The sequence below is a fragment of the Acipenser ruthenus genome, chromosome 8 (assembly GCF_902713425.1).
Source record: "Acipenser ruthenus chromosome 8, fAciRut3.2 maternal haplotype, whole genome shotgun sequence".
Lineage (NCBI taxonomy): Eukaryota > Metazoa > Chordata > Actinopteri > Acipenseriformes > Acipenseridae > Acipenser > Acipenser ruthenus.
Genome location: NC_081196.1, coordinates 17,091,037 through 17,207,187, shown reverse-complemented (window position 1 = coordinate 17,207,187; position 116,151 = coordinate 17,091,037). Strand labels below are relative to the sequence as shown.

Genomic DNA, 116,151 nt, shown 5'->3' with positions numbered 1-116,151 from the left:
ACCAAGATAAGACAAGGCCAGACAGTCCCACTAAGTATTTGAGCCGATTTAATAAGATGGAGTGGTCTACGGTGTCAAAAGCAGCACTTAGATCAAGAAGCATTAGAACTGATGGAAAGCCCAAGTCAGAGCTCATCAATAGGTCATTTACAACTTAGACAAGGGCTGTCTCTGTACTATGTGCAGCTCGAAATCCAGACTGAAATTTCTCAGATACACCATTAAGAGTTAAAAAACTTTGTACTTGAAATGCAACAACCCTCTCTAAAACCTTGTCTAAGAATGGAAGATTGGAGATGGGCCTGTAGTTATTAATGGGTTTAGGATCCAAATTGTGTTTCTTGAGCATTGGCTTTACTATAGCTACCTTAATTGCTGAGGGAACAATACCAGAAGAAAGAGAACTATTTATAATTTTTAAAATGTGGGTAATAATAACTCCAAGTGTGTTTTTTTAATAATTTTGTGGGAATGGGGTCAAGAGAATATGCTGTAGTTCTCATGTGCGGAATCAGAGCTGCCAGCTCTTGAAGGGTAATCAAAGAAAAGACCTCCACAGTAGCCTTAGAGGCACTAATAGGTAATACTGTGTAACAAGCCTCCTCAATATAATATTTTTGTGGAATCTGATTTCTAATGTGTAGTATTTTATTTTAAAGTGATTTAAAAAGTCATTACAGCTAGGAATAAAACCAGTATCAAGGATGGAACTATTTGGAGAAGGATTAATTAATTTATCAATTGCAGCAAAAAGAATTCTAGGATTATTTTTATTAGTTTCAATTAAGTTAGAGTAATAAATTGATCTGGCCAATGCCAGAGACTTCCTATATTTAGCCAGGTGGTCCTTCCATATAGTGTAGTGAACATGCAGTTTTGTTACCCGCCATCTCCATTCTATTTCCGACCCTCATATTTCAGTTTGCGAATAGAATCATTAAAGCTTTTTTTAAAAAAAACACCATCCGAGTTTTGACTGGCGCTACAACATCTAAGATACCAGTCAATGAGGTGTTGTAGGTATTCACCATCTCATCTACAGATAAGCCCTCCGGGATTAATAACAAACTCAGTATATCAGAAAATGTAATATCCCGAGATAAGTGTACGTTCCATGGATTTTGTAGTTACTGGTATGCTGACCTCAAAAAGAATAGCAAGATGGTCAGAAATGGTGAGATCTATAGTTAATATGTCAGATTTGCACACACTCTTTATATATATATATATATATATATGCTCTGAGCACACTCTTAAACTCAGGGGAGACATTCAGGAGGACATAAAGATGTTTCGGACTCCTGTAAGTGGATCGTTCCTGCGCTGGGCTTGCAACATATCCAGATGACTTTTAACAATCAAGAAACTCACACAGACTCATTCGATTTTAAGTTTTAATGAATCAGAGTAGTATTAGTACCCCTTCGGTTTATTAAATGCTTATTTTATTTATTTATTTATTTCTTAGCCAACACCCTTATCCAGGGCGACTTACACTTGTTACAAGAATGTTATAAATGGATTGAGTAGTTACAGACTACGTCAAATCCCAGCTGACAGGCAATCTGGGAAATTCAGTGCCTTAACAGGTATAATAGCATTAATACTTCAATTTGTTTATGGTTATAACATGTTTTGCCCTTAAGCTATGCATGCATAAAGCTAAAAACGCCCACCGCTAAATCCTAGAACATCCAATATATATCACTCTCTCAGACTAAAACATAAGTCACATACCTTATAGCAATGCATCAATATAAAAGAGATATAGATTCAAAATAGTTCTTATTTTCCAAAATATATAAGGAAGTGTAGAATATAATGTAAGGACAGAAACTGTCTTCAAAGGCAAAGACTTCTAAATACAACACCAACAGCCATCAGCTCAGAGCATGGATCACATTAACTTGTAGTTAGCAAGTTGAGTGACACTTGACTAGGATTTTACCTCGGTTTTTGCTTCACTTTTTACGTCAGAAGTCATAATTAAATCTTAAACATTAATATGCTTTGACAGCTCATGTCCTTCAAGTGAATAACATTTTCAAAACACCCAGTAACTCCTTCTATAAGATTCATAAGTCATCATCCCCTAGTCCACCTCTCCTACATCTCCAAAATATGTAAGGTGATCTCTTGAACTGATGTTATTCTCTTTTGGTACCAGGGAGTTCCTGAACACAGCATGCATGTAAATACTGTGCAAGTCTATGAAGAATGCATAGAAAGATGTGTTTAATATATAACACCTACTTTGGTTTAATTATTCCAACCTGGGTTAAAAAATATATTTCCCTTTCAACATTAAAAACATCCTCTGCAGTGGTGGTTTGGTGGTGGTTGGCAGGGATGGGGTTAATTTCCTATCCCTGCCAAAATACATGTGAGAATGTGGCTGGAGCTAATTGAATAATTGATGATAATTAGGCTATAAAAAGAGAGAAAAGCCTTTGTTTGGTGGTGGGAGTTGGGGAGTGATCAGTTTGTCACTGTATTTTTTTGCTTGACAAAGTTCATTGAAGGCTATGCCCAGCCTGAACAGTTTTGTTTTTTGTTTAAACTTCTGTTTTGGCCCTTGAGCTGGTTATTTTGTTCTTGTTTATTGTGCAAGATTTGTTTTTGTTTGACCTTTTTATTTTTGCTCTGTAAGCAGTAGTGTTTTGTTCAACTTTTTTGGTTTTCCAGGTGCAAGGGTGTTTATTGATTTATTAACAATGTCCAGAGCCTTATGGCGAACACCTGTAAATAATAATGATGGAGTGATACAGTGGCCTGTATCACTCCATCACCAGAAATCACCAGAAGGTGTTTCTTATATGTAAAAAGTCACTCATTATAGAAACCTCAGATTTCAAACCCCCAAACATTGAAACTCACATCAGTTGCCAAAAAAGTTATTTCATTCAATTACCCATGTGCCTGGTACCGTTTTGTTTCAAGCAAAGACAAGGTTAACAAATGAATTACATTCTCTTTGGCAGATCCTACTATATACCTGACACAGACTGGTACTATTATGCTTTGACTGAATTTTTTACTTCAAGTTAATTTCTGCACTATATTCTCTTATTTTCAAACTGAACAGTTATTCTGTTCAAATAAAACATTTAGACTTACATTATGTTTGAATTATTCTAGAATACGTGTGTTTAGCTTAAAGTCTACTTTCAGAGCAAGCTTACTTCTCTAAGTTAGAGACTTGGCTGTGAAAATTTGAGTTAATTAAATGAGATTCTTGTTCCTGCTTTTCTTGGCACCAGTAGCTCAGACAAAGACAAGCTTAGCTCATTTCACAGGTGTTTTTTGGTCAGCGTGACCCCAACCTATTTCCCTTTTTACTCAGACTTAAAAAAGACACAATAAACTAGTCAGAAGGGTACTAGTCAGGGAGGCCACCAAGAGGCCTATGGCAACTCTAAAGGAGTTACAGTGTTCCACGGCTGAGCTGGGAGACACTGTGCATACAGCAACAATAGCCCGGGTGCTTCACAAAACTGGCCTTTATGGGAGAGTGGCAAAAAGAAAGCCATTGTTGAAAAAAACTCACATCAAATCTCGGCTAGAGTTTGCCAGAAGGCATGTGGGAGACTCTGAGACCAAGTGGAAGAAGATTCAATGGTCTGATGAGACCAAAATAGAGCTTTTTGGCCTCAACGCTAAGCGCTATGTTTGGCGCAAGCCTAACACCGCACATCATCCTGAGAACACCATCCCTACCGTGAAGCATGGTGGTGGCAGCATCATGCTATGGGGATGCTCTCTGCGTCAGGGCCTGGAAAGCCCATGAAGATAGAGGGCAAAATGGATGCAGCAAAGTACAGAGAAATCCTGGAGGGAAACCTGCTGAAGTCTGCAAGAGACCTGGGACTTGGGAGAAGATTCATCTTCCAGCAGGACAATGACCCCAAACATACAGCAAAAGTCACACTGGAGTGGCTTAAAAACAAAAAGGTCAATGTCCTGGAGTGGCCTAGTCAAAGCCCGGACCTCAATCCAATTGAGAATATATGGAAAAAGTTGAAAATTGCTGTTCACCAAAGGTCCCCATCCAACTTGACGGAGCTTGAGCAATTTTGCAAAGAAGAATGGACAAAAATTGCAGTGTCCAGATGTGCAAAGTTGGTAGAGACTTATCCAAATAGACTCATGGCTGTAATTATTTATTTCTTAGCAGACACCCTTATCCAGGGCGACTTACAATTGTTACAAGATATCACATTATTTTTACATACAATTACATTATTTTTTTTTTTTATTATTATTATTATTTTTTTTTTTTTTTACACATTATTTTTACATACAATTACCCATTTATACAGATGGGTTTTTACTGGAGCAATCTAGGTAAAGTACCTTGCTCAAGGGTACAGCAGCAGTGTCTCCCACCTGGGATTGAACCCACAACCCTCCGGTCAAGAGTCCAGAGCCCTATCCACACTGCTGCCCATCTACCAAATATTGACTCAAGGGGGTGGATACTTATGCAATCAATTATTTTCTGTTTTGTATTTGTAATTAATTTAGAACAATTTGTAGATTTTGTTTTTCACTTTGACATTAAGTCCAAGGGGGGGTGAATACTTTTGAGAGCCACTGTATATCAAAAAATATGACTCAGTTCAATGGAAAACACGGTTGTGGCTACTGCTTACATCCAGGAAGACAGATACTGAAAGGAAGAGGTACTGTAAGGGTTTAGTCATAACAAGTCACTGCAGATTGAGATGACCACTCCACTTTCAGCTTTGCTGAGCAAGCCCTTTCTACTGACAGTACTGTATGTGGCATTAAAGGCCCTAGTATATTGATGAATTTACCTTCCTTTAACTTTATTGCTGCTGTACCCCCTGATTACATGCAGTCTGTTGGTGTGGTCAGACAGCTAACTTCTTTGTGGTTAGACACACAAAATCATGAATCTCTTTGGTATATTGGGCATAGGATGACAGAGCTGGATAATCTTCTCAAAATCACACCTCCTTGCAGTATTTCAAGAACTCCAAGATCGCTGTCACAAAAAAAATACTGGAAAGCTAGTGAATTCAGGAATTGGCTTCTGTTTTATAGTCCAGTGGTCCTAAAAGGAAGTTTAGGATCAGCCTACTGCCAGCACTGGTTGCTTTTGGTGGAGCTAGTTCACCCTTTAACCACAAACAGCATTACGCCCACAGCTATTAAACACTGTGAGGAAGTTGCAGTTCATTTTGTGGTAAAGTTTGAACCGCTCTATGGTGATGAGAATGTGACAATGAATGTATACGAGAGCATTGCCTTTATTGTCAGTCAGTTGCATGCAGAAAAGCAGCCCATCTTGTGAAGCACTGTTTTTGAAACTGAATGGCATGTAAAATATAAACCGTGCAGAAAACATTGAGATCAATCTTGCCATTGGAAGCTTTCTGTTTTTACGTCAGGAAGAAGACCTACTTGCACTACAAGAGAAATTTTAGTAATTCCCAGTTTTTCCAAAAGAATGATTTTTTTAACCCAGTTTTGAATTACATTAACATATTGAATTACATACCGCTTTGTAGTTTTCCATACTTACTAACTCAACAAAAAACTGAGAACAATTAAAAATGTGACATTTTGAAATCCAACATTCCTTAAATTATTATTATTATTATTATTATTATTATTATTATTATTATTATTATTATTATGTATTTCTTAGCGGATGCCCTTGTCCAGGGTGACTTACAATTGTTACAAAATCACAGTACAAAGTATCACATTACAAAATATCACAGTGTAAAGTATCACATTTCAGAATGTCACATTACACATAAGAGCAGTTGTAAAGTACAATAAAATCAGTAGCAAAAGATCAAAATCAAATAAGAGCAAAAAATAGAGAATACAGTAAATAATTACATGTAAGAGTGGGTTCGATTGAGAGCAATTAACTTAAAACTATTTGCTTATATGAGTAAAGTCCATTATGAGCACGAGTAAGTACCATGAATGGATGAGAATGATTTCAAATAAGAACAATTACAAAAAATGTGAGTACGGATAGCTATAAGAGTAAAGTCATATACTAGATAGATGAAGTAGTTTTAATTAAGAGCAGTCGTAGAAAACGGCAAGGTATGGAGCAGTTCAGTGCAAGTACAAGCTGATGCAAGTACAATTGGGTGCCATATAGTCCAGTATAGTCAAAAGTTGTACGGTTTACAGATGCTGTCTGAACAGGTGTGTCATGAGGAGGCACAGGAAGATGGTCAGGGACTGATCAGTCCTGATATCTGTGGGTATCAGGACTGGACGGAGAGCGAAGGGAATTAGGGAGACAAGTAGTGGTAGATAGTAAACTTAATCCAAAACAGGTTTTTCAATATGTTAATGATAAAAGGAAACTAAAAGAGGAAGTATTAGTTTACGTGACAGCAGTGGTCATTTAGTGACTAAAGACTACCAAATCGCAGACGTACTTAATCAATACTTTGTACAAATATTTACAAAGGAGGATTTATGCAATATACCAAAGTTAACAGAATGTACACAAACATCATTACCAGAGTTTGTTATAAAAGACAACAAAATACAAAGTGAGCTAGCAGCACTTAAAATAAACAAATCCCCAGGGCCTGATGGAATCTGTCAACAAATCTATAAACAAAGGAGCCATCCCACTGGACTGAAAAATTGGCAATGTTGTTCCTAATTAAACTGTGGGAACTACAGACCTACAAGTTTAACATCAATCACATGTAAAACCATGGTAATATAGCAGCATGGATTCATAACTGGTTACAGGATAGAAAGCAAAGAGTTATAATTAGAGGACAGGCATCAAACTGGAGTAACGTAACAAGTGGGGTACCACAGGGATCAGTATTGGGACCATTACTATTCTTAATCTATATAAATGACTTGGAACAAGACATAATCAGTAAACTATGCAAATTTGCAGACAACACAAAACTGGGTGGGGTAGCCAACTCCCAATCACCAACTTTAATAATAGAATGTAATTTGGGCAAGATTCAAGCTTGGGCTGACACATGGCAGATGGCATTTAATGAGAATAAATGCAAAGTCTTGCACATAGGTCGCAAAAACATTAGAGGCAAGTACAGCATGAATTGTAATGAAATAAAGGAAGCTATGTACGAAAAGGACTTGGGGGTAGGAGTGGATGAATCTCTTAAGCCAACTAGACAAATAGAATGTTATATAGCCAAGACAGTTGAATTCAAATCTAGAGAAGTTATATTAAAATGATACAATGCACTGGTACGACCACACCTAGAATACTGTGTCCAGTTCTGGTCCCCATATCATAGAAAAGACATTGAGGCATTTGAGAGAGTACAGAAGAGAGCAACACCATTAATTCCAGGATTGAAAGGTATGTCATATGAAGATAGACTGAAAGAGCTGAAAGAAGGAGAGCCGACTTAAGAGGTATTTAACATTGTAAAAGGGTTTCACAAAGTAACTGCTGAGAATTATTTTTCACAGGTTACAGAGAGCAGAACCAGGGGCCACAGGTGGAAGCTGAAGAAGGGCATATTCAGAACTGAGGGAAGAAGGAACTTTTTCACTGAAAGGGTGGTGAACCATTGGAACAGGCTGCCAGACAGAGTTGTTGAAGCAGAGACTATCGGATCATTCAAGAATAGACTGGATGGTGTCATGAACAATACTGTATAACCTCCTCTGTGACCGTAATAAGACCTTTAGCTAGCCGCCTGGAGGAAGGGTGGTCTGTTTAGCCACAGATTCCCAGAGATTTCATTTTCCCTACTAACTTGGATAGGGTTTTTTGTTTTTCCTCTCCTGAGTGCAAATGGACCATGCTTGCATCAAAGTGAGTGAGCATAGGTGGACTGAATGGCCTTTTCTCGTTCTAGAATTACTTATAATCTTATGTTCTGTTCAGAAAATGTTGAATGTAAACATGATACACCCTATGATTTTGTTATTATTTTTTTCATATTTTTTTATCAATGATAACTAAATGTGAAATTCCCACTTACAGAACAGGAAAATTGAAGACCAATGGGTTCTCTCTGTTCTCACAATCCAAATCACCTCTTTTCTTATGATTATTCTGATTCAGAAGGGGATTCATGTCTGTATTTTGTTCACACCACTAATCATGTGTATAATCTGTGTGCAGTCAGCACTTATAGCAGCTATAATATGTTACATTTGGTTCTTCCCTCGGTCTGCTGGTTAAACATAGATTGAAAACTGATGTTGGCTATCAGCCTTGGAAAACCTACATTATCAACTTCAAAACGGAGTAGTGGTTAGGGCTCTGGACTCTTGACGTGAGGGTCGTGGGTTCAATCCCAGGTGGGGGATACTGATGCTGTACCCTTGAGCAACATACTTTACCTAGATTGCGCCAGTAAAAACCCAACTGTATAAATGGGGAATTGTGTGTAAAAAAATAATGTTTTTGTATGTAAAAAAAAAAAAGTGATATCTTGTAACAATTATGAGTCGCCCTGGATAAGGGCGTCTGCTAAGAAACAAATAATATTCATTAAAAAGCATACAGCGCCACCTAGTGTTGAATGTTTTTTTTTTATTTACCAACACTGAAATACAACCCAAACGACTCAGCTTCATGTAGCTTTTGTGAAATAGGGAAGCCTCCAACTACTATCACATCTATTCACATTCAAAAGCTTTAACATCTCAGCATGTTAATGCGATTGCATAGTTTAAGCTGCTTAACAATCTGTTCCTAAAAAAAGAATTCCAGACAAAATGATGTAATATGGATGGCCGATAGACACGATGGATCTGTGCGCTCAGTGGTTATTGGCCACGCCTGAGCAGTCAGGAAATATACTGTCACAGAAAATGAAAGCAAGAGAGAAACGTTGTTTTGTATCTGTGTTGAACGTCGTGTGTCTGTAAATATGCATGAATTTGGTATTCACTTTTTTTTTTTTTAGCCCCCATGATAAAAATAGAACGTTGGTGATAACCTGCATCTGAAACTCCTAATGGTAATTTTTGTTTCCTTTATGTTTTAGTGGTAGTATTATCTGATTGTTCAAACATTATTCTTGAAGCAGTTATGCCGTCCATACGTGAATGCAGGAGTATCAGCTGTCACTGTAAGTTTAGTGCGTGTTGTTAAAAGGTGTGTTGCTATTATGTAACTCATGTTTTTTTTTCTTTCTTTTAAGTAACGTAAACAGCTGAAATACCCGTGTTAGATTCACACCGGTGCCTTTTTTTTTTTTGAAGAATAAATGTATGTATGTATGTATGTATGTATGTATTGTTTAACCCCAATAACCAGTCGTGCATATTTGTATACTTCCGCGTAAGTGTTATTATAAAATCATGTTGAATATAATTTGCAGTAGTTATTTGATTTTCTTCCTCAAAGTTATCTTAATTTCGAGCAGCATGTCATATATCATGTTGTGTATTTAAAGGTTAAAACTGTATGCACTGTAACTAGAACTTAAATTATAATTGCAGTGGGTAAAATCCTCTGACAGCGACAAACAGTGTTGAAACTGTTACTCCTTTTTTAAACACATCTGTCACAACAGCTATACTTATATATTTGATCTAAACCGACCATTATAAGCATGAACGGTATTTACAATATGCGGTACGGATTAGTCGTATAAACCGTCTATGTATCCTCTCACAGCACTATGATGAGTTCACTTCCTGTGCAGTGGTAGATATTTACCCACCTGAACTGTGTGGTGACCTAATAACTGTGGAACAGGAAGCAGACTTACTTTAACCATATTTTGAAGCAAATGCAAAGGCAGATTTTCATAATAAAATAAAATATATTTAACTGTAAAAATAGTTCATTCCAGCAATGGTGGATAATATTACCAAATTGGTAGGTTATTCCATACAGACTGGGCACATTTTCTGGCCATTGTTTCTTTAGATTTTGCTGCGTGTTTTTATGAAAGGGTTTGTAATGGACATCATTGATCAGTATTCCCTTCTGATCAATTTCAATACATCAAAGCTGCCCTGAATACCAACATGGATCCTACATCGTATCCTCTGTATTATCTGCGTTTTCTTTAGTGATGTGTTGTTTGTGCATTCTTAGGTCTCAGGGCTCTGAGTGACTGTGCTACAGGCTCCTGATCATGCTGGATGTTGGAAAGTGGCCAGTGTTTGCTCTGCTTCCACCAGAGGAACTGAGGTTGATTCGGCAGGCATGTGTCTATGGCAGTGCTGGAAACGAAGCCTTCTATGTTACTGTAAACGATGAAGTGAGTTCATTAATATTAGGGGCTTGTTTTCTTTTGGCGTTCAGAGTAAAGTCATCCAGATCAAGTAGATCAGGCACCTCTATTTTTAGCCTAGCAATGCGAGAACAAGTTCACATACCATAGTGACAATTATGACATAATTGACAAAGCACATACAGTAATTATATACTATATTGGTGCTAGCCATTTTCAGCCCAGTAAATCTGGTCAAATGTGAATAACAAATAGGTCGTGTAATGAATTAATAAAAGCAAAGCCTAAACATGTGCTAATATTTTATTATGTATATTCAATGTTAGCAAATATGAAACATTTCCAACATACAGTGCTCACCCTTTATAACGCTATAGTGGAGAGCCATAGTTACAAGACCGTGCTATTTGTGTTCTGTCTTATAATGAGTATAAAAGGGCTACTGTAATGGCATTATGGAGCAAGTGGGAGCCACGATCCTACCGTGTTATAACTGATTCCGCACTATAACAAGGCGTGCTATAACGGGTTAGCACTGTATGTATAAATGAAACAGTTGTGGGGATGAACAGCCTAGGAACACCAGTCTAGAAATACAAAGAACAATCCAGAAATGTTTAGAAGCTTGAAGCAAAAATAATTAGTCAAATGTCTTAACTACTGGGTGCACTCTAGTCAAACCCCCATTATTGTGCAGTATTTTACTATACTAGGAACACTCATTCTGGGCATACCTAAGGGTGTTGACAAGTTAAGATTGAGCCCAAGTAAAGTGGACTGAGACAGCATTCTGATAATGAATTACTGAAGGACTATGAGCAGTTATTTTCTTCCATAATGATCCAGTAATAAGGGTAGCATAGTACTGTAGATTATCCATTTTTTAACTTTGAGAAAACCATATAAAAAAAAAAAGTCAAGTAGACAAACAGTTTTACTAATGCTCTAGCGTAAAAGCTTTGCCCGTTGTCAGGTTCATTGTTTTAAAAAGATTTGTTAAATGCATTTTTGGCAGGTTTTCGCTCTTGGCACCAACTGCAGTGGCTGTCTTGGCACAGGCGATATTCAGAACACTATCGAACCCAGGAGAATAGACGCATTGTGTGGAAAGAAGATTGTGTCCTTGAGTTATGGAACAGGACCTCATGTTGTTCTTGCTACTGCAGGTGAGAGGGACTGTTTGAATCCTTGCTAATGTAATACATTTTCAGAGGTACTAACTATAGAAGGTCAAATGCTTCTTTATTTCCATTTCCGGGAACTTGTTCATGCCTGGTGAGGGCTAGTGGGAGATGAGAAAGTGTAAGGTACATTCTCTGGGGCTATTTTATTATTTCCACAAGGGATATCGGATGTAAACTGTGCTAGTGTTGCTCTTGCTGTTTTGTGATGTGAGGTACTGCGTGGATCATGCAAACATTTACAACAGTGGAGGGAGGCAATTAAAAAGACAAACCAGGATATTTGCAGGAACATACCCATTCCATACCGTCACAACTCTAGAGCTGCAACAAAGGGTATGTTATGACCTTCGAAGGTTCAGAACACATTACCGACGGAAGGTTTGAAACTTGGATGCTACTAATTTGCATAATTTACTGGTAATATCTCCATAGCTACTTGTTTAGATTTGATTGAAAATCCTATTATTTTACAGGTAATCCATATAAATGGAATAAAACATTCACATGTAGTTTAAAAATATGTTATATAGAACAGTAATCATGTTTTTATAATTTCAATAAAATAAACGTTTATTTACACGTAATTGATGCTGCTTGTGATATATACAGTAAGCTTGCATTGCAGCAGCACCAACTGCAGCGGACTTAGGCAGAACAACGCTTTATTTAACAGTCCCGGTTCCAAGCAGGTTATCAGACACATTTTACTACTACTACTAAAAATATTAATAATAATATGACCTTACGCTTGTCAAGTGACCCCGGAGATTGGTTGTGCCTCCATGATACATCAACAGTCACCTGCACAGTTTGCATGCAACTTTTTTTTTTGGTCGTCTGGGCATTTAACAAAGACAGCTGACAGCTACCAAGTGAGAGCTGAAGACTAATGCAAACAATGTGTTAAACCCATTTTCTTATCTCATTATTACTTTTTACCCATTTGTTGACACTTAACACTATTACATCTAAAAGCCTACAAAAAATAGAAGGAACATAGTGACACAAGACAATGTTATTTTAGAGTTGTATGCTAGCTTTGTTTCTTATATTTTGCACTGCTGCATGCTTAATTAGGCAGTTGTACTCAAATCAGATGGGGATATTGGGGCCTTTCTAGCTGCTCTTCCCTGGTAAAATATAGTGCAGTAGTCTCTGGATAAGAGAACATCCCTCGGGAAGCAAGCGAAGTGTTCTCTCAGCAGAAGACAGAGTTGAGCACTGGACACAATATTCCAAGGCCAATCACAATATGAATCAATAAATACAAATGTATGTATTACTTCTCATGACGCACGTGCATCAACATATGAAAACAGTAATTATGAATACAAGAATGAATTTTAACACAGTGGTTATTAACACAGCGCCCCAACACACGTTAAATGCAGCAGCAGCTCTAGATTACTCTTGCGATGACAAGTCAGTTTTGAAAAGATTGAATAAACCATTTGAGTTTGATGATGGAGTTATCAGGTTACACAACAGAACTGTATCAGTTTTGAATCGGTTAGCAACAAATCAATATCTGTGCCAAAAAGGTGTTCTTTTAAGTGAAGTTCTTGTTCCTTTAGTATTTTCATCACAAGGGTGTTTCCTAAGCCGAAGTGTTCTCTTAGGAGGTGCTCCTATATGCATGAAAACTCTGTTTTCATGTCTATTTAAAGCACAGTCCATGTTTTTTGTTTTCTCTTTTTCCTACTCTACAGATGGAGAGGTATATGCCTGGGGTCACAATGGTTACAGTCAGTTGGGGAATGGCACTACAAACCAGGGGCTGATCCCTGCCCAGGTTTCCACCAATCTACTCAACAAAAAGGTCACGGAGGTGGCCTGTGGCTCCCATCACACTATAGCACTGACGTCTGATGGAGAGGTAAACATCACAATTCTGCTGCAAGGAAAGAAGATTCACCAACTGCCTTGCCCTTTCAAATGTAACATTTAGAATTTGATGGGTCCACATTCAGTTGTTTTTTTCTCCTCGTGGGAATTTTGAAGCCCCAGATCTTTTTTTTGACTGCTGACATTTTAAAAACGATCTTTTTGGAACGACAACACGCTGCTTATGTACAGAAGTGAAGCAGAATACAAAAAATGATTCTGGCAGTGCAGACCTGATGTGATATGCGTATGCCCTTGCCTTAGTAGTGAGACAACAGTGGGGAGTAAAATTAACTAAAGAGCAGGAGCCTACAGATGTGATCTACAGATCCCCTTGCTTTTGCTAGCGTTCTGTAAGTACCTTATTCCTTCGAATTTAAGACGCACTTTTTAAACCAATTTGTTCTTCTCAGAAGTGGCCTGCGTCTTAAATTCGAGTAGAGTGACGCGTGTATTAAAATTGCCAACAAAAGACGTGACTGCCCGAGTACACAAACAGGAACGTGACTGACTGCCCGAGAAAAGACGAACAAAGACGTCACTGCCCGATCTTGAATCATCCATGACATGCAGGCAGCCATCTTCAAAGAATTTTAGTGTTTTGTTATGAGGCTTCATTCTACCAAACAGTACAAGCTTTGACCGATCGAAAATGCTGATCAGACCCTCATATTTTCTGACATGCCAAGAAATACCACAGTTCATAAAAAGGGAGAAAACCAGGTAGAAGTAATCATGACTGGAAAGCAGCACATAACTGTGTGACAGACAGCCGCAAACTGCCTCCACACGTTGTTTTCTTATATGCGTAATTGAGGTTGTATGTTTGTAAATGCAGCTTTATTTGATGTTCTCTTTTTCTCCTCAAATTGAGGGTGAGAAATTTGGGCTGCATCTTAAATTCAAAGGAATACGGTAACGTGTAGCCTTTTTGGGTTGAATATGCAACCCTTGTAAATTGCGGTAGTGTAGATAAAAAAAAAAAAAAGTGAAACCAAATAAAACTGAACTGAAAACACATGACTGTATATCTTCCCTTTTTTCTCAGGTTTATGCTTGGGGTTACAACAACTCTGGTCAGGTTGGCTCAGGATCTACAGCAAACCAGCCAACCCCAAGACGAGTGAGCAGCTGTTTACAGAACAAGATAGTAGTGAATATTGCCTGTGGACAGCTCTGTTCCATGGCTGTGCTGGACAATGGAGAAGTGCGTACCCTTTGTCCTCTTGGGGAGACAATGTTGTGGCAGTCTTAACAAACACACAGCTACAAATTAAACAAAACAAATACATTGGAATTCCTTTATTCCAACCGCAAGTAGAAGCTGGTTCTAATTGAGGGGGATCTTCTGATTGCAACATGGATGGAGTTTATCCTAAATGACTTTCTGGTCCTGTAGTTCTAAAACATGCATTTATTTTTATAATTTTCTTTTCAAACCCAATTACAACAGGAACATTTTCTGAAGAAAGTGCTAAGTTTGCCCTCATTTTATATACATAACAAATCATGTCTATTACTGTTCCTTGTATTTCTAGGCTTATGGCTGGGGTTACAACTGCAATGGTCAGTTAGGGGTGGGCAACAATGGGAACCAGCAAACCCCCTGTAGAATAGCAGCGTTGCAGGGGATCAACATAGTCCAGGTAAGGTGCTTTAGAGATATTCTTTAGTTTCCGAAGGTACAGAACTGTTTCATAGTGACCTATGTATTCATTGGCTCTGTAAATTGATTCTTCTAAAATGGATGGGATAATAAAGGCCCTAGATGTTGAGCATGTGTTGTAAGATGCTGTGGATATGCAGTTGTTCTGTTACTAGGTACTGTTTGCATACCTGTTGCAGAAAACTTTAGTTTTTTACTCAGTTGAACCTTGACCTATGATAAACAGGTACTGGAGTTTAGTGTCTTAAAGAAATGCATTGTTTTACCTTTGCTGTAGCCCGAGTTATATGTATTGCAGCAATATATGTGTCCAGATATTTTTTCTTGGTTCATAAATGAGCAGTGGAAACAGCATTGTTTTAGGTTGCATGATCTGGATACACTAAGAAATTCATTAGACAAGTCCTTTTTTTCATGAAAGAAACATGAATATTCCTAATCATCTTTACCAGGAATGTATCCTTAAAAGGAATGTTACCAACATGTTAACCGAAAACTTTACATAGGAAGCTTGAGAACTATCTCCATTTAGTGTTTGTTGATGGTCTGATCGATTGCTTCCTGAAGCTGACAATTGTTTCTTAATTTGCAGATTGCCTGTGGCTATGCACACACGTTAGCACTGACTGACGAGGGATTAGTCTATGCCTGGGGTGCTAGTTCTTATGGTCAACTGGGTACCGGCAACAAGAGTAATCAGTCCTGCCCAGTGCTTTTAAATTTGGACAAAGAAAGGTAAAACAGCCACTTAGTAAGCATTTAGTCATTGTTTCTTTTCAATTGGAAATGTTTTTTTACAATGTGTTGAAGAGCCCCATGTGGTTTAAAAATGGTTCTTATACATTTAAAAAGGTTGGCAGTGTCAATTGTTTCCTAAAATGTAACACAAGGCACCACACCTTTTTAATTGAATTTTGTATTTTTCTATTGAACCAGCTTTGTCTTTTGACCAGCAGATTTCCATGTTTAAAAGGTTTTCTTCATTTGAAGGCGGTCCCCTTTTTTTTCTCCAAACATACAATGGTCCATTTTTGGGGGAAAGCTATATTTAATCTCATTGGACCAGAGAATTTAGTTGAAGAATGCTTCAGATCCGTGTTCATATTTCTTGGCAGTTTTTTTATTTTTTAATGATTTTTTTAAAGTTGTTTGCAGCAAGGTCTATGTGCATACAACTCCTCTGTGTTCAGGTGCCTTTGTTCAGTTCTTTTGTGCACCATTATGCCTGATGCTTCTAAATCTTTACGTCTTTGGCTGTTAATCCTGGATTTTTTTGTTGTTGCTCGAACGATTCTCCTACCTGCTGTACCAGTAATTTTATTTGGACACCCACTTCTTTCTTTCAAGCGTTTCAGTTGAATTTGCTCTGTGGTACTTCTTGATTATTGCTCTGATTGTTGATTTTGGTATTCCATCATTTGCTGTGTATTCAATCAATTAATATATTTTTTAGTTAGTTCTAGTAAATGTAATGTAAAGGTGCCAGTACAATCGCCATGAACAAACATTTGAATTTTTTAATTTTTTTTTAATAAAGATTGTTTGTAAACTACCAGAAATTGTGTATTTTGGCCTTTGTCATATTCATTGGTGGTTAATGTTCACTACATGCATGTATTTAACATGTTTTCTTAAATGATCTTATATTAGGTGTAGGATGCCAATACAGGCTGTGACTGTATAATATGTTAAGGACCAAGCAGCGTTCAGTTTTGCCCCCAGCCTTCTGGTTCTCCTCTTATAGCTGACTGTATCCGTCTTCATCTCCCCACAGGGTGATTGAGATTGCTGCCTGCCACTCCACACACACGTCAGCAGCCAAGATGCAGAGTGGTCAGGTATTGATGTGGGGTCAGTGCCGGGGGCAAGCCATCGTCAGCCCACACTTCACTCACTTCACCTGCACGGACGATGTCTTCGCCTGCTTTGCCACACCTGCAGTCATGTGGAAGCTCCTCACTGTGGGTGAGGCTTACCTTTTAACTGTCACCGATGAATTGCCATGTTTTTTATATGGCTGAGATACTTGTTACTGTTGTGGTTTTCAGGAAACACATTGAAAATAAATAAAAATAAGCACCAAAAAATACAATTAATAAAACCTGAAAAACAAAAGCTCTATGTATATAGTACGATTATTATTATTATTTATTTCTTAGCAGATACCCTTATCCAGGGCGACTTACAATTGTTACAAGATATCACATTATACATTATTCAGATATCACATTATTTATTTTTACATACAATTACCCATTTATACAGTTGGGTTTTTACTGGAGCAATCTAGGTAAAGTACCTTGCTCAAGGGTACAGCAGCAGTGTCCCCCACTGGGGATTGAACCCACAACCCTCTGGTCAAGAGTCCAGAGCCCTAACCACTACTCCACACTGCTGCCCTATGCAATATTACCTAATACAGTTAAATAAAACAAACTCTGATGAAACAAATGTCACAATGCTACAAATTTTCTACATGGCAAAATTAGCATTCTTAATTCACTTAACATGAATTTCCTGTTATTTTGGAGATTTCAGCATTCCTGTGAACACTTTCTCAACCATTCTTACGAAATAGTATAAAATAATACAGGTCTATGAACAGCAAACTGTGGATGCAAGTTGTCAGCGTTTCCGATTTTGCTCAATGCCCTGATGTTGCGGACGCCTTGCTTTTATGGTTTTAAAATGTCCGTGATCAGAATGTGTCTGTATCTGGGACCACTGTAAAACACAAAGCTGAGAAATTTGCACAGCAGCTGCGACATGCAGATTTCAAATGTAGTTCAGGGTAGCTTGAACGGTTTAAAAGTACAGTACTGCACATGCAATATACTGTAACTTACTGATGCCTTTGCAACTTTTATTTTTATTAAATTTAGAATTGTATACTTTTTTAAAAAGTTCACTTCTCAATAACAACTGACAATGTGTTTGTCCTGTATTCCAGAGCGAGATGATTACCTAACAGTCGCCCAGTCCCTGAAGAAAGAGTTTGATAGCCCTGAAACCTCGGACCTCAAATTCTTGGTGGATGGGAAATATATTCACGTGCACAAGGCCCTTCTCAAAATCAGGTACTGCGCTGTAATTAAGTGCTGCATGTAAATGGGTATTGAAAGGTTCAAGTCATAGCTGATTGTGTACTTATTTACATTCGTGGCAGTGGATTCACATTTTACTGACACATGGGTACTTGTTTAATTAGATTTAAAAGTATTTAAACTCACACAGCATATTTTGTGCTGTAGTTTGACCTCCCCATCCATATATCGTTTGTTTTAACCATGCTGGTGTCTAGTTACTAATTTAAAAAAAAATGAAAAGAACGCTACAGGCCAAGAAAACCCGTCTGCAGAAATGTGTTAGATCAGCAGCCAAGAAAATATTTATTGTTTAAAAGGGTTTTAGTGCTCATAATTCTAATACGTTGAAGTTGCCTGCTGTTTGCTCTGGCTGCCGCTCCTGGGAATTTCTGGCTGGTAGAGGAAGGAAGGAAGGGGCCGTTGGGATGCTGCTTCCTCTTCTGCCTTATCTTTTGTCTATTGAGTACAGAGACGTCAGGACCTAGGGTGGTTCAGACTGGGGATACTTTCATAACACGACTTCTGCAGTGATAAAGAAAAGAATGTGAAGACAGATGGAACAGTTTAACCTTTTGTGGTCCTATGTCGGACCTGGTCTGACATCGCAATTTTCCCTTTCCGGGTCCAATGTCGGACCCTGTCCAACATCATCAAAAAGACGCAAAAAACTGGTCTCTAGTCGTTTTTTCCGGAAAAAGCCGAGAAAACCATTCAATGGCCAAGTGAGACCGATAGGAGCTGAAAAAAAAAGGGCGTATCTCATGAATACTGATAGCCCCGACACCACATAGACAACACAGACATAAACAAACAAGATAGCTGCTTCTGCATCCAGCGCTCAAAGAACATCACAGACATTTGCTGAGCTTTTTTTAGATGTTATAGTAATAAAATAACGACTTGGATCGCATTATTGAGGAGTTTGGTGATAAAACGAGTGATCAAGAGCTGATTTATCGGTATGTACTATTATTAAGAGGTATTTGAAAAATATAGTGAACAAGGGGTGTCCTGTTGATATGCAGTGCCTTTTAAACCTGTTTTACTGTGAAAAAAAATACTTTTAAATAGCGCATGTGAAAATAAATTGGACCTGACGCGCTGAATAAATGGACCGCTAAGGGTTAACTGTAAAAAATGATGCAAACTTATGTTAAGACGAGGATGTGTGTGTTATTTCTTTATAATGCACAGTGAACAATTTTGGTGTTTTACAGTCTTCACGGTGGTGGTGGTGTGAGACCCATGTATAATAAGGTTGATGATAAAACTGCTAACTGTTTTTAACAAAAAAAACACTACCAGTAGTACATGGACACAACAAAACACCATCGACAAATAATTTTTATCTGCAGAAGACAGGGAGAAGTTTGTGGAAGAGCAGAATAACACAAGTATTCACAATAAGTGGCACATTTAGTAAGAAACTTCCTCAGCCACGTGCCCTCCATGGGATGTTTGGTAGTTTTGATGGCCCTCAGAAAGCAGAGGCTCTCGATGTTATTCTCAACGCTACTTCTTCAATTATTGAAAACTGCTATTCATTTCTGCCTGTTATGTCACCATGTGTTATAACAAATAATATGTACATATTATTATTATTATTATTATTATTATTATTATTATTATTATTTATTTCTTAGCAGACGCCCTTATCCAGGGTGACTTACAATCGCTTATATGTTAAATACATATAAGCTGCACATATAAGGCTGTCATTCTCTCAGGTTTCTTGTGACATTGATAAATCACTCAAGCTAACACTCTCATGATTTATATGTGACCAGAAAGCCTCAATCGAATTACAGCCTTATTACGCACAGTGGGGTGTACATGATTCCTTATCTAATATATAGTTGACCCTGATATCAGTATCATACAGTCATCTGAAATTTATTCGTATTGAGTAGTTTGTATCAGAAGGAAGTGACGCCGCATTCGAGTGAGGTAGCCTCCAATACAAACTGTTAAAAACCTTCAGAAACTACAAACTGACTGAAAAAGATTTATATCATGGTCAACTGAGGACAGAGAAAAACTCCACAAGGAATCATTTTACACAAAACTGTTCCTTGTCCGTAAGTAAAATGTCGAGGAGCGATGTTTTGTTTTTTCTTTAGATGATGATGCACCTGCATAATCCCTGTGTCTTTTTCCATGCACCACAAACTGATCTATCTTATGTACTGAACAAGTGTACGATGCGTCGGCAACAGAACTGTCACTGATTTGTAAAACACAAACTTGCCTGTGATTGGTCTTTGCTTTATTAAGTGTGGTTTTCCAGAATAAATAAGCACCAGTATCATACTTAAAATAAAAACAACAAAACATTTGTGACTTTGTAGAATTTACATTTGAAATGTTTTATTATTACTATAATGACTATTATTGGAACGCCCACGGTGCCCCCCTAGAAGCAACATTTTTACACCTTCACTCGATCAGGCTTAAAATGTAAATTGTGTGTTTCTTGCCTTGAACAACCCTGAGCACAAGCTTGGTGTGAATTGGAGGGGGGTAGGGTGCTACCTGTTGGGTGATTGGTCAGGGAATGACTTCTTATGCAATATTCTATATGTACTACACAAGTTCATGATGGCATTTAATTTAATTCAGTGTATTTCAATCAGCAAATATGCGAGTTCCAAGGAAATTGCTGATGAAGGCAGTCACGGAAACGTTTGTCTACTTGACCTAGGGTTGATCAGCCTATGCCTCCAGCACTAGGGTTGATTTGATAATACCTCTACAGCCAGGATATAAACTGGGAAATCATCAGCCACCTCTTAGTGGTTATCCCAAGAACAAGACTTTCACAATAACCTGCTAAAGAATGTACTCTGAATCATAAAATACATGTCACATCTTGAATATAATTGTAGCCCCTTCTTTTGAACGATCGTGGTTTTAAAACAAGTTTGTTTGTTTTAAGGTGTGAGCACTTCCGAACTCTACTGAACGAGAACGAGGAAGAATCTATAGAGATCCAGCAGTTCACCTACTTGGTTTACAGAGCCTTCCTGGAGTACCTGTACACAGACAGCGTCAGCCTCGCTCCTGAAGATGCAATAGGTAAAATAACTAAATATTACTTGTGTGTATTTCCTTGTAGGAAGTCCTGACCTTGTATCCCGCATCTGATATGCTAAATATATTATTTAACATAGGGATGTATAGGGATATTATATAAGTTGTTCCTCCATTCTGTTTTACTAAGCATCCACCTAAGTGGAGTTTGTAGGGGGCACAGACTACTGCTAATACAGTAATCTGTCGCGTATCCGACTGCGGTAGGACCAGAGTAAGGGCAGATATGTAAAAAGCTGGATAAATGAATCCTGTTTTAAATACCACTAGACACAGCTGTAACATTTACTATATTCACACAATTATTGTTTTGAGATTCAGCTTTTATTACGGAGCTCCCCTAAATACCTTGTTTAGAAAGATACAGGGTATTAATGCTTGTGACAGAGTAGCCGTCTGTCGTATGGGTGCATGCATTCGCTGCTGAGTGATTGGCAGGATTTATTTACATATCAACACACTGAACAGCTCATGTGACACTACCAGCAATGGCAGCGCACGGAGCACATACAACACAGTGTACGAAAACTTTGGTTGAATCTACAATCTCTGTACTAATGTTCAATAATAAACAAACATTGCTGAAGAGATTGATCATGGCGGATAAACAGTTAGGGAGGATATGTGCGGGGCAGATACATAACGGATTACTGTATCTCATACCATTCTGTGACCCATTTTTGCAAAGTTGCCCCCAGCCACAGTGTCGGTCTCATATCTCAAAAACATTTGTGGTAGTGACTTTACATATTCAGGGCTACATCAACCCTGTCATGTTGTTTGGTACACAGCTCTATTTGATTTTCTTACTTAAGTTCCATTGCCTGTGTTTTCCATTAAAAATGAACCCTTTTACTGCTGTAACCTCTGGTCATATCATACAGACCAAGTGCTTTGACATAGACTCTTTATAGTTGGTACTTTGGTTCTCTCAGTATAGCTCCATTACAGGTGGTGTCCTATTGTGGCGGAGTGTCCCGCCCCTATTTATTATTATTTGTGTTATTTTTTGCGGCGCGGATAAAAGCGCTGCGTCTTTTATTATTATATTTAAAAACCCTGTGAGGATGCATGGCTGATCAGCTACTGATTATTTAAGTAGCTGACAGTCATGCATCCTTACCAAACGCGTGCAGACTCTGGCCGAGGGGTAATAAGATAATTAACAACTAGTTAATCCCTCGGCCAGAGTATATAAACCTGCAGCTCTCTGCACTCGGGGTTGAGTGTAGAGAGGAGAGTACGGGAGAGCGGAGAGAGAGCGCGTGAGAACATATAAAATTAACAATTGCTATATTTAAAAAAAATACTTGTTTCTATTGGTTTGGCCATCGCGCCTTTTTATTTTGTGTTTTGTTTAAATCTTTTGTTTCTGTTTATTTACTTAATAAATCCACGCTGAGTGCAGTAGCATTCAGCTTCACCCGCCCATCCACTGTTTTGGTTTGAGTTACTTCCTGGTCCGTGACGTCATCAACCTCACCACTGCGAGCCAGACTGGCACACCTATGAACACTGTTTGTTTACCCCTGACCATATTAATGATAAAGACCACTTGATTTCAGACAGGCTCTTTACATTACAGGTGGAGTAGAAAATAACGTTTTCACTACTAACATTTTTTTTTTTTTTTTAACTGGAGATATCAGTGATACAAATATTTTGTATATTTACAAACCTTTGATAGTACTTACCCTTAGATTATGCTACTGGGGATGCTTTGTTTTCTGTTCACAAAAACTCCCATTTCTAGTTATTCTGAAATCTTAATATTTAAATACAACTTTATAAACTAGTATAGTGCAATATTATCTTTTGAGCCCATATAGTGGCCCCTCTTTATTAATTGTTCAGTATAACAAAAAATATATATTTGAAAGGAAGTCCACCTTTTATTCCAGATTATGGGGATATAGTGGAGGCACACGTACAGTTTTTAAAAATTATTAATTTGTGATGAAGCAATTCTCTATTTCAGTTTGTCTATCCCTATAATGAATATGGAAGATACATTCTGGAAATGATTTTCAAATGTATGTATTACTTACTGAACATGTAGTGGTACCTATACAAATTCACCATCTAACAAAGACTTTAGAACAGGACCATTTTGGTTGTGTTCTTTAAAAAAAAAAAAAAATTCTGGTATATTAGTTTCAATCTGTATTCATTTTAAACAAAATGTTTGCAGTGTCCCCACGTGGTTTACCTGGTAAAAGAACACTGGGTCGTGGGATTGGAGGTTGCCCAATGAACCAGTTCTCCTGAGCTGTGTGGGGAGTTGCTTCGATAAAATCAGGGGTAAAATAATTGGGCACTCTAAAAGGTGGTGTTGTTGCAGGGCTCCTGGACTTGGCCAGTTTTTACAGAGAAACCCGGCTGAAGAGGCTCTGCCAGGAAAACATCAAAAGGGGAATCTCGGAGCAGAATGCCATCACGCTGCTGTCAGCAGCAGTCAAGTACGAAGCTCGGGTAGGGTGATCCATTCAGGCTGCACTTAATCCCTGTTGATGTTTGCAAAACTGAGAGATTAGTTGTACCCAGCCATTATGACACTGGTACAATAGAGACCCACGTCGCCACCAACACTGAAGGAGCAGACAAAAAGAAAAAGGTCTGTGTCCTTACACTTGTCAAAGGGCATAAGGATCCACAGAAACTAGGGGTATTATTTCAAGTGTACTGCAGATTTTTTCAATTTCATTCTGTAATAGGATTTTGTATGTGTTTGCAACTTGGTTCCATAGTTTATTTAGCCTTCTGTGCGCGCAACACCCAAATTATTATTATTATTATTAATTTCTTAGCCGACGCCCTTATCCAGGGCGACTTATAAGATATCACATTATTTTTACATACAATTACCCATTTATACAGTTGGGTTTTTACTGGAGCAATCTAGGTAAAGTACCTTACTCAAGGGTACAACAGGAGTGTCCCCCACCTGGGACTGAACCCACGACCCTCTGGTCAAGAGTCCAGAGCCCTAACCACTACTCCACCCAAATGATGATGTAGCAACAGGGACACAAGCTAGAAAAATGATCGTCATTTAAGGGGCCAGAATGTAGCAGTAGAAGAGGATTGTGTTTTATTAAGTTGATATCAGTTTCCAGAAAATGCCTGTAGCTTATTTTTTTACAATTCACTTTTGAGGATACAACTTTCACAAGTACACTAACTATTTTAAACCCTATAGGGAACTAATTCTCCATCCAAACGTCACAGGGTGCTGCTTCACAGCTAGACAATATATTTCTGGTTGAAACAACCTATTTTGTTTTAGGCCTATATATCTGTATGTAATCAAATCAGGCATACAAAAATATGTGTTTATATAACTTGTATTAACAGATCTCTTATGTATAGACCTGCGTACTTACAAAATGCCAGTAATATTAAAATAAACACTATTTAAACCAGCTATGTGCCCCTATATAAGCAATGGCAAATATTCTAATGTACTATACTGTACAAATATGAGTTTAATTTGAATCTAGTCAAAACACTTGGAATTTGACAACTAAAGTTATTAGAAAACACCCATTATGGTTCATAACCTCATAAAAATGTAGGGTGATGGTAGGCCTAATCAAAAACTCAGAATAGTTAGACAGAACATGTCAGTAAACTGAATTGTATGAAATATAGTATGACTGGCTTAAAGAGTAAGTAGCGGGGTTACTAAAATTATAGCATTACACGTACCCACGTTTAAGTAACGTACCTGTAGTTTTTCTTTTCTTTAACCTACCGACAACTTTTTACACCTATAACTTTAAAGTCTGTTTCAAGTGGGCGTCAAGGACAGATCAACAATCCCAGTGCACTAGAGCAGCCATTTTGAAAAGAGCTTTGAAACAGACTTTACAGTTAAGTGTAAAAAGTTGTCAGGATGTTAATGAAAAGAACAATTACAGGTACATTATTAAAAAAGTTGTACCAACACGTGGGGACAGATAATGTTGTATTTTTCAGAACCCCGCTACTTCAGATTTACTAAGCTTTTTTCTGCAGTGTAATTATCCAGGATAATGAAGGAAGTTACAGCAAACATCATTTTGTTTTTGTTTGTGAAATATGTAGTCCCTGGATTTTTTTTTTTTATATTTAACAAGTTCTTAGAATTTTGATTTGAATGTTTCTACTGAGAATGAGCTTAATGTTTCTTTCAAAACACACTTGATAATAAAGTTACTTGAGATTCCTACTGTATCTGATTGTTCTGAGCTGCAAGGAAATACAGCCTGGAGTGTTCAAGTTGTCTCCTCCGGTCTTCATCAACTGTATTTCCTGTTGCATGAAGCTCTGATAGTCTAGATATCGTCCCAGTACTTTGTGTTTTGTGAGAAGTGTCTGTGACTGTGGATTTTATTATACCTACATGATATATGCAGTGTTTAGGTACTTGTGTGTAATAACCTGTATCAAGAAAGGAACCATGTTCAACAGAATTCTTCATTTCTAGGACTTAGAAGAGTTTTGCTTCAAGTTCTGTGTCAATCACATGACAGCAGTGACTCAGACACAGGCCTTTTCAGAAATGGACCATGACCTGCTGAAGAATTTCATCAGCAAAGCAAGCCGATACGGAGCTTTCAAAAACTGAACCCGCCAGCTCTGGCCACGAGGCAACATCGAGCACCGGTAGCTGGGTTTGGTGAGCAAACATGCTGTATGTATAGTTTTGAATGGATTTTTTTTTTCCCCCCCCGGTTGCGTCACGGACATGATTGAAGTGAAGGGACTTGATGGAAGTCACTACTGAGATTCTACTCTTTAGTTTATGTATCTCCTATTTTAATAAATGATTAGTGTCACTTTGTTAGTCTCTGAAGGGCTGTATTAAACTTCAACAAATGGTACTAGAGTTGTGCTTTTCCAGGAGAATATGTAAATATATAAATAGCAAGCAACCAACCTGCACTGGAGGTTTAGTCTAAAAACTTGCCAGCCACAAATAATGGGGCCTGACGTAGATAAGCAAACACATTTGACTGACCCTACTAAAAACTGAGTGAGTGTGTTTTGTTTGTTTTTTTCTAAACTATGCTTATTTGAAATTTCTATACTGACAAAATGGGACCCAAAATTAGATATTCAACTGAATTAAGAGTAATTTACTAATATTGATTATCACATACTTGTTTGCTGCCGTTGTCAAAGGTATGTGTAAATATTTAAGTGTTACAAGTAAGTTGGTAACTGTGAAAAACAAAGAATCTGTATTGTTTTCAGAGAATCAAAACTAAGATAGTAAATGATCTGGGTCAACAGATTTTAAATGGACAACAGCATGGGAGCTTAGCAATCAATGGTTAACAACAGATAGGATAGAAAACCTTTTTTCTAAACTGTTTTTGTACAAATTTAATTTTTTTAAAACTTTTATTAAAGCATCATTACTTACATTTTTTCCCCCCAGCATTTAATAACTAATAATCCTATTCTATAGCAGGGGTTCTCCAGATTGCCATGTAGAGTTTTTGTTTTAAACTGTGGTAGTTGTTATTCTTAAAAGTTAAATGTAAACATTGTTTATTAAAAGGTGTCAAGTTAAAACAACAATCTGTAGTCGCACTGGTAGAGCAATGTTTTAAAAACACACTGATTAAAATAAAGTTGGTTAATTATGTCACTAAAAGGGAAAAGGGAACTGACCCCTCAGTAAAATGCTATTGGGATTGATTAAGAGAAGAATCACAGATTACTAAAAAATCTATCTAAAAACAAACAGATGCTTGTTTCCCACAATGTATCATGTACCGCTCCTTCACTGCTGAATCTGTTGCTTGTGTGGTTTTTTGTCACAGTATATAGAAATGTTACCATGCCAACAGATCCTGCTGACATTGTGTTGTGCACTGTGAGACCATTTTTACGTCTTCTAGCAAGATGGAAAATAAACTGAGCTCTCAGAAATCGCACTGTAAATGTTTGGTTTTTTTGTGACTTATTTTCTCATATTTTACCCAACCCATGGTCAATGAAATCGGAACTATTTTCTCACAATATCCAATTAGGTGGTCACAGTGGTATATGAGTTATAACACACCACAACTGAAGCCCTGAAAGCAAAAACATGTTGAGTATGTCATGGTCTTGATTTTGAAAGGATTTGTACCTGATAAAGACATAAGAAATGAACACCTGGAAATCTGTTCTACTCGGCCTAATGAAATCTCATTAGAGAATGAGCAATAAAGAGACTGATTTGAGTGGATACGTACAACATCTTCCATGTATGTCACATTGTTTTTAAAAGGACTTCAATTACTTGTTGTATATGATGATAGCATTAATCAAAAACATGACCCACACATTTGTGGCTGCTCTTTTATTTGAACTAAAATAAAGACTTTTACATGTGCAGTCTTTAAGCCAATTGCCACAACATTATACAAATAATAATTCAAATGAAGTTACAAGTATTTTCCAAACATAAATCTACAAAATCATTACAGCAAAGGAATTCTTGGATGGCTTAATACAAAGCAGTACTCCGTTTCTGCCTGGAGTTATAATTATGTTGTCTATGTACACAATATATATTATAAAAATGAAAGGAAGACATATCTTCTTTTGGCCCACGACTAGTTTGAAAAATGAAACTTATGGACATTTAAGCCCATCCTAAAAATCATTTGATGTGTATCAACTGCTCTTTACTGTAGCATTTTAAGTGATTTTAAGTGAAGTGTGTGTTACTGGACAAGCGTGACAATAGAACCAACACTAAAGCCAGGCTGTTGAGCCAATAGACAAGCATAAATTATTAATTTCTATGACGGGCGTATTTTCAGCTATCAAATGACACCAAAAAATGGTTTTCAAGGAATTGCATTTTTCCAGCCAGCTGTGGACCAACAAAAGACCTTGACACTACTCCTTTGCAACATGCCTTGGTCATCTAAAACTGTAAAAACAACAACCAAAATACCCTGCGTATTAAATACATGTTTCTAATACTATTACCAGTACTTCTCTAAAAAAAAAAAAGTTTTGTGCCCTTGTGTATTTATAAGGTTAGAATTCACAGGTATCTAACGATCCCTTTTTGTTTGATAATAGTCAAGTCATTGTAGGCCACGGGAGAAGAAATTCAAATATGAATAATGAAGAGTGCAAGTACCTGGAAAATCAAATACTTTGAAAAACATGTTTTAAGTTAAAAGTGTTAGTGAATAGCCTGTAGGGTTTATAACATGCAATGCAATACTTTCCCCAATTTGTGCATTGTTGAATGGATTTCTGCTATAACCTTTTCAACATAATTGCTATTGCTTTGACATTTCAATTAACATGTCCGTGCTCATAAATCAGTTTTGACTACTTATTTTAGTTTTTTTTTTTTTTACTGGTTTGGCATCGGGTCTTACCGTCGAAATCTCTTCTGAATTCACAACATTTAATTGGTTCCTGGCTTCTCTCATAAAATTCAGCATTTTGATGGATTCATCTGTCAGCTGGGTTTGCCAGGACTATCTGGCACTCTTGCCATAAAATGGCAGTAAATAAATACATACATTATGTTGGTTGGGTTAATGTGGAATAACCAGTAATAAAACCTTAAGCAAGAAATTTACATGCTAAGCAACACAACAGCCTAGGTGTTGTGAATTCAGAAGACATTTTGATTGAAAGACCCAATGCATAACTGATGTAAAACTAAAATAAAGTAGTCAAAACTGATTTATGACCAGGGATATGTTAATATCAAAACAATCCGTTATGTTGAAAAGGGTATTGCAGGAATGTGTACAATAAACCAGACATTGGGTAAAGTAATGCATTGTGTTTTAAACCCTACAGTCTGTTGAGTAACTCTTTAAAAGGTGTAATAACCAAGACTTTCAAAAAGGTCTCACCTCACAAACACAACACAATTCCAGGTAGTAGTATTGCACTCAGGAGGCAATGCTGCACATAAACTGTGGAAACAAGCACTTCCACCAAACTTCCACTGTCAACACGAAATATTAATAAAAGAAAAGAAAACCAACAGCAAAACAAGGGACGTGTGACACAATGGCAATAAATCGTTGGTTATTGCACCTTTAACAGGTTCTATCTCTGATGAGGTTCAATAAAATGACCTGTAACATTTCAGTCTGATACATAACATTGAAGCCGCTAACAGTACTTACAAGATTACATGTACTTTCAAAGATAACTGCAACTGACGAGACCTATAAATCAAACGAGAGAGGTGCTACAGTCTCCAGGATCAGAGCTGGCACCGAGGGTATGACACATACATGACTATCATAGATCTCGATTTGGCACCAAAAGAGATTTAACTTCAGGAAGACACAGCATAAGTTAACAGCAGGGATAAATTCTGTCTGGTACACAAGAAACTGTTAATAAGGAGGTCAGTTACATAATCATTTTTCAATGTCCATTTGGAAAAGAATATAAGATGCCCACATCTTTTGTGGAGAAACAACTAAAATACTAATAAGCACACATTTCTAGCAACAGGAATTAGTGCATTCATCAAAACTTTTAAAAGCCTCTGTTTTTTTTGCAGACGACATTGGGCTTTTATAGGCACATTTGTAGGTCTGTTCAATAAATCAAAACTATTTTTAAATTAAAAAAAAATAAAAATAAAAAATAAAACCATTACAGGAGTATAAATAAAAAAAAATTTAAAAAAACTGCACACATTTTGTGCACATGCATTTAAACTACCACATTATGAAATGTACAAAGTAAAAATAATAAAATTAAAATTAAAATAAAAAAAATGTTATGACGCAAAAGCAGACTAGAGTGTTCTTCCCCTGAGGCGATGGGTGGCTTCACTTTTCATCCCTCTTCAATGCGTCGGCCACATCTTTCAGTTTTTGTTCCTGCATTCTGGTTCTTGTTGAGGCTGCAAACAGAAACACACACATCTTTGTAATGTATATATTTAAAAGCCAAAATATATTTTTGTCATGAGTTTTGCTTCTCATGAAAGGTGTTGTATCAGAAGCACTGAAGACAGTGGCGCCCTCCATTCAGGCACAGATCAGGCTAGTACAAGAAGTGGCTACACTGTCCCTCGAGCAGGCCTCAAAACTCAGCTTTGTAGGGACTGAGGAAGTGCTTCAGACTCTATGCACATCCAATTGTTGGCATCAAATGTACCAATTTTGCAAAACGGTGGTGGTTTTGGTGATGTAGACTACTGTCCACTGAGGATAAAACTACCAACTAATTTAAATTGTAACAAACAGTAGTCAAACCCCAGCCCTGTGTTAGAATTTCAGTTGTGTCCTGGTCTCAACTGAGCCCTCAAAACTGTTCAGTAACATTGACAAAATTCATAAAAGATAAAAAAAAAACAAAAAAAAAAAACACATACTCATCTCAGCCAGCTTCTGCTGGAACTTAGATTCCCCAGTAGGTTTGCTAAAAAATTGAAAATAAATAATTAACAGAAGTTATTTATGTAATCCTGCAGACACTGTGGTTACAGACCTATTCAAAGCCCTTATCAAATAGTGTACAAGGTCCAACTTTTCAATATAAAGTACAGTGTTTATTATGTTATACCACAAGGTCTCCTTGGACACAACATAAAATTAGCAGTTCAACATAGCTGCGTTTTCACTGCCCAGAATCCCAGGACTGTCTCCTTCCATCTGGAGTCATTTCAACTCAAGTAGTATAAAAGCACCACATGGAGAAAATCTATGTTACGAAAATGAAGACCTACACTGGAACCCTTTTGTCCATCACATGTGGTATAAGAAATCAACCAGAAGTGGAGGAAACACCTTCAATTTCATTTGGTTCACTTGAGTTGGAATGACACCTCTGCAAGCACGTTCGTTTCAGGTCTTGGGGAGAATGGTTAGTAAAACACTTTTCATACAGGCTGAACTAGCAGGCAAGTCGGTGGGCCAGACCCTAACGTAACCCTTTCCAAGCACATATTTGTACTCTATAAACTAGAGACAAAGATTATTTTTGAAAGTGTTGGCATTACAATCACGGTAACACTGGAGAGTTGAAATGAGCCGATTGTTCTGTGACCCTGAGTAATAAACAGATGCGCCAACAGAACTGCGTGTCATTTCTCAGTCCATTATTCCTTACCTGCTGTCTGCTTCGTCCTGCCCCTCTGTGTCGAATCGCAGCCTTTTGAGAGGCTTGGGGGCACTGCTCATGTCAAGCCCCCTCTTCAGAGTCCGCTCACTGCTGCTCACCATCTGGTTGATCTTATGGAACTTCTCAGAGGACTAAAACAGCAGAAGCTCACATTGAATAGCCATTCTGGTCTTGCTTCACAATTTCTTAACACAATTACGCAGTTGAAATCACTTTCTCTTAACATGTTTTTTTATTTACCAAAACGTAATCATTTCTCTTGAATGCAAGTCAAAAATGAATAAACCTTCACACCCTAAGCAGGTTCTGGGGTTTTCTGAAGACAGAATCATTTTGAATAGTCTTCTGCAAGGTAATGAACAACTTACCCCAAAAGATTCACCAATAGATACCAGGATTCTGCAGATAAAAACAGAAGGATGGTTACAAAAAAGGAATAGAAGATGCCATTTATGTGCAGCTTCTCTCACATGACAAACATTCATCAATGACTAAATCTTATTGCTCTGCTGATTGACCTTGATATGACCTTAAGAGTAAAGCTTTATCCACAACAAGAGGGTTAATTTCATTCAATTCAGTTTTGAGAGCACCACACTGTCACATGGATTTACTCAACATATATATATATATATTCAAATGTATTGTCAGTTATAGTATTAGGAATCTTATTCCAGATTTTGTCTGTCCACACTTGTAATCCTTATATCATTTTAAATGCACATGGTGGATGTAGGTCATGGTGATATATTCTTATATCGATAGATCTAATTTGATATTTACAGGAGTGCTGAGGGATGCATGTAACATTTTAAATTTGAGAAAGTGCATTTTATAAGTGTCTCCTTTTCAACAAGACATGTACAAGCGTTACTACTTTTCTTAATTCTGTTTTGTGTTTCAAAACACAGCTCAGTATAGCCAGATGGCAGAGGGATTAAAGATGAGCTGGAAATGCATTCCCAAAGTTAAGCATGTCAAAGAGCAATGCATGAGGGAATCTTCCCAAGAGGAAAAAAAAAAAGAAGGACATGGGAAAGGAAATGAATGACTTCTAAAAACTGAAAGCCAAAAAAAATTAAAAAAATTATATATATATATATATATATATTTGTCAAGCTATACATTCTGTGCGTTAGTACCCTGATTGGTGGGTGAAAGTTCTGTAGTTCCTAAAATACCATTAACATCATCACAAAAATGTATGAAATGCGATGGTTACATCACACTGCAATGCTGCTGTAAAAAAAACCCTATGAAAATGTGTACTCTTTCAAATCACTTTTCAACTGAACCATTCCTTGAGAATCTCACCTTGTTCTAGGAGTCATCTTGGTGGGGGACATCATGGGCGAGATGTAGATGTTGTTGCTTCCTGGAACCTTCAGGGGTGAGTTGGGAAACTTGTATGGGCTGCAAGGAATGTGGGGGATCGGGGAGAGAGTTGGTGGCTGAGGGAAAGAAAGAGGACATTATTGGAATAAAAATACATTGATGGCGGAGCAACAGGTTCATTCACTAGCTTCTTGTGCCTTGCACATTTAGAGGCCTGGGTTCGAATCCAGACAATCTGTTTGAGGCTCACAATGATAGTGGTAGTCAAAATTCTTCTAACTTCTTTAAATACAATGCACACCTACAAAAGTTAAAATGATCTTTTAATAACACAGTCAATTATTATTTACTTTTTTTGTATTTGATGCATTGATGGTTTTGTAAACATATATACAGATGTATTCATGATTTCACTCAAAAAAACAGGGGTGTTGCAAAAGGGAGCATGAACTGGACACTCTGCGGTGCTCAAACAGGGAAATCCTCTTTCTCCCAGTGAATGCTCCCACGTAAAAGTTGAGGAATGTATTTCCGGCTGATTTTTTAAAAACAAAATCAAATTTATGGTTTACACAAAAATATAGCTGCGGACAAGGGGATAAAGCTAAAGGTAAAGTAGGTTAACTGTCGGGTGTTCTGTAACACTTAACTGTTTGGTCCTAATTATGGAAACATTCATGAATGTAGTCAGTGACAGTGACCATTCGAGAGCACTATATTCAAAACTGGAATATGAAGGAAAAAATGTACATCTATAATTCTGCCTATAAAACTCACCCTGGTAGAGGCATACTGCAGGATATTAGTCTTCAACTTTTGCATGAAAACCAGGTTATAGAAGACTATGATGGAGTCATATTGCCCCTCTCGGATGAGAACTCGCTTAAATGTCTGGATGGAAAAAAAGCAGATTTGTCAGTGGATTCAAACCTTTTGTAATAATTTAAATGCTGCAGCCCGATATAAAAACCACATAACCACAACGTGACAAATTCACCTATTTATCAATTACCTCTTGGTTTGTATTTGGCAGGTTTTTGTAAGCAGTTACGATAGTCTTAAACCTCAGGTCGACGTTCTTCACCTTACAAATAGCGTACATGGCAGACATCATGATCTGAAAAAGAGGTAAAGGATCAGTTAAACAATAGATTTCACATAGATCCTTTCAGAACATCGTTACAAATATATGTACAAAAACAATACTGTTCTATAGCGCCTTCACTATATCCTCTTTGCAGGAGATTTTATCTCCAGTAGGAGATAATGATAATCCTACTTGAAGGACATACTAGAACGAAGTCAGTATTAGTACACATTGTGATCTAATTCAGAGTGCAGTACTGTACCTGATCTAAATGCCTGTCCCTCATGAGTTCATACTCGTTCTGCAGTGTGTGCTGAAAGAGGGTCCAGATGATTGGTTCCAGTTCAGGCTGGCCCTTTAACAGGTGCGAACACAGCATGTCTAGCCGCATATACGCCAGACGGTAAACTGAGGAGGAAAGGGACAGTCAGAATATACAGGTGAGGTTGTTACCAAAACTCAGAACAGAGCAATTACTGTGTAAGTGAGGCAGTTCACTGACCTTTCTTGTAGAACAGAGAGAGTGAGGTAGATTTCTGTGTTTTCGGAGGTGGTTGCTGCGACTGTGCCGAGGGGGCTGTCTGATTGTCGGCTGTCTGTGGCACACTGCCATTGATGGAGGAGGCCTTCTTCCAAGAAGACCTGACAGGAGACAGGTACCTGCACACCAGCAAAACAAAACATCCAGCAAAAGTTCAGTTTTCTGTATTTGCTGTTTGCAATAGGCACCCTTTTAAACTGGTTGGAATTTGTTCATATTTGTTTATATATATTTGTTTATCTATATATATATATATATATATATATATATATATATATATATATATATATATATATATATATATATATATATATATATATATATATATATATATATTCCAGCCAAATCCACTCACCCCACCCCGTCATACATAATCATAGGAAGTACGACACTCTGTAATTAACACATGCCCATGACATCTAAATCACAATGTCAGTAAACATTTTCCAGTCACTAGTATTTATAACCAGCAGAAGTTAGTCATCTGTCCTTTCCCGTCAGAGAACAAATACCGTTTCTCATTTCTGTTTATGTTCCCGAACTAGCTTGAACATTTATAAAACTATAGCAGGAAAGTGACAGTTTGACAGTTTGGATAGAGCAACACAAGGACACTTTTCAATTTCAAAAAGGGGAAAGAAGTCCCCACCAGCTGAAACTACTTGGGGAATGCAAACAATAATGCGAGAAAAAATTGGTCAACGCAGTCTTTTAATTTATTTATTTATGATCAGATTTGATGGAGTAACCATCAAAAGGAATGGTAAATATTTATTATTATTATTATTATTATTATTATTATTATTATTATTTATTTCTTAGCGGACGCCCTTATCCAGGGCGACTTACAATTGTTACAAGAGATCACATTATTTTTTACATACAATTACCCATTTATACAGTTGGGTTTTTACTGGAGCAATCTAGGTAAAGTACCTTGCTCAAGGGTACAGCAGCAGTGTCCCCCACCTGGGATTGAACCCACGACCCTCCGGTCAAGAGTCCAGAGCCCTAACCACTACTCCACATTGCTTATTTAATAGCTGAATTCATAAAAAGTCTAACAGTATCCTAGTAACAGACACCAGGGAATGACATCTGAATGTAAACAGATCCTCCCAAGATAAGTACCTACCCCTCAGGAGGCGGTCTCACGCCTTCTTCAATTCATACTCAACCTGTTCTAAGTGGGAGACGATCCTAGTTTAATTGCATGTGACACAAAAACACCCTGCTTTGTGTCAATTAAACAAATCGGGAACCGTGTGTTTTCATTTGATTAACTTGGCAAGGTCAGGGTTCTCTCGTTATAATCTTGAAATCGTTTGGCACACCATCAGTACATTATGTTAAAATTAGGCCTTAGGACTGGGAGATGTAGTTGCTGTACCCCACAATTAAATCTCCATACACTGCAGCATCCTTGTTGTTAGTCTATCACATCTTTATAAAGCACTTTGCGCATTATACGTGGTCAAAAAGCAGACCTTGTTAGAAGCTCAGTTCACCTAAGGTTTTAGCTGCACACAAGCTTTCTTCATCATTGAAACCTGCCTGCCACTATTTCATTCTGTGAAACAAGCAAGTGCCAGCTACTGCTTGCAGGAAAATTAAGTTCTATAAATGGGAATTTCCCATTCCTTCCCCTCCAAAGTGCTCTTTTCGGAATTTAAGCATCAACAAGGTATGGCAAGGCATGTTTAAATGCAAGACATGGTTAACGTGTAACACAGCTGATAAATACATATCACAACAGCCTTCTTAAATATGTTCAAACTATTTCTAGAGCTGTATGAGACACAACACCCTTAATATAGCTTGTGATCACTAAAATCAGATTTTGACTTGCAATTTTGTCATGGGTATAAGTCAACAGAATCCCAGTTCTCAATTCTGTTACTGAATGCTGTCTGAATACAATAGGTGCTTTTCTGTGTAGAAACTGCCTTATTTACTGTATCTTGTCTCTTCTGGTACATACAACATGGGGGGGGGGGGGGGGTAAAGATACTGTTGATAATAAAAACATGTTTTTGGGGCTTCAAAATGAAAAGAAAAGGCTGTTTCTTTCCAAGGACCAAAAGAGAGACTCTTCATTGCTGACCTCCTGTAAATTGATTTTGAAAAGCTTAATTAAGTGTACTGTCATTTTTGTGTAACAGTTGTGCCACAACTAGATTAAGTAATTCATGTTAATCAAAGTTTGTTCTAACAAAAGAGAAATTTACATTTAAGGAAAAATGCAGTTTCTGCAGCTACCATCATCATACATTGTCCTATAAATATAACTGGATTACCCATAAGTAATGTGGTTATAGCTCATTTGGGCATACAGGTGTGTGGATTAAGACTAGTTTACTGTATTACTATAGTTCACTACCCTACTTCTGAAAGTGTGAATACTGTCTGTGCTGTCCTGCCTGCATTCCCCCCGGGATGTTCTTGTTCTGGAGATGTGTTTCATCTCCAAAAAAAGACTTGGTAACTTCCTACATGTAACCCTGGCACTTTGGAGTGTGTGAACCTCTGGTTAGTACCACTCTGCTTTCATTGTGTGAAAAAGGCAAATGGGAAGCAACCAGCTTAAAAGGTGTCATCTTTTTTAACCTGATTTGCCTGGTCTGATTTCATCTGTTGCACACAAACTGAGGATAATGCTTCGGCAAAACGTGAAAAGGAAATGGGACTGGACTACGATAAATTATAATAGTTTAATATCCAGAGTTATATACATCATATAGCATAATAACACTGTATTACATAATTTTGCATTACCGTAAAAATTGTTGTATAAGTAGATCTTCTAGGAATCTTTTCGGGACCCTTAAAAGGGGGGAGTGACTAATACACCAGTGCGACGTCTGCACTGGTGTGTCTAATATTAAACTGCTGTACTAGTGCCACAATGGGATTACTACAGCCACGGTTACAAACTTAACTGTTAACAACCCGATTATTTTTTCAGGATCTGCAGCATTTCAGGTTATGTTGCTAGGCAGAAACACAAAACCACTGTTCTAATTGAAAGTTTTAATTCGTTACTCTCAATACCCTTAGTCATTTTGAATGTTAAACGCAAGCTTTCAGACTCTTGACTGACCTCCTCTCGACCCAGACGCGTGTACGTGGAGAAAAAAAAAAAATTGTGGTTAAAGTTATCAATCTTATATGAAAACGTCACAGCTATACTGCTTCACTGTTAACACAACAGCTGTCAATCTCTATGAATTTCCTTATTCCCACCCTCCTGAGCCATTGATTTGTCAACATTCAGACTGAACCCGCAGATCTGTAGCAAACAGAAAGCCGTGTAAACATATCAAGTCTTAAGGCTATACTGCAGGTGTATGGTGTTGAATTTGCTGAAAAGCACGGCAATTGCAATGCTGAAAACACACTACATGAATGCAGACAAAACAAAGACAAAGTCACGTCAAAAGTCCAGCATAAACTTCATTTTTTAGAATACTATACATCCTATGGAGGCGGTCACACTGGACGTGTCGTGTAAAACCGACGGTTCAAAAATAGGCCTTGTCCTATTTTTCTGTGCGTGTCGAAAGTAAATTTGTCTCTAACCAATCACACTCCAGCTCGCGCCCCCTCATCGGCATGGCAACAAACATCAACAGGTAGCCCCTACTGTATTTCATTAACACAAACAGAGATCGGCCTAATGAAAATGAGCGATTTAAAACAGTAGATATTGCCAAAATGAAATGTTTCCTTGAAGATAATGGAAACAAATAGAGCTACAATAAAGAAAACTCTTTCAAGGATTTTTAACAGCAACACAAAATGACCCGACGTGTTAAAAAAATACCTCCATCAGAATTAAATGAATACATGTATAAATATAATGTATATAATCTTTATGTTTATGTATATATTTTACATTTGATTTTAGGACAGACAGTAAATACATAAATGTCCAGTCATTAAAATGTGTACTACTTATTTGTGGAGAACGGCATGAACAGAGCCCTGTGTTTCAAACACAAACTGTATCTTTAAACTGAATAGTTGTATAAAGTTTAGTTTTTTTATGATTAAGAACTTCAGCCGTAGCCTACATATTTAATATGCAACACAATGGTTTTGTTCTGGTTAAAGTGCTATAGCGAACCACAAGTAAAGTACTATACTGTTGCTTGTTTTACTTATTTTGCATGTCTTGTGACTCAGATGTAGTTAAAAACCAATGGAAGAGCTTGCGGGACCAGTTCTCAACAAAAAAATAAATAAAGGAGCAAAAAACAATGAGTGGGCAGGCAGTAAGAAATATAAAACCATGGAAATAGATGCTGCAAATGCAGTTTTTGGAGCAGCATTTGGAAATGAAAAGGTAGAGAAACGGAAACAGTCAGAAGTAGGGTAATTGTTGTTATTCAATATTATTATTATTATTATTATTATTATTATTATTAGGTCTGCCGCTGTGTGGTTGTGTTGCCGGGGGAGGTTCAGGGTGCTGGAGGGCTCGGCATGGTCCACATTAATAATAATAACGTATTATTATTTATTATTATTATTAACAATTGCGTTCTAATTATTTGAATGCCTTTGGTGTGAAAGCAACTTGACGGCATCAAAATACGCTGGACGCTGACGCTCTGACGCGACGCACTCAGTGTGAAAAGACCTTTAGATGGTGCACTGTTTAGTGTTTAGATTACTGTTATGCTTTTTTAATTGACATAGCAGCACTGTTTAAAACTTTTCTTTTAAATTTGAATTAATACAACACATCTGTAAAAGCCAATGCAGCTGGAACTATATTGCCCAAGTATGGTTTTGGAAAGAAATGTTCAGTAAAGCAAAGAAGATATGTTCTGAAGTGCTTGGGTACTTGATAAGCTAAATAAAATAAGTTAATACAGGTGTGATGTGGGATGTATAACTTGATTTTACGCTCTGTTAATTATTACTTTTTAAATCCATTCATGTACCATTTGTCAGTGGTTTACATTGTTACTACTGGAATTTACAGTACTGTGATAGTATTATATCTATATTTTGATGTAGTTTGACATTGCACTTAAATTTACAATTATTTAGAAATTGTGAAAAACAGAATAGTTTCTAGCAGTTTAACTAAAAACACTAATATTATTAATGGAATAAAATGTTGCAAACAAGTTATTTAGCAACTAAACCTGTGTATTTCTTTATTTAAATCGTTTTTGAGCATATAGGAAAAAAAAATCTAATTGTAAAAAAAGTATTTTAAAAAACACACAAAAGGTGTTTTCGTAAAATTGAAGTCTCAAAAAGGGTGGAGCGGCTTTTACACCAGTGCGACCTATTTTCATGGTAAATTAATCTAAGCCAAGGGTAAATGTTACTTTGAACTTAATATATATATATATCTCAATTTATTTTTTACACAAAACTGGGTAATAAAACAAAAGGTTTGGTTGGTTGAAATGCATGGTTTTGTAACAAACATCGGTCATATTTAAAATAAATGTTATTTTTGTAATTTTCATTAACAATTTCATTTAGTAGACCGATGTTTCAGCAATGTCTGACAACTGACATTACATAATGTACAATTAAGTAAGTGCTTTCTGAGACACCGAGCATAACCGGGATTGACGGCAACAGTAGGTGTGGTATTAAATAGCTGGAGTATTTGACAGCAAGGACACACACAGTAAAACACAAGTATTAAAAAGGTCACAGGACAACAGAAACCCTCTGGAAGGGTTCTTTGGAGCTGTCCTGGGGCACTCACAGGTCTGCCGCTGTGTGGTTGTGTTGCAGGGGGAGGTTCAGGGTGCTGGGGGGCTCGGCATGGTCCACATGGCCTTCCTGTTCTTTCGACTGTTTTAGCAGCTCAAACAGAGCAGAGTCCTAGGGAGACAAAAGAAAAAACATGGACCACTGAAATATATATATATTACACACACACACACGCACGCACGCACGCACGCACACACACTAGGGATTTATTGTCTAAAGTAAAATTTCACAGATAATTCAGATTTCAGTTCCTCAAATACCTCACGCTGTGAAAGCTGAAAATGTGACATAAAAAGGTATGTAAAGCTACATGTTTTGAACTGAATTGGTAGCTTTATGAGCACCTTACATTGACTTTTTTATTAATAAATGTGAAGAGTACTTATCCAATGAAAATGTGACGGTTTAAAGAGTTGAAATCTAATAAACAATTTGCAGCCTTATAAAAGCATCACTGCTCAAACTACAATTAAAAAAATACCCCCAAAAATAATAAAAATTATAGTTGCCTTTCCACGTCACTAAGTGGTGCTATTGAACCAAAACATTTCCCTACAGAACTTGAACAACCAACTGTGCTTACAGAAATGACAAAAGAAACACATTTCAACACACATTGTAGTCACTTTGAACATAAATAAACAACCAAAGCGGTTTGCGCTGTGAAAAACCTAAAAAAAAGCAGCAGAGCATATTATGTGGTAGACAAATATTCTATACATTTTTCAATGGTAAAAGTGACTCATGCAAAATAAATTAAGTAGACAACATAAGAGACAGCTTATAGTTACAGAACTATACCTGCAAGATGCAGAAAGTTAACTTATTTGGTATGCTATGTGTAATGGCTGTATTGGAAGAAAAGGAGTCGGCTACAGGAATACACAGTCCAGGGACGGTACAAACAATGTAAAATGCTCCCAGCAAGCCTGTCAAGACTGGCTTATTATTATTGTTAATTTGCTTAATTTTAGCAGACGCCTTATCCAAGGCGACTTCGAGACTAGGGTGTGTGAACTATGCATCAGCTGCAGAGTCACTTATGTCTCACCCAAAAGACAGAGCACAAGGAGGTTAAGTGACTTGCTCAGGGTCACAAAATGAGTCAGCGAGTGAGCTGGGATTTGAACCAGGGACCTCCTGGTTACAAGCCCTTTTCTTTAACCACTGGACCACACAGCCTCCTTAAAGAGAACAGTTGCCTAATTGATTCAGGGCTTTCTTTTTGAGCTACAAAACGCAGGTAGCCAGTGCGAAATGACAAATGTGATGACTGCCAAGGAAGGAAAGAAAAAAAAAAAAAAAAAAAAAAAAACACAAGCAACAATTGCATCACTTGCCAGAACGCCACCTTTCTTTTGGGAGGAAAAAAAGGAAATGATCTCAAATGCTATGTCAGTCTTTTCTCCAAATGCAAATTAAAGAAGCCACAATATCAAGTCCAAGACCAAGAAACATAAGAAACTAAACTAAACCCCTGTGTTCTCCAATGCAGCTACAGCTGCTCTATTTTCAGAACTGTGTGGTAAGCTATTTTAGAAACACAAAAAGAAACTGAAGTTTAATTTTGTATTTCTAAAAGTAGCACTACTGAGAATAAATCACGGGTGGTTAACTATTTTAGGAGGCACAATCATCCTGCTGGGGCGCTGAATAGCAATTTTGCACTATGATAGTAACTATAAGGTCATGTTTCGGCTAACGGTTTGGAGTAAAACTAATTTAAAATGGTAGAATTATGTTACGGTGTAGAAGCTCCTAGAGTATTAGGCTCTGGACGAATCAAAATCTAGCACCTAGCCACCTCTGTTTCATTCCGTTTACTGAGGGAAGAAGCCTGGCCAGTCCTTGTATTGTATAATTCTAACTAACAATTAAAACAAATTATTAAAGCTGTTGCTTATTTTTTATGTTTCCAAAACACAAGACAAGGACTGAGTGGGGATACTGCACCTCCTCAGAGGATAGTCCTTACAGGGTATGGATGAGGCAATCTCACTCCACTAGGGCCTGAGTGATCCCTGCTCTGTGTAAGGAATAACAAACATTTAATATTGTATTCTGTGTATAGATATGCTTTTGTTAGTAGTCCAGTGTTAGGCTGGTATTAGGGTGAGTGAGAGTTTCCTATTAAAGGGACTTCAAGGTATCCATGGTTAGCATGGTAAAATAGTCTCCATTGTAGAGGTTAGTTCTATGTGAAGAGTGCTGTATCAGCTAATGTGCAACAGATGTAAACCAAGACCAGATGTTTTAGACTATATAATTCTATAGGATTAAGACTGCACCTGTTCAGCACCAAATGAAATACAACTATAACAGCTTAGAGGGGACTATACTGATTTCAATTGCCCAGGTGAAATGAACCAACACCTACATCCGGACCTGTTCTGAAAAGGTGTTCCCAGTTGAAATTAATGGCCAATTGCTATTTTGACTGCAAATTAGGTGACTACCATTATTCGACTAGAAGAATGGGTTGCAATAATTGTGATGCAATAATTGTAAACAAATGTAATCATGTATGGGCTATCATCTGTGAAGAATAATCTTTCATTAAAATCAATAAACTGTGTAATTCGAAAAATGATTAAAAAGTAAAATTGTCTGATTCATTGTAAATTTATAAAGTTACCACACCCTCCATCTGTGTCAGTACTTCCTTTTCTGGCTTATTTTGTAATCCTGCCTAAAACCCAGTAACGACATTCATTAATATTGGATTGCATGAGTTTCATCATGACCAATGTCGTACGCACAGCCAATCTGTCACATGATGAATAGACTACTGCAGATATTTTAAACTATATTGCATAATCTTCTTGAAAAACAACTATTTAATAGAGGGCGGTTTCTCACAAGTGAGTCATGATTGCATCATTTTTTAATATAATACAGGGAAGTTCGATCCACTCCTGGTTTTACTACAAGTTTAATAAGACACACCTGAGCTTGTTGCCTATATACTGTGGCTAATCAGGCTCCTTTTAAAACCTGAAATGGTGGGTGGGGGGGGGGAAATGCTATGCAATAGGAGTCTAATTTTCATCCTGCAATATATACTTTAACATGGAAAGTGAACCATTTACCATTCACAAAGTATACTGTTTATCTCACTATAAATGTTTCAATTTATAACAGCAATTTCAAATAACTTCACAGAACAGGTAAAAAGCAGCTACATTGTACGGTATGGTGGTCCACCTAGCACACAATTCAGCATACATGAAAATCTGTGTACAAGCATTCCAATCAAATGCTTGTACACAGTCTTATCTGATATTTAAACCTGACTTGCGTGTTTTTGGTGTGAAGGAAGTCAGTACAGAATGTTCCATTTTTATTTCAGCTCAGGGACCTAATTTTTGTTTAACACTGTAAAAGTTACAAAACAACTGAATATGCAAAAAAACAAAAAAATAACAAAATAAAATATTCCTTCAAAAATACTGTTAAAATAATAATTGAAACCCACACAGCTTGGAACATTTCAAACATTTCTAGGTTGAGGTAAGTTCAACCTAGACACTGCAGTATACAAAAAATAAATAAATAAATATAAATAAATAAATAATTAGTGTCTCAAGCTAACCATATGTGAAATAGACGGTCTCCCCAAGTAAAAACTAGTTAAGAACATAAGAAAGTTTACAAACGAGAGGAGGCCATTCAGCCCATCTTGCTCGTTTGGTTGTTAGTAGCTTATTGATCCCAGAATCTCATCAAGCAGCTTCTTGAAGGATCCCAGGGTGTCAGCTTCAACAACATTACTTCCCTTGATTTAAATTCAACACTTCTCACAATATATCCGAGCATCTTGTTGGCCTTTTTTTTATAGCTTCCCCACGTTGTCTAGATGAAGACATTTCCAAGTCAACATAAACTCCTGTGTGTTTCACAACATAAACTCCTGTGAAAACACACAAAACAAGGCTAACTTCAATTGAGCTTAATGGTATAAACATTTCCTTTATTTTCTATCCTGAGCGTGCCATAAATGCAAAGTCTTGCGTACCAATATCTGTCAGTTTCCTATCAGAAATGTAAAGAGGTTGTTTCACATCTTCTTTGAGATGCTCTGTTCTTGTTTCTATATGCTTATTCCAGGTCCCTCAATGCTTCCAATGCAACTCGAGTCTCCTGCTGCAAACAACATGTGACCAACAGCAGAGGAAATGATGAACTGCTGCTTCTCGGCACCTAAAGAGTTTTACTTGAAATGCCTGCATCACACACAGAACTTAAACCACAAAAAGGGGGGTAATGAATAGGAAATCTTCCACTCTTCAAAAACAGGTAGAAGATACTTAATACAATGTTAAACATTTACTATCCACGAAGAATGTCTGGGTGGGATACTACAACCTAATTGTGCTAATTTTTACTTGATTTGTAAGTCCCAGTATTTCACCAAACCTTTTTTTTCTTCCAGTTGCCTTTGCTTCCTAGAGAAACCAATAACAATGGTATAGAGAGGCCTCATTGATAGCTTCATAGCTCCGTTCTGCTATCCCTACCATTCGGCCATTCCCTCTTCCCTCTGCAGCTACTGCCATAAAACATGTCCAGTCATGGTGGTTACATCGTGTTATCAAGACTGCGTCATTCCACATGAAAGCTGACTTGAGGGGAAATACAACTGATACAGCCATTTCCAAATCTGTGGCATCTATAATGAATATATTCTTCCCCTTTTATTGTAGATGCTTGTGCTGGAAATTCTGTATCGCAATTCATGTTCTGTACAGCAACAACAAAAAAACTAAAACAAAACCCTTGACCGCTTTTTTGCAGTCAGTATTTACAATGCTGAAATTCATTAACCCCCCCCAAAAATATATAGAAACTCTTCTATGAGCAAAATGATTGGTTTCAATCTCATGCCAAAACATGCAATTAAATCAAGCAATTCCTTTGTAATGTCCATTTTGAAACTCCAAAGAAGTGCAAACTATATGCAGTCAGTTTTGTTCAACGTGCACAATTTATTTACAGGCTGTTTGCCAGGAATACAAGCCTGTTATCCTGCTCTGGATTCAAGGCGGCGCGCTATATTTTTTTTGGTTTACATCGAACACACAGAGGGGCGTACTAACAAAGCTTTTTCAAAGCTGATTCGCTGGTAGGATGGGACCAGCAAATCAGATGCTAGTTAACATTAGCAGGAAAAGAAGAGCGCGTCCACTGCTTGTCTGGCAGAAATACTGTAAACAGCAAGGCAGGGTGTTTGGTGCAGTTTCGTTGATGAACTTAAATGTTATTAATTATGCGCGTTACAAAAACGTAATTATTGAATCTATTAACCATTATTTATATCTATGTATATAATGAGGAATGGAATCGATAGAAAAATCGATTTTTGATTGAATCGTAGCAGCCCTTATACTTAGCATTGTAAACCCTAAAGAATAAATCTCAAAACTTGTCTCATTGCAACGCAATGAGTGCATTGAAGGTTAGCCCTATAACTGCATTATGGAGCAAAGTACTAAAAGTAAAGAACTTCTGGGGAATGAATGGGAAGTTTATTTTAAAAAACCTTTACGTATTTACTGTCAAATTGAGTTTCAGTATCACAAACGTAGGCTACATCTAAATAAGCGCAACCACCACATTCCCGTTGCCAGAACTGCCTGTGTTGGACGAGCCAGCATTACCACCGTCAGCATTGCCGCTGCCAGCATTGCCATGGGCAGCCTTTCCGCTGCCAGAACTGTCTTTGCTGGAGGAGCAAGCCTTGGCGCTGTCAGCACGTCCGCCGACAGCATTGTCACTGTCAGCATTTCTAGTGCCAGCATTGCCAAGGGCAGTATTTCTGCTGCCAGGACTGCACCGGCTGGAGAAGCCAGCCTGTGCACGGTCAGCATTGCCAAGGGCAGCATTTCCACTGCCAGGACTGCCAGGATTGCCCAGGCTTGAGGAGCCAGCCTGGCATCTGTCAGCATTTCCGCTGACAGCATTGCCACTGACAACGCCCCTGTGTTTATTTATATTAGTATGATCTAAATGTACTGTTTTGTGTTTATTTAAACAGTTTTATTGTTATTATTGTTTTACAACCTGTATGGGGTTAAAATGCCCCATCCAGATAAAATCGTGAGAATATGTTGTCAGCAGTGAGTGATTGCTGACAAACTGGCTGTTGACCACGCGTATCAGAAAACCCGTGCCGAATGCCTTGGCCACAATATAAAAACAAGCAGCTTTCGCTGAAGGGGGTTAGTGTGTTCAGAGGCAGAATGAGAGTCGTGAGTCATGAGTAAGGCCCTGTGAAAATCGTGATTTCACGGTCTGCGCGGAAATCATGAAATTAGCCCAATACTGCAATTTTTACAATATTCTTAAGAAATAAAAATCATTTCATAATTATTTGATTTTCATACAAAAATATTTTTTGTGCTTGCGTGTAATATATTCGCCATGCACACAGTGCTGTGCAGTGACTGTCGTCACTATATGCAATCTAAGCGGGAAATTAAAATACTACACACTGTAAACAAGAAAATGGATGTCTCTAAAAGGCTAAAACTGTGTCTGCAGCAGATCATGTAAAGCAGCATCCAGCAGGAGTTTTACACAGCGATGGAGGTATAGCTGTTCTGTATGTCCTGCAACGTTACTGTAGATCACTACCGAAACTCGTCTGTTGACGGGCATTTAGATTCACCGAAAAGAGAAAGGTAGAAATCCAGAGCAGTACTGCGACTGCTTTACTTGCAAAGAAACAAAAAACGGTGACTTCCATGTTCCAAAAATTAAATTTTGACCTGATAGAGGCATCTGTTTGCGCAAATATCCCTTTTGAAAAATTGGACAACCAAAAGTTATGGAAATTCTTCAGAAGGTGTGTAGCAAATGGTCGAGTGATCACAAGCAGGAGATTATGGAATTGGTAAAACAAACAGTCTGGTTGCTTGTCACTGGTCACACTGACGAAAACAATTGCTATTGGTGCTAGTTTTAGCCTAGCACGATACTTGTTAGTTCTGTGGCTGTTTTGTTTGTCTGTTTTGGCCACCATGTCATTTTTTATCAGTGTTCTGTTTGTTTTATTTATTTATTATTAAAACTCACGCACCAGCACATTCAACCCCAGTATTGTGTCTGGTCATCTTCCTGGGCTGACGTCTCCATGAGCAAAACTACTGGTTTAAATCCCCAACTCTCATGCCAAAACATGTAATTAAAAATCAAGCAATTCCTTTGTAATGCAATCCACTTTAGAATCTGCCCACTGAGGTAAAAGAAAAAAGCTTCAGCAACATTGTTTGTGCATGTTCTCCAAGATTAACGTATTTAGCATTGTAAACCCTAAACAGTAACACTCAAAACTGGTCTTTAGGGGGGAAAAAAATAAGATCTGGCAAATTAAAGGCGAAACTTTTTTCTCTCCATTAAAAACAAAAATACTGTATTATTGTTGCCTGTGTTCAAGGGTCTTACACTTGTTTTCACAACAATATATTCTCATTCTCATTGGGACAATGCAGAAGTTGGCAAGTGTTGGAGGGATTGTGGTCAATGACTGGAAAAAATTAAATTCAGACAGCTTTCTGGCTCAGCATGGTATTGGAAAAGATTAATTTCTCGTAACTGACTGTTTTGTCTTTTGTTTGGTCTTATGCCAAAAAAAAAAAAAAATACAGTACTGTGCAAAAGTTTTAGACAGGTGTGAAAAAATGCTGTAAAGTAAGAATGCTTTCAAAAATAGACATGTTAATAGATTATATTTATCAATTAACTAAATGCAAAGTGAATGAACAGAAGAAAAATCTAAATCAAATCCATATTTGGTGTGACCACCCTTTGCCTTCAAAACAGCACCAATTCTTCTAGGTACACTTGCACAAAGTCAGGGATTTTGCAGGCATATAGTCAGGTGTATGATTAAACAATTATACCAAACAGGTGCTAATGACCATCAATTCAATATGTAGGTTGAAACACAATCATTAACTGAAACAGAAACAGCTGTGTAGGAGGAATAAAACTGGGTGAGGAACAGCCAAACTCAGCTAACAAGGTGAGGTTGCTGAAGACAGTTTACTGTCAAAAGTCATACACCATGGAAAGACTGAGCACAGCAACAAGACACGGTATTTATACTGCATCAGCAAGGTCTCTCCCAGGCAGAAATTTCAAGGCAGACAGGGGTTTCCAGATGTGCTATCCAAGCTCTTTTGAAGAAGCACAAAGAAACGGGCAACGTTGAGGACCGTAGACGCAGTGGTCGGCCAAGGAAACTTACTGCAGCAGATGAAAGACACATCATGCTTACTTCCCTTCGCAATCGGAAGATGTCCAGCAGTGCCATCAGCTCAGAATTGGCAGAAAACAGTGGGACCCTGGTACACCCATCTACTGTCCGGAGAAGTCTGGTCAGAAGTGGCCTTCATGGAAGACTTGCGGCCAAAAAGCCATACCTCCGACGTGGAAACAAGGCGAAGCGACTCAACTATGCACGAAAACACAGGAACTGGGGTGCAGAAAAATGGCAGCAGGTGCTCTGGACTGACGAGTCAAAATTTGAAATAGCTGGCTGTAGCAGAAGGCAGTTTGTTCGCCGAAGGGCTGGAGAGCGGTACACGAATGAGTGTCTGCAGGCAACAGTGAAGCATGGTGGAGGTTCCTTGCAAGTTTGGGGCTGCATTTCTGCAAATGGAGTTGGGGATTTGGTCAGAATTAATGGTCTCCTCAATGCTGAGAAGTACAGGCAGATACTTATCCATCATGCAATACCATCAGAGAGGCATCTGATTGGCCCCAAATTTATTCTGCAGCATGACAACGACCCCAAACATACAGCGAAAGTCATTAAGAACTATCTTCAGCGTAAAGAAGAACAAGGAGTCCTGGAAGTGATGGTATGGCCCCCACAGAGCCCTGATCTCAACATCATCGAGTCTGTCTGGGATTACATGAAGAGAGAGAAGCAACTGAGGCTGCCTAAATCCACAGACGAACTGTGGTTAGTTCTCCAAGATGTTTGGGCCAACCTACCTGCCGAGTTCCTTCAAAAACTGTGTGCAAGTGTACCTAGACGAATTGATGCTGTTTTGAAGGCAAAGGGTGGTCACACCAAATATTGATTTGATGTAGATTTTTCTTCTGGTCACTCACTTTGCATTTTGTTAATTGATAAATATAAACTATTAACATGTCTATTTTTGAAAGCATTCTTACTTTACAGCATTTTTTCACACCTGCCTAAAACTTTTGCACAGTACTGTATATATATATTTGAACTTTATTTATACATTGAGCTTAAATGTTCCTTGACCACTTATATTCCACACTGTTCATTAACTCTTTTAGCACTAAGTAACTTTACACAATCTGCCCTTGGATAGCAAAATAGTTTTGTCTTGCGAGCTAGAGCAAGTGAAGTCCAAAGCGTATACTTATTTTCTTCTACATTGATGCTCATTTGTGTTACAATAAAATGATTTACTTTGTTTTTGAAGTAAAATCAGCTTAGATTGTGTGATCCAGTATATTGTACAGTTTAACTGTTCAGACTTTTTTTGGAAACATTCTACAGTCAATTCTCGTTAAAATGAATTTCAAGGGACCAGCAATTTTTTCAGTAATTCGTCTAAACCAAATGCCTACTGTCAGTTTTTATTTAAGTTACGTAACACTGAAATCAAATTTCAGAACACTGAAAAATATTATATATTTAAAAGTATTGTCCATTTTATTGAAAATACAGTTGGAAGCGAACTTTTTAAAAATATACTTTGCAAATGAACTGCACTTGCAATCTGCAAGTCCCATTCTGATCAGGGACATTTTTAAACCACTAAAATATTACATATATTTTAAGTAAAAACACAATAAATGCAAATAGCCATAGCAAGTACTTATCTGAATAGGCTCTCCTGTTAGGTCACTTCTTGAAAGGAAAAATGGCACTCAGGAGCGGACCATGACTGCGTCACAGGCTCTGTGAGCAGCTTTGATATATTTTCATCAGGTTTTGGGTCTTTAGGCAGTAAATACCCATTCGGTAATGGTTATATTTCGTACTTGAAAGGGAATCATACTTGTGTTAAAAAAAAAGTATGTTAAGTGTAAAGTAACATATTAGATGTTTTGCTTTGTCAAAATAGGCAAGATACAGCAGTCTACTTTGGACAAAAGATTGGTTCTTATTTAACAACAAAGCCTAATCCTGGGACTCCTAACAGAGGCAGGGCGTTTGCAGTAAAACCTCTTATCTGGAGAATGAATGGCTGTGCGGGTCTGTGCCAGCAGTGACTGATCCAGCCATAAATCTTGGAGATAAGGGAGAAGTCCACAGGCAAGCAGTCATGACACACCGTGAAGGGAGAACTATATGTAGAGACAAAGTCCACAATCTTCACACAAAGGGTGGCAGTTCTGGGTTTAACAACACCTGCATGTCACATCATACCAGAAGTGTCACATTTTTCCACAAGTACTAAATCCTAGGGTGGCCCATTCACGCAATTTACGCCCATATCTGAATACATACATTGTATGAAGTAGGGTTGTCACGATACCAGAATTTTGAACTTCGATACGATACCAGTTCAGTTTCACGATACTCGATACCTCTTCAATACCACGGCAAAAAAAATAAAAAATCTGAACACGCAAAATAAGAGAACATTCCTTTATTATCATTTAAGGATTTTTTTTGTGTAGGACTATAATTGACTGGCCATTTAAAAGTTCTGCTTGTTTTTGGTAGTGAAATAAAGAGGATGAAGTAAAACTACAAAGTGGATGAATTTGAGATTTTTATTAAGTGACTCAGGTGAGTGCTCTGTACATTGACGTATAACTGTGACTACAGGGGTTTCAGGTAAGTACCATATGTGGAATAAATCAGCACAAACTGAGGATTCTGAAAATAAAAAATCAACTGTTTGATTTGATACCCACTAAATTTAGTAAAGAAATAGGGCAGCAGTGTGGAGTAGTGGTTAGGGCTCTGGACTCTTGACTGGAGAGTCGTGGGTTCAATCCCAAGTGGGGGACACTGCTGCTGTACCCTTGAGCAAGGTACTTTACCTAGATTGCTCCAGTAAAAACCCAACTGTACAAATAGGTAATTGTATGTAGAAATAATGTGATATCTTGTAACAATTGTAAGTCGCTCTGGATAAGGGCGTCTGCTACGAAATAAATAATAATAAACAAAAAAACAATGAATGGCAGGATGAAAATAAAATACATTTTTTAGAAAAAAAGAACATTTGTTGTTAAATATTTTTTTCAGTGCTCCGAGTAGAAAAAAAATGTATTTTACAATGAAACTTCAAGGTCTTGGGAACATGTCTAAAGTGAAGAATTAAAATTGGAACACCAGAACAAAATGGCAATTTTTTCTTTGCTATCCTGCACGTCTGCTCCATCCAGTGCTCTCACACAGCGTGACGCAGTCAGTCAGATTCTCACCGACGTAGATGACCATATTGGGTAGAATTACAAAGTCACAGTCCGCCCCTTTCCAAGAGTGACAGCCATATGCGCCTATGATATACCGCTCTCGTGTACTACGTCTTAGAAGGCCGAGCCCAGGGGCGACCGCAATAAAAATAGACTAACCTCAGGGAGAAATCTGTGAAGTGTGTTTGATACATTGACAGATAACTAGAGTCGTTATTTGTAACATTAATGTGAAGGCAGACAAATACTATCTATCACTCCAACGTAGAGCACAACACCGTACACATTAGCGCTAAATTAGCTAGCTTGCTTTCTTAATTTCACATTTCCTCATCGTTTTCTTTGAGGACATGTATTTTTAATTTATATATGTGATGCATTTATTCAATAATCTACGCTGTCGCTAACCTGTCTGAATTATTTGAAGAGGTCAGAGTGCCTGTCCGCCAAATGCTTCGCTAAATTTGAGGTGTTACCTCCTTTTGTTTGTACCGTCTTAAAGCACCGTTTGCATATGGGCTTGGATGGATCTTTTGCTTTGCCCTGCTCATTCGCTTCAAAACCGAAATATTTCCACACAGCACTCCTGCTGTTCTCTTTTTCTAAGAGTGCGGGCCGCTAAGCTTGTGTGTCTTCCATCTTAACCTTTTACTCCTGAATCCTGGCTGTCTCGTTGTCGTTGTTTCCACCTGGAGTGTATGGTGTCCCTGCACGGACATAAAGGGAAGCTTTTTTTTTTTAGTATGACACTGTCTTTTACATGAAGGACGCAAACACGCAATTTTCATTATACAAGTACAGAGTCCTCCGATACTTTCTGTTTTTCGGTATTACCGAATGCATAATTAATGAAGCTCAGAACCATTTTTGAAATTTGGTATCGCGATAGTATCAAAGTATCGGTATTTCTGACAACCCTAGTATAAAGAATAATAAGTTGAGACATTTAATTAATGATAAGCTATTTTGTTAAATCAAAGCATATATTCATGCCAACTATTAAAATCGGGTTTTGTTATTCAGCAACCCACTCGTGTAAATAACTCCAGGACTCGATGAACATCCTGGAGTCCATTTAGATCACGTGTGTATTGTTCACTGATGATGATTTTTCTTTGGATCTGTTTTTATTTGCCTGAGAGCTTGCCAGTAAAATCTGCTTATGACTGAAGAGACTTCCTTCCCCATTCAAAATCATGAGTCAAAATGGCTTTTCATATTAACTTGTCCCATCCAAACAACTCTATATAGAGTATGTAGACTAGGTTAGGCCAACAGAGAAGTCTGGGAAGAATTCTCCAAACAATCTCAATCATTTTCAAAGCCAGTTCTGTCTGCAAATCTTTATGACATGTTTGGCTGTTCATTGTCCTGCAGTGAACTAAGTAATAATTACATACGAAGTTCAAATCCCAACAGTGAAAAAAGCAAGGAATTCTATTGTAGCACACTTAAAAGAAGTGCCCGTTCATGATGACTTGAACTTATGTTCATGTATTATAAATTCAACAGGGAACCATCTGTTGCTTGATAATGCATTTTCACCAGTTGGTTCATACGCATTAAAGATAAAAATTAGTTGTTTAGTTATGAAAAAAAAAAAATGTACAGGAACAGAAAAATAAATCTGAAAACACACAGCAAAACCTCTCAAATAATCACCTGTCTCCAATACGTGCCGGGTCTGCTGGCAAATACTGTAAATAAACGCCGGGTCTCTGTCATTGCCACTGAAGCTGAAGAGGACCTTGAGCGTAATGAACTGCTAATAAGTGACAGGGATGAAAATGCCTCTCAAGAGTAATAAACAATAATAATAGAAAACCTCATTTAATGTAGGCCTACATATAATGCATATTTATTTAATGCAGTTACTACATTATTAAAAGTTTTGATAATTTTAAGCGTGCTGAAAGTAGGCCAGATACAAACCTTGGTGTATTTTAACATGTTTTGTTGTATTAACAATGTACAAGTTTGAGATTAAACAATACAATATTTTTGAGAATACTACTTATTGTGTTTATTGTTCATTTAAAAAAAAAACAATTTTAGAAGTTTATATTATTATTATTATTATTATTATTATTATTAACAATGGTAGATCTAATTCCATTCTTAGATACAAATTTGTACATTTTCCAATGTTTTCCATACCGTATCCTTGTTAACCAGTGCATATAAAAAGACCGTAATAATACTTTCGCTTTATACTTGAGGGTGTACAATACAATGTAATTTTGTTATAAAACAAAACTGTTATAGTTCCCACTGACACACAACTTTTTAACAAAGTCGCTGGAATGTTTAAGCTGAATTTCTTCCACGCTTTCAAAATGCAGTGCAGCAGGGGTTCTGCATCCATTCACTCATTTATAAATCAATTAATACAATAACTACAAATAGATATTTTTTTTTAACAGCAGAATGGATTGTTTCAAGACCCCTCCATGATATTAAAGCACTGATTTTCAGTTGTAATACACCAACAAACCAAGGTAATATAGACAATGCTGTACTTATTTCACATAAGAGTAACATGTGGTCAACAGGCTAAGTAGTCTTAAAAATACAATGATTTTAGAAACAATGAAGTATGAAAGCAAGGGCTAAGATAAACCGAAATAAATCACCTCTTCCAATTTGGTGTCATTACCCCCAATGTTCTACTTTTTGTTCAACATCTTAAACAGGTAGGTAATCTGACAAAAAAATGTGCGATAGAAAATGGACTGAAACCTAAACAAAAGATTCCTGTAGAACAGACAGTCACATTTTCACCATGTGCACTTACCACATTTCATTGAGAAAAGACAACAAGACGGAGAAAAATCAGTCACTGATGGCCTATAAACATTTTTTTTAAAAAAACAACTGGTTTAAATGACCATGAAGTTTTGATGAAATCCAAGTGCAGTCGAGTGAAATCTCATATTTAACCTTGGTGATATTAGATTTAGAATTTCATTGTAAAACTATTACAGGTTGATTGGAATGTTGACTTTGACACAAGTTCTGTCACAAGATAGTCCAAATAAATTCCAGAAAGTTTCTTCTTCACACTTGTGGACTCAAGCATTTTGAGGTACGTCATGAGCGCAGAGGTTATATATGCTTTACAAACCCGATACCTGATCTGTAAAGTCCCACAATAAAACACCCCAAGCATACTTACTGCCAGCAACTAATGTAAGAAATGCTTTTATCCTATCTATACTATAAACAGGTTGTGTGTCCTGTGTTAAATTTCACAACACTTAGCATTACGAATTTGAATTGTGGCTGATGCACTGTGGCAAAGTGGTTTGCAGTGAGCAGGTGTAAAGCTGATATAATTATGCAACAGAAGACTGACAACAAAGCAGGTTTTATTTTTATAATTCTGGTCTGATGACCACAAAGAATACACAGCAGGCAATACACAGCAATGTGTACGGCACTGTTTCTAAGTAAATAATACACATACAAAGACACACACGATCACAAGTCCAGAGTGAGTGGTTTACGTGCAAGTTGTTAAATACAAATTTATAGGTGTACAATGGTGAAGTTTACGTGTTAGCCGTCTAATAATAACAAACAGGTACACTTAGTATTGGCAAACAAAACAAACACTCACTCACAGTTATTTTACTCTCTGTCCTTTTAGGTTCGTCTCAACCATAAACAAGGAACAGATCGCTAAGCCATGTCCCCCTTTGTACCATCAAGTCTCGCCCCCTTGGTTAGCGAGTGCAACCGTTGCTCCTTCAATCCACGGTTGCCACATCACTTCTCTTGTGGGGCGATGACTTGGTGTACCGTAGCTCCTCCCCCTTTCTAGATGGACGACTTCCACTTAACCCTTGGAATTAATTGTCTGACCATCCAGTCCGGGGGCTCTCTGTTCCCTTTACACAGTCCCCTCACAGGTCGGGAGGGAGATTTATAACCAAGATTCATTCACTCTGTCACATGCTCTCATACATTCAATTAATTAAAAGAATAAAATGCATTTTATTTTTGTGCTGTAAACTCAGAAAGGACAAGGGTCTGTAAGATAAGTTTTGCCAGTAGCCAGTAATTAAATATTCACCACAGAAGTGCTTTCACTGTTACTGGAACTAACAGAAGGTACATTTGCAGAAATGAACTTGTCTATTGCTACATACTTCCCCCAGACATCTATACTGAATCCTACATAGGCCCTCTTGCGACATTTTGCCATCATTAAACAATATCGCCTTTTAATATGCATTGCATAATACTAAATAATTTAAGCATTAAAATGTGAAATAAACTACTATTGTGTAGGGATGTGCTTTTGGTAGATTTTTATGAACGTTTAAACACTTTGCAATGTCAGCGTTTAAACCATATCTACATACTGTAAGATAGCTGGTTGTGAGAGACAGCAGGGAGGGGGTTAAAACCTCCCTGCGAGAGAAATGCACCTTTTTGTATTGTGTTGCTTTTTCATTTAATCAGTTTTGTTAATTGTTTTATTGTTTAGTTTTATTGTTTAATTGTTTTATTATTAATGATCATCCGCACCTGGGCGTTATTGGAGAATTAGACCCAGGTGCGGAGTTTAAAAGGAGAGCAGGCAGTCTGCTCGAGGCTGCTGAGTAGAAGGAGGCAGAAGAGGTGCGCTGTCTCCGAGTAGCCAAAGGAAGAGAAGGAAAGTAAGTGCGGTGTAAAACCGGGTGTTTTGGAAAGGTCGGGAAAACAGCTTAGCTGTCCCGTGTTAGGAAGGGTGTTCCTGTGTGTTAGTTAGTGCTCGTACAGAGCTAGGTGTTTATTTTGTGTATTTGTTTTATTTTGGTGTTTATTAAAAAAATAGCGCGTCAGCGCTTAAAAAATCAATTTCAGTGTCCTGGGTCGTATTTTTAAAGGGGCAACGAACCCAGGTTGGTGAGTTCTTTTACAATACACACACACACACACTTTATATTACATGCTGATACGGACAGCCCTAGTTAAGTATTTTCTAAGCAAATAAACTCTAAGTGAGCAAATAACGTTTTAACAATCGCAAATTTAACTACAAAGTGAAAAAAGAAAAAAAGTTGCTAGTGAAGATATAACACTATACTATATACATATTGAACACATTTTCAGATAGTATAGTGTTTTTAGAATAGTGTGTTTCTTAAAGGTTCATTTAGCAACAACAAAACAGGAACCTATTACGTTTTTTTGTATTTTTTTTTTATACAAGTAACTTTGCCCCAAATTATATGGTTTAATAAATAAATAAATAAATAAATAAATAAATAAATGACAAACATCACCCACTGTACAGCGCTAATGCAAAATGGCTACAGGAAAGCAAAAGCAAGTTGTGCTTACAATTGAAAAAAAGTTGGAAATACTTTCACTTCTGGAAAAGGTAATTGCCAGGGATAAAACAGAAAAATGTTTTGGAATTTTAAAGAGCACTGTGACTGATATTAAAAAGTCTGCCTCAGAGACTTAAGTTTGTAGTCTTTGATAGTAGCGGTGGGATTTTTGAGATCTATTGTTGCTCAAGACGAGTACGTGATCTTTACAATTTCTGAGTACTCGAATCAAACTCCCCCGTACTAGTGTACATAAACCTCCTAAACATTCCAACAAGTCATTAATATAATGTTTGCCTTCTTGTGCAGTTAATTGTATATGATTGTATATGTGGTTGGGGAGATAAAGCCTTTTTCATTGATGCCAGGACATATATGTTATTGTTTTTCACAAATTATTCTTAGGATTCACATGTAAAACAGAGGCTGTGAAACAATTCACAACTGGTCTCCTTTAAATTAAAGTTGGTTTAAAAACGCTAGCTGCTGTGGTTGGGTAGATAAATCCATTTTCATTGATGCCAGGACCAGGGTGCATATATGCAGTATGTCATTCCTTTTCACAAATTATTCTTAGGCTTCACATGTAAAAAATAGAGGTTGTGAAACAATTCTCAACTGGTCTCCTTTAAATTAAAGTTGGTTTGAGCACTCTAGCTTCTGTGGTTGGGGAGATTCAGCCATTTTCATTCTTGTCGTGTGTTCGCAGGAGTCGAATATCAAACGAATATCGAACGTCAAGCTAACTTTACCGCGGTATGCCTGGCCTACCTGTTTGAACTGTGTCTCAGGGGTCCTTTACAGTGAAGTGGTTCCAACATACAAATAAAAACTGTACTAAACATAAACGGCCATTCGGTACAAAAGCTTATAGAAAAATTTCAAGTGAAAAAAGCCTTCCACCTATGGGAAGATTGGGGAATGGGGTCCACGAGTCTGTGGTAATTGCAACTTTTCCTCCCTTTGAATGTTTTGTATGAACAGCTGCAGCACGATTTTCTTTAAGTTTTTCCAGCCTCGCTGTTATTGTTTTATGGGTTGCCACAGTATTGGGATAATCTTACATCGATTTCAAAACTGCTGCATTCACAATTCACATGCGCTATCCTCATAGGGGATAACGTGATCATGCCCTGTTCGGCCAAATCTATAGCAAATGTTGTTATGGATGTTTGCTTTTTATTGCCACCAGTAGCTCCATCCACAATGATTCTGAATGTTTTTGTGGTATGGCAATTTTGTTTGGCATAATTATTTACATACCACGTTTTCTCGTCCGGTTCCTCAAAATACTTCCAAAACGTTGCTTCCTCTGTTTAGAGATGCCATTTTAAATATAGAACAAATTCAGAAAAAACGCTTGTCATTAACGTTATTACCTCGCCGTGGAATTGATACCCTACCACGCCTACTACAGGCATAAACACACACAGTGCACCAATGAAGCGCCAGATCAACCGAGAATAAAACTCGCCCGAGTGTCAATCTTTCTGTTGCACCAATTAGAAAAGCAACTTGAAGGCAATTGCCAAACCCCTTCCTTTTTATAATATCTGGCCTTACTGTGGCACTAGAGCAGTCTGATACGCGACGGACTACTGATGATAAATTACTAAAATGAATGCATGAAAAAATATGTGTTTGGTGACATTTGTCACGTAACCGGTTATACGTCTAGCATATTATTAAATGTTTTACCACTTCTTTAGAGTTTATACGTTTAAATGTTTAAAATTCCCATCCCTACTATTGTGTAAAACAAAGGTCACCAACTATTTAATTCATATTTTAATAAAAATAAAAAAGCTGCTGCTACTTGGTACCCAATCGGTTCATGTGTTGTAGCTCGCACACACTTGCTGTAAAATCAGGCCATGTGACCTGTACAAGTACCAGGATGCAGCAGTTTATCTACTGAATTTGAAATCTATGCAATCACTGAAATGTACAAAAATGTGTTTGCAAAAGTTAACAGTAACGATGTATGAAAGGCCTTTGTTCCCTATAACAAGACCCTGTGGGCACATTTAACCATGCTTCTTAGTAAAACAGCCCCTACTCTACCTGCACAGCCCTCCAAGCTGTTGAGACCAGATGGACACAACCCCCCTCCCCTCCCAAGATTTGGGGGAGGGGGGTGTTGCTATTTTAGGAATGGACATGCTTGTGTGGTATTGTAGTCAAATGTAAATCAGAATAAAACCTTTCAATATCCTTTTATTAAGCCCTACAAAAACAAACATATATATTTTAATTTTAGACACAGAAATCTTACCAAGATGTCTCTTTATGATATATATATATATATATATATATATACACAGTATATATAAGTGTAAAACACTTATATTTACATATCTTATAAATAATGAATACTTTAGTATTATATTTGTAAGTACAGTGTATTATGTTTTTGTAATTTTTTGTTGAAGCCACTAAAATACCTTAAAAAAAGACCATTTCAATTGGATTTTAACTTGATTTTTTGCTATCCAAATATTGAGAGAGATGAATTAGTAAGCGGCTCTACTATGCAGTATAGTTAGGGCCCTACTCATTTCAAGGCTGTGAAAAATGTGACACAGACCGTGAAATTCATTCTGCACTGTGAAATCTGGTCTGTTTTGTGTACTTTTACCCTGTAGTAAAATCCAATGCAGTTATATATACCGTTACAGGTTCCTGATGCGATTGTTAGCTTGTTTCAATTTAAAGAAAGCAAGTTCATCATGAAATGGACATGATTTATTGATTGACACTTGACAACAAAAAAAGGGCTCTACTCACTGACTGGTAGACAAGGGCATCCAGGACAGGTTTAGTATGACCTATGGATCTCAACTGGTAGTACCGTCAGGCAAATTAGACCCAGATTTTAAAATGTGTCCAAAATAAATCAAAAGGTGCTATAAATCATTACTGCAGCGGATCGTGTAAAAAGTAGTATGAGCAGAAAAATACATTAAAAGCACCGCAGGACAAAAAATAAATAAGATGTCAGTAATTTCAGAGGCTTAACGTTTATCTTTTAGATATATATTGTCCAGCTACAGACCCGTCCCTACCTCGGCGATGTCTGTCATTTCCAACAAACACTGTGGATGCAGAGAGGGCTGCTGCTGCATACAATGACGTTTAAAACCAGAACAACATCATACATTCTATTAACATCTAGGCAATAAAGTATATTTGCAGTAACTTATTTTACATAGAACACCTAGTTACCTGTCTGTAATTGAATGTACTACTTTGCAGGCCTACACGGTATAATACACATGTTTTGTAAAGCCTGGTTTATTGAGTGTATAAAACCATCACACCTAGCAGGCCCCCCTGTGGAGCGACTCTACCCAGAAAAAGACTGGGATTTAAAACTTCCAGCCCCAACACACATTGCAGACTCAAACCTCTCAGTTTTCTCTGAAATACATGTTCCTCCTTTATCCTGCACAATTTGCTGGCTTCCTGTAGTCGTTAGGTTGTTTGCAATAACATTACCCTTTATTACTTTTTACTGAAAGAACTTAATAAAATGCATTTACACACTGTCTACTTTATCAAGATATTTAAAGACTTCCAGTAGAAACATGTCAATAAATGCTCTTTTGAAAAAAGCACAGTTTCACATGAAGCTTGTTTAACTATAGTGTGAGGAATTATAAATGTACAGTACTTAAGAACCACTCCACAATTAAAATAAGATTTGAGGTTAGGGAGGTAAATTCAAGTCAAAACGTAGTTAAAAAGATCTAAACAAAAAACAAGAGACCACTGCTTTACCCAGCTAATTTTGGAAACATCTAGGATTCTACACTTACCAATACAAGTAGTTTTATAGAGAGCCCATTAATTGACCATTTGAAACCTCAACAATTAAATGTTTTGTTTGAAATGTTTTACCAAATGAGCCCCTACAATAGAATGTTTCCTCCCAGCCCCCACACATTTAAACAATTGGGGGAGGGTGACAAAAAACACTCACCTCTGATTGGAAGAGGCTGTTTAAGTAAACAAAGAGTTAAATAGGGCTTGCCCACGCAACAACTTGCTGCTTAACTAATGGTACCTGTAAGACCTCTGGGCTTTGTTTCACAGTATGCACGCTATCACATACAGCAAAAAAAAAAAAAAAGTGGGCTGAGCCAATTCCTGCTCTGCTTTCCTGTAAGATCACAGCACACATTACAAGTTGTGCTCGAAAGGGTGAACATCACAACGCCACCACCATCTGGGGAGGAAAACGTCTGAAGTTACTGCAGGACAGAGAAACCTCTTAAAGCAAGCACACACCCACCCCGGTGGCTGAACTGATTGAGACCTGCCTGTTGCCTTTCCAGCTGGCCCAAGACTGCTCGGTGGAAATAAGAGATTGTTCGACTGGCTGACAAGAAGCACAGTGTAGATCTGGGACTGCCTGCAACTTAAATCACAAACAAGAGCGACAAAAGGGAACACACAGCTACACTTGTCCTCTGAACGCAGATCTTGAAAGCTATACAAGGTACGGTCTTGACAAATGTTCCTCTCAGCCAGAATGAGGAGAGATACATAGCTCAGAGTTTACCTTAGGACTGATCTGGGCAGGGGGACAGGAGAAGGAGCCTAAACATGCTGTACCTTTTCAGACTTTAGAAGTGCTTAATGAATTGAGAAAACAATGCCATCAACGCAATAAATGGAACCAAACTGTTTCTTGTAACTAAAACTGAAGTCATCAACCAAAGGAAGCTACATTTCAACACATGGTTTTTGGTTCCCCATTTCCAATTTCAATTCAGACTAGCTGGGGAATATCTATTAGGAACTGAATGCACAGAAGTAAAACACAAGCTGTTTACCATGTCAAACACCACCAACAACTGTAGCATCGATGACAGCTTTAAGTACACACTGTACGGCTGTGTGTACAGCATGGTCTTTGTTTTGGGACTGATCTCCAATTTGGTGGCCTTGTACATCTTTATGTGCTCGCTGAAGCTGCGCAACGAGACCACCACTTACATGATGAACCTGGTATTCTCCGATCTGATCTTTGTCTTCACGTTGCCTTTCCGGATCTTCTACTTTGTTACCCGCAACTGGCCGTTTGGGGATATGCTCTGCAAGATCTCCGTCTCCCTTTTTTACACTAACATGTACGGGAGCATGCTCTTCCTCACCTGCATCAGCGTGGACCGCTTCTTGGCCATCGTGCACCCGTTCTGGTCCCGGACTCTGCGCACCAAGCGTAATGCCAAAATCATTTGCTGTGCCGTTTGGGCGCTGGTGCTTGCAGGAAGTTTGCCTACTGGCTTTCTTCTCAATTCCACAGCTAAGCACAATAAAGACGAGAACAAATACTCCTGTTTTGAGAACTTCTCAAGTAGTGTATGGAAGGAATACCTGTCCAAGGTGGTCATCTTTATCGAGACGGTGGGGTTCCTCATCCCCCTTATCCTCAACATCTCCTGTTCCGCCATGGTCCTGCAGACCCTCCGCAGGCCCAAAACCCTCAAATGGGGAAAGCTAAACAAAACTAAGATCCTGCGCATGATTATGGTTCACCTCTTTATCTTTTGCTTCTGCTTCGTGCCCTACAACATCAACCTGGTGTTCTACGCCCTCGTCCGGACTCAGGCTCTGAAGGGATGCTCGTTGGTGGCTGTCGTCCGGACCATGTACCCAGTGACGCTGTGCATCGCGGTTTCCAACTGCTGCTTTGACCCAATTGTATACTACTTCACTTCTGAGACCATCCAAAACTCCATAAAAAGGAAATCCACGAGCAAGTATTACGATACCAAGTTCTCTGAAGCCATGCTAACGGTAAGCCCCACACAGCAAAGCCTGTGCACCATTAAAACCAAAGTGTCTCAGACAGAATCCACGGTGTAAGTGCTGACTTTACAGCCCAGACTTTTCCCTCACAGTGTGGTTTGTACAATTTCACTGTTTGAAAGGAAATTATGCAATAACTTCATCCATCACTTTTGGAAACTGAAAGGAACTTGAAATCAGCAACTTGGAATTACTTTGGAGCATAATGTATAACTAACTTTGTCATGAAAAGCTTTATGAGCGGAGGAATACGTGAGAGAACTTTTTATAGAAGGCTGCAACCGATGAAGAATCAGCCCAGGATTCAAGTAGAATTGAAACTAAAAGGGTTGTCCTGTAAAAGTGTTCAAAAGATTGGTTTCAAATTTGAAAAGGCAGGTACGTAGCCATTACATAATGGGGTGAAAAAATGGTGTGTAAAAGTAGTTCCAAAATGATGCTTCAGTGACCAACACAAAAAACAAATGACTTTTTTCCCCTCCTTGTAAAACAAGTGTTATTGCAGTATTTATCTATTTCTGCTATCATTGAAATTAGAATGCGACCCAGCAATTACTGCTGAACTTTTAAATTATACATACTATGTATATATACACTGTGTGTATAAAATGTGTGTATATAATATATATAAACTAGGCACCATAGTGCTATATGTCTTTGTGCTTTCTACTGACTTAATAAAGCTGTGTCTTTGCCAATGAAAGTAGTATACCGAATCTACTCTAACTGATCTATTTGTTCACATACTTTGGGGCCTTGCTTTGCAATTCAGTTTATTTACATTTAAAGAAGTCACAGTGATAGGTTTGTATGGGAAAAGAACATTTAAAAAAAAAAAAAAACGGGGGGACAACTGAAAATTGTTAGCTCCTTTTCTCAATACCATAGTTTGTATTTAGCATAAAGTATAACATTTCCTTTATTCTATTCTTATACGACTTTGCTTTTACACAACTTTAGGACCAAAAACAGCAGAAAACGATATTTGTGTTAGCTATTTCATAACCAGGACTTTTTGGTCTAAGATGAACTAACCCTCACAAAGTATATGGAGTGTTGATATCAACATGCAGCAAATCCCTTTAACAAATAATCCAATAGCAAAACATATTTAAAGAAAAGCTCTTATGGTAGTTTAGGTTTAAATTAAGGTACCCTTCATTGTATTACACCCCACACCACCAATGTCAGGTTATATTGTATTGATAATTAATTAAAAGTTGGTAAACTACTTTTTGTTTAAACTTTAACTATTTTAACTTTCTGGGAGAATATCAAAAGGAATGCTTAAAATAAGCGTGATGTAAATCTAAAAATAATGCATAACAGGTTCTGTTGGGAAACCACATGCGTCAAAAGGGAGTGGTTTTAGGGACTGACCCAACTAGAAAGGACTCCAAAGTGCTTTCAAGTCTTTTACCAATTTGTTCGGAATAATTTGCACATTACCAGCTAAATGTTTTGCCACTTTGTAGATCATCTGCAATTGTTGGCTACAGTTTAAGAACAATTTCTTTTATTTTTAAAAACATTTTTTTAGCAAGCTCTAAAAACAAAAAAAATCATTTTATTTTCCTGCAATTACAACATTTTCAGGAAAATATGTCCACAACGTGAACACATTGAGGGAACGGAAGTCTACCGTACACAACTTCAACATAAAAAACAAAAAGAAAACAAAAAGGTGTTCTTCACAATTAAAAACATTTTTCAAACAAAAAACAGCTAAGACATGACTCACTTCCTGTGTTTTAAGTACTATTTGGAAGAAGAACTGTAAGAGGAAGCCTTGTTTTTAACTACATTTCCATAAAAAGTCAGTTGAAGCTTCTTGTGAACTTGGTATGACCTTCAGGGTGACAGATCTTCAATCCTAAGCCAGTGAGGCCTTAACAGCTTTTACATCTGTGTACGACTACGGCTATGCTTTGGTTAGAAAACAGTTGCCAATCTGATGTGAACAGGTAACCACATACAGTAGTCTGCTTTCAAACATTACCATAAGATATGATCTGCAGTTTCCAGCCTTTGTAATAGTCTGGTATATATTCATTAGGGCCCTTAAACAGTATTGGCCAGCATACAACAGTGTATTGCTGTACATGTGTAATGAAAGCTCAAAACAGACATGTCTAAAGATGAATGTATTTTATTTTAAAAATGATTGTTTTTTTAAATGAGTGTGTTCCTGTATCGCTGCCACAGCAGTAAATACACATTTCATGAGAAAGTTGAGCACCTGAACTAAAGCCACTGTGATACATAGCTCCTAACCACAACCTGGTAAGCGGTTCTCTAGAACGTGTCAAACTCTCATTTGTAAACTACGTACGTGAGCCTTCATTACATCCCCATAAGGGCCTTGTAATAAGACGCTTCTACACTTCAGTATTTCTGTCTTTTGTATAGAAGGTAATTTGATTTACTTGGTTTATTTGACTTAAGAGATTCCTTTACTATAACACTTTATTCATAAGAGTATGACAATCAATAGAATGTATAGTGTGGTTGGGTATCTAAAAATATTGAGGTAAAAAAAGATTTAAATAACTGGAAGCTGTTGTTGAAAACAGCAGTGCCTGGAGAGGCAACCCTTTCCCTGACAAAGCGTGGACACTAGCCATTGGAACAAGAAGGAAAACAAAATACATGTTCCTTGACCATATCCTGCACCTTTTGTTTCAAGATCTGTCCCGAGGTAAGGTTACGGAGTGTGTGATTAAGAAAACACATCTTGGTATGAAAAATCGGTAGAAACCAGTATGTTTAGGGTAGCAAGGAAGGTTTGTTGGATATAAATGATGATTTCTTCACTTGTGCTTGTTGCACAATGCAATAAAACATTACAGACTTCCCTTCCAAGCCAATCGTCTCGTTTCATACACCAAAATTAGGCAAGCTACTACACCCAACAGGAAAACCTATCTGGACGATGATTAGGGTGCTGAGGGATACACAGAATCACACTCACCCTGTTCTATTACATCAAGCTGGAGATGCACATTTCCTTCATCTAGCTATTTTGGTTGGTTACATTATGTGATCACAAGCTACACATGACATGTTCCCCAGTCAGCTGTTGCACACTACAAGTCATAAGCTCCAGTACAAAAATGTAACCTCCTCTGGAACACCTCCCAGAATTAAAAAGCACAGACATTAACAGAAAAAACAAATAGACCCTATCCACATCCCTCCACTAGATATTTCTGTTTGGTTTTTCACAGGTAGTTACATTCAACTGATACAGTATGTGTGTATGTATGTGTATGTATATATGTATGTATGTATGTATGTATGTATGTATGTGTGTGTGTGTGTGTGTATGTATGTATGTATGTATGTATGTGGCTTTAATTCCTAATCATACCATATGCTGAGTGCAGCAGCAGGTAATGAACCCTCTGAAAACAGGTCTACTGTCTGTAATGCTTTTAATGATTGATTAAAACTTCTGCAAACTCATTTTTGGTTTGCAGAGCAAGCAATTGTTGCACTAGTGGATGGTTGCAGCAAGGCCTGCAAGCCATTAACTTTTGTTTGACTGTATGGATCTTCTTGAAATGATGACTGGCACTGCTAGTGATAGTGTTTCCCATTAATCTCAGTCCAAGTGCAGCTTCCAGAGTAAGTGGTCATTAAATGACAAGAGTAGTTAGGTAATGAATCTGCAGGTTTATGGTGTACATACATTTGTTTTTTTTAATATACAATTAAGATGGTTGTTAACTTGCTATCCAATGTTCAAACATCAGTTCAATTATGTGTTTTCTAAACTTTACACAATAATACATTCTGAGGTAAAACTATAACTAAGGAGCACATTTGATCAACAGATACCCTGCCAAGATAAGCCACAGCTGGTTTTATAGCAGCATTGTGTTCCCTAGTAACCTGTAGTTTATTTAACAATCAATTGTAAACTGAAGTATATCTTTTAATGTAATTAAACTGTGTTTGGGGGGGGGGGGGGGGGGGACGACAACGACGACACTACTTGAAAATTAGTTTGGCTTTTTTTTTTTTTTTTTTTTTTTTTTTTTTTTTAAGGTGGATGATTTCCTCATCACTCGAAAGCCTCTGCTTTCACAGCACCAGTCTAAACTGTGTAACATCCCAGAAGGGCGTGTGGCTGAGGTCATTCCTTATTAAATGTATGTTGCTTATTGTTTTTCTAAGAGTACTTGTGTTATTCTGCTCTTCCACACATTTCTACTAGTCTTTGTTTTGGTATTGACAGTGTTTTTTTGGTTTGGCTTTTTGAAGTTAAGCAGTTTTATCATCAAGCTTATTCTGCACAGGCAGTCTCATTAGGGCAGCAGTGTGAAGTAGTGGTTAGGGCTCTGGACTCTTGACCGGAGGGTTGTGGGTTCAATCCCAGGTGGTGGACACTGCTGTTGTACCCTTGAGCAAGATACTTTACCTAGATTGCTCCAGTAATAACCCAACTGTATAAATGGCTAATTGTATGTAAAAATAATGTGATATCTTGTAACAATTGTAAGTCGCCCTGGATAAGGGCGTCTGCTAAGAAATAAATAATAATAATAATAATAATATAGGTCATTTTCCGAAATATTCTGGGAATAATAAATTTGAGTTTCTAGAACAGCCCTGGGCTGCCCATTACAGGAATTGCCACACAACATACTATTTTGTTTTTCCAGTATGAGATCCGGCATCGATCAAAAAACAAAAAAACAAACAAAAAAAATGTGTAACTGGAACGTGCAAAGGTCTTCACGCTACAAGCGAGGTACTTAAAGAAACAAGCGAGAGGGAGTTTGTTTAATTCATTCAATGTTTCTTGTAAATGGGCAGCTTTTGTTTTTCGTACTTTCCCCGAGATCTTCATTTGCCAACGATTGTTAAACAAAAATTAATACAGATTATAAATAAAGTATTAACAGACCAATGTAAATGCCTAGCAATTGCCAGACTAAGTCACATACCACCCAAGATAATGGATTCTGTTTACAAATGGGGGTGGGGGGTATATATTTGAGATGTGGTACGTATTAGAGTTCTAAGGGTCGTCACTAACAAGGCATGCAGTAATTTTAATGTATGGGTTTATTATAGGCACTCTGCAGAGGACGACTGTAGAAACGTAAGCCTCTTTCCCTAAAGCAGGGTGCTCACATAAGCCAACACTTCATTCACTATGGAATGCCTTTCATTTGTTGGGCTTTTGGCTAAAATTGGTGTAATAGACTAGCATTACTAGAAAAATCAGGATATTACTTTAGTTATAAAATACTTTATAATTTTGGATATTGCACTATAAGCCCAAAGTGGCACATAATAGAAGTTGGAGCTTAAGGATACTACAATCAGCAGAGTTAAAAATCTCCTGTGTATGTATACTGCATATACGGAGCACTTTCAGTTACTTATTGTATTGTGCTACCTGAAGGTAATCCAATAAGCAACCCCATCCACCTCCGTTAACTAACTTTAAAAATGTAGAATAGCCAGTCTCTCACCTGCAATACCCCAGAAATGTGTTTCAATGGTTCACACTAGCAGGGTGTGAAAGGGCTCAAGTTGGCCAACTCCTTGTTAGCTGCTCTAGCACAGCCATTAAGGAACCCATTGAGCAAACCCTGGGCATGAATATTCTATCCCTTAACAGAAAAGAAAATCAAACAAAAGGCAGTAAAAGGACAATTGTACTTGTTTTTTTTTTAAATATTCTACAGGGTGAACTCGTGTGCTTATTTCCTAAAATCTGATGCATGTATTTTATTAGGTAAACTGTTAAGATCCTAAAGATGTATAAACCTCTAATCCACTATAAAAATTGCATTAGCGCATGTATATTTAACATTAGACGCAGGAGTTTTTCTCCAGTGAATGGATTCTCCAGAAATTACTGTATTTAAAATTAACTGCATTTCTGTGCCAATATTTTGCTTATTTACAGTCTTTGTGGCACAGGTTATTGATAGTATCAGAATATGGTGTAAACAGAGGCTGGCTAGCCTATACTATATATAAATCTACAGGCCTATGTTCCATTTATTTAAACTGGGGTATTTGGAGGCATCTGTCTATCTAAATCCACTTAAATTTTTACATGTGCAAACAGTGGATGTATACAATGGTGCTGTACATTTTCCTGTTACTCATTTTATATTCATAACCATGACTTGCAAGAAATGTCAGTCTTGCTTTTTAAGTCTACGTCATGTACAAAAAAGGCATCACAGTGCAGTCAGGTTGTAAATTGCAGCACTGAGCTACAGATTTAACAATAAAGCTTGTGTATAAATAATGATGATACTTTATAAAAAAAACTAAAAAAAAAAACCCTGGCAAAACATTCAGCTCTTGAGACAAGACTATATACCGTTTGAGATTTGGACTTAAAAAAAAAAAAAAAACAGAAGACGCAACACAAATAATACTGACTAATAAAAAGGAACCATCCTTTTTCGTGTACATACATGTATCAGACATAAAAAGACAGCACACCCATAAAGGCTATGCAGGTAAGTCAGTGATTACAAATCCTGCCAACATTTCACTGCAGTGCAACAGAACATTACTCATTCTGGGATAAGGCTACTTACAACCTAAGTGCCTGAGGGAGATCACACTCTTATCAGCCTGGTGTTCAGGGAGGTCACTAATATTCTGGGTCTTATCAGAAATTCCCTCCCCCCTCCCCTGTATTTACTGACTGGGCCAAACACTTCTAGAGAAGAGTTGTCATTTATGACTCACAAACCTTGGAAAATGACTATGGAGAAATGCAAGCTTTACTTCGTTATGTATTCAGTTGTTGGATAGTTAGGTTCAAAAGTTTCCCTGAAAAGGATGTATCTGTTAGTCAGTGCAGCAATAAGGAGTGGAGGTTTACGCAGTGGGTTTGAAGTTGAAAGCAACTAGTTGTAGGGGAGATTTCCCCCCCTCAAAACATTTTTTTAAGCAACTTGGCGAAATCATAAACTAGCTCTCCGAAAACTCCCTTTGTGCCAACTTTCTTAGCCTTAACAGTTGATACATGTTGTATACAAGCTGTCCAGACAGGAATTTCAGGATTCTGCCGCGTCAATACCCAGGGTGCGTAAAGTTGTCGCTAAGGCAAAACTGGGGTAGGGGGCGTTGACTCGACCAGGGGTGAAATGACAGGAGTAGGACAGTAGTTTATATGTGCTCTTCAGGAGGAGCTGGCCAGGTTCGTGAAGTGTATAAACAACGCCCAAACAAGATTTCTCCGTTCAACATTCTTTATTTCCTTAGCACAGTTGTATTGCTTTTGGTTATAGCATTAGAATAGAGCTCAAAGACACTTACTCAGAGTACCCCGTGGTAAAGCCCACCAGACATGGGGCGATTTGTCGGCTGTGAATTATAACAGACGACTTCTCGCATTCTATTCATCACCATACACGAGGCAATTTTGTTGATTTGATCATGGCCGATGAAGAGGTTTTAACGATGTTATGCGCTTCCGCAGCTGTTTTATTAATAAATAAAAGGAGAAAAAGAAGGAGGAACTGCAAAATATGGGCAAGGGAGTGGATTAGGAAGAGGGATGAGATGGGAGCTTATAACAATTTACTATTGGAATTGCGTAATCAGGACGTGTCCGGTTACACACATTTTGTAAGAATGGATCTCGACACTTGAGTAGTTACTGAACTTCTTGAAAACTAGATCCTCTGAATCTGTATAATAGAATTTATCAACTTTATATGCATCACATACTTTTTCATATTTGCTTTTAATGCATGATCGCTTAACATAGCTACACATATTTGAACCGTGACATGATAGGTGTCTGTATAGTAGCAAATACACTAACTGTAACTATATTTACAATTTTGTATTTTGATATTTAACAACACCTACAATGGTGCTATGAAAATAAATAATAATTTTATTTGGAATACAACATTACATTACTTTATTAAAGTAGGCTACTTCTAAGGAGACTTATCTATGTCTGTAGTCTAGAAAGATAACACACTTCATTTTTTTTCTTTTTAAAATTTTGTTTTTGAAATACTCATAGACATTCTAATTTAGGATTGACCAGCATTTGCTATTTAAACAGTCTGTATGCTCTTTTCTCATAACAAAAACTGTCCTATTAATCTCAGCGGCAATTTGCTCAATTGCCTTGCTCCGTACATTTCTATCATGGTAGGTTTTGATTTTCATTATATAGGCACGGATAATTCTCATAGAGGTCAATTCATTTTTCAATACGCTCCCGTTGCCAAGCCATTTTCACAAGATTTCTTTAAAAAAAAAAAAAAAAAAAAAAGTAATGCCAAAAGTAACCATTTTGTCTGCAAATGATTGTTCAAATGCAGCATTGATGCACGGTTTGTTACAAAACTGCCTCTGCAATGTCTCTTCTCCGTCTCTCTCTCTCTCTCTCTCTCTCTTTGGCAGCTTGGTATCACTTCAGATCGTCCTCTGTAGCTCATTTGATCAAATCCTTGAACGTAAACAGTTTAACTGAAAAGCACTTTTTTAAAACCAAGACTACAGCAGCAATGACAACAACAATCTTCCTAACTTCCAAGGAGTTGTGGGCTCTCTAAACGTTAAGTGGGAATTACCTTTTGGAATTTTTGTCTATCTTGCTCTGTTTAATCTACATTGGTTGCGGGTGTGTTAGGCGGCATTTTGAAGCTGGAATTGATTACTGTGCCGTCTTGTTTAGTAACAAATTCAAGTTTGACGGAATTTAACCTAATATTTTCATGACATCTTTTTGTTTCTGATTAAGTGAACAATTTACGTTTGGCTGAATTTTTAAGCAATGTATGCTTAAAATAAAAATTTAACGGATGTTATTGTAGTTGACATTGCGTAGGCTATTTTTTTTTCTACTGTACAGTATGGGTCGAAGTTATAATATGCAATGTTTGACAGCAAGTGGCTATAAAAGTTAATGTCACATTAACAGAAGTGTTTTTACTAGGACAAATGCAAATTGTTATTTTTGTGTGACTGTTGTAAAACAAACGTATAAATTGCTGACAAGCACACAATATAATATTACGTTATTCTTTGTATTCATTTTCTGAAGTAAATGCAACAACTAAACAATACTGTTCGTGTTTGTCATACATACAACAAGTAAACGATATCTGTTAATTGTTTAACATTTATAATTATAAAACTGTTTAAATATAAGCCCTGTCTTGTTCTAGTAGTTTACCTGCACAGTCTATTTATTATCGGTATCGGCCGATATGGGTAGATAACCATTGGCCAAGAAAATCTTATCGGTGCACCCGTAATTTATTAATTACACTATGTAACACAATTTTTGTTCCTGGGTAGGAAGTGTTATTTCCTAATTGCTTATGCCTCAAAAGGATAGAAAATGGCTATTATTCCCCACAAACTTTGCTTTTGTGACCAGGACAGTGATATTTAGAAATTTACCTATTTCCAATGAGAAAACGGGCGAACTTGTGTCTTTTCGTTCACATAAAGTCAGAAAAAAACAACATATGAATCCAAATGAACATGTATTTATACTAAAGTAATACAAAAATGACTACAAAAGATTTAGAAGTGAGTAGTCTTTTTGGTTGGGGTAGTATGGGTTTCTCTCCTCAGCTCCACCTCTGAAATTGTCATCTGGATCTACAACGTCTTCCTCGCTCTCTGACTTGCTCCTCTCTTCTAAAGACGGCTGCTCTCTCTCCGGAGGAGTGGGTACGGGGAGCTCATGGCAGTGTGGCACCGGGGCGATGGATGAAGGAAGGTCCGGATACGTGATAGCAGGTGCATTCTTGCCAGTCCGACGTTTGGAAGGGTCCACCATGCAGAAGTAGCAGTTGCTTGATTGGTCAGTGGGTTCCCGCCAAATTCTTGGGATAGCGAACTTCATGGCTCTCTTTTCCCCTCTGTACCATCCTACAAAAATACATTTATTTCACCCATGACTAATGTGTAAGAGATTCTCGCAACATTTTTCATATATGATATATTTTTTCAATAACATTGAAAATTGTAAAACATTTTGAAATTAAAAACTTTTACAATTTTAAAAATTTTAACAAATTTTATAACATAAAATTCCGAGCAACAATTGTCCATCTTACCTTCCAGAGTTTTTTTGCAGTGCTTGCAGGTGAAATGAGGTGCCCAGGGTTTGTCTTGATCCCCGACAGGCATGCCGAAATATGCCTTGTAGGCCTCACACATCTTAGCAGATGCTTCCACGGAGTACTTTTTCGCTCTTGTCTTGATAAATTGGCCGCAGACATAGCAAAATGCATCTGCCAGATGCTTGCAGCCTCTTGATGCCATCTCAGAAAAATGCAGATATGTATCCACTTAGGCAGCTGGAACTAAACTGAACTGGTGGGCTTAAGGCCCCTGTATTTATACTACTATTTATATTACTGGAAAGTTCTAGAAAGTTCTAGAAGTTACTCCAAGTTTACTCAGCACTGAATCTATCTGGAATGTTCTGGAAAATAGGTAAATTTTAAAATATCACTGTCCTGGTCACAAAAGCAAAGTTTGTGGGGAATAATAGCCATTTTCTATACTTTTGAGGCATAAGCAATTACGAAGTAACACTTACTACCCAGGAACAAAAAAAAAAAAAAAATTTGTTACACGGTGTTATATAACACTAGAAACTACTTCAGGGCAGGTTTTTTTCTATTCATGTGAGCCACGATATTTTCCCCTCATGCATTATTGGCGCATGGTTATTAAAAACCAGAAATGAGTGACGATGCTGATGTTGGCTTCTTATTCGCCAGCTTCTTATTCGCATACAGCAAATGTAACACAAATTGAATAAGTAGCTGGGGTATTTCTTGCGTTAAATCGCTTTGGATCACTTATTTCAAAGTTGATTCTCACAGAGGGAACCCCTCTGCGATCCCCCGTGTGTATTTATCCTGGCCCAAAACTGATTTTGATACGAACACAGCAGGAAAATATGGCACAGATAGCAAGTTGGCATGTTATCCTATAAACACACATTGAGTAAGTAACGGGTATTTCGTGCGTTAAATTGCTTTGGGCCACTTATTTCAAAGTTGAGTCTCACAGACGGGGAACCCCTGTATGTCCCCCATGGGTATTTATCCGGGCCAAAACGGATTTTCATACAAAAATAACGGGCAAACATGGCACAGATAGCACATTCCAGCTTCGGTTTTAAAAATCTGTAATCTGTTAGTTTGTTTGTTTTTTATAACCACAAGTGTTTGATACATTGACAGCAATGACGAAGTTAGAAATGCATGAAAAAATAACCAAAAAAAACACCTTTCTAAACGTTTTTAATCAAAGTGCTTTCAGAAAAAAAGGTACAAATTGGCACAAAGTAATAGAAACAAACTAGGAACATCGTAAATTAAAAAAAATCAAAATGTAGGTTTTTTTACTAGGTTTTCTTTTCAATACAAGCTGAACTATAACATTTCAAAATAGGTTTAATGTTGTAATTAATAATTAATAACAATGTAAATAAAAGCCTAAATATTTTGATTTATTCTAATTTAATAAAAAGGCACTTAGTAATATCTACCTGAGAACCTGAGATAAAATGCAGCAACTAGACACTACATTCTGCAGTAGTCATATCGGCTCAGGTTTTCCCCCCTAAGCGATAACGGTAGCTAGCAAGTGAAGTGTCACAAGAGGCAGTGCTTTTTTACAGTTAAAAATCACGGTCGTGTACGGTGGCTGAGAGGTGCAAAAATAGTTTTTTCATGCGTTCCCATGATGTGTTTCTTGAAGCCTCTTGTCATACAAACACTGTGCTATTTCAATGTAATTTTGAAAATGTATACATATATATTTTGTTTGTTTAAATTGATTTTGTGGTACTGTCCTCGGGTGCCTAATTCTGTTTTTTTTCTCTTAATTCCGCCTGTGTTCTCTGCAACGTGAATTTCATAGGGTCCTAGATGTATGGGCTTATACTTGGGTATAACCTTTCAGTTTTTAGTTTGTTTCATATACAGTATACCATGCCCCACGTGTCCAAGTACTGTACAAGAGGTGCAGTGGTATAGTAACACTGATGAAGTACTATATTAAAAGCCTTGTAGGTGGAGGTGTAATAGCTTCATTTTCTTCTCTAAATATTTTCTAAAAATAGTCCCACATACCAGCCCATGCCATTATTTTGTACTCTCTTTATATACATCTATTTGCGTGACTATACAGTATTCATTTTACATTTATAAATCCTATAGTATATTATTTTCAGATTGAAAAAGTTTGGTTCTGGCAACTACAATGTGCAATTCCTACATTTACTGCAAGGTTTTTAATGTAATAACTTATGTAGACATACAGAAATGAATTTGTGAAACGTTTCAAATTAGTTTAGACTAGCGCACTGTGAAACCGATCATTCAACTTTTCATATGAAGCACTCCACATATTAAGCACTCCACTAAGCAGGTACCAACATCCAGGTGAGAGTCAATGGTATTCATTAGACTCATTTACCAGTCCAACGGCACAGTTAAGGAAACAACTACTTACATTTGTGTTGACTGCTGCTCTCCACAGTACCAAATAACACAGAGAGCTTTGTGGACAACTGTGCCAACACAAGAAGGAAGACTAATCCTAAATCTAAACCAAGAAGCAGTATTCACTTTGCTGGCTCAAGCTCTGTTTCTACACTTGAGAGCTCTTTGCTTGAATATCAAAATCAGGTAAGAACCACACAGGGAACCTTTTGTGTATCTTGAAGAATTTAGTTAACCAGTCAAGCTACCAGGATAGATCAGCACGTTACATTCTACTTTTTTGTGTGTGTTTTGTGTGACGGGGGAGGGGACAAGTAGATTTTTCTAGCATTTTGTCCCTTGGCCAACATTATTATTATTATTATTATTTATTTCTTAGCAGACGCCCTTATCCAGGGCGACTTACACTTGTTACAAGATTTCACATTATACAGATATCACATTATTTTTACATACAATTACCCATTTATACAGTTGGGTTTTTACTGGAGCAATCTAGGTAAAGTACCTTGCTCAAGGGTACAGCAGCAGTGTCCCCCACTGGGGATTGAACCCACAACCCTCCAGTCAAGAGTCCAGAGCCCTAACCACTACTCCACACTGCTGCCCAACATGGTCATTTTTTGCCACCAAATACATTTCCAATACAACAATCATTTAGCATTTCCACTTGTTTAGTTGTCAACTTCCACTTAACATATAAACTTAAGCCAGATACCAGTCACTAAATGTATTCACAACCTTACTAATTTACTTTGTTGGGACTTGAACTGCTTTTTTAGTACAGTCTGTATTGCTACATTGTGAGCACTGTTCACAAACTAGAGCTTATTTCCACAGTTCATGCATGTTAGTTTTACTTTCCATTCCATCGTGGGCTCTTTATTCTGCTAATATGTGAGTAATTAATATGAGTGAGCGTAGTTTCTTACTGCAGTTAAGAGCACACATTTAAAAAAGCGTGGCAGCCCCAGAGTACAGTTAATATTCAAATCCACAAAGTTACTGTGCTTCCTTGTTAAATCGCCATCTGTAAGACAAACCTTAAGGCCACATGTATGGGAAATACACAATTTAGTATTAACATGGTTTTGAATGAACCAAATAGTTGAATGATCAAATAACTGCATTCAATAATTATAATTAAATCAGGAGCCATGACACACTTAGTTTTATACAGACATTTGTAACTAAACATTAAAAATGGAGCCACAACCTTACTTCCTCTTAAAAACCTCAGGCACTTAGGCAGTGGTCTAAAGATACCATGAACATGTTTTAGATTTTATATGCCCTCCAAGTCAGGCTACCCAAATTACGATTCCCTGCAGGCTGGCTGGGAAAGGGTCCACTCCCACTGTAGCCAGAGGCCTGGCTTTTCAGATTGCACGCAAGGTCTGCTTTGCTTACAACCCTACATTCTTTAAATACATTAAAGGTGAAGGTATTCATATTATCTGTGCCTGGTATCTTGAGGTACTCAAAAGTTAAGAAACAAAATTGGGTCTCTGGAAAATTAATAATTCAACTTCAAGACAAATTCTTACGTAAATTTGATAATTTCTTAGTTAATAAACCAAACTTTACATAAAAAGGTTGCTAGTCATGTTACAAACAAGGGACCCAGAAATTAAACCTCATCAGGATTGTGAGACACTCTACCTTCAAGTCAGGAGGACGAGTTGGAGGAATGACATATATATGCAGAAGTATTCACCCCCTTCCAATAATGTCACATTTTGTTGAATTACAAATAAATGTATGCACAGTTTTTCAAACTTTTTTTATTTAAAGCTGTAGTGGTTAAACTGAACACTGTTATATGAGGAGGAGATTAAATTCAGCAAAACTTGCAAAGAAAATGCACAAAATGAAATTAACTGCTTGCACAAGTATTCAGCCCCTTAAGTCAGTACTTGGTAGAAGCACCATTTTGCAGCAATTACTGCTACAAGTCTTTTTGGATAGGTCTGTACTAGCTTTGCACAGTCGGATGGTAACATTTTTGCCCATTCTTCACGGGAAAATTGCTCCAGCTCTGATAAGTTTGTTGGGGATCACCGATGGACTGCAAGTCTCGCCATAAATGTTCAATTGGATTCAAGTCAGGACTTTGACTGGGCCATTCAAGAACATTAATTCTCTTCTTGTTCAACCACTCCAGTGTGGCTTTGGCTTTGTGCTTTGGGTCATTATCCTGCTGAAATGTGATTTTCCCTCCCCAGTTTCAGAGGCTTGGCCGACTCAAGGTTTTCCTCAAGGATACTTTGCACCATCCATTCTCCCCTCTATCCTGACAAGCTTCCCAGTCCCTGCTGAAGAGAAGCATCCCCATAACATGATGCTGCCACCACCATGCTTGACAGTTGGGATGGTGTTGACAGGGTGATGTGCAGTGTTGGGCTTGCGCCAGACATAACGCTTGGAATTTAGACCGAAAAGTTCAATTTTTGTCTTGTCTGACCACAAAACCTTTTTCCACGTCTGCAGTATCATCTACATGCTTTTTCGCAAACTCCATACCTGCTTTAAGATTAGGCTTTTTGAGTAATGGCTTCTTTCTTGCCACCCGTCCATACAGGCCAGCTTTGTGTAGGGACCGGCTTATTACTGATGTGTGAACACTGACTCCCATCTCAGACACAGAACTTTGCAGATCTCTCAAGGTCATTGTTGGCTTCAGAGTGACATCCCGAACCAGTTTCTGCTTGCCCGGCTGCTCATTTTGGGAGGGCGACCTGATCTGTGTAGTGTCTGGGTGGTATGATGCATCTTCCACTTCTTAATGATGGACTTCACTGTGCTGAGGGATAATCAGCGCCTTTGAAATGTTCTTGTACCCTTCTCTTGCTCTGTGCCTCTCTACCACTTTATCCCTGACTTGTTTCAAAAACTCCTTGGTCTTCATGGGTGCTTTGTTGGATCACTATGTGAGTTGCAGCTTGAAAGTCTTTATATACCTGAGGGAAATTATCTACAAGTTAAACCACTTTGAGTACACACAGGCTGAAACCATTTCACTAATTTTGTGACCTTTCAAACAAATCATTTGCACCTTAGCTGATTTAGGGCTGCAGTAGCACTAATATATATTATATATATATATATATATATATATATATATACATATATATACACATATATACATATATATATACATATATATATGATGTATACAATAAAAAATTAGGCTTGTAACAATAATCAAATTACTTACCGATTGGGACCCCACGATAACAAATTGATAATATTTTAATGAAATCGAATATTCCATGAAATTAAAAACATGTCTTGTATATATTAATTTACTGTCAAGAACGTAATCTGTGTTGTTGCTTGTAAAAGCTACTGAGAATATGCATCTATGAACAAATACAGGATGATGCAGAGATCAAGAGTAACCTGCTTTGTTAATGTATTTTATACATATTATTTTGTTTTAAATCAGTCCCAACTGTCTTGAGTGAAACTAATAATGTTTAACATTACTACATTGTCACGTGCCACTTTTTTTTTTTTTTTTTTTTTTTTTTAACGTTTTCATTTTGAAGCAAAGCACTATCTGCTACCTTTTTCTTTTTTGATTGCTGTCTGAGTCTAAATGCTACTGGATCGTAGCTCGACATATGTGATCCAATGAAACATTGCAGGTTGTACAAAATAGTTTGCCACCAGTAGAATGCAAAATTATTGTACACGATCCTCTGCAGTAATTACTGTATATATTTTGTTATTATTATTATTATTCTTCATTTTGGTCTCTCGCAAAATGTTCACTCGCTTAACAATACGAGTTGAGATCTCCTAGGATACTAAACCCACCCCGGATGCCCCCATCTACCAATCAGCAGCCCAGGTGGTTATTGGCTGCTGTTAAGTGTCAATCAATAAATCCTGTCCAGTTTTTTTTTTTTTTAATTGAAAACAAGCTTATAAAATCACATCAGGAACCTGGACCGATACACAATTTAATTGGATTTAAGTGCTGGGTGAAAGTACACAAAATAGGAAAGGGTACGCTACCTCTAATGTACCGTTTGGAAAAATGACAATATAGTTGTATTCACTGAAGATAATGCAAATCTAAGTGGCTATGCAAAGTCATGTCAACGGCAGGGTTCGATTTACAACACTAATATATATAACAGGCAGGGAGGGAGTTAAAATCCTCCATGCCATAAACATGTGCGCATGCACGTTTATTATTAAGGGTATTGTTTAATTATCACCCGCACCTGGTAATGATTGTAAATTAGTGCCAGGTGCAAGGTTTAAAAAGAGTGCAGCCAGTCTGTTCTGGGCTGCTGTGTTTGTGAAGAAGCCCGACTGTGTGCGTGTGTACAGCCGTAATAGTTGAATAAAGGTAGTGTGAAAAACCTTGTTGTGCCGTGTGAAAATGTGTGGTTTTTGTTTTGTTTTTTTAGCCGGTAAACAGCTTAGTTGTCCAGTTATTAGTTTAGTGTTCCAGTGTGTGTCTGTTAGTGCTTGTAAGAGCTAAGTGTTTGTTTTGATTTTATTTTTGCTATTAAAAATAGCACAGCCGCTTATTTGCTATATACACAGTGCCTTGCAAAAGTATTCAGACCCCTGACCAATTCTCTCATATTACTGAATTACAAATGGTACATTGAAATTTCGTTCTGTTTGATGTTTTATTTTAAAACACTGAAACTCAAAATCAATTATTGTAAGGTGACATTGGTTTTATATTGGGAAATATTTTTAAGAAAAATAAAAAAATTGAAATATCTTGCTTGCATAAGTATTCAACCCCCACACATTAATATTTGGTAACGCCACATTTTGCTGCAATAACAGCTTTAAGTCTTTTGAGGTAAGTATGTACCAGCTTTGCGCACAGTGTCGGAGTGATTTTGGCCCATTCTTCTTGGCAGATTTACTCCAGGCTGTTCAGGTTGGTTGGACGACGCTTGTGGACCGCAATTTTCAAATAGTGCCACAGATTATTATTATTTATTATTATTTATTTCTTAGCTGACGCCCTTATCCAGGGCGACTTACAATTGTTACAAGATATCACATTATTTTTACATACAATTACCCATTTATACAGTTGGGTTTTTTACTGGAGCAATCTAGGTAAAGTACCTTGCTCAAGGGTACAGCAGCAGTGTCCCCACCGGGGATTGAACCCACGACCCTCCGGTCAAGAGTCCAGAGCCCTAACCGCTACTCCACACTGCTACAGATTCTCAATGGGACTGAGATCAGGACTTTGACTGGGCCACTGTAGGACATTCACCTTTTTGTTCTTGAGCCACTCCAATGTTGCTTTGGCCTTGTGCTTGGGATCATTGTCCTGCTGAAAGGTGAATTTCCTCCCAAACTTCAGTTTTTTAGCGGACTGAAGCAGGTTCTCTTGCAGTATTTCCCTGTATTTTGCTCCATCCATTCTTCCTTCAATTTTAACAAGATGCCCAGTCCCTGCTGATGAGAAGCATCCCCACAGCATGATGCTGCCACCACCATACTTCACTGTAGGGATGGTGTGTCTTGAGGCATGGGCAGTGTTAGGTTTGCGCCACACATAGCGCTTTGGGTTTTGGCCAAAAAGCTCTATCTTGGTCTCATCTGACCACAAAACCTTTTCCCACATCGCAGCTGGGTCACTCTCATGCTTTCTGGCAAACTCCAGACGTGCTTTCAGATGGTACTTTTTGAGTAACGGCTTCTTTCTTGCCACCCTCCCATACAGGCCACTGTTATGCAGAGATCTTGATATGGTTAACTGGTGCACCATTACTCCACTCCCAGCCACTGAACTCTGTAGCTCCTTCAAAGTGATTGTTGGCCTCTCTGTGGCTTCTCTCACAAGTCTCCTTGTTTGAGCGCTGAGTTTTGAGGGACGGCCTTTTCTTGGCAGTGCCTGGGTGGTGTGATGCAGCTTCCATTTCCTGATTATTGATCCAACTGTGCTCACTGGGATATCCAAACACTTGGATATTATTTTGTACCATTTCCCTAATCTATGCATTTGTATTACTTTATCTCTAACTTCTGTAGAATGCTCTTTGGTCTTCATTTTCCTTCAGATTCACAGCCTGACCAATGATCCTTCAACAGTGGGGTTTTTATCCAGAAAATGTGACAGCAACTTTAATGGTTCACAGGTGGAGGCCAATGGTAAGGTAATTGTGTCCTCGTTAGGGCAATTTCTTTCATCGGTGTAAACTGGAAGCTTCCACAGCACAGGGGTTGAATACTTATGCAAGCAAGATATTTCAGTTTTTTATTTTTCTTAAAAATATTTCCCAACATAAAACCAATGTCACCTTACAATAATTGATTTTGAGTTTCAGTGTTTTAAAATAAAATATCAATAGGAGGCTGTGTGGTCCAGTGGTTAAAGAAAAGGGCTTGTAAGCAGGAGGTCCCCAGTTCAAATCCCACCTCAGCCACTGACTCATTGTGTGACCCTGAGCAAGTCACTTAACCTCCTTGTGCTCAGTCTTTCGGGTGAGACGTAGTTGTAAGTGACTCTGCAGCTGATGCATAGTTCACACACCCTAGTCTCTATAAGTCGCCTTGGATAAAGGCGTCTGCGAAATAAACGAATAATCAAACAGAACGAAATTTCAATGTACCATTTGTAATTCAGTAATATGAGAGTATTGGTCAGGGGTCTGAATACTTTTGCAAGGCACTGTGTGTGTATAATAATTTATAATTATATTTATTTTTATATATATATATATATATATATATATATATATATATATATATATATATACACACACACACACACACACACACACACACACACCAATATATATGTATGAAATACATACAAGCAGACACACATTCTGCAAACAGGAAATATTGCAGCTAGCAGAGATAACCTAAAATGGATCTGCCAAACTGAATTACCACCAAGCTTTCAGAAGTGTCACTTCTTCCACATGAACAGGTAACCTGTAGGGGTTTCCAGAAAAGGATAGCTATGACAAGTACATACAAGTTGTTCCAGGCAACAGATGAAGCAATTTCAACTGCAAGCAGTGTCCTCTAATGTGCAGCTCATGTCAAAGAATGCATACTACACTGTAAAGGAGGCTGTGTGGTCCAGTGGTTAAAGAAAAGGGCTTGTAACCAGGAAGTCGCCGGTTCAAATCCCACCTCAGCCACCGACTCATTGTGTGACCCTGAGCAAGTCACTTAACCTCCTTGTGCTCCGTCTTTCGGGTGAGATGTAGTTATAAGTGACTGCAGCTGATGCATAGTTCACACACCCTAGTCTCTGTAAGTCACCTTGGATAAAGGCGTCTGTTAAATAAACAAATAATAAACTGCTTCAGCAATTGGAAGCCATTTCCAGACTTAAGAGTAATTGTGCAGTCTTAGATATTCCAAACCAATTGGAAGACCACAAGTATTTATCCCATGGTGCTAAACACCTCTCTCACAATTACCATTAATTAACATGCAGTTTTAAGGGTTCAGCGACAGAAAAAAAAAAAAAGAGTCTAAATGAATGGGAAGGGGAAGCAACCACATAATATATCCTGTCATTAATCAAAGCTGGAAAAGTCGGCTTTAGCTTAAACATGTAAATGTCTGCATTTGTTTCATGAAAACACAGGCTTTGCCAGGGGAAAAGAGTAAACGCCAGATAAGTAAATAATCACATTAATACAATAGCATATCAAATAGGCATTCTTACGGTTTGCTGGGAAGCGAGGACCTTGGGGGATGCAATACAGCTGCAGTCAAGGATAATAAAAGCCAAAAGGGAAGAGTTTACGTGAGTATTTCACAGTACAAGACAGATGTGAGAAAGAGCTGTACAGTAATCAATCGCTTCAGCATTTATCATGCAGTACAAGTATTGTTTGACACACCTTACCTACTGCAATTCCACCTGGCTACATCACAGCTTAAGTAGAATGACTCAACCTGGGGTATTTCCACAGCTGCTCAAATATAGAATGCCATTTTATTGCTGTGTGAATTTTTTTTGAAGATAGCCGTTATCATTTACACTGCTTGATGTGAGCTTTACAGAAATCTCAATGGTATTAAATAGGGACAATTACGCTCACATTTTCGATTCATGAAAGAAAATTAATCACAACTGGGTCTTGTTTAGAGGCCATTGCACACTGCTTCGTTATCCAATTTTATCATACAGAATTCTCTTTCAGATCTTAACTTACATGTACTGAAGGCCTACATTTTATTGTACCATGTTCACCGTGTCTTTTGTTGGAGCAGACTATTTTATTTTATTTTTTTCTTCATTAATGCCTGGGTCTTTAAAAGCTCATGAATTCATCAATTCAGTACTCAGTCTAATTCATTTCAAACATTGTTTTAGAGAAACACCCTGCAGTCTTGCATGAAGGAATTGCATTTGTACCCTCTCTGAACTAAACCTTTCATACAGATAGATGTCCACCTTATTGTGGGAGCTGTCTTGCTGGAAACATAAAAACTGGAATGTCTTTTGTTTTGTTTTTGCACTCGTACTTGGGTATCTCAAATTAGAAATACATTTTCTGATCACACCAGCTCTCGTCACATTGCAAATATTTGAAGCAAATATAAGGTTATTGCCGTATTCCTGGACAGCACAGCAACTGCTGTGGTTCTGTTTGCACCTTAAATTATAAAAAAAGGGATGTACTGATCTATGTTTCCATTGGCTTGTCAAGAGCCCCCACCCCCCCCAAACCAACCCAACCCACCACACACAACTCGATCTTCCAATATGCATACACACACTCCAGTCTATCAGATCTAGGAGATGCGACACACCTGTTAGTGACAAAGTATCATCAATAAGGACCCATGGATTCAGGAAACGACACTTTGGCAAATAGCCATTTAAACTGCACCACTGACACCAGCTACCGCTTTGTCTTTCACCAGGTCATGTACAGCTTCATTTTCATCTTTGGCTTGGTGGGCAACGGATTGGCCTTGCAACGGTTCTGCAGCTCTCCCAAGACAGCCAACAGCACAGCGATTTACATGGCTAACCTCTCCGTGGCAGATCTCATCTTCGTGGCCTCCTTGCCCCTGCGGATCTACTACTATCACCACTCTGCAAATCGCTGGACCCCAAGCCGTACCTTCTGCCTTCTGACCTTCACCCCCAAGTACATCAGCATGTACGGGGGCATCTTCTTCCTGGTGTGCATTGGAATGGACCGCTTCTTTGCTGTGGTCTGCCCGTTGGCAAAGCGGCTGAGGAAGGTACGGACAGCCAGGGCAATCAGCGTAGGTGTCTGGTGTCTTATCCTGGTCCTCAGCATTTCCCTACCATTCCTGCATTTCATGGCTGCCACACACCACCAGCCCTGCCTGCCTGACCCTTCCTCCAGAAGGAACCGTCTGTTCATCCTGGTCGTTCTCTTGCTAGTGGAAGCTGCCTTCCTCTTGCCCCTGTTCCTGCTCCTCTTCAGCTACTGCAGCATCATCAGGACCCTGCGCCAGCCCTCCCGCCTTGCTCCCATCAAGCCCTGGGAAGGGCGCACCATGAGAATGATCTACTCCGTCATCATGGTCTTCCTTATCTGTTTCGCCCCCTATCACCTCAACCTCTTCTGGTTCACCCTAACCAAGGTAGAGCTTGTCCAAAACTGCACCCTGGCCAAGATCAATCAGACACTGCACCCTGTGGTGCTCACTCTGGCCACCATGAACTGCTGTCTCAACCCTCTCATCTATTACTTCTCCAACAAGATGTTTCACAAAGAGTCATCCGCCAGCAGTGGAAGTCAGTGAAGAGACAGGCTGGTGCTTATGTTAAAGGGTGGTTGTTAAAAATGGTCGGTGCACTTACGTTAGCACGGTGCACTTACAAGTGAGTATTCGTTCACTGTCCTTTCTACAATTTTATTCTCTCCTACTTCTCAAACTGTTCCGCATTAAAAGAAAAAAGCAGCATGGCATTGGCCATTAAAGCCAGTGCTTTTTTCAGAATTGCAGTTATATAGATAATGAGTTATAAAATACTGGGGAAAATGTCTGTACTATTGCCTTAGCATTTTGTGGCCTTCAAAATGATATCATTGAAGCAAATTGTATTGAAACAGCCAAGCATTTATTTTTAGCATGCAGTATAAAAAAAAAAATAAAAAAATTAAAATGAACAACGTTTATTTTTGGTTATGAATTCACACTTTGAAGCTAGTAACTCATTCAATAGTGAATTGGGTAATGGAACTACTGATACCAGCACAATTATATAATTACATTGTCAGTAGTTCGAAAATGTTTCAACAAAAAGATATACATTTATGGTTTACATGCCAAGTGACCTTGACCACAGACCAGCCATTCAAACTGTCTAAATTTGGCATCATAAGACCCTCATTTGAAGCAGTGAGCATAGTGTGTGCAGAAAGATTTACACAAAAAAAAGTTCAGCATATTTATGGACAGATCTGAATCAACAAGGTGTAATCCAGGTGTTACAGTAGCAACGGGTAACAATATATATTTAAAAAAAAAAAAAAGTGTGCAAGTAAGGCGGTCTACTTGGCCGTTTCTTGGAAGTGCGATTGTTGAAAACACAAATCAGTTCATGTTCTATGCAAACGACTGCCAGGAAATGAAGAAACATGAACCAGCAAGTCCCAGCTTCACTCAGATGAAGTACATTTTCCGCATATCATTAGGTATCAAGTATTCAGGCAAAAAAAGCAACAGTTTCAGTAGAACTATTTATATTTATATATATATATATATATTATATATATATGTATGTATATATATATATATATGTATGTATATATTATATATAAACACAACTTAGTATTAGACCAATGATTCAACCATAAGTCTGTGTCAATGTCTTTTGCTACAAATGCACTTCGTTGTTCATCTTTTTTTTTGTGATTTCAGTGTTAAGATGAGTTCTAATAGCAGCCCATTCGTAACATCTTCACACATTTTATAATTATCTGAAGTAAGGATTCAAATAAAGCTATTTGTTTGTTGTAACCAACTGTCCTTGTATAATGGAAAGTGTGTACTATACATGCTTTCCCAGAGAAACAGAATACATGTGATAATGCAGGATGGCAAAACCAGATAAGAAGGTTCGTTAGCTTCTCAAAATATTTGAGTTTGTAAAAAAAGGAGAACTTTTGCCAAGTGGATGAACACCATAAGGAGATTATATCCACAGAGGACTCCAGTGTGAGGCTTTGTGTTGTATTTTGTTTATCGTACAAAAAGAAAATTAAAAAACAAAAAGGAACCCAGGACCAGTGGGGATTAAGAACAGAAAATGTGAACCCAATGTTTTCCACACTTTACACAGAATCAATTGTACTTTATTTTTCTTTTCACAAAAAAAACAAACCACCAAATCATTGCCAAAGGAAAGTCCATTGTTGTCCTTTCTAATACTGCATTGTGAGCAAACAAATCTATTTCAACCAGCTTCCTCCCCAACCTTTCAGGTTAGTTTCACAGTTTACAAGGCAACCCAGAAGTATTTGCAACTTAATGTTGCTAAGGGAATTAGTTTGTTTTTCTAAACAGAAGTTTTCTGACTAAATGCCACAAACAGGCTCTGGTGTTGTTGAAACTCAATAGAAGAAAGTACTAACTAGTGAAAATATGAATGCCCGACACAAACACAATATGTATGATATTCTTCAAGTTTAAGCTAAACTAGTCGTGCTATTTACAAGACCTTCACAGAAGCAATTAATTTGCCTATAACAATATTTAGTACATACTCTGTTTAATGTAAGCTGCTGTAAAAACTGCAATAAGATTATAAAATGAGTGGGTATAAAAACTAATGGTGTAATTGACATTTGGCCAAGTTACTACACGCTTGTCAGTCTTTGAAAGTGAACTGTATGCATTAAGAGAAATAAAAAAAAACATTTCTTAGTCTTTTGTAGTGGTATCCTGCAGGCGATGCACATCCAAGGCCACTGAAACGGACGTACAAGCATATGTCCATCCGTCTGTATTTATATATGGCACATCTGTAGAGAGCAACTGGGGTATATGGAGGCATCTATATGTACATCAAACTTTTATACAGTTGCATAACATATATGAAGGTCCTGGCGAGACACTCATTATATAGATACCTCTTCATTGATACATCGCTGGCAGGGTTGTATGTCACCAATATACTTTTTTTTTTATTACTGTCACTTGTTAGAATACTTGGCATGTCCACCACACAGTCCGTCGTCTAGTAAAAGTCATTGTGTAATGAATGACTGCTCCATGCATCACTATCATGTTGGTCTTTTCTCCTCCACTATTCTTGTATACCAGTATGATTCATAAGCACAATCCACAAGTATGTGGACAGCAGAGACCATATTTGGCTGTTCATCAAGAGGGAAGCTTATGTTTCAGTACATATGCATTCACACCTCCACTGTTCATATCTCGGTAATCATTTCTGATTGGGCCTTTGTATTTTCAGTGTCATGTAATCTCCTTAATCTAAAGATACACTTCACATCTTGTGACTAAATATGGCTGCCATACTTTGGTCATGTTTTCACTGTATAGACAGACAGAGCACACAGAGTAACCGTGTTAATATTTGGGACACAGTTGTAATATTTAATTCTCAGAGTAAAAGTGCCATAAGCTCTGCCCATACCAATGATACAGATCCTTTTCACATGTCAATTTACTTAATGCTTACAAACTAGTTGGTCAGAGATGCCATTCCCATGTCTTACCCTTCTGCATGTGAATCAATATTGAGTTACAATTATCAGTTATACATTGGACTATTACATTACTGACTATTATAGGTGAATAGTTATTAATCCATACTGTACCACTTTCCAATAATCATTGTGAAATTTAGACCCTTGACCAATGTAATACAAATTGTATCTACTGGTTCAAGTGCACACTTGTTTTTTTTCACACAATTCTTGGAATAGTTAAATTCTGCACATTTGACACCTCCAACACTGTTCAAAACCTCTTACCACTTCCTTTCAAACCCAGTCACATGTGTATGCAGCACCCAACGCAAACGGCTAAACCTTTACATTGTATGCAGTTAAGCTCAAGAGAAACCTTCATTAAATCTGGCAAAAAAACTAAAAAGTGTTTGTGATCAAAAACAAAGTATATCTCAACAAACACCATTCACTCATCGTGTCACCTAGGATTCACAGAAAATTAAAGGCTTTAACACCCTTCTGTTTCAGCACTATATCAATCTCTTTCAGATTTAGAAGACTTGCTTGTTTTACCTTGCTTCAGAAAGTGATCAGGAACCAACCAGATTACTCCCCAAAGCTGAGTGCTGCTGAATAAGCTGTGAACTGTGAACACTCTGCAAGTTTCGCACAGAAGGAACTAAGAAGGTCATTACTGGCAAATGAAAAACATCCAGATGCTTTGCAAATGTTCTCTGGTATTAACCTCATTTTACTACACTGGCAGAATTTTCAATAGTACTACAGATACTGTAATGATGGAAGATTGTCATGATAGTAACAACGAGATACAGCTGACACAGTTGCAAGCAGTTTGTGATTCAATGCAAAATATATGTAGAGCATTAGCTGATAAATAGTTGCTTTGGAAAGTTCTTTGCGTGACATCTGGTCATCAGTGCTGGGTAGACTCTCTAAAAAGTGAATTAGACAAACCAAGCACATGCATTTTTTTTTTTTTTTTTTTTTTTACCATTACAAGTCATGAGTGGCCTGTAGATGGAAGTCCACCCTGCTACCTGCCCATGGCCAATTCAGCATTTTTTGTTGTCAAAAATAGTCAACTCAAAAACAACTTACACAAGCACTTTTACATGGTCCAATGTATAATTTGCACAAAAAACAGAACTGTTTTGAAAATCTGCTCCTAAAAATACTATTCAAATGCAGTCAATCAAGCCCCTCTCAAAATTCAGATATACTTATAACATGTAGAGCAAAAAATATATTGAGATACTGTTACACAAGCAAAACTTACAAGACGGTTTGTTGTCTTGAGTCATGAGTTCAAATTAGTCATAAAAGTATTCATTTTTACTGTTTTAAAAAAAGTGGTGTAAACACTACACTGCACTCAAACATAACACCTGTATTAAAGGAATTTGACTCCTGTCAGGACAATATTGTATTCCAAGCAAAACCGTTCATGTGAATCAAATCAAAACAGACCTTTCTATCACGAGAAGCAACAGACTAACCCCACACAGAGGCTTTCTTACTCAAATATGCTTCGTAATTGATGGCAATATTTTGGTTTTGTTTTATTTCTTGTTTCCTGACAGCAGTTAAAAACGGCGGTTTTACACCATATGGGGTGGCACAAATGGCAGCAAACACACACAAAAAGAGAAGAATGTTTAAGCTGGAGACAAGCACTGCCTTATAAATGAGGTTGTGTCCATTTGTTTGGGACCTCTTGGGATTGTTTGAGTATGCAAGCAGCAAAATACAAGCACTTAGTCTGGAAAGCCCCAGCCCCACTAAAGGATTTAAAAATCAGTCCACCTCCTGTCAGACTTTCAAACCATGGGAATGGAACAACAAGATATCCTGGAGGAGTCTTGGAAACCTCTACTTTAAATGAGTCCCTGCTACCGTTTACCTTAAAAACCCATTTAAAAAAGTGTCTGCACGGGTGTTATTTCATTTTTTTTTACTAAAATCTCAACAGCAGCTACCACTGTAGGATAAAAGACTTCTGGTTTGCTCCGGCCATTTTCCTCTTTCCACAAAAACCCTGTAATCAGAGGAAAGCCTGAAGGCTCAGCTTACCGATCTCCAGGCAATGGACTCCATGATGCGGTGTTCACATCTCTCCAGGTGCTTGATCATATCCCGCTTAAGGCTAGGCTCCACCTTGATGAAGCTCTCAATCACCTTGTAGAAATCAAAGGCCCTCAGCTCAAACACATCCAGTATCCATGGGAACGAGAGGTCTGTCACAGACGTGCTACCACTCTTGAAAGGGCTCCCTGACAATGTCAAAAAATCGTTAATTTGTAATTATTTTTTAAAGATTTAGGTTTAATAGGAAGATGTATCTACATTTTAATATAAAAACTAAAATGAAGCAAATGGATTCTTGATCTCTAGGATTTCTCAGCACCGTCTTAGTTCCCCTCAACCTAACCTACCAATTTACTGATTTGTCAAATTAATTTTTGGAAGGTAAATCTATTAATAAATACAATACTCTGTATTTGGAGAGAGTCAGCTTTGGAAAGGGAGAGCACAAGAGACAGAAAAAGGAAGATTAACAGAAAACAAAAAAATGGAACACCCTAGTACTAGTGGGAGGAGACTCTGTGAACATAGTGGCTAACTACACCGAGTGTAGCAACATCCCAGATAATAATATTATTTAGACAGGACTAACCAAGTTTTTGTACAGTAGTTCAAACATAAGTTAAAATGTAAGGCTGCAGTTAATGCATACCCCATAAGACACACACACACATTCCAAGTCGTCCAGAACACGACACACCACAGTACAGTGACTGTACTGGAATCCTTTGTATAAGGGGCACAATTAGTTTAAAAAGGAACTAGAAAATGCATCATTTTGACTACAGTTGCTCAATGCCAACGATGAGCACCTTGAATTCAGGTGTGCAACAAAGGAAATTGAAGAAAACTACTTACAGCCATATGTAGCCGTGACAACTTCCAAAGCACAGGCTAACAATGAGGTGTGGAAGGCATTGTTGTTCAACAGCTTGCTGAAATAATAAAAATATAAAATTAAAAAAACTCATCGGGAAAAAAGGTGTGCTTTTTTATTTTAATACAAATCAATAATACCCAATATAGAAAACCTGACCTTGAGACTTGCCTAAAATTTTGTACGGATAGTCGCTCTTCCTCCTAAGAAAGAGAGAATGAGAGAAATTAAAACATGTATACCACAGGAAGAGAAAGATACACCCAGAAAGGTAAAATTATATTTGGGATATATTCCGATTGACTTACTGATTTCACCATTGACTCCATGACTCTGTAGTATAATCGGATACCAAGTGTGAACCTCTAGAGAGTGAGACAAATAAAGCAATTTTAAACTATTTTCCTTATTGGTTTTACCTCAACCTTTAGCATTCCCTGAAGCTGTGGATAACTAATTTTTCTAAGCCTCACACAAGGTGTTGAAAGAAGAAACTGATTCAGCCATTTTTTGACAGACAGCAAAAGGTTGCCATAAATAATCTTGCTAGACTGCTAAGGTAAGTTATAGAATACTGCCACTGCCATATGGCTGGCTCCAGCTTTGCCCTATGTAATGGTTAATGGTATGAACGGTAATGAAAGGTTAGGCTCTTTATAAGACGACGCCACAGCTAGAGGTCTGGTGGGTACCACTATTTAACTAGATGGTAAGGTGGCATTCTGCTATAGCTGTCACTGTCCTGTCACTGTGACTGATGCTTACAGGAAGGATAAATTGGGCTGCGTTCCAGAATAAGGCATAATTTCCTCCTGGAACAGGAAGAAAGGCAAATGCAATGGGAGTTTTACTACCATATCCTAAAAAAAGCTGAAATGCTGAACACACAAGCACTGCAGTACACTTGTTCAATAAGTCATTCACTACCTGAGATCCAATTTCCGTACAGCCTTGTCCGACGGCAAGTGCAAACCTGTCACTGAAAGCCCTTCCCAGACACTCCACCCGCTGGGCGACGTCTTCTGAAGGATTCACTGTGCAGTTCTGAAAACAGCAATGAAAATACATTACCATCCTGCCACATCGTTAGTTACAGGTAAAAAATCTGAAGATTCAAAACAGCAGTATTCATATTTGTATTCAAACTCAAAAGGCAAAATTGACAAAGGGAGATTGTTTTCCAGTTAACACTGCATGCCAGGGACAAAAAGCTACACGAAGAATGGAAATGACTATTTACCTCTTTCAGCACGAAGTAACTTTGCAAAAAGAGGACACGGCAATAACTAATTAAATGATCATTAGCCTTTGGAATTCTTTACCACAAGAGTCTGCCCCAATTTTTAAATCTCATTTAAAAACATATCTGTTTGAAAAGGCATTTTGAATTGTGAATTGATTTTAAATAGCCAACTAATAAATATGTTTTGTATTAATTATAAACTATTCATTTTTAATCACATTGTTCTGCTAAAATGTTTTCAGCGCTTTGAGGGAACCTGGCCTTGAAAGGCGCTATATAAAAGTGCAATGTGGTGGTTGTTGTTTTTCATTACTTTGCTGGTTAGCTACCAATATATTAGGGGCCCAGTTAAATCCAGTTCAGCTCGCTTGTCCCGTACCTATCCACCTCTCCCACCCCTCATCCACTCTCTTCAGAAATATATATCAAACAAAGCATCCTGGAATAAATCATACATATCATTTTCACTGATGCATTGTCCATTATCTTTACTGACAAAAGGAAACATTATAATTTGACTATTTTATTTGTATTACCCAAGAAACTGCAATGTTTGACTTGCAGAAACCATTGGTTTTTTTAGGTTGCTGAGCAACCAAGAGGTGCCTAATGAGTCGCTTTTTCTTTTCTTTTTTAATGATTCTTTGTCTGCTTTAAATGAAACCAAGCATCATTGTCTACCTGATTCAACTTTACAAATGGTTTGCGTTTGCCTGAAGCAACTCGTGTACTGCCACCCATTAACTGAAGCACGTTACTAAATAAATAATTGGTCTATTTACACCAAGCCTGTACTGTACAGTATCTAAAGGGTTTATGGGGATTAAAGCACCCATGGAAGATGCAATTCTTTAAAAACTGCAAATCAACCCCTAGTTAGTTGACTGGTTTATTTAATCAACTGCTAGCACTCTGGAATTTTTTTTTAAACATTTATCTGTAGGTTGTCCACCTTGATTGCATCAAACACTTCTTTTTTGGGGGGGATTAAGATCTGGATAACCACATGGCGATTCCCCAGTGTGTTTCTGATAAAAGTAAATTCATAAATTATTAACGATTCAGTAAAGTAAAACTAGAATGGAAGTAAAATGCAATGGGCAGGAATTGGATTGCAATTCATTTAACTAACCGTTTACATCAACTACAACCAACTTACACTGAAATACCTCTTCAAGTTCTCGGAAGGTTTGTCACTGGCAGAGTTCAGGATAACCTTTAACTGCTGAATGGAGTTCATGGCAGCTCTGTAAGGCAAGACAGATTAAAACATTAGTTCAAAGCAAGACTGGCTTTGCAGAGTGTACACATGAACATAGATTCATTGAGCCACAGTTTTCATTTGACTTGCTATCTAGGTTATAGAAGGGCACCAATTATTCCGTTTTTTTACTTTGGGGTCAAATTGTATTAAAACATCAAACAGGGCACATACTGTGAACTTATATATGTGTACGATGGGTGGGTAGACAGTGATCACACCTTAACTTACAGGGGATAGTCTAGCATTTGGATACTTTAGAATTATGAATGACTGAATTGACTTCCCTTTGGTCAGTAATAGTGAAACAAATCAGTATTTTGCACGTCACATATATATAATATATAATATATAATATATAATATAACTGAACCGCACTGAAACGTTCTTCCATTTAATAAAATGTTTGTGTGAAATGTAGAAGATGCTGTGTGAACACATCCTATTTTTAAGTTTCAAGCTTCAAAAGAAGCTGAACATATGAAGCTGTTCTTTAAGTGCAAACTGTTTTCTGTTGCATTTGATCTCTCCAAGCCCTTGTCCTGCTGGCAGCTGTTAAAACATGGGGATGATTCCTTGTGGAAACATCAATACTAACTGAGCATTACAGATACACAAATCATAAAACAGTCATAAAAGTACTGTGCAAGGCCTGTTGCTAACACTGTAAAACCCTACCTGTCGCAAAGTTCAATTTCATACTTACCTCAGGCTTAATATACCCAATTCGAGCATGAAGAAGTTGTGAAGGGACTGCCCCCAGTAAACATAAAAAAAATTATTTGAGACACCAAGTTTACATTTTCACCTTCCAACCTAGCACTTGCCTGCATATGTGAATTACCATAAACATTAAAAATAATGTTAAGGTTGAGAATATAAAAAAAAATATTTAGATCTTTTATTTATCTCATGTAATCAGAACAGAAAATAGGAGGCACTTTTTTACACAGAAAATTGCGAGGGTCTGGAACCAATTCCCCAGTAATGTTGTTGAAACTTAAACCCTGGGATCCATAAGCTACTAACAACCAAACGAGCAAGATGGGCCGTATGGCCTCCTCTCGTTTGTAAACTATGTTCTTATGTAATCAAATAAACTTCAACATGATACATCAAGAGTCTACAAGAAACCTTAATAGTAGTACAGTATTTCATGTCAGATTTCGAAATGTCACATTTTTTTCAAATTTGTCAGTATGTGGAAAACTACAAAGCTGTATACAATTCAATATGTTAACGTAACATTATTCTGCAGGTTTCATTTGACTTTATGAAGCAAAATAAGTTAATTCTACAGGGAGATGCAAAACTTTTGGCCTTTGCTGTACACAAATACTGAGAGTAAATAGTGCCAAGAGAGTACTGTATATTTATTTATGTTTGTTTGTTTGTTTTTAAATCTGTGGATGCACATCAAAGCTGACTGTCAGCAATTGACTGAGTGAAAGGAAGATGGAAGAGCTGTGGATAACAATACCTGGTGTTTATATAGGACTCAATACCAACGTAGGTTTCTTTTCTGTGACTCTCTATATAGACTCCGGATACTGTTCCAACGTTACTTGTGCCTTATCTAACACACATTGCTAACTGCTGGCTGTGGCTTCAACGTTTCACTTTATCATCAAGTAGCATCAGTCCAAGAAACTGTGTGAGTTCCTTAGCGGTTTTCTTGTTTTTACTTTGGAGCTACTTTGTTCCACTCTCAGCATGTATTTATTTTTATCTGGGGGTGGAAGTCATATTCAAATGTCATGCTAGGACCTAAAAAAAAACCCAAGATGTAGGCATTTACTAACGCTGTACTGTCCAAAGCACATCAAATGGACTGTTATTTTTCTTAAGCTTTCGTGATGTACCAAATGTCACAGTAACGGACTAAGAACCATCTTATCTTCAGCAACACACTCAAAGACATAGTAAAATCAGTTTGTTATTTACAATACCAATGACAACAATAACTGTACCATCTGCATACTGCTGCACCACTATAGAGCTGCAGGTTGTGGAACTAGCATTCACATGGTCAGTAGGGGCCCAGTAATGTATCCCTGTGGTACACCAGAACATAAAACTAACTGAACAGAAACGAAGAACCAGCTTTATTATCTTAACCATATCAGGGTGCTCAAGCAACGCTCTCGAAATCTATTTTGGTTATGGGACTAAAATCATATTAACTGTGAAAGAAATAGTTTGACAACAGGTAGAAGTGAAAAGGACTGGTTTCACAGACACATTTTCTGTATTTGGCAACAGACATTTTTGCGCTTTTTCACAAAAGCGGAATCATTTTCGTTTCAAAATGTGCTTCTCTTTAAAACATCACTGCACTTTCTGTGTGTACAACACAAGAAAATGTTTGTTGGAAAAATGACAACCACCTCAGGTCATTTCTGTCTGGTCTCACTAAGAGGTTATTTGTAATTTACACATGGCAAACCATCAGGTGTGCTCAATATTCACCGCCTACCTGACTGGTGTTTGGGGAGGAATCCCAACAATCTCCTCTTCAAAATGATTCTTCCTGGGAGTTCTCTCCAGCTCCAACCTGCAGAAAAAATATAAATAAATACAAATAATTCTTTGCTCCTTTATACAGTGCTTTTTTTTTTTTTTTTTTTTTTTTTTAAATATCCAGCTGCACACCCCCGTTACAAAGATATAGCGGATGTGTTTGTAGAAGATTTGTCAATATTGTACTTAACATAAATATACAGCCTTTGTAAAAATAAGCGACACCCTGACATGTTCTTCCATTAATGCCTAACCAAGCAACATTACAATTGGATAAGAGATTTATACAACGCTCAAGATTGCTTTGATCACAGACACCATGTTATGCAGCTATAGTACAAATCCAGCCCAAACCATGCAGTTATATGCTAAACATGGCCTTGTAGTCATGCAGGTATACTAGACCTGGATGAAACCTACCTGCATCACAATTGCATTATTATTAGATGCAACTTGGTTCAGATCAAACACGATTCTGTTACTAAAGTTCCATATCTGAAACTTAAGTCCTTTTCAAAACTAGAGACAGAAGGTACCCTAAACTTCATATCTACAGCGCTGCATAAATTAAATAAATAGGCAGCATCTTTTGGTAACCTCAATAATATATTACACTTGCAGAAAGACTTTAGCTTGTGTTTATTAATGTTAGCCACATATGCATGTAAAAATCAGAGGTGTGACATGAGGACAGGCAGGCCCGCTAGCCTTGTTACCAAGGAAATGCATTCCGAGTGAGAGAGAATGAATACAGTATGCTCTTACCTCTCGGTAGCACAACATTGTCAAGTTTCTTATTGTTCTACTTTTATAGTCTGTTTTCAGAATTACATTTACTCATGTGAAGTCTAACAATCCTGCCCCAACTCTAGATTTTTTTATTACAGGTAGCAAGACCCCACACAGTGTCTTATAGCATGTAAGTGTTTCTGTAGCAGAAATAGACAACACCCAAGTCAAACTGAAAATTACGGCAGCAAAACAAAAAGGGGATGCATGCTAAATCCTTAGTGTACAAAGAAAAAAAAAGGGGGACGTGCTGTACAATTTATAATATTTAACCCTTTAACATTGCAGGCAGGTGTTCAGAGATAAGAAAAGGTAACGCCACTTGAAACTAAAGTAAACTAATTCAATTCACCAATATGTATAATTATGCCCATCATTTTTTTGTTCAGTATGTAAGACACTGAAGCTATTAAATCAGTTATGACATTATACTTTCTGTAAAGTTATTTTGTGTTAAGAATTAAAAAGATACACAACCAATATCTTAATATCCCAATATACTTACATATCAATCTTAGCAGGCTGCAGTGTTTCATCGTTGTCTAGGAACAGTCTGGCATCAATATCCTTGTTCTTGAGGTAAAGTTCTTCATACTGTTTAGAAAACACCTCCACCTTAAAACAAACCATTGCATGTAATTATATTTTTGTCATTTAAAAGTATGTGCTTTGTGTTACCCTACCTCACTTTTTTATGCTTGAAATCATACTCAATGGTTCCAAGTTATGCTGCTCTATAAATTTAGAGAATGTATCATTTTTCAGAATTACACAATCTGGTGGCCATGTTATTTGTAGGTTTGTTCACTCTACAACTACACCATCAAGCAGAGATGAAGAGGTTAGACTAATTTAAACAAAAATGGTAGTTTACATTTCTTATAATTGTGCTGTACCATTTAAGCAATAATATATATTTAATGTAAATGTCAATATTAGATCAACAAATCTCAATTCAGATCAAATGTCTCATACTGTATTCTGACATACAATAGGACACTGGCTTCAGTACTACAATTCATGCATTTATCAACCTCACAAATTAATAAAAAAATAATAAATGTACAGCAATAAGAGTACTTCCAGTGTACTAGTGTCATTAAAAAGCATTTAGCACATACACAGTTAACGTACATTAGCAGATTTGCTTTATGTTATAAAAACAAAAAATAAAATGGCATAGGTTGAAAGCAGTTTTATAGTTTTACAATATATTAGTGTTTTGAAGCCAGGCATAAATTTGACAGCTACAGTGGATATAGCCTACACAAGTTTGCAATTATAGTTTTAGGGGTTAAAAAAAAAAAAAGTCTTTTAATGCTTTTGTACCGCCAATTGGCTTTATTGATATTATTCATGGTTAATGAACTGAAAATATGGTTCTCAACTTGCTTTTTTGTAATATGCAATATTTCAAATATAAAACAATAGATAAACTGCAGCATCCTGGTAACTTGGGTCATGTCATCTGATTGCAGCTAGACTATAGGAGTGAGTTGTAACAAAATTACAGAGACTGTGTGGTCCAGTGGTTAAAGAAATGGGCTTGTAACCAGGAGGTCCCTGGTTCAAATCCCACCTCAGCCACTGACTCATTGTGTGACCTTGAGCAAGTCACTTAAACTCCTTGTGCTCCATCTTTCGGGTGAGACGTAATTGTAAGTGACTCTGCAGCTGATGCACAGTTCACACACCCTAGTCTCTGTAAGTCGCCTTGGATAAAGGCGTCCACTAAATAAACAAATATATAAGTCTTTAGGGTTGTCTTTGAAATAACAGCATATTCCAAAGTGAAGTACAAAATGTAAATGAAGAAATAGGAGGATCTGTGGTAATATGGATCCTTGATTAACAGTCCTTTTATAAAGTACATTAAAAAAAAAAAAAAAAAACGTACACGAATGTGCAGTGCCTGTATAAAACCTGTGTACTGTGGTATAATTTTAGCGGGCAAGGTACTAAAGATATTCAGCTTTTAGCACAATATTTCAATGTATATTGGTTTGGCAGTACGCTGTTGATAACATACTGTGTAAAAGCTGGCTTTGATTATTTACCTCAGGAATCCCTTGTGAACCTGATAAACCAGAAGAATCCAGAAAAGGCATGAAGCTGGTTAAATAAACATTTTTGACCTGAAGAGAAAGAAACACACAATCACAATAGAAAATGGACTGAAATAATCTCATAAGCTGTCGGAACAGATACTGTGCATTAATATGTACTGATCTAGGCTTCTTATCAGTAAATCACGCAAAACATCACAAAGCTTGCATATAACTCTGCATTGGTTTCAGGTTGGTTACATCCTGTATCGTTTGGCATATGCCGCAAACTCAAATGCGACAACCACAGCTTATCTGTAATATTGGAGTAAACAATTAATGTTTACTGGTTTAGTACTTTTATGCAAAATAGAAATCAAGACTAAAAAATAAGGCCCAGGGATAACTTGCAGCAGATTTCTTGAAACAGGTTTTATTTTTATAAACATTTTCCATGTACATTGTGAAGGGCAGTATTTAAAAAGGTCCCTGAAGTAGAAACAGTATTTAGTAAATAATTATGTTCTAATTAAAAAGATGGTCTTACAGCAGAAAATACGCTGGGTTACGTTGTAACACCTCCCTTTTCCAGTTACAAACTGCTTGTCCAATAACACACGATTCACAATTGAACAAACTTTTCCAAAAGCTCTTTGTTATCGTGGAGAAAAGTCAAGCTCTTGTAGTTATTATTGAACAATTCATTTTAAAACACATAGTTAGAAATTGTGTAGTTGCGTGTTAGAAATGTATTCCTGTGTATTTCATTAAAATGTCCTTCTAAACTAATGCAGTATTCTGCTTAAACTCAATCTCTGATGTAGGCCAGCACCATAGTTTAGCAATGGTCATGTCTAGTTTATGAAAAAGTAGTTCTTATCACTTAATTACATGCAGGCTTCATTACATTCCCAAAATTACTTGTTTTACCAAAAGTGGTATTTGGAAAATGAAGTGCGGTAGAAAGGCTCTTGTTATTGACCTTTTTCACTGCTTTTGTGTTTTGTTTATTATAAGATTTAAATTGTTTAATAGTGTGTTCATTTAGGTTGGGGGACTTTGACTTCGCTCATTACACTTTAAAGACACTTTATGGTATAGAAAATATATAAGAGCTGTGAAAAAGTATAAAGGAGTGATCTACCACACAATTAAATACAATGTTTGAAAACTCTGAGAGGAGACAACTGGAACAAAATCTGTGTTATGAGAAACATCCTAACATTAATTTAAGCTCAGAAAGCAAAACATAAAAAAGATAAAAACACATAAAAGAATTAGGAACATGTGTAATACTGACATTGTACCAATGCTTACAACTCCAAACCATATGAAACATAGTACTTTTAAAATAAATAAATAAATAAATAAATAAATAAATAAATAAATAAAGTGACCTAGTCCAAGCTGTTCTTTGTTTGAAAGAAACTGAAATCCAGGCACAACTTATTGTTGTGTTTAAATAGAACAAAATAGATGGCAACACCCAACTAAATAGCTAAAGATAATGCTCATGCTGTACATGTAGCTGCTAGTTTAACAACCAGTCATGAGTGAGCTGGCACAGGCCACTAAACCAGGTACAGGCCGTGGCAAGTAATGGTTGTTGGAAAGTGGGTGAGCCCTTCTATTCCGTTCTGCCTGTTCTTCTTAAGAACAGAAGAAAAGTCACAAACATCAATGCTTGTCTAGTTTCTGGTAGATGATTGATGCCAGAACTTTGTCTAGTCAGCTTGTCACATATCCCAAAGAATCAACAATGTGGCTTGGTAACCCATTCCATACACCCACCACGCTGTCTTTAAAGGGCCTCCTATTCTCTGTCCTAAATCTGTGTACAATGACTTCAGCAGTGTCCTCTAGTCCTGCTCGCAGTGCTACACTTGAAAGTGACCAAGGCAAACTTAAGTATTTTAAATCTAAAAGGTGTTGACTTCCTCCAAAACTGCAATGTCCTTTTTTAATGGGAGGGGAATAAAACTGAATGCAATATCCCAAGTGTGGTCTTTCCAGTGTATTCTACAGCTTCATCAACACTTTAGACTAGGTAGGTTTTCAGTTAGCTGTTTTAATTGCTCACTCTTCGTTGACAATGACAAGGTGTTTCTCTTAGTGAGCTTGTTATAGTTTGTCACCCCATATACTGTAAGCTTTTGAATCCTATTTTATGGCCAGAATGCAAGACTTGACATTACATTTGGTGTGCCATCTGTATGCGGTCTAAATGCCTTTGTATTTCTGAATAAGTAGCAAATGGATAATATCTGGGGTGCCACAGCTATTGTGGGATGACTTGCTTATCAAAAGATTTTGAAGAGGTGATGATTAGTTATCTTGTCAATGCAAGCTATTTAGTGAGCAAAGGGTATAAATGGACAACCCCAGTGATTAGTCATATTATTATTATGTGTTTATTTAGCAGACACCTTTATCCAAGGCGACTTACAGAGACTAGGGTGTGTGAACTATGCATCAGCTGCAGAGTCATTTACAATTACGTCTCACCCGAAAGACGGAGCACAAGGAGGTTAAGTGACTTGCTCAGGGTCACACAATGAGTCAGTGGCTGAGGTGGGATTTGAAATAAAAACAATAAAAAAGACACAACTGACTCATTTGCAATGGCCCTCTTAACAACAAAGGCTTCTTCTGGAAAGTCATTGCTTTCCCACCCCAGCTTTGCTTTTCCACACTTATCTATTTTGAGAACAAAGAAAGGAAAGGGCACTTTGACTGTACAGCTCCAGAATTAGAACTGTATCCCTTGTAGGCAGGCCTCCCCTGAGGTAACAGGGGAATATTGGTTTTGAATGATTAACTAGCTGTCTGCATCCCAGCAAAACCAGACACTAAAATGTGAGTCAGACTCCAGCATAGGTGACATGCGTTACCAAACTTAACAGAAGGGCCATAATCTATATTGAGGCTGTCTGCCACTTTTGAATATACCTACAGAATGTGGTATATGGAGAAGTCCTGTCTATTTTTCTCCTTATGCCACACTTTTTAAAAAATAAATCTAAAGAAAATTGGCAATTCAAATTATGCTAAAACTTGATCTGACCATTGCGGCAAAACAAATTTTACCTACCGCCTAGACACGCTAGTCATGGACAGGGGGAGCTTTATTTCAACTGAAAATAATTCCCCGGTTGCTTGCTGCCAGCATGATCGTAAGGGAACATAAAACAAGTCTTTGAAAAAGTGGAAAAAACCAAGATGGTCACAACAGGCTGTAAAGACTCGCCTCATCTACGTTACATTCGTTCTCCTTGCACAGGGCCTCCATCACCCGCAGGTCTGTTTCCGCTGGCTTTGGAGCAGGGCGTGCATTCCTGCCCTGGTTGCGCCGAGACGTTCTTGTTTGGGTGGGCTGGTTCAGCCCATTCACAGCTGCTTCTGTTTGAAACAAAATAAAGCAAGTCAGAGTTTGATAAAAAGTGGATCTGTTTTGTCAGGCGCTTATTGACGACATATCTGGGCAAGTCTGGGTAGAAATTTATGAGGAATGCAACTTGGGTGGTGGGTTGGATTTGTAGCGTTTGATGTAAATAAGTTCCATTACTTCCTATAGGAAAGTTAGTTTTGTTTCTTGCATCTACGCAGATGCATATTGAACTGAAATGACTGGAAACCTGCAGAATGTGGACCTTTTATATGATAAAGTACCAAGGGGGGAAATCACAACAATATCAGTGGCTAGACAAGGATGACATATTCTGGAAAATGAGAACATGCTGTGCAGTCTTCAATGTCCTTACTTCACCTTCCACAAAGAGCTACAAGGGGAGATTGTGACACCAGTGAAAATGAAATTGATTGGTATGACTTTTGTTCTCCCTCACTGTTTCTGTGTTTTTGTCATTTAATCTTATCACTTAAATATTCTTCAGATCTCTTTGGAATGGACAGGGTAGGTAATTAGATGTTTGTGTTTTTAGCAAACAAAGAACATTAACTTCCTGTAACTTAGTAGACAAGAAGCAAAGATACTGCTTCTTCCATGGATTTCTTTTCAATAACATAAATGCATAATTGTGTTTGTTTTCCAAATGTGTTTTTGTCTCCATTTTTTTGAGTAAACTGTTTAATTAAAAAAATGATTTAAAATATAGCTAGTGTCTTTCCAAGTTCAATACCAGTGTCTTTGTTATAGGGTTTCATTCAAACAGTCACCTAAGATATACAACAGTTGAATGGTTAAGACACTTCAGGAGTATGCTTAAAACTAGGAAAATGTGCAGCAAGGGTTAAAGTTTGTTCCAAAAACACAAGGTTTTTTTCTTTTCCTTTTTGTAAATATAGTGCTTCAGACTTACTAAACGGTCCCTTCAGCAAAGCAGGGGGTGACAGCTTGATAAAATACTCAAGGACGCAGAGCAGCAGTTGAAAGGAGATCACTAGGTCATCTTCCATCTGCAGCACTTTTCCTGAAACCAAAAGAAAAGACAAGGCGTTCGTCAAAACAATAGCGATTAACTCTCAACTGTCCACAGGGGAAGGACAGGCACTCAGACAAAGGGAGCTCTAAGGGTGCGTGCAAGGCTTGTGCATCCACAATTAGACTTCAAAACACACAGAAACAGCAGCAAAATACCACAGCGGGAAGGCAGGCAGGAAATCCCTTCTGTGAAATGTCAAGAGATGCAGCTCAGCTAATATATGGTAAAGGTGCTTATAAAAATTGCATATTGTCATGAACGCTTAGCATCTCCAATTATATTTACTGGGCTCGAAATTAACGGCAGCTATGTGGCAATTGCCATGGTGCCCTTCAAAGTGTTTGGATCCAAACAATAACATGATGACGTGATTTGGTTAAGACGCATCAGCGGGGAAAAAAAAACAACAAACAAAAAAAAAACACTACCCTTTCAAGCACATGGATTTCTACCGTGTGTAATAATGCCATCTCCGAAAAGGAGTCCAGAAAAAAAAAAAAAGTTGAAAGACCTGCACAATCTGCAAAACTTGATAATTTTTCAGGTCAGTAGTTTAGAAATGTTTAAGATACTTACAATTGGTTTTCTTTAGGTTTAAAAAAAAAATAAAATACTGTAACTAACTTGAATATGTTTCAATTGCTGTTATCCCCTTATTTTAAATGTCCTTATTGTTACTGCTACAAAACTAAAATGGTAGGAAATACTATTCTACATTGTATTAGTGTTTATTATGATTATTTGTCTAACATATATGATAAAGATGTGTTTGTTTTTTCATTTCATCCATAAATGCAACACACGACTCTGCATTTGGTATGTAGGGGATACATTTATTTACATTGAGATTTTTCTCTTAGCATGCCAACTGTCACCCAATTTTATACTGAATTTTAAAATGGTATTTGCTTGAATGTGTTTGGCATGTTCTTAGAAACTACTAAATGGATATAAAAAGTCATTAGCAATGACGATAATATAAGAGGACTGGGTCATGCTGTATTTATTTCATGTAAACTCCGACTCTGAGAACCTAATTAAGAAAATTAAATGTTAGCAACTCAATCTAATGCTTTTAATAATTCTTGGTTTCTTGAAAGAGAATGCTTAAAAAAGAAAAAGGAAACTGTAAAACACCACCAAACACTTCTGTGCATCTTTTTAAATACCTCTACACCTTCATCTTCCAAATGAGGTTTCTTTTGATTCTATACATGTAAACTATTTTCGCTGACTTGTGTTACAGTCAAACAGTGCAAGAGCAGAGCAGCAGTTCCAAGGTGTTCTCTCATCTACGTGCACAGTCCTTCAATTCAAAACACACAACTAAAAACACTGAATTGAGCACTTTGATGTCAATGGCAACAAACAAAACTATAGCACCACCTAAAGGATTTATTGATAGCTCTTTTCTTAAAGCAATGGGCTGGTTCAGTTCAAGCTACCAAGGGCTCATACAGCACTGGAAGCCTGGTTGTTAACAAGCACCTCAGAAACATCCATAAATACAAGATTATAGCAGTATTGTGAAAAAACTAAATACTCCAACACTGTGCAGAGGCACATGTAAAAATGTTTGACTGGCCCTCGAATACCCCCAAATTGGAGGTCCCCGGTTCTAATCCTCGCTCAGCCAGTGACTTACTGCGTGTGACCCTGCTCCGTCCTTCGGATGAGACGTAAAACCGAGGGCCTATTGTAAGTGATTCTGCAGCAGCAGTTGTTGATAAAAATTCATAGTTCACCCCCTAGTCTCCAAGTCGCTTTGGATAAAAGCATCCACTAAATGACAAATTAATAATAATAATAATAATTCAGATACTCTCAACTGGTGATAAATAGCCTAAACAAATGTTATCACAATTGAAACGTGAATCTCTAAAGATATGTAAAACTGTACAGAAACCAACACACTATAAAATGTTTAACATATTGTTACTGAAATGGACTGCATTTGAAATACATACTACAGTTAGTGAGCTACCGATGCTTTTACAGCCTGCATCTCATTCAGAAAGGTGGCCCATTAGAAATATAATAATAATATTATTATTATTAAAAACGTACTTTCTTAGAAACCTTGGCAGAAGGGTTCTCCAGTGGCTCATCAAGTAAAGAGATGACTGCGCAAGTGCAGGGTGAGCCAAACGATCAGGAATTTTGCCGATCGGGCCCACAATTGGCCTTGGTTTAGTTCAGCACATTGTGCATCAGCAAACCCTACTGGTCAGACACTTTACACTTCCCGGTCTGGGCCATTATTCAAAAGGTTCACGGTAAACTCAACATCTATTGCTTTGTTTGGCGATTTCCTTGACAGTGGCAATACAGGTGACCTACTGATCTTCAGTGCTCCTGGTCAGTAAGAGGCAGTGTGGTGAAATATCAACTGGGGAAGAAAAACAACGGTCAAAAATACCACCTTGGTGGACAAGTTACTACATTACCTGATGCCTCATAAGTCCACCTTGCTGGAAAACATCAGTTACACTCACTAACCTTTTGCCAGCAGAAAAAGGATCCAGCAGCTTCTAATGATTGATTTTGAATCGATGTCTAAGTTTTCTCTGGAAAGAAAAACAATGCAATCAATGTAAGTTTTTATCTAATTTTAACACCATGAAAGCTTGTGTACATGTTGCAACACCTACGTTAATAAAATTACATTTTTTAATTATATATATATATATATATATATATATATATATATATATATATGTGTGTGTGTTCTTTAGCCACAAATAAATCACTTAATTATGGAACATACACCACGACCACTGCAGTTTATGGGGCTTCAGGACATTTGTTGCAAGCTTTACCTTATTATGTCTTTTGGTATCTGTGAATAGATAATCATCCACTCGTCAAATGCATGTGATTTAAAAAACATGCAATTTTCACAGGAAATTATTAGACCGTGATAAAAAGTAGGCATCGCCTTTACTGCGCATGCGTGGATTTCTGAAATTAAAAGGGAGGGTTTGCAGCGCCAGTTGGTATTTTCTATCTGTGACCTTTAAATCGCTGTATATGACTGTTTTTATCTTAAATTGGTTACCATAAAATTGTGGAATATAGCAAACTGTTTTAAACTTAAATGTAGTCCAAATCTTTATTGAAAGCTACATTTTACGGGAAAAAATATTTCACTAATGTACTACAGACATAAACCACATTGTTTTAACAACACTTTTTAAAATGACATACCACTTAATTAATGTAATAGACTATTTGTTGTTATTATCTTGTTTAATCATAATGGTTTTCGTGGTACAAATATGAAGCCACAAGTCAATATAGAAAGAGAAAGAACCGCACACTCAATTGCGCTCCAAAAATGTATATCTTGAATTCATAAAAACATGTCACCCACGTTTCAACACAAAAGTGCCATCGTCAGGGCATAAAATACAAGTGTAGGGTTACAGAGTTAAACACTATTACGGTTATAAAGAGCAGGTGAATATAATTACACAAAAATATTAAAATAAAATGAATAAATGAATCATGAATTTATCGCGCGATTCATTTATGTTAAAATGTGTAATCATTTCATAAAAAACTGAACAGGAATTCGTATGACCTCCTTTTATTTTATATATATATATATTATATAATTAACATTTTTTTTAAAGTTGTAATAGTCTATCAATATTGAAACTTTATTAATTAATATATGTATTACACATATTGCATGACAATCAAAATTACCTTATTGTTATCATGGATTTAAAACAAACATACATGCATATTGAAGCAGTGGGGTATACTACAGCATAGTAAAAAACATGGTAAATACACAGGCTTGCTATTGGAAAACTGCAAAAAAAAACAACTCACTGTGCAAATTTCCCGTGGAACTTTTAATTTAAGGGAGACTATACAAACACTTGCTTACAGTATGATTAGAACAACATCTAAGCAAAAAGTACACGTTTGAGCGATTAAAAACAAATCTAATTAAATATTCAAATACAGCCATTTGTTCAAGAATAAACAAAACCATATTATTTGAACAGTGTGACCGATCTAAAAATAAATTAAACATGAATTTACTTTACACCTAGATAGATAAGATGACAAATGTCACATTAAAAAAAAGCTTTGAATGGCATTTCAGTCCTTTAATCTTCATTGTATCAATGAACCCTCTCTTTAAATTCAGAAATTTGCGCATGCGAAGTATAGACGATATCTACTTTTTTCATGGTCTACCAATTTTCTGTGACACCGTCATTAATAGAAAATGCAAACAATGTGTGTTACCACTGCTCCTGTGAGGAGGCGTGCTCATTAACATCATTTGCATTAGAAGATCAGACTGTCATTAGGAAGTATGCTCCGAGTGGGATAAGAAGGGCAACTGGTGTCCGACCAACCAAGTACCAGCATGAGTGTCCAAATACTGCAATAGTTTTGCTAACCTGTATTATCATTTGATTTGGCACCACAGAAAAATTCAAGGTTTTCACATCAGGTAGATAACTCATTGAGATAACTTACTGTACATCTGGAGCCTCCATGTAGATTTTTGTACAAGTCCTAAAAGAAAAAATAAAGTTATGTATAAGTATATTCATTGTATTTGTTTGGTATACCACAGTCCATCAATCTAATGATTGAGCATTCTAGATTTTTGAGTTACAGTGGAATCAATCAATATCGATAAATAGATCATCAAAAATGGTTTGTTATGCATCCGTGTGACAAGGAGATGTGCTAAACTCACATTCTTACGTGCTTGTGGGCAGTTTTGACCTACCATCTGGAATAATTCTGGTCACTCTTCTTTGTACTCTTTCCAGAGCAGCAATGTCCTTTTTGACCAGAACTGAACACAATATTCTAGATGAGGTCTTACTAATGCATTGTACAGTTTTAACATTACTTCCCTTAATTTAAATTCAACACTTTTCACTATATATCCGAGCATCTTGTTGGCCTTTTTTATAGCTTCCCCATTGTTTAGATGAAGACATTTCTGAGTCAACAAACTCTTAGGTCTTTTTCATAGATTCCTTCTTCAATTTCAGTATCTCCCATATGATATTTATAATGCACATTTTATTGCCTGCGTGCAGTACCTTACACTTTTCTCTATTAAATGTCATTTGCCATGTGTCTGCCCAGTTCTGAATGCTGTCTAGATCATTTTGAATGACCTTTGCTGCTGCAACAGTGTTTGCCACTCCTCCTATTTTTGTGTCGTCTGCAACTTTAACAAGTTTGCTAACTATGCCAGAATCTAAGTCATTAATGTAGATTAGGAATAGCAGGTTACCTCGCTACATTTTGAAGTTTCTCCTAATATTTTTAATAAGAGAACCAATCAACCCAGATAAACTCTAAATTAGCAATTATTGAATTGTTCCTTCAATATCCAGGAATATAACTAGCAAACCTCTGATCATTAACAAAGCGCTTCACTTGCCACACATATTTAAAGCTTGTTTTCTGTGTACATAACTGAAGTTAATAACAGCACCTGTTTATTTTGAGTGAATACAAGACTGATAACGTAATGTGGATCCAGCACGTAGCTGACCGCAAAGTGGAAGTCTGAACTGAAGTCAAATATAGTGCTATTCGTTTCGCTGGCTGCTCCGAAAAAGCAAGCTAAATGCAACGTTGTCATTAGCTGACTGTGATGTAATGCTTTGTCATTGACAACTGAGGTGCAAGACCATGGGAAGAGCGCTTTCTTCAAATTATTGTAGATTTGAAAACAATGGAAAGAGACAGAGAGAACAGGCTGAATATTTTTTCCGCTTCAGAACGTAATAAATACATTTTGTTTTTTGTTTCTGTTACATGAAAAATGTAGTGTTTTTTCGTTTATCGTTCCGGTTCTGTTTCAAATCCCTGGTGGTGTTATATATATCTTCTTGAATATTCATTATAAAAAAGAAGAGGTATCACAAAGGGTTGTTCCTTATATGCAGATTCATTATGTCGCATCTTTGTAAAAACAGGATTCTACTGTGCTAAACTGTGATTAATTTCTAATACAGCATTTATAGGTCATAGTTAAAACCATGCTTGTACTGAAGTTAACTCAATTAGATACACACAATGTAATAGTAGTTATTGTTGTGAATTCCTTCTACAAACTAACAGCACTCACCTCTCAAACCTCTGGTACAGTGCAAGATGTACATCATATTTGTTTTCCAGCCTGGATACTGCTGTGTTCACTTTAGTGCTTACAATATCCATATTTACATCTGTCTTCTTCAGCAGGTTAAAGAAGTAGGCAACACTACAAGAAAAGAAAAATAACCCACACTCAGTCTCCAAGAAATACAGTGCTCCCGCTTTAGGACCTCAGGCAACTTTTGATGATTTAGTGGGGTCAGTGGCAGGGCTGGCTAATTTAAAATCAAGTCGATTTAAATCGCTGATTTAAATCACGTGATCATTGTTTCATTTACTAGCTATTTTATACAGTTTTTCAAAGGAAACGACATGAAAAGTAGGTTTCAAAAATCTTATTGACACAAACATCTTAAACTCTTGCTGTCTATAAACAAACTCTTATGGCTGTATTCTAATCACAGCCAGTGCAAGCGAGAACGGTGCTTGCCCCCAATTCTGTGGCGCATAAGTGGAGAGAAGAAAAAAAATACTGCATTGAAATGGCATTCTGAAGCCTTGCCTTGTCTTGCCCTGTTATAGAACGCCTGCCCCATCATTAACATATTCGCCGAAGCGATTCTGATGACAGTGCAGTGGGGTCCCAAATACACAAGCTCTGTGTTAAGACTCGCTGAAACCAGGTTTATTTAGCGGTGCAATCAGGAACTTTAATTGAACACACTATAAAAAGCAAAAGCAGTCCTAAGCAGCAACTGCGTGTGTTTGGACTGACACAGAAAGAGGAAATCAAAGAAAGAAAAGTAAAAGTAAAAGAAAAGAATGACTGGGATGAGTGAGGGGGATGAGTTCACATTTAGAGGATGCTACAATGATAAATAATTTGCTTAATTTATGTATTCATTTAAGATTGAGTAATTTAGTTTGGTATGTAACTATTCACAAACCACCATTTCCAAGTCGCCAATCATTGTCAGTGGTTTCAAGGGATTTTTTTTTTTTTTTTTTTTAAATCAATGGCCACCAGGTTCCCTGGGCCTAAATTTCAAATAATGAACAATACATTTTAGGAACATCTGTATTTAAGATTAAAACCAAAAACTGATGAGATGATGCTTACTTCACATTTATATTCTTCTGCAGTTCTGAGAATGTAAACGTCATTGTATTCAGGTCTGTTCCTGCTATGAACAAACATACTCCCCAGTGCTTTACGTTGGTGTCCTATGGATGAAAAACATGAAGAAATTAGAATGTGGTCAATATAGATAACTAGACTTGCTCCTTTTCCAAATTTTCAGGGGCTCACAAAATACTGCAAAGAAAAATATAGCGTTCCACGTCCCCACGTGTTGCTACAACTGTTTAAATAGCGTACCTGTGGTTTTTCTTTTCATTGTTAACATCCTGACAACTTTTTACACTTATAAACTTTAAAGTCTGTTTCAAAGCTCTTTTCAAAATGTGTGCTCTAGTACACTGGAGATGGAGATCTATCCTCTAAATCATTGCAGGAAGAACGATTACAAAAAAAAAAACACAACATAAGTGCTCTGGCTTTTCTGTTTTTTTTTTCTGTGTTACCCGTTTGACCTATGGGCAATAAACCTTACACTATCTGTGCACTAGATTGGACATTTTAAAAAGAGCTTTAAAACAGACTTTAAAGTAAAAGTGTAATAAGTTGTCAGGATGTTAGCAATGAAAAGAACAATTACAGTTGTGTTATTTAAACAGTTGTACCAACACGTGGGGTGTGTACCGCTATATTTTTCAGAACCCCGTGGTTAGGGGTAGTGCCGGGACAAATTTGTTACAAGTGTTATTTTAGTCTGGTTGCTCTTTACTGGACTCTCTCCAGTACACTGTGGTGCTGGAAAGTCTAACACAGAGCAACCACTGGGACACTATGAAACCTGTTAATTATACAACAGTTTGCTCCATTTCGAGTTTAATAGTTTCTGAACAGCACGGTGTGACTGATGTTTCAATAAAGAACGATACTATACCTTGAGCCAATAATTCTCAGTGTTGCACAAATTAAGCTTTTGGTAAGGTTACATCAAGTTGAAATGTGTACTAAAAATGTGTATACGAGGCATTATTGAACCAGTTTGAAAGCTGGGGGGGGGCCCAAGGAGGTTATGCGATTCCTATTGTACTCAGACATGTTAAGGCAAGTACTTTGGTATCCAAGGCTGCACAAAAATGGTAACTAGGTTATTCTGGAATACAAATAAAAAAAATTGTAGTGAACTTCAGCTGACATGAATAATGGCTATTTAACCTGACCAAATAATGACACATTTCATTAAGAAACATTACAGGCTAAGCTTAATATTTCTACTTCACTTCGAATCTGACAAGAGAATCGATTAGATGTGCAAAAAATAGACGAATTAACAGAAAATCTCTGCAGTTTATTGTATAGCTTTGAAACATGCTACAGTTATACAACAAACATCACTCTTTTAAAACAATGTCACTGACTGTGCCCCATTAGCGAGTGTTTTGTTTTTAACATCTACACATTACTCTGAATGCCAAAAACTTGTATCTGTTTAAAAAAAAAAAACAATAAATGGAGGAAATCTAAATATTACCAAATACGATGTAAACAAAATGCTACGAACATTATATAAGTTTGAAATAGAGGGGAGGGGTACAAACAGGAGACTAAATATGCATCATCATTACGCAGCAAATAAATGCAAAAAATAGCCGATTAATATCATGGGAATTATACATTTAAAATACTGTATTCATCATTGAGCATTTGAACGTTACTGATGGAGTGGATTTATAGAATACTCTATGTAACACAGTTCATAAAATATATACATGAGACGAGTTGCATGAATCTGGCTCTTAATGTATCAACAACAAAGGTGTTTCAGAAAACATAAAAGTTTGGGGCTTACCTTTATGTCTAAACTTTGTATGATTAGCAAGCTCATCCTGTCATTTATTTTTTTGCTGTAAATACACACTATACCCTCTGATGACTTGGAGGTGGCATTTTAATTGTAAAATTAAATTTACCAAAAAAACAGTAGATCTACTGGGTGCCAATTTCCGATACTGTGTAGTGCAATTAAATGAATGCTGTGTTTGTAAGTGCACAGCAAGCGTAATGCTTTTGTGTAGACTAGAACTATGGTATAAGAACAGTGTTTTATTTTAACAACATACAAAGGATGTGTTACATCAAAAGTCAAGGTAAACAGTAAATTGTAGGCAACTGCTTTGTTAATGAAAGCTGTATATTTCCCCATAACGCAGCATGTTAAGGGTTAAAATAGCTACTGGAGCGGGGAGAGACAGGGGGTGCTGCTGCTGCGGTGGCAGCAGCTGATGCTGATGCAGACATGAGAATGTTTGCTAGAAGAAAATCTTCAGGATCTGACCAAATCCTTCAGCACACATTGTGCATCTGTGCACAACTATCCTGCAGCCCTGGCTTGATCTCCTCTCAAAATCATCAACATAAAACCAAGGCTTAGAAAGGCCAGGTTCCAGGGGTGTAACCGAAGGGTTCCAAAGTCACAATCTGGTCTGTGCTGAAAACGAGGATGGGTGCAAAATGTAACAGTGACCTATGGCAATCCGTCCCTGTCAACCTTCCATTATGTGCACACAGATCACTGTGATCTACTTGTTCATGTTACTGATGACTTCTCTATTTTTCAATCTACAGCTATAGTGGCAAGTGGGGAGGGAAGCCATCACTGACATGCTTGTTTTGTACGACGTACAGTTGATGATTTTCCATAATTTTCTGAGCCTTCATCTCCCCACAACTTGGTCCACTTGAGCTGGTTTGTGCTTTCAGATACCTGGCTGCAAGAACATTTACTTACCGGCACTATGTCCCCTGATGCCAGCACTGTCTCCCATATTCTCCATGCTCGATCACACACTTCATCCGTCACCTTCAGCTTCTGACACAGCGTGACAAAGTCAGATTCCTTGTCTTTATGACTGAGAAGAAAAAGACAAAATCGTACTGAAAACGTTTGCAAATACTGTATATGCATGTACAAGTTTAGAAGAGGAGCAGCTTCTCTGCTGACAGCTGGAGTTACAGATTTTGAGGTAGTACTCTATAGCCTAAGCATCTCTTAAAAGGAAATTAAATTTAAAGGAAAGAAAGAAATACAATGAATGTGTTTTGAAGATAGCTTGTCTTTTAAAAGCAGTTTTCCTCCCAGGTTGGTTGTATCTGTACATCAAGGACAGGAAGATGCTTGAAGAAACAGTAGAATAAAGACAGAGCACCACTTATCCAACCAGTAGACAAAAAAGTAAGTCTGACACACAGATGGATTTCTGTACCAGACACCACCACAGATTTCCAGAACCTGACACTCTCAATAACTTATGGCAAATATTGATACACTAATGTCACCATACAGCATGCATCTCACTACATGCGATGGGCCTGATGGGCTGCTTATATGATAATAAAATCATAGACTATTTTGATAAAAAATAAAATTAGACAGGGAGTGTGTTGCTATCCATTCCAACTTTATAAAAACATAATTTGTATCACAGTTCATCAACACACCACGTATCATTACGCCCTAAAGTAATACTAAGTTTCACGTTAGCAAGGTGCAGAACCAGTTCCTGCATTTGATCATCGCCTGATTGTGCGTCTTAGTGTATGTACAAAAACAGATGATGATGATGATGATGATGATGATGAATGTTCTACATCACACAGAGGCTACAGGCAATCTCTGTGATGTAGAACAAGCTGTGGTGCTGCAGTAAAGTGACTTGGAAACACATTCTATTTCATTCTGACAACTTGACAATGGCTATGAATATACAGGGTAATCCACAAGTTGCTGGTCATACGGTATGTACACATTATATTAATACAATCATAAGAGAAGTCACAGACACTGTTTAAAAGTTAGACGCCGTTTTGTGACTCAAAAGTCACTGGACAAGTCTGAACAGTAGCTGTTAACTTCTGTTTTCATCTATTCATACATGTGTTAGTCTCATTTACCCAATAGCTTCTCAGTCACCACGTGTGCATATAATCCAAGTGAATTTGTGATTTTCGGAAATTATTAATTGGTGGTCACAATTTATATATATATATATATATATATATATATATATATATATATATATATATATATATATATATATATATATATATATATATTCAATTGGGATCCACGTAAAATTGCGTCAGTGCTACACATTAATATTTAAATATTGTGCACAACAAGTTACTGGATACAAAGATTCTAATTCGATGCAGTTTTCAGAAACACAAACTGAAGAGCCGTCTTTCGCCTCTAGATATTTTCTTTAGCTCAATGTCACGGAGGTCATAAAGACCAACGTGGTACTAAGTTTTGATACCTTCAAGCAACATGTGAATATTGGTGCTTTTGTTTTTTTAATGTTATAAAAACAGCGAGTCACGTTCAAAGTTGGTGTAAACACTTCGCAGGTTCCTGGAACGGGTGTTTGCGTCAGCTGTTTTGGTTGTTGCTTCTTGCACTGTTCAGTCAAGCCTCGAGCTCGAGAAACGCTTTGAACATGAAATTAAGTCACATCTATATAAGATGTTAAAGACCAACTGCAGCGTTATTTAAAGTCCCACAGATGACTCATTTAAACTATGACCCCTTATTTACCTAAAAAAAAGTAACGCTGATCGACCTCCCTATATATGAGTGTCTGCCAAATCTTGCGACCCGTGACAATAATTAAAGCAGTATTTAATTCATCCATCCATCCATTCATTCATTCATTCATTCATTACCTTTCGGCTGTAAGTTCGTTGCTCTTTTTTGGACTACCCGTACCCCCGTTGTTTGTCTGTTTATCTTCCATCTCCTGTACTGCAGTAGCAGCAGCTGTTCTTCTCTGGCTTTTTGGAGGCATATTATCAAGTGATAATTTGGTGATTCTTGTAAGGGCAGCACTGCAGAATGAGTCCACCGGTTGACGTTTCGCTGCAATCAACTTGTTTGTTTATTTGTTGTTTTAAATCCCCCAGTTAAAGTACAGAGCGCTCCTTTGGCATGAACTGAATCAGAGACCTCTCAAACCGCGGGAAAGCTACGATACATCCGCACCCGCCTCCTACAGTCATTTCCTCTCAACTCCGGCCCCAAAACAAACAAGCTGAACAGACACGGGCGTGCGCAGTAGCATAGATTTTGTACATTTATTTTTCATTGTCAAGTGTAGTTAATTACAAAGTTAAATGTAAATGTTTTTCTTTTAATTTATCCTTTAGTTGTTGCTGTTCCTTCACAGATATCGAGGTAGAAACGGTTTGTAAAGGTTTACAATAAAAACTTAATTTAGGAAACACATTTCATGAAAGCATATTTATTGGGGGAAAATAAATAAATAAATCATAATAATAAAAATGCGTTTGCTTGGCTGCACACCATGAGGCTACTGAAATGCATATTATCAACCTAGAATTAGTGCCAGTATCTTATAGTCTGTGATAAACCAGGCTGGAGTAAACTAATTTGCCTATACTACTTTAAGTACAGTCAATATGTTTTTCTACAGCTTTACAATGGGCAAACATTTGCACACCCGTGGACCTGTTTTTTTCTTTTGAAAATCAACACAATTGTATGGTGTCTAACTATGCATAGATCAGATTAGGGGCTATATACCAGTATTGCCATTAGATGTAAGATTTCGTTGGGCGTTCACTATCGGCCGAATTCTCTACTATGGGTGAAGTATAATTTCGTTGTGTCTGTTTACGTATTACTAGTACATTACCTTCTATGTCCCTGCTGAAAATGTCAGCAACCGATAAACTGGTGACCAGTGGAATTGGAAGTTGAAACAAACTGACGGGTTTCCTACTGGCAATTCAACATGTATAAAGTTGAACGTCTTTATATTAACTAGATCAGCTATTCTCAAACTGGGGGTCTCGACCCGAAAAGGGTGTCCCGTAATCACAGCCTAAAATATTTCCAAAGGGGGGCCTAGCAAAACAAGTTTGCGAACCCCAGAACTAGATTATTGCTGGACAATATTTTACTGAAATTTACTGCTTGAATTTTCCATAGGGGTGCGATTTTTTGTTGTTTTTTTCACATTATTAATAGCAGTAAAAATCCTGAAAACTGCCAGCACTAACGCACATCACTGTGAGGCAA

General features: G+C 37.4%; 3 protein-coding genes across 5 annotated transcripts; 2 read left to right on the top strand and 1 right to left on the bottom strand.

The window, feature by feature from the left end:
* The first annotated feature begins 8,801 nt into the window (after positions 1-8,801).
* LOC117407443 (RCC1 and BTB domain-containing protein 2-like) lies at positions 8,802-27,031 on the top strand. Of its 3 annotated transcripts, none has more exons than XM_059028642.1 (12): positions 8,803-8,972; positions 10,061-10,226; positions 11,215-11,365; positions 13,093-13,259; positions 14,316-14,474; positions 14,806-14,913; positions 15,526-15,668; positions 16,708-16,898; positions 17,884-18,010; positions 20,955-21,094; positions 23,451-23,581; positions 25,578-27,031. In XM_059028642.1, exons 2-12 carry the CDS (start codon positions 10,101-10,103, stop codon positions 25,716-25,718), a joined length of 1,584 nt encoding a protein of 527 aa, XP_058884625.1. In that variant the 5' UTR covers positions 8,803-8,972; positions 10,061-10,100; the 3' UTR covers positions 25,719-27,031. The 3 variants fall into 3 exon arrangements, with proteins under 3 accessions (XP_058884627.1, XP_058884625.1, XP_058884626.1); XM_059028643.1 differs by having other exon boundaries at positions 8,803-9,083; XM_059028644.1 differs by lacking the exon at positions 23,451-23,581 and having other exon boundaries at positions 8,802-8,972.
* A 1,411-nt stretch (positions 27,032-28,442) lies between these two features.
* On the bottom strand, positions 28,443-115,163 carry LOC117407442 (retinoblastoma-associated protein). Its single transcript, XM_059028641.1, has 27 exons — positions 114,777-115,163; positions 112,843-112,963; positions 110,103-110,206; positions 109,014-109,148; positions 107,393-107,431; positions 105,389-105,456; positions 102,767-102,877; positions 101,695-101,846; positions 98,460-98,537; positions 96,908-97,017; positions 95,570-95,647; positions 92,992-93,079; positions 91,517-91,633; positions 90,898-90,954; positions 90,749-90,792; positions 90,571-90,647; positions 89,701-89,900; positions 39,914-40,032; positions 34,138-34,295; positions 33,898-34,043; positions 33,561-33,665; positions 33,326-33,439; positions 32,528-32,664; positions 31,582-31,612; positions 31,202-31,344; positions 30,465-30,511; positions 28,443-29,990 (listed from the first exon to the last, which is right to left on the bottom strand). The coding sequence occupies exons 1-27, from the start codon at positions 114,896-114,898 to the stop codon at positions 29,917-29,919; spliced, it is 2,775 nt and encodes a 924-aa protein (XP_058884624.1). The 5' UTR covers positions 114,899-115,163; the 3' UTR covers positions 28,443-29,916.
* Positions 60,861-63,180, top strand: LOC117407444 (lysophosphatidic acid receptor 6-like). The gene has a single exon (XM_034012477.3). The coding sequence runs from the start codon at positions 61,500-61,502 to the stop codon at positions 62,532-62,534; it is 1,035 nt and encodes a 344-aa protein (XP_033868368.1). The 5' UTR covers positions 60,861-61,499; the 3' UTR covers positions 62,535-63,180.
* Positions 115,164-116,151: the final 988 nt, after the last annotated feature.

Bases quoted from the DNA above. Each gene is read 5' to 3' on its own strand.
- LOC117407443 (XM_059028642.1), top strand. From the start codon at position 10,101: ATGCTGGATGTTGGAAAGTGGCCAGTGTTTGCTCTGCTTCCACCAGAG. The intron at 10,227-11,214 runs GTGAGTTCATTA...CATTTTTGGCAG, and splicing joins ATGTTACTGTAAACGATGAA to GTTTTCGCTCTTGGCACCAA. The intron at 14,475-14,805 runs GTGCGTACCCTT...TTGTATTTCTAG, and splicing joins CTGTGCTGGACAATGGAGAA to GCTTATGGCTGGGGTTACAA.
- LOC117407444 (XM_034012477.3), top strand. From the start codon at position 61,500: ATGTCAAACACCACCAACAACTGTAGCATCGATGACAGCTTTAAGTAC.
- LOC117407442 (XM_059028641.1), bottom strand. From the start codon at position 114,898: ATGCCTCCAAAAAGCCAGAGAAGAACAGCTGCTGCTACTGCAGTACAG. The intron at 110,207-112,842 runs GTAAGTAAATGT...TTTCATCCATAG, and splicing joins CATCAGGGGACATAGTGCCG to GACACCAACGTAAAGCACTG. The intron at 109,149-110,102 runs GTAAGCATCATC...CTTTTCTTGTAG, and splicing joins CAGAAGAATATAAATGTGAA to TGTTGCCTACTTCTTTAACC.